The sequence below is a fragment of the Notothenia rossii genome (genome assembly GCF_949606895.1).
Source record: "Notothenia rossii genome assembly, chromosome: 5".
Taxonomy (NCBI): domain Eukaryota; kingdom Metazoa; phylum Chordata; class Actinopteri; order Perciformes; family Nototheniidae; genus Notothenia; species Notothenia rossii.
Genome location: NC_136903.1, coordinates 35,644,627 through 35,788,805, shown reverse-complemented (window position 1 = coordinate 35,788,805; position 144,179 = coordinate 35,644,627). Strand labels below are relative to the sequence as shown.

The 144,179-nt window shown below is 42.1% G+C and overlaps 5 protein-coding genes and 1 long non-coding RNA gene across 26 annotated transcripts; 1 reads left to right on the top strand and 5 right to left on the bottom strand.

The window, feature by feature from the left end:
• Window positions 1-21,099: 21,099 nt before the first annotated feature.
• Window positions 21,100-25,321, bottom strand: LOC307039271 (zinc finger MYM-type protein 1-like). Its single transcript, XM_079681157.1, has 3 exons — window positions 24,959-25,321; window positions 24,199-24,282; window positions 21,100-24,054 (listed from the first exon to the last, which is right to left on the bottom strand). The coding sequence occupies exons 1-3, from the start codon at window positions 25,191-25,193 to the stop codon at window positions 21,635-21,637; spliced, it is 2,739 nt and encodes a 912-aa protein (XP_079537283.1). The 5' UTR covers window positions 25,194-25,321; the 3' UTR covers window positions 21,100-21,634.
• Window positions 25,322-62,718: 37,397 nt separating this feature from the next.
• Window positions 62,719-65,018, bottom strand: LOC307041620. 5 transcript variants are annotated; one of them, XR_013808824.1, is made up of 4 exons: window positions 64,585-65,018; window positions 63,501-64,484; window positions 63,274-63,344; window positions 62,719-62,836 (listed from the first exon to the last, which is right to left on the bottom strand). It is a non-coding gene; the product is annotated as an uncharacterized lncRNA (long non-coding RNA). The 5 variants fall into 5 exon arrangements; XR_013808823.1 differs by having other exon boundaries at window positions 63,274-64,484; XR_013808825.1 differs by having other exon boundaries at window positions 62,724-63,750; window positions 63,930-64,484.
• A 2,495-nt stretch (window positions 65,019-67,513) lies between these two features.
• Window positions 67,514-69,092, bottom strand: LOC307038797 (uncharacterized protein; the record flags this gene model as incomplete). The annotated part of the gene is made up of 4 exons (XM_079680473.1): window positions 67,514-67,895; window positions 67,938-68,357; window positions 68,484-68,919; window positions 69,022-69,092. 4 exons carry the CDS (start codon window positions 69,090-69,092, stop codon window positions 67,617-67,619), a joined length of 1,206 nt encoding a protein of 401 aa, XP_079536599.1. The 3' UTR covers window positions 67,514-67,616.
• On the top strand, window positions 68,979-75,558 carry LOC307042091 (HMG domain-containing protein 3-like). Of its 13 annotated transcripts, XM_079685803.1 has the most exons (19): window positions 68,979-70,125; window positions 70,281-70,420; window positions 70,944-71,148; window positions 71,353-71,456; window positions 71,574-71,767; window positions 71,865-72,006; window positions 72,169-72,810; window positions 72,903-72,974; window positions 73,066-73,163; window positions 73,255-73,374; window positions 73,486-73,518; window positions 73,620-73,706; window positions 73,803-73,868; window positions 74,473-74,526; window positions 74,613-74,663; window positions 74,895-74,939; window positions 75,056-75,117; window positions 75,234-75,291; window positions 75,378-75,558. In XM_079685803.1, exons 10-19 carry the CDS (start codon window positions 73,315-73,317, stop codon window positions 75,414-75,416), a joined length of 555 nt encoding a protein of 184 aa, XP_079541929.1. In that variant the 5' UTR covers window positions 68,979-70,125; window positions 70,281-70,420; window positions 70,944-71,148; window positions 71,353-71,456; window positions 71,574-71,767; window positions 71,865-72,006; window positions 72,169-72,810; window positions 72,903-72,974; window positions 73,066-73,163; window positions 73,255-73,314; the 3' UTR covers window positions 75,417-75,558. The 13 variants fall into 12 exon arrangements, 10 of the variants coding, with proteins under 10 accessions (XP_079541929.1, XP_079541928.1, XP_079541927.1 ...); XM_079685802.1 differs by lacking the exon at window positions 73,066-73,163 and having other exon boundaries at window positions 75,234-75,282; XM_079685801.1 differs by lacking the exon at window positions 73,066-73,163.
• Window positions 75,559-78,154: 2,596 nt separating this feature from the next.
• On the bottom strand, window positions 78,155-106,515 carry pard6a (par-6 family cell polarity regulator alpha). Of its 3 annotated transcripts, XM_079682877.1 has the most exons (8): window positions 106,317-106,515; window positions 106,082-106,209; window positions 98,470-98,692; window positions 93,064-93,135; window positions 82,115-82,404; window positions 81,154-81,279; window positions 80,777-80,976; window positions 78,155-80,012 (listed from the first exon to the last, which is right to left on the bottom strand). In XM_079682877.1, exons 2-8 carry the CDS (start codon window positions 106,175-106,177, stop codon window positions 79,715-79,717), a joined length of 1,305 nt encoding a protein of 434 aa, XP_079539003.1. In that variant the 5' UTR covers window positions 106,178-106,209; window positions 106,317-106,515; the 3' UTR covers window positions 78,155-79,714. The 3 variants fall into 3 exon arrangements, with proteins under 3 accessions (XP_079539003.1, XP_079539002.1, XP_079539004.1); XM_079682876.1 differs by having other exon boundaries at window positions 106,082-106,515; XM_079682878.1 differs by lacking the exon at window positions 93,064-93,135 and having other exon boundaries at window positions 106,082-106,515.
• Window positions 106,516-120,368: 13,853 nt separating this feature from the next.
• On the bottom strand, window positions 120,369-125,258 carry LOC307040231 (zinc finger protein 862-like). Of its 3 annotated transcripts, XM_079682874.1 has the most exons (3): window positions 122,727-125,258; window positions 121,080-121,160; window positions 120,369-120,619 (listed from the first exon to the last, which is right to left on the bottom strand). In XM_079682874.1, the coding sequence occupies exon 1, from the start codon at window positions 124,275-124,277 to the stop codon at window positions 122,754-122,756; it is 1,524 nt and encodes a 507-aa protein (XP_079539000.1). In that variant the 5' UTR covers window positions 124,278-125,258; the 3' UTR covers window positions 120,369-120,619; window positions 121,080-121,160; window positions 122,727-122,753. The 3 variants fall into 3 exon arrangements, with proteins under 3 accessions (XP_079539000.1, XP_079538999.1, XP_079539001.1); XM_079682873.1 differs by having other exon boundaries at window positions 121,080-125,258; XM_079682875.1 differs by having other exon boundaries at window positions 121,084-125,258.
• Window positions 125,259-144,179: the final 18,921 nt, after the last annotated feature.

The window sequence follows — 144,179 nt, the reverse complement described above, 5'->3', positions numbered from 1 at the left end:
AGGGGGTGTTTGCAATACAGTCGTGTTTTTTTATCTGAAAAAAGCGTCTCCACCGCTGTCTCACGGCATTTCGTGTTATAGTCACAAAATGTATCTATTGATTCGTGTTCACCAACACGATTTCCCCATTTTTTTCGTGTCACACAGAACGATTTTAAAAGCAATAACAAATAATAACAAATTAGAAGGAAAAAAAGATTTAAAAAAATACAGATTTCAGTATTCTGACACAGAACGATTTTAGAAGCAATAGGCGCTTTCACACCAAGTACTTTTCCCAGGAATAGTTCCCGGAACTTTTCCACTGAACTTTTAATTCCTGGAACTATCTAGTAAATCGCGTTCACACCGGAATAAGTCCCTGAGGGAGCCGCTGACGTCAATTCTTCTTCTTCTTCTTCTTCTTCTGCTGCTTTGGGTTTACTGGCAGGCCGCAAACGGCGTATACTGCCACCCGAAGTCCCCGGCCGGAAGTCCCCGGAGTTGGCGACTGGCTTCAGCCTTCCGAGTAAATCGCCAGAAGCGCCGACACCTCCTCATCACTCCACCGCTCCCATGTTTTCTTTTGTGTTGCCATAAGTTTGTCTCTCTCCGTTGGTGCGCTGGGCTAATGCTAATACTAATAATGCTAATGCGAGCAAATAAAATAGCGGCTTCACCAAAACTTTTACGAGTTTTACGGACATGGTTTGCAATTCGCCCAGCCAATCAGAAATTGGAACCTTTTTCTCCCCAGGAAAGGAAAGAAAAAGGGGTGAAAAGGTTTGCAAAAACAAGTTCTAGTTCCAGGGGCTTCATTTATAACGCCTTGCGTCGGATTCACGTGGGAAGGTTGCTTGTGTAGGATTGGCGTGGGAAGGTTGCTTACGTAGTACAAAGCAAAAAAATAGGTACAGAAATGTTCCGACATTTTCCGATTCACAAAACATTGAGTACCGGCTAGGGAAGTGCGTACGGCACTTCCTACGCCTGTTTCCCTTTATAAATCACAATCAACTCGAAATGCGGTGCAGCTTTTGCGGGCTTCATGTAACGCCCATATTTGCCTATAAATAGTCAAAGAAACGCCCATTCATTCATTCATTTTGACTGACTGCATGAAGAAGATCGCAGGAAATGACGACAGAACAGCTAAAAAAGACATCTCACACCGTGTCAGATTTAGGTTATTTTGGGGAGGTCGAGATAAATCATATTGTTTGGTGGATGCAGTTTGAAAAGAGTAGCAGCATTGAGGTCGGATCGTCACCAAAATAAATAAATAAATGGTCCGAAAAAGGTTAATGACAAAAGAAATACACATAACCTAACCTTCCTCAGGCAGTGTGTTTGTACCGGGGACAGGAGACACCCCCTTGATGAGAAACTATAAGAAATGATCAGGGAATCCCTCCGGAGTGGAGTCATGACGACTGGATCTGATTTTGTTTTTTGTATTTGGTAGTTTGCAGTGGCGAGCCGTGACTTTTATACCTAGGCCTTCTGACCCCCCCCCCCTTTCCTCGAAAAAAAATAAGAGTTATTACGTCTCAGCGTATACTTCAGCGGAATATCAAAACAACAGCCCGGGGTGCAAAACGCATCAATGACAGTGACCCTCTACCTACCACACAGAACAACACCATTTATATAAACACCTATCATGAAAGGGCACCCACAGCCAATTACAAATGAATTAATTCGGCACGGCGGCCCACATTGAAAATGACTTAGGCCTACCTTTGATGATCAAATCACTTAAACACAAAGTTCATCCTCCTGTCCTTTTGGATGAAGCACTTGATGGCGGGTCATGCAGCTGATCCTTTCCCACTCCAGTTTATCTTGTAACTCAATCTTGAAAATGACTCGGTTAATAATTTTGCAACGATGTCATCACTATCACTGAAGTGAGCCATCATGAACTAACTTATGCTAATCATAAATCTATCGATTAGATTTATGATTCGAAAATAATAAAGGTAGGGTAGACACGTGGATATTATCCGGCTGAACAAAACGTGCATTTATCTAACATGTTTGTTTTCCACAGACCTTATTTCAAGCTATTACATCCATGAGAAATCCCATTGCTTTCCTGTCGAGAGAACCCGAGCGCAGCTTACTTCCGGGTTTTAGGACGCGTCACTGCACCACTATCCATAACCAGTGTTGGGCAAGTTACTTTTAAAAAGTAACTAGTAATAGTTATAGTTACTGCTCTCAATAAAGTAACGAGTTACTTTATTAGTTACTCAATTATAAAAGTAACTAGTAATACGTTACTTTACTTTAAAAAATAATAATAATAAAAATACAAGTTTTTGTGTTGTTTTTTGCTGACTAGTTCTCTGAAGGCAACAGACTCGACCAATGCGATGGGCAGCATGTCCTCAACAACATACCTGGCAATCAATCTATTTAGTTTACTCTGGGTGACATGTGGTGATTTTAAAAAATCGTTTTTTGGCTGTTTAGATGGTGTTGCTCCATCTGGCTCACTGCCGGTGGTTGAGACGGTGGGGTCTTTGGCGACTAGTTTTATAGCCCCATGTACATTACTTAGGTGCTTTAGGAGATTTGGCATTGCTGTTTTTCGATGTGGACAATGCTTTCTGTCCTGCACACAGATTACATTTTACCGTAATATTTTTTGCGTCCTTTATCCCCACAAATTGAAAATAGTGGTTATATTTCCAAGTTGCAAATGCGCTGCTGCTCTCGCTGATACTTGCATCTGCTATTGTGTGTGTGTGTGTGCTGGTGGTGAGCGTTGCCGTGTGTGTGTGTGTGTGTGTGTGTGTGTGTGTGTGTGTGTTAGCATTAACAAGTGTTCGTGTGTGTATTTTCCCCATAAGGCAAGACCCGCCCAACTCTGTCTCTGATTGGCTTACCCTGAAATGTTACCCCGCGTTAACCAATCATCACTCCTCTCTGGTTACTTTCACTTTTCCATGGTACTGTGAGAGGACATCACTGTATTCGCCTGTAAGTTACATCCGCAGGGAGATTCGGTTCAGTCCCATCACATAATGTAACGCAGTAACGCAACCATTTAAATCAAAGTAACTATAACGGCGTTACTTAATGGGAATATGTAACTAGTAACGCTTTTAGTAGCCGCAAAGAGTAATTACGGTACAGTAACGCGTTACTTTGTAAAGTCAGCGAAAATAAAGCCCACCCATTTAGAGGGAAGATATGATTGGTCAATTGTACTGTCATTTGACATTACTCTCTCATTGAGTTACTATAGTGGGCCCTCTGTGAATCTACAGAGGGACCAACAAGCTCTCCCGTCTTCACAGCGCAGGGACGGCATTTGACCCTTCACATTCCAACAGAAACTGAACAGGCAGATTCGAAGGATTTATTTATTTGGAAATGTTATTTTAAATACAATTAAATGAAGTTATTTTGTTAAAACTAATGAAAAATGTAACAACAATCATTTTTTTTTACAATAAAAAAATGTATTTGTTTTTGATGTTTTCAAATATTATTTTTTTAGAATATATTAGGCCCTCACAGACTCAAAGCATCACAAACCTTTCTGCCCAGACAAGGGTGTAACTTTGGTTTGAGAAGTGGGGGGGACACAAAACAGGGGGTCCTCCGCGATGAAACATTTTCTCAATTTAATTCCATTTCCTGCCTTTCTACAAATATATTAGGGACTATGGTGTTAACAAATCCAAGAAAAATGTGTAGTGTATATAATGAGTGTGCACACTTGTCTAGTATCCTATCCATGTGAACCTGTTTTATTTGTGATTACCTCACATCCTCTGGGGGTCCGGGGTCTTGCACCCCCGGGAAGATTGTTTTCTTTAAATTGAAGTTGAATGCATCAATCTGGTGCACTTTGAGGGCGATATTAAGAGATTTATGGATACAGTTCTCAACAATCATATGAAACTGAACTATATATATTTCAATACTCCAAAAAACATTAGAATATGCTCACAACCAATAAGAAATCATTGATAAACTCCTCTCTATCTTACCTAGTCTGCATTTTTTCTTTTTCTTTATGCATATTTTAATAATCACTCCCCTTTCAAACTGTGTTTTTTATTTTTGTGCTGACCTATTGTTGTGCGTGGACGGCTCTGCTAAAGATTCTTCCCTAGTTTGGGTTTCATGTTATGTGTTAAGATAGGTTCCTGTTTTATTTTGATAGTCTTGTCTACCCTCATGTGTCTAAAGTACGTTTCCTGCCTTGTCTGTTTTCCCGCTGTTGTGATTGTCTATATTGTTCTTCACCTGGTGTTGTCTGTCTAGTATATATAGTTCTCGTCTTCCCCTGTCTCGTTGCCAGATTGTCTTGTGTGTTCCAAGCATTCCAGCGTTAAGATCTTTTGTCATTGTCCTTAGAGTTATCATCCATAGAGAGTGAGGTTAAGTAAGTAGTTTTTTGATAGTATAGTGTGGCAGCGGGGTGTGGTTTGGGCACTGGCTGCTGGAGTGAAGGGAGTGGCTCGGCCGGAGGCCAGACAGCTGATCGGAATCAGGTAATCAGTGCAGGAAGAAAAGCATGTCGTAACCTGGTTCTGTTCTGTTATGCAGTAGGCGGGATCCTGGAAGGTCGCCAAAGGACCTGGGAAGTTTCCCACCCGGGCAACGTTTGAGACCCGCGCATATTATTGTTTGCAGTTAATAAACGCCTGAGTTTCACCAACCTGCTCTTTCCGTCCTGATTTGAACCCTGTGTGAGCGGAGAGGCTCACAGTGGCGCCTGAACAGGGACCTGATGTCGGAAGGAGAAACCCCGCTGGGTCAGGCCCTCCAACGTCTCGCTCACATGCAGGAGATCACCACAGCATTACAGCGACAGCAGAGCGAGGCTCTGCTCGGGATCGCCTCGAGCCAGCGCGAGGACCGGGCTCTCCTACGGGAGCTGCTGCAGCGTCCGGCCGCTCGGGAGGGCGATCCCGCTACCAACCCGGCCCGACCGCCTTCAATTGCCCTCCAGAAATTGACGGCAGAGGATGATCCGGAGGCATACCTGGACATATTTGAGGGCACAGCGGCGGCGTGCGGATGGCCGGAGGAGGAGTGGGCAGCGCGGCTATTGCCTCTGCTATCCGGGAGTGCGCAGCTAGCCGCCCACAGCCTGCCAGCAGCCTCTCGGCATGTGTACCGGCATCTGAGGAAGGCCATCCTGGACCGGCTTGGCAGCACGCCAGAGGGACATCGCCGCCGTTTCCGGGCCCTCCCCTTCGAGGACGATGACCGGCCCTTCTCCTACGCGCAGCGGCTCCTGGATGCAGAGAGCCGCTGGCTCCAGCCGGGGGTGCGCTCCGCTGAGGAAGTCGTCGGGCAGGTGGCGCTGGAGCAGTTAATCGCCGGCCTGCCATCTTCGACGGCGAATTGGGTCCAGTGCCATCGCCCCGCCAACATGGAAGCAGCCGTCGTCCTTGCGGAGGACCACCTCTCGCTTCCCCGGCGGAGCATGAAAGAGGAGCCCCAACCACCAGCCGTCTCAGTGGGCAGACCCGTCCCAGCCCCGAGGAGGAGGTTTCCTGGAGCAGCTACCCTTCCCTCCCCACCATCACACGGCCCCAACCCCGCAGCCCTGACACTTTCCCCCCTAGCTCTACCTTACCCTCCTGTTTTTATCTCTCCCCAGGGTCCGGCCTACGCTTCTGGTCGTCCGGCACCACGGGGGGCTCCTCAGACGTCAGGGCAGGATTGCTGGCGGTGCGGGCAGCCCGGCCACTTCCGACGGGAGTGTCCTCTCATGGAGGTCGGACAGCTGGTTCGGGTTGCAGGACCGCCAGTTGCCGCCCCGGATTTGGAAGGGACGTACCGTATACCGGTATGTATACAGGGGGGTACACACCAGGCTCTGATGGACACGGGCTGTAATCCGACGATGATCCATCAGCACCTGGTTCGGCCGGGGGCATTGATTGAAGCATCGTGGGTGAAGGTGAGGTGTGTGCATGGGGATATTCACCAGTACCCGGAGGTGACGCTGGAAATTTCTTATAAGGGGAAAAAGCATAGAGTCAGGGCTGGAGTTAGCACTCGCCTTACACACCCTCTGATTTTGGGAACGAATTGGCCGGGGTTTGCTAAGCTAGCGGGGGCTATGGGGGTGCGTTCACGGACGGCAGGGAAATTTGAGTTGTGTGCTGTGTTTAGTGGAGAGTCGGAGGCGGCTGACGACATCGAGGGGGAAACGGACACGGAGGGGGCCGCGGAGGTCCCTCTGGACCCGCTGGTGTTTCCCGTGGAAGATTTCCCCCTCGAACAGTCGAGGGAAGAGACCCTTCAGCACGCCTTCGGCCAGGTGGTGAGTATTGATGGCTCCCAGCTACACCCAAACGCAGCACTCACTCAACCACACTTTACGGTGGTTAGGGACAGGTTGTATCGTGTAAGCCGTGACACACAGACAGGAGAGATAAATACCCAGTTGTTGGTGCCAAAAAGCCGTCGGGAAATTGTTTTCCAGGCGGCTCATTATAACCCCATGTCAGGTCACCTAGGGTACGACAAATCACTACACCGGATAATGGCCCGATTTTATTGGCCGGGCATTCGCGCAGATGTGAAGCGGTGGTGTGCATCTTGCCGTGAATGTCAGCTGGTTAACCCGCCGGCCATCCCCAGAGCGCCTTTGTGCCCGTTACCATTGATTGAGGTGCCTTTTGAGAGAGTTGGAATGGACCTCATCGGGCCATTAGACCGGAGTGCACGGGGATATCGCTTTGTACTAGTGCTAGTGGATTATGCAACGCGATATCCCGAGGCAGTGCCGCTGCTTAATATCTCTGCAAAGAGCGTCGCGCAGGCACTGTTTCACATTATCTCCCGAGTCGGGATCCCGAAAGAGATCCTGACTGACCAGGGCACACAGTTTATGTCACGCACACTACGCGAGCTGTATGAACTATTGGGCGTCCATTCAATACGGACTAGTGTTTACCATCCGCAGACCGACGGCCTGGTGGAACGGTTTAACAAAACACTAAAGAACATGGTTCGTAAGTTCGTTCACGAAGATAGCCGTAATTGGGATAAATGGCTAGATCCTCTGTTGTTTGCAGTGCAGGAGGTGCCCCAGTCCTCCACGGGATTTTCTCCCTTTGAGCTGTTATTTGGTAGGAAGCCCCGGGGTGTTTTGGACCTAGTTAAGGAAAACTGGGAGGAGGGTCCAAGCAACAGTAAGAACAAAATACAGTACGTTACGGACCTGCGAGCAAAACTCCAATCACTGGGGCAGATATCACGGGAGAATTTGCTCCAGGCTCAGGAACGTCAGCAGCGCCTGTACAACAGAGGGTCGAAACTGAGACAATTTTCACCGGGAGATAAAGTGCTTGTATTACTCCCATCCTCTAGCTCTAAACTACTCGCCAAGTGGCAAGGACCCTTCGTGGTCACACGACGAGTGGGGGACGTAGATTATGAGGTGGTGCGTTCTGACAGGGGGGGAGCAACACAGATTTACCACCTTAACCTCCTGAAAGCATGGAGGGAGGGGGCGTCGGTTTCTCTGGCCACCACGGTGATTGAGAGAGATGAGTTGGGACCGGAGGTCATTAAAAGCAACAAAGTAGCCCCGGTCGGTTGTGGCGACAATCTCTCACCGTGCCAGAGAGCAGACGTTGCTTCGTTGCAAAGGCAGTTTGCCGACGTGTTCTCTACGCTGCCAGGGCGCACCTCTCTCATACACCACCGCATAGAAACGCCCCCGGGCGTGGCCATTCGTTCACGGCCCTATCGGCTGCCTGAACACAGGAGGAAAATTGTTCAGGCGGAGCTTCAGGCTATGCTAGAGATGGGATTGATAGAAGAGTCCACCAGTGACTGGTGTTGCCCCGTCGTGCTGGTACGTAAGTCCGACGGGTCAATCCGGTTCTGTGTGGACTACCGCAGGGTGAACGAGGTGTCCAAATTTGATGCTTATCCAATGCCCCGGGTCGACGAACTCCTGGATCGGCTAGGCACTGCTCACTTTTACACGACGCTGGATTTAACCAAAGGCTATTGGCAGATTCCCCTTTCTCCAGAGTCTAAGGAAAAAACGGCCTTCTCCACTCCGTATGGTTTATACCAATTCATCACACTTCCTTTCGGGTTGTTCGGAGCTCCAGCCACCTTCCAGCGGCTCATGGACCGGGTGCTGCGTCCCCACTCTGCATATGCTGCTGCTTACTTGGATGATGTCATAATTCACAGTGAGACATGGGAGCAGCATATGCAGCAGGTGGGGGCGGTGCTCGAGTCCCTGAGGCAGGCGGGGCTCACGGCCAACCCGAAGTGTGCGGTTGGACCGAGGAAGGTACGGTATCTGGGGTACCACTTGGGCGGAGGGCAGGTGCGGCCACAGATAGAGAAAACAACCGCCATTTCAGCCTGTCTGGCGCCCAAGACGAAAAAAGAGGTCAGGAGGTTCATGGGGCCGGCCGGCTACTACAGGCGGTTCATCCTGTCCTTTTCGGAGCTGACCAGTCCCCTGACCGACCTGACCCGAAAGGGTGCTTCAGATCCGGTCCAGTGGACGGAGCGGTGTCAGCTGGCGTTTGAGAGGGTTAAAAAAGCCCTCTGTGGTAAGCCGCTTCTGTATTCTCCTGACTTCTCTCTCCCTTTTGTGTTGCAGACCGACGCCTCGAACAGTGGGGTGGGGGCCGTTTTGTCCCAGCACGTAGAGGGGGTCGACCGCCCCGTACTGTACATTAGCCGTAAGCTCGCCCAGAGGGAGGTGAACTAAAGTACGGTGGAAAAGGAGTGCCTCGCCATACGGTGGGCGGTCGGCGCCCTGCGGTACTACCTCCTGGGGCGCCCTTTCACCCTCTGGTCGGACCATGCCCCGCTCCAGTGGCTCCACCGCATGAAGGATGCCAACGCTCGGATCACTCGGTGGTATCTGGCGTTACAGCCTTTCAACTTCAAGGTGATCCACAGGCCGGGTAACCGGATGGTCGTGGCTGATTTCCTCTCTCGCTCGGCGGAGGGGGGGGGGGGGGGGAGAGTCAGCGTGCGGCCGGCGGGATCCCGGCCTGAGTCGGGCGGTGGGGGTATGTGGCAGCGGGGTGTGGTTTGGGCGCTGGCTGCTGGAGTGAAGGGAGTGGCTCGGCCGGAAGCCAGACAGCTGATCGGAATCAGGTAATCAGTGCAGGAAGAAAAGCATGTCGTAACCTGGTTCTGTTCTGTTATGCAGTAGGCGGGATCCTGGAAGGTCGCCAAAGGACCTGTGAAGTTTCCCACCCGGGCAACGTTTGAGACCCGCGCATATTATTGTTTGGAGTTAATAAACGCCTGAGTTTCACCAACCTGCTCTTTCCGTCCTGATTTGAACCCTGTGTGAGCGGAGAGGCTCACATATAGGTTAGACAGTTTGATTGTTTGTTTTTTTACTTTATGTATTCAGTGTGTTGTTACCTGATTTCATTAAAACACTTTATTTTTGATACTTTGTTTGTCTCTGCATCGTGCATTTAATTCCACGCCTTTGTACAGCCTTAACACCTATAGTACACATTGTAAGGATTTCTTAACTTATTTTATACAACTAATATTACATAGATGGAAATATTTGTTTACATAGATGACCAAACCGTTTGAGACCCACTGAGATAACTTAGACTAAAGTTTACAACCTAATCACTCAGAGTCCTTTACCTCCCTGAGCTGACATTACCTCTCTCAGTCCGACGGAGAGGACTCTCCCTCTCCTTATTGTTGAAACAGCTTCTAATCTCTGTTAGCTCCGAGCTAGCACCAGATGCTAACAACAACCCACGTAACTCTCTCAGTCTCTGGTTGCGGTCGGATAATCCAAAAATCAGCTCCTAACGTCTATCCCTATCTTCTATTCCTTGACCTCTGAGTGAAACGTCATGGGGTTAAGGGATAGTGGATAGGAGAATTCAAAAGGATTTAGGAGAAGAGACTGCGGTACTTTAGAGAATCCGACTGAATTTTCACTATCCGACGTGTTTATGATGCGCCAGCGGACGTCATTTTGTGCGTCTGCTGCTGTGGGGAAACTATGGAAACTACAGTTTTCTATACAGCGGACTACAACATGGATGTTTAATAAGAACGAGGGACTACTGTAAACTCATCTAGAGACTCTGCACTGTGCTCTGATGCTGTTGCTTTATGCTTTATGAACGTGGACAACAGAGAAACATATTCTTCATGACCAAAGTTGGAATTGAAATAAAAAAGGAAAGTGAAACTTATGCTCGTCACCCTTTCCCTCCCGTCCACATTAATACAAATGATCCCAATACGTATGATTGTATGAAAATATCTTAAAAATAAATACAAATGTATTTATTATAAACGTTAGTCCTTAACATCTATCACTGTGTATATCACCATTCAAACATATTTCCAAAGTTGAACAAACCCCACACAGCTCAGTGAAATGTTGACTTTATTTGATAATTTCCGTAAAAACTAACATTCATATTTCTCTTTTTGATTATAATACTGATGAACGTTCAAAACAAAGCACTTTGGCAACTTACCACATACGTTTTAAAATGCTTAATAAGCACAACTTTCATGATATCATTTCTCCGTCATAATCGTTTGTGTCCGTGAACGGCCGACTGTTGTGTGACGGCAAATGCTGCGGCTGCAAGGCATTGTGGGGCAACATTTTCTCCTCTTCTGTCGGTAAGGGAGGTCCAGTGGTTCCTAAGCTAAATAAGGTTATAAAGGAAGTTTGAAACATCCTTTCCTATCATCTAGAGCAGGGGTTCCCAAACTTTTTCAGCATGAGACCCAAAACAGAAATGTTGTGGTCCTAAGGGACCCAAGCTAAAAAAATGTCAACATTTTCCATAATATCTACATTTATAAACAAAGAATGCAACACACCCTGAATTTAAAATGTAAATGAAAATGTTTATTTAATTATAAAAGTGCTTCGCAGCAATTAGGTTTCTCACCATAAAAACCTTCCCTTTGAGCTTGCCCAGAAAAAATAAGGATCAAAGCAAAAAGACGAAACATGGGAAGTGCAGTCAAGTATATACAGTACAAATCAAATTTAAATGATACAATTAACAAAAGTGCAATATTAAGTTTGTCACTAGCTCAAAAACTATGTACACACCATTTTATAGTATTTTAAATGAACAAAGAACAAACATGTTGTAAACAGAAAGGGACAAAACCCTAACTATAGGAAGTGCAGTATACAGTACATCACAGGTGAAACCATATTTAAATGATCAGAAGTGCAACATTAAGTTTGTCACTAGATCAAAAACTATGTAGGCCTACACACACTTTTAAATGAACAGAGGTGTTGTAAAACACTCTGAGAGACAAAGAAACTCCAACACTTGGCAACTGATTAACTTTACTGACTTATTTACAATATGTTCTCATCTGACATGCTAGAAGGGGTATTATATCATATATTGATACATGATATAATATAATAACAATTACATCTAATGAGAGGTATGTGGCTTGAAGTTTTCAACCAGCAGATCTATTCTGGGCTGGGTTTTTGACAGTGCCAATCTGAGATCATGCTCAGGATTTAGCCTGTTTCTGTATTTGTTTTTCAGGTATGCTCAAGTAGAAAACCCAGATTCACACAAGTATGTGGTGCCAAACTGTATCAATACTTCTACAGCTATCTTAGCCAAGCAGGAGAAATCAGCCTGCTGGAAATGAGCAACCCAAAACTGTGCCAAAGTGGTTGTTTCAAACAGCATCTTACTGCCCCTGTTGACCTGCAGTGTGACCAGTGCCTCTAACTCTGCCTGACTGAGACCCAGGTCTTGTGATGGCACAGCTTGGAAGGGAAACTTCACCCACTGAAGGTTTTGAGCTCTCTGTGAGTCAGGGAAGTACAGCTTGAAGTTCTCCTGTATTGAGACAAGTGCTCGACTATATTCAGAGAGACACACATCTTTAAGACAAGGCTTGATCAGCTGCTCCCCGATGGAATGGGGCTTCTTTGCTTTGGCAATGTGGAGGCTGACTTGATAGGATGCCCTCAGTGCCCCTCTGTTCCCTTTGAATGCCTGAAAATAACAGAGAAGATATCCTCATTAACATTGCTGGGTTATTGGCTGATTTTTAACACCAGCCGGTGTACGCTGTATACGGTGGTGTAGTCTACGTGATACGCTGGTATACGCCGTATACCCACTAGAAAATGCCAGTGATTTCCGTATGCCCTCTTAAAAATGAGCGATGATACGTAACAACATCATTTTGTGACTTCGCTTTCACGCTTTCGCCCCCTTCTGTGTTAATACTTTTGGAGGTCTGGGGCTTCCGTCGCCTTTGGCCTGTTGCTAAGCAACAGCAACACACTTTGTTCGGCTCTGACAAACCCCACGTTTCTCTAACGTTATCAGAATTTGATCCTTCCATCATTCAAGTTCGCGGAGCGCTAAACAGGAAGCAAACATGAAACGAAAACAGACGACAATATTTTAATGTTTTCCGAAGTTTTCCCCTATTACCAGTACAGAAGAAGAGCCAGGTCAGGCGGCTGTCCTAAAGGTGACAGAGAACGATTCCGGCGCTACCGCAAATTTACCCAGTAAGTGAAATTAGCATGGTTATAATTAACGTAACAGTAGCTAACTAGCTAACTTTCTAGCTAATTTGATCAACGTTAGTGTGGTGGATCAATGGAAGAGAAAGGGAGCGAGATAGTGTGTGTGTGTGTGTGTGTGTGTGTGTGTGTGTGTGTGTGTGTGTGTGTGTGTGTGTGTGTGTGTGTGTGTGTGTGTGTGTGTGTGTGTGTGTGTGTGTGTGTGTGTGTGTGTGTGTGTGTGTGTGTGTGTGTGTGTGCAGTCATAAACAGAACACAATGTTTATATTATCTTCTTGTTTCGGACACAGATGAGAGCTCCTGGCCAGCCTTGTGGACTGAAAGTTAGGCTATGGAATTTAAGAACAGGCATCCTTGGTTGGGGTGGAGGGACAGAAAGTTAGGGAAATGTCAGCACACATGCAAAGGAAAGCTGATCTAAACAACAGAAATTCAAAAAGTCAATGACTATGCAAATGAGAGTTAATTCATGGTCATGTTAAAAGTGCATTTAAAACATTTGCACCATTACATTACTATATGTTAGTTATCAGTAGTTGTCAAATAATTAGCTATTGAAAAAGTGGAACATTTTTCTCCTTTTATCTGCTTTTCATGCATTTGTTAGCCATAATGTAAATATTGTAAGCAGTTTATTAAATACTTTTGAGTAAATCTTGGCTCTTTTCTGCAGTTGTTATTGGTAAAAACTTGTATTATGCTAATTAGTCATGGTTTTGTTTATTTCCTTTGCAGCGCTACAAAATCAGTAGGTGTCCTCACAGAACAACGAGTGTCTATGTCTGAGGAGTGGGTGAACCTTAAGATCCAGTTCTCAGATTCAAGCAGATCAACATCTTTGGCCTCTTTGAGAAACAAGATTAGACGACATGAGACGTCCAGAGCACACAAAATAGCCCAGGAGCTCACGGAGAAGGGTGGACAGGATTTAGTTGGAAATTTGGTGAGAGCTGTGTCAGAGACTGTGTTTGCAGTAGGCCATATTGAGATTTTGATAAAAATGTCGATTAATTATTCAACCCTAGAAGATAAGTGGGCTTTTTCCATCATTGTTCATTCTTTTATTTTTTTATTGTTAATTTCACTGGCAGTTAAAAGTCACATAAAAATGCTTATAATACATTGACATGTTGATAACACATAACCAGTCTCAAGACTAGTCTATGCATTAGTAAGTGTGATGGTGTTCATGAGGTGTTGCTTCGAGACAGATGTCGCTCCGCGATGCGTCGCTCTAGGATGGATGAATACAATTATTACAGTATACCCACTACAAAAAAGTAGACTACACCACTGTGTATACCTAATGTGGACCTGGCAACCGCATTTATAGCGCATTACATTACATGTTACTTGTTAGACGCTTTTATCCAAAGCGACTTACATACTCAATACTGTGAATTAGGACCCGCTAGCCGGTACTAGGCCAAGTGGAAACGAAACCAAAAACGGGCCCCGCACAGCTCGGCACGCTTAAAGCGAGCTCCCCGCTGCAGTGGAAACGCGCCATAAGTGCAAGCAGGCATTATTTGAGTGTGAGGACAGGGTTTGAGGGAAAGCAATACATATTCTGAACCTGAAATCAATAAAGTATGCTCTCAAATTTAAAGACCACACTCTTGAATAAAGATAGGGAATAACTCCCATATGTATTGTGAATCACACTGCATCAGTCACGTCCGTGCGGCTGCAGTGAAAAAAAGCTTTCTCTCGCTTTCCTTCTCATAGTACCTGTCACTTTCCCTCTAATCTTCCTGTGGTTATTGTTTCTCTGTTTTTCTGCCGGCCGTTATAAAAACATTTTAGGCTAGTAAAAGTTGAAACATCGCTCTGTGCCGCTGCAGAATGTAGTGGACTCGCGGGAGCGGGTAGAGGACGCGCGAGAGCGCGCAGCTGGCGGTCCGCTCCGGGGCTCAGTCTGCATTTCATCCAACTTTGCATTAACGAAACAATTTCACAACAGACCCTGACAAACTCACAAACACACAAATCAAATCATTAAAATGAGTGACTTACTTTTCCGCCATCAAAACACTGCTTCTTGAACGACTCTTCTTTGCAGAGGAAAAAATCCTTCGATTTGTCCCAATGCAGAGGATGTTTTGTTTGGAGATGCCGGTCCAATTTGTTCATTTTCAAGCTTTCGTTACTGAGCACCTCTCCACATAAAACACACTGAGGCCGCTCCTCTCCATTTCTAACAGCTTTTGTGAAGCCAACGTTTAAAAACTCCTCTTTGTATCATCTTTTTGCCATCATATACGATCGGGATTAATCAACAGACAATAAACAATAAACAGAGGGCGCGAAAACTTTCTCGGGGGACGCGTCAGAGCTGATACAAATACAATCTTTTATTTTTAGTTTATTTTTATTTAGAAAATAAAATAATAAAATATACAATGCTATATTGCATAATTTCATTTTCAAAATAAAAAATAAAATACAAAAATTCCAAAGAAATTGTATTTGCAACGCAGCCATCAGCTCTGACGCTGTGTGTGTGTAGCAATGCATTTAACATGGCGACCCAATCAAAACGGGTCCGCGACCCATTTTGGGTCTCGACCCTGAGTTTGGGAAAGGCTGATCTAGAGAATTCGAACGACACTTATCATGGCTGCCACTGAGGGACTTCCGGGTCATTTCACTCGGTTAGGAAGGTTCCTAAGCTCTCTCTCTCTCTCTCTCTCTCTCTCTCTCTCTCTCTCTCAGTCTCTCAAAGTCCGACTGGAAAGAGCTCTCCCTCTCCTTAATGTTGAAACAGCTGCTAATCTCCGTTAGCTCAGAGCTAGCACCAAATGCTAACAACAACCCCCCTAACTCTCTCTGTTTCCCTCTCTCTATCTCAACCCTGACATTTTCCGCTGCAATCCCTGCCACCTCAAATCCTCCTCCTGTATCCACTCCATGCCGGGAATTCCACATCACTGACCCAGAGCCTTTTCATGGAGAGGTGGAGAAATGCAGAGGATTCATTTTTCAATGCAATAAGGTATTTCGACAGCGTCCCTTGACCTTTCCTTCGGATGTAACCAAAATTAATTATGTTTTGAATTTGCTTTGTGGCAAAGCATTAAACTGGGCTGAACCACTGAGTTCATCTGTGGATTATGATACCCTTTCCTTTAGAGAACAGTTGTCCATTGTTTTTGATCACCCTGACTACTCCGGCTCTGCTGATAATCGTCTGCTAACACTCCAACAAGGCAATCGAACCGTGGTGGATTAAGCGCTCTTTGAGCTTAACAGTTAGTATATAAAACCATGCTCGTATCTACAACCTATAGAAATGCAAAACGGCGTCAGTTTGGATGTAATTCTGTCCTCCTGCTTACCGCATCATTTGAGAAAACATTTCATAACATTAACATATTCGAGGTGGTTTTAAATAACATATCCATATTTATTTATTTCTCCAAGTTATAGATGAAATACATTTTGTGACTATTACACAAAATGCCGTGAGACTGGGTTGGATGCACATGTGTCCAGTGGTCTCCAGTCGGTGCATACATGTAGATTTTGCCAGTTCCTGGTAATTATCTGGGCTGGAACTATGGGAGGAAGTTGGGGTCAAATGTGATTAATTTGCGTAATCGCATGCTAACAGCGAAGACTACACACTCAAGCAGATTAGCAGCACGGCGAGCTCATTAGATCCATGGTGCCTTCACAAGCCGTACTGTAAGTGGGGGGGCTCATTTGCAGCAGGTTGAGACCACAGCCCTGTATGAATGAAGGCTTTCTGGACAGCTGTAGGTTGACAGGCTGCTTAGTTTCTGTTTCTCTCTCTGTCCTCTCCACCGCCTCCACCTCTCAAAGCCCATTTCCTCCAGCCGTATAAACAGCCTCTATTAGCTGCAGTTAAACAAACAGCCGCAGTGCTTGGTTTAGCTAATCCTGTAATGGATATCACCTCTGTTTAAACTGATCACATTTCTGCACACGGGCCCTGCTGCTGGAATCATTTTAGACATGTGATCCTTTTTCATTAGCAGGAGGCTGAGCTTAACTTAACCCTATGATCACCTGATGGAGCTAACACAGAATAAATGTGCTGCTCTCTCTGCTGGTAACAGGGACGCACAGCAACGTCTCCTGGAAGGAAGGAAAGAACACACAAAGAAAAATATTGCCAGAATATAAATAAAACTTTAAGAAATGAAAGAGTGGAAAGAAAAAAGAAAAACAACAGAAGTTAGAAAAAAATTCGACAAGATAAAAAAAGGCGAAGGACTTAATTGCACTCTCAAAACACACATTATGGTTTTTAATTATACTTCAGTTTTGATAATCATCGTATTTGACCTTCATTTGACATTCACAGTTAAAGGTGGGGAATCATTTATTTCAGAAACACTTTTTGTTATATTCCATGGAATGCTCTTAACATCCTGATAGCAATAAATATATTAAATGCTTTGACAATAAATACATAACAAATCTTTGGAAGCTTTAGCGCTGTAAAAAGCACGACTAATCATTTTAGCCGGCCAGGCTAAAATAACTGGATGGCCTACCTGCCTGTCAGCCTTTCATCTGTGCACAAACTTATCTCGTGCCTTCATTGGTCATGTGCGCGTTCGTGTGTGTTGGGGGAGGGACTCTGTAAGGAAGTCTGAAGGAAGAGGCAGATTTTTTCCGGTTGTGTATTTTCAAACTCTAGCGCACTCGAGCTGGATTCTCCAAAATTAAATGCCGCACCTTTAAATTACAGACTCCTAAGGCCCCCATCCTTTGACATCACACAGAACAAAAGAAACACAAGAATCATCAGAAAGACACTTCCTTTGTTTTTTATAAGCCCCCACAGTCAGGGAAGGAAATCATCATCATCATCATCATCATCATCATCATCATCATCATCATCATCATCATCATCATCAACGGGGAGGAGAGATGTCAAGCAGGCTAGAACTCCATATGTGGATCTTTCTTCCAAAAGTTCCATTTTGAAACCCATTAAAGGTGTATTGTTAGAAGAATAGAATAGAGAGCCCTGTCACCTCTACTTCTTCACAGTAACTAGTATTACACTGATCCTCTGGCTCCATGAGCAGTCCTTTTATTGTCAGATAAGTCTCTGGACATGTTTAACCTAGCATAGCACAATGACAATCGCACACTGGTGCTGTGTCCTCACTGTACGTTGCTATTGCTAGCTAGCTTAAAGTGACTTGCTACAGTAGCAGTGAGCTAAATCCCAGTACCAAGTCACCACGGACTGCTCAATTAAGTCTATGAAATTATGGTGGCTACTTTTTGACACAAGTAGTATGTTTCTGAAAAAACACATTTATAACTTTTGTTATTTAGCAACGATGGTGGCCGTTGAGTGTGAGAAGTGTCCAGCCGTACCATCCGGGTATAGTTCACTGCATTTAGCCATACTTCCAATTGTGACGATGCTAGTTATGCACTCAAAATAGCAAGTGTAAAACAGTAGTCCTCAAATTGAGACACAACACTTGATTCACTGTGCGTCAGGGTGTGTAAGCTAGCTAGTGTTTTTGTACCATAGACCAGAAGAAGCTGTGAAACATAGTCAGAGTTAAGGAGAGCTTGTGAGTGGTGATCGGATCATATACAGTATATCAGGACCATTGCCATTTTTCCACAAAACATTATTGACATGTTTTGTGGCTCCGCTAGTGGCTGTATAATCAGCTGATACCCATATAGTCAGAGACAACTGTTCATGAATGGCACAATCGCGAGTTTCATCCACAATAACTGCATAGTGTTTTGCATTGCTTTTCATTTCAGTTAAGAGAGTGGTGAGAGACTCCCGATACATTTCATGTATAAGTTCATTGCTTGTCTCGTGTGATGCATATTTCCCGATGAGCATGAAGCTTTTCAGAGTGGATTTTTTCTCAGCTACGAGTTCGACTAGCTTTTGGAAATTGCTCTCCTTATCCTCTGCCCCTCCATGTGAGGTCAGCCGAGACATTAGGGTTTTTTAAATCCTCACCAAAGACACACTTCTTCTCCCTGGACTTCTAGTCAGAGCGGAGTATGACACCTGACTAATCGCTGCGTTTTTTTTATATATCTGTTGTAATTTATTGTCTTTTATTGTGATTGTAGTAATGTGTTTTTATTACATGTACAGCACTTTGGCTCGACCAAAAATCGCTTTTAAATGTACTTTATAAATAAAACTTGATTTGATTTGATGCCCCTTGATTGCTAGGTCCTGTCGGGTTAGAAACTGCAGACAGCGCAGTTGCTCCATCATTCCATCAATCCTTTTTTCCTGCTCAATACGCTCTTGTTTGACAAGTTGAATGATGACTGGTGTTTGAGTTTGACTGAAGTATATGGGCTCAGAACAGTCTCATAATACACACATGCACACCGAAGGATTCACAATTGTATTTCATGATCCGCAAAAGGATTCACACTTGTATTTCTAGATCCACACTTGTGTTTTTCAATGCACACACAAATGTGTTCCGTTTCATATGTAGCCTACATGTAAATAAAATCCAATCACAGAAAAAAGTTTTAAATGTGTATTTTTGATCCACACATATTTGTTTTCCGTTTAAAACCTCTGAACCTGCAAACACAAACCGCTTTCTTTGCACGGATCGCTATGCATTCGTGTGTGGGTTTTTTGAGACCCCCACGACGGTCAGCCGATTCGAACTTGTAATTTTTTCTATCTATAGCCAATCAGATGTCTCCTCAATTCTAAGCCAATCACATGAGCGCGCCCCCACGAGGGTATATTTCTTGCGTTCATGACGTAGCGCTTCATGTACGCATTTTGCGCAGTCCGGAGCTGACAGGTTCATGGAGCCTGCCGGCAAGCGCTAATCTCAGGACACCTCCACTCTCAGTACATTGCCACTTTCCGAACAGGAAATGCACACAAATACAAGCCTTTATATTATTAAGGTACAGCGCCACTTTCCAAACCATTGATTAATGCTTGTGTGTACACAAAAACGGCAGGCAAAACCATTTTAAATTTGTGTTTCCTGTATAATAATAATAATAATAATTCATTTATTTTATATAGGCGCCTTTCAAGGCACTCAAGGTCGCCGTACAAACACATAAAAAACAAGATACACAATACATAACACCAGCATAAGAGACATAAACAAGACAATGCAGTATATAACGCAACTGTATGGCGAATTCAGCTGCTTTATTTATGTCTTTATGAAGTTGTTGTGAGTGTGGAGGGAGCAGCTACAGGTTAGTTTAGCCTAATCGATCAGTGCACTACGAAACCAATGCTAGACAGTGAACTATCAACGGGGGGAGCCCCGCCGGTCATTATTAACAGGAGAGCTGGATCTGATCGATATGGACATAAACGGGAGTGAAGAATAACCGGACGCAAGAGAGAGATCAGAGGCCTGTACTACGAAGCTGGATTTTCCTGACCTGGATATGTTTGCGTTAGCCGGTTGGCCTAATCCAAAACATACGCGCTGTCGCTAAACTGTACTACGATGCTGGTTATCAAGTGGATCGCTCAAGCCAGCCGTGTCCTATCTAGTTAGGTGCACGTTCAAAGGGGTGGTATTTGGAGCATTCGACCAATCACAAACATGGAGAAGCGTACTGACAGCGCAGCGTCATACTTCCTTAATGAAAAGTCAACTATAATATTAGACATATGAACTGAAGAAGTTAAACTTTAAACATCCATGACTTAAACACTTTATCCAGGATCAAAGCCATATAGCTGCACCTGCAAGGTGAATACAGCTGGTAAAAGAAAAAGTGTTTGAATGCGTACATTAACAGGTTTATGATATCACTGCCCCGTCTAAGACACGAGTGGATCTGACTTTAATTACATTTGTCTCGAGTGTTTCGTCAACTGAATGCGTTGCTTAAAATAATACTTCTGCATACAGTAGCCTATGTGACACTGTGAGTGTCGCACGGCCAGATACGGCTCAGCTGACTCAGATAAGGATATATGATACATTATGATGTGATATGCCGCGGACTGTATAGACCCTCCAGAAAAACGCGATTCTGCGATCGCAGAATTTACTGCATAATCAGCAAAATGGCGCAGATTTTTAAAAGGCCGCATATTTATCAAAAGGCCGCATAATCCCCGCATTTTTCCACACAAAGTTGAGAAAAAAAAAAGTTAACTCTTCTTGACGTGACGTCATCAGCTCGCGCATCACAGAGTGTAAACAAAACTGTATAGAGTGAACGTGTCGAGCTCACACGATAGAGAAAACACCAAGATGAAAAAATCTAATCCATCTCATTTACCGACGAACATTTCTACTAAAGACCGGGCAAAAAGTGGGGGGAAACTATTCTGCACCCCGTGCAACTGTGTGTTGGAGCATAAGAGAAAATCGACGGTGGCGACCCACTTTGATTCATTCAAACAGGGCCGGCCCTAGACATTTTGGTGCCCTAGGCGAGATTATGATTTGGTGCCCCCCCGCCTCCAAGCAATACACAATAGAATATATAAAGAATAAATGAAAAATCTCTACAAAAGACCAATACACTACAAAAACTGAAACTTATTGACATAGGTAATATACATAAAGAAGGTTTCGAATGTATTCATTATTGTATGAACATGTTTTAATTGGGGGGTGGATGTCACATCCTCTAGGGGGGTCCGGGGGTATGCCCCCTTCGGAAAGATTTGTTTTAACATTTTAAAGTAAAATGCTTCAATCTGGTGCACTTTGAGCAGAATTACTAGAGACTAGATCTAGGGGTACAACTCTAAACACCCATATGAAAAAGATCGGTTTACATTTTAATAACCAAATAAGTATGTGAACATAACCAATAACCCACAGCCAATAACAAATAAATGTAACATATTTTTTATTTATTTTATCCTTATTATTATTATTGTAGTTATTAAATGAAAATCACTCATCAAACAAAAGTAGCTTCTCTTAAAACTTCAAGAAAAGAAAGTGCAAACGTGGACAAAAATATAGCCAACGGAGCTCTTACAACTGAGGTTATTGCAAATAAATTAAGATAATGAACAACATTACACACACTATAAATCAAATGAAACAGGCAATCAGAACAACAAGTCTCTGCTATGTTATTGTGTCCTTTAATTAGTCCACATCCTTAAAGTCGGACACGTCTGGACTTCCTTGCTGCAAATTCGTTTATTGTGTCGTCAAATGATATTTGCCCCGAAACCTTGCGATTGATGCTTATTAAAGCTAATCCATTGAGGCGTTCTTGAGCCATTGACGACCTCAGGTATGTTTTAATGAGCTTCAATTTGGAGAAGCTCCTCTCCCCAGCAGCAACTGTCACTGGAATAGTGACAGCGATCCTGAGGGCCACCCACATATTTGGATACACTTCGTTCATTTTCTTCTCCTGTAGGAAAGTCAGAAGTTCCAGGGTAGTCATGTTGGCTTTTGGCAAAGCTGGGAAATTCTGCATCTCCAGTGCAAGTTCCCTCTTATCCAGGTCTGACTGCCCACCCCAGCTCAGGGTGTTGCTGAGTGTTTCACACTGCTTCGTCAGATCTTCCTTTGGCAGGTCAGGGAAGTTGAGTAGCACCCCAAACTTTTTCTCTACTTCACCTAAGGCCTTGAATCGCTCCTGCAGTGATGCAATGGAAACATCCACCACCATATTGAAAAAAGAAACTTCGAGTTTCTTTAGTGCATCACTCACTTGCTCCTCCTGGGACTCATAGGAGAACTGTCTCTTGGTTGATCTCAGCCTCTTCTGCTTGAGAACAGCTTCCACATTCATTTGGCCACAGATGTCTTTGGCAGATGCTTGGGCAGAAGCAAATCCATTGCCTCTGTAGCTGACCAAAGAAACGTCTGTTTTTCTCAGGAGGTCAACAGCAATATCCAGCTGCATTGACACTGATTGCAACATTTTGCTGACATGTTTGATGTTGGTCAGGATGTCATACCATACCACAGTGCATATTGCAAAGCGGTATGATCCAACCTCTTCAGCCAAAGATTGTGCCTCAATTTTTACGACTCCATCTGTGGCTTTATCCCTCACCTCTAGAAGTGCATCTCTGACTTCTGCAGCCTGATACCTTACAGCCTCTATGCTGTTGATCCGACTCTCCCATCTGGTATCAGACCATGATTTCAATGTGATGTTCACATGGCTTTTTAGGATGGACCATCTCTGAGTGGAGGCAGAGAAGAGTGTGAAAAGCTTCTGCAGGTAGCCAAAGTAGCTAGTGGCTTCTGCAGAGCTTTTTGCTGCATCAGCTACCACCAGGTTCAATGTATGTGCTCCGCATGGCACAAATAAAGCCCTTGGATTGATTTGAACAAGTCTGGCTTGGACTCCTTTCCTCTTTCCTTTCATATTTGCACCGTTGTCATAAGACTGCCCTCTACAGTCTTCAAAAGGGATATCAAGCTGTTCTAATCTCTTTAGAATCAGGGTTGAAAGGCTTTCTCCAGTGGACTGTTCTACCTCAAGGAACCCCATAAAATGTTCTTTTATTTGGGGCGTGTCCTGGGTTGTAACTAGTCGAATAATGACTGATAGTTGCTCTGTATGGCACAAATCTGGGGTGCAATCCAAAATAATTGAAAAGTATTTGGATTGTTTGATTTCCTTGACCATATGGTCCCCAATCTTCCCACTGATGCAATCTATCAGTTCATTTTGAATTCTTTTTCCCAAATAGGAAATATTGGTGGTTCCTCTTTGGACCTCAGCAACATGCTGTTTGAGGACTGGGTCGAACTTCGCCATGAGCTCTACCTCCTTCAGGAAGTTGCCATTATTTGGCTGGTTAAGTGTTTCTGTCGTCCCTCTAAAGGCAATATTTCGCTCTGCCAACGACTGAATTATTGCCACCAACCTGGTCAGGACTTCACGCCACTTCCTCTTTTCAGCCTCCATAAGTGCTATTTCTACCTTGTCTATAGTTAGAACCTTTTCAAGTCGAGTCTCCAGTTCCTTCCACAACGTCATGTGCCTAGAGTGTTTTGGGCTGTTCTCATGTGTTTTTAGTATGTCAGTGCAATTTTTCCAGTCATTTAGTCCACTGCTGATTAGTTGGTACTCTTTTTGGGAGAACAGCTTGCAGCAAAAGCAGTAAATACTTTTGTTTTTCTTGGAATACACAACCCAGCTCCTCTTGATTGTCTCTCCATTCACTAATCTTCTGTAAAAGTAGTGATGATGGCAACTTCTCCCTCCCTCCTTTTTAGGAAAAGTGAAGTCGGATTTTAAATGATATGGCCCACGTCTGACTAACTCCATCCTCACTGTATCACTCAGTGCTGGCCAGTCAGCAGGATCTGAGGGGACTGCAATGGTGGACTCAGGTGGGCCTGGGCAGTCGGCAGGATCTGAGGGGACTGCAATGGTGGACTCAGATGGGCCTGGGCAGTCAGCAGGATCTGAGGGGACTGCAGATGGGCCTGGGCAGTCAGCAGGATCTGAGGGGACTGCAATGGTGGACTCAGATGGGCCTGGGTAGTCAGCAGGATCTGAGGGGGCTGCAATGGTGGACTCACATACTATGCTCGTTATTCCTTCACCTGCAGGCAGGCAATCCAAACATGCAAAGAAGTTATTCATGCTTCAGTTTTCATTATTTATCATAATAATAACAATAATAATAATGACAAAAAAGTAGTGTATGAACGATTACACAGAGACCATAAATGTTTGGCAAAACTTACATTCTTCAGAGTGGGATGTACATGGGAGATTAGATGTTCCTTCTCCAGCAACTGGGGGCTTTTTGAGGTATTTCTCAAGTGCAGCTGGACATTTATAGGGTAGATATTAGCACATTACAAGCAAAAACATTTATATACAGTCAGGCAAAAATAACTGCTGCAATCTGCCTCAGCTGTATGCAAGTTCACAACTGGCCTATATAAAAGTGAGGTTCTGCTGCCCCAGGAGATCATTTGCAAACATAAGTAACAACTAAATAATAACACATGCCCATATTGGTTGGTCAGCCTCACTTTATACAAAGGAGCAGTTATCCAGATAGCTTTCTTCTGGCTAACATTAACATTATTTCGTTACATCAGCATATAAAACAAAGCATTGCACAATAATTAGACATTAAAAAGTGCAGAAAATAAAAAAAATATAATAGAAAATAAACAGAAAAATAAATATATATATATACACACAAGTTGACCGTGAAAATAAACTATCTGACAAATTAAACACTATTGGAGGATCAATTTACAGCTATCACAATATAAAAGTAGGATATTATTTACAAAAAGATTATATAGGAATAATAACACATAAATAAAAACTTAAAATCATTTGTATCTATCATTCTGTATCAGAGGCTCGCTGCTAGCATGGCATCAAAGCTGTATCATGGCTACCTCCTTAGCTAGCTAGCTAGCTTAAAATCAAATGTCTAACGGTACAGTACATACTGAATTTTTTTTTTTACACAAGCCGACTTACCTCTGTCTTTGACTTTCGATTCCTCCTGTTCTTTTTTCCGTTTCCTTCCCGTTGCCCCAGAAGGCTTGGACCTTTTCATAATGCTAATGTTTTGCCTCTTGCTGTTGCGATCGTTGCGATCTCCGACACTTTCAGCTGGAGCTGCCGCGTCACTTTGGCTGTGAGCCACGGCCTGTGGGTGCCTGATAATAAGCGACCATCCCCCCCTTTCATCACTTACAGTTACAGCGCCCATCGTACAGGGCAAATGCAAAATGTTGCCGCCGGCCCGGGGTGCAAAGGGTGTTTACTTTGTTCAATTATTGTAAATGTATTACATCAAGGGCAGAAAATTAGGCAGAATAAAAATAATTTTAATTTTTTTTTATTAATTTTTTTTTTCTCCCAGCGCAGCGCGGCAGCGCCCCTCCAGATCTGGCGCCCTAGGCGACCGCCTAGTTCGCCAGTGGGAAGGGCCGGCCCAGCATTCAAACATTAGAAAATGCTTTCTGCTGCTGCGGACAAGAAAGCCAAACAACTCACGTTCACCGAGGCATCAACCTCCAAAACCCTTTCGAGGGCTACAAGAAACGAAGTGAGTAGCCTACAAGATTGAAGCTGGTCAGATAACGAACGAGTAAATGAAAACAGAATGAGGCGGAGAAGTGTGTGTGTGTGGGGGTGTGTGTGTGTGTATGTGTGTATATTAAAATAGCCCAATTGCTTTTACAATAAATAAACATTGAATGTGTTTAATTGAATAGTAAAGGGGTTTAACGTTAGTGGCAGGTTGTGTGTGAGAGAGAATAAATAAGACAGCCCAATATTTAATTTTTTTTTAATTCTTTTTCCCCGCATATTTAGCATATTTCGCAACTTTCGCAACTTCCCCGCATAAAATCACATAAAACCCCCGCATGTTTAATCGCATAATCAAGGATTTTAGCCCGCATAATCAAGGAATTTAGCCCGCATAATCAAGGATTTTTGCCCGCGTTTTTCTGGAGGGTCTAACTGTACTTAATGTTACTCTGATCCGCTTACTTATGTTGTGGCAGATATTTAAGTAAGCGTTCTTAACGCTAATGTTATAATAGTCAGATTGCGCTGAAGATGGGAGGTGATATTCTATTAATTTTCATGTTCACACAGTCAGTAACGGCAACGGCAGTTTTTCTGTATTTCCTTTCTCCTGTAATATGACTTGATCGCTTTAAACTCCGCAGCTCTGATTGGTCAGCAGGCAGTGCTTTCACTGAGTTGGTCTCTTAGCCTGCAACCTAACCTGCTCCGGGGCAGGTTAGCCGCTCAGCATAAGTTACCATGGAGATCTAGCCTGCTAAAAAGAGAACCAGCGTCGTAGGACCGGAAAGCCCGAGCTTTCCCTTAAGTTAGCCGGCTAAGCGAAAATCCAGCTTCGTAGTACAGGCTTCTGATCAGCTGCTGAGTCTGACAGAGACACGCAGCTCTGCATGATCACCTGATGCTCCGCCCTGTTTAGCGAGCTGACCGGACAGCGCAAAAATGCGAATATGAAGGCCCATTCCCAAACCGCCCCCTACACCCTACCCCTCCGTTTGCGCGTTCACGCGGAGGGTCCGCCATATTGAGGGCTGTTCCAAACCAACGAGTGTGGAGCGGTGTGGAGGGGGAGTGGGCTATCAAGCCCTCAAACAGCGATACTGCAGCTGTGCTGACTTGAGACCGGTCTCTACCTGACCGGAGTCACGCTGTGTGTGTCCGTCAGGAAACACGCTGTTTACAAGTAGTTCCAGCAAACATCCACTGATAAATTGTGATGTTAACAACCTCATGATAACTCAATATGTTTTTAACTTAGGATCGTACCTGTGTTTAGTCTAGAAAAAGTAAAATGTGTGCATTTTATTATAAAGTTGTGTATATTTACAGACTGTTGCAAAAACTAAGAGGTTTATAAACATCAGGTTTAAAACACAATGAAATATGTTTGGAGTTTTATTTGAGTTATTAATTTACATTTTTTGTCTAAGAGATGCTGATTTGAAACCGTCGTTACATACAGTTACGGCATTTCCTGTTTCTGCCGGAGAGAGGGGAGGCCGTCCCAAAGCTTGCTGCTGTATTTACTCCCTCCATCTGACAGGAGGGAGCCTCTTTGAGCTGCTAGTGTGGCTACAGACGGAGTTCACTCCGTCACGGAGGGGTAGGGTCGAGGGAGTGGTTTGGGATTGGGCCGAAGTGTCATGAACGCAATAAATCTTACCCTCGTGGGGGCGCGCTCATGTGATATTATAGATGACAGAAATTACAAGTACGAATCGGGTGAGCGTCAGGGGAGTCTCAAAAAACCCACACACGAATGCACAGCGATCCATGCACAGAAAGCGGTTTGTGTTTGTAGGTTCAGGGGTTTTAAACGGAAAACAAATATGTGTGGATCAAAAATACATATGTAAAACTTTTTTCTGTGATTGGATTTTATTTACATGTATATGAAACGGAACACATTTTTGTGTGCATCGAAAAACACAAGTGTGGATCCGGAGATACAAGTGTGAATCCTTTTGCGGATCATGAAATACAAGTGTTAATCCTTCTGTGTGCATGTGTGTATTATGAGACTGTTCTGAACCCATAGAAGTAAGCGCACTTTTTTTGAACACACTGTGAAAATTAGACTTTTCGTGGCTGTCCAGGCGCGCTTTTTCCAGTTATTAACTCAACTTATTGATTTATATGTGTACACATATTTCACTCAAATTATTCAATACATCCTTTGTACTGAAGTATTCAAAAGTTAAAATTACATTTTTAATATAAATGATTTGCTGTAGCCAATTGTTTTCATTGCATTTACAGACCCTTGTAACTCTCTGATACCACCCAATGAATGCACTTGCTTGTAGAATCACACTACACAAAGCAGATTTCAACACCAATACAAACTTAAGCATATGTAGCCGGTCTGGGCCTACTTCTCAGCAGACCCTTGCTACGACTCTGCGTTGTGTTGTGCGTGTTTGATGGACAAGGAGATTCGGTTGTTGTCTTTAACCGAAACTGTGGCGTATTTATTCCTCTGCATGAAGTAAACGCAATAATGCAGCAGCATTAATACACATGGACGTCTGCAACACACCAGTCTCAGTCTGCCATACAAACAACTGAGAGACTAGTACTTATAAAACATTCAGATATCAAATCTGTCACAATAGATCACAATACACTGTACAATTACAGTTACACTGGAAATGTATACACCACCGGCTAATTAGTATTTTTAGACATGTAAATAAAACAATAAAATAAACACATAGTACAAAACACAATAGACCAAAAACATGGGAGCAACAAACATACCTGCATGAAGTAAACACAATAATGCAGCAGGATTAATACACATGGACGTCTGCAACACACTAGTCTGTGGTGGGGAAAAGACGCCATTAAACATGCTGCAGGTGCTGTGTGTGAGTCCTCACAAGTGCTGCTAAACAGTACACTTAACTAAAAGTTTGCTAAAACACTCAAACTTCTGCAAAACAACTACACAGCAACACATTAGCACCATGGCATGATATTATAACCTTGTTTCACAGTTTAAGATTAAATAAACACTGTAAACATCATTTAGAACAGAAATCTACAAAGAGTACATGACAAACTCTCCTCACCTCAGTCTGCCATACAAACAACTGAGTGAGAGAGGGTGCAACGCAGGTAGATGACGTCACTGCCGAAAGGGAAGACTTAAAAATAAAAGCATTAGCTCCCAAAACGGTCTTTTGTAGTAAACATACCAAAATAAAAGTGACAATAAATAATATTGGAACAATAAAATAAAACGTGAGGGATTATTGGTGGAATGCATTCCTGTATATGTATATACCTGCTACATTCACCCCTCCTGAATTACACCAAAATCCTGAGCGGCTGACAGGACATAACACTGACAGGGACATTAACACTGCGTTAAAACTGGCACGGGTTCACATAAAGATACATACCATCTTCACAATCAGCTAGAAGCTACCTGGTAAACAGGTTCAGAGAAATCAAGAGGGTGATCAACCCTTAGTCCCCTCTTAGAATTGCTTGGTGCCGTGTACACCAAACTACCCGGCCTACTTGAGTCCCAAACCGTACTCGTGAGCACATACAGTAAACAGTACATCACTTACAGTGACACATTGCAAAACGTTAAAAAAAACTACGATAAAAAAAGAAACATCTCAATAAAAGAAAACAAACAAGAAGAAATAATACAGCCCCTTTAGAACAGGGTAAGAAGAGACTGGGATCTCTTACTGAAAGAGTTTGCGAACCCCCTCATGCTGGTCGGCCTCTGAACCATTGTCTCTACAAAACGGCTGACTCTCTTAACAACCCTGCCAGCACGTGTCCTGACCACACCCTGCGTGTCTGCTTGAGTGGGTGCTTGGCTGTCTCGGCCCTGTTCTGCAACTGTTGGTAAAGTGTCAGAAATAACGGTCGGGACATGGCCTGTGTCAACCATCGACACTGAGTCTGATGTGTCAACTGCTGATGCTGTAACCGGTCTGAATGACTGGACACTGCTTGCGTCGATCACTGATGCTGTATCTGGTACACTTGACTGATCTAGCTCTGCATCAGACTGATCTTCGTCTGTATCAGCTTCGTCACAGGACCGGTGACTGGCAGTGTCTTCCGTCCCACTCAGTGCCCATGCGCTTGTCCTATCCTCCGAACCCTCTTCCTCTTCCAAAGAGTTGACGAGATCCTCCATCCGAGACCCGTCCTCTGAATCATCAAGACTGTCCTCAGTCTCCGGCATTTCTCCTTGAGCAGACTCTATGGGCAGGAAGCTGATATCCTGGATAAGGTAGCGATGCACTACCTTTGTTTTACCCTTGTCATCTTCCAACATGTAGACATGAGTCTGTGGGTTGCTGTCCACGACAGTAGACTGTTGGTTCCCACTTTTCCGCAAGTTTCTTCTTTCCCCTCTCACCTTTGTTGGCGAGAAGTACTCTGTCTCCCACGTTCAGGCAAGTCCCCTTGATCTTTCGATTGTAACATCTGGCTTGCTTGTCTTGCTCCTTGATGGCATGCTTTCGAGCAATGTCTGCTGCTTCATGGAGGTGGGACATAAGCGTTGTTACATAGCTGCCATAGTCAACAACCACTGGGTCGTGTAGGACCTGTTTGAACATCACATCAACGGGGAGTTTTGGAACCCGACCAAACATTAGGTGGAAGGGTGCGTACCCAGTCGTCTCATGCACTGTCGCATTGTATGCAAATGTCAGGGTCTGGATTTGCTGGGGCCACTTGGCCTTCTCTCTCAGTGGCAGTGAACGGAGCATACCCCCCAGAGTCCTGTTAAATCTCTCAGTCCCTCCGTTCCCCATGGGGTGGAAGGCTGTAGTGTGTGACTTGGAGACACCCGATAGTTTAAGCAGTTCTGCAATGAGCTCACTCTCAAAGTTGGCTCCTTGATCTGTATGTATGCGCCCCGCAAACCCATACACACAGAAGACGTTGTCCCACAACTTCTTAGCAACTTGTTTCGCTTGTTGGTTTGTGCAGGGAAAGGCATGGGCCAACTTTGTGAAGTGATCTGTCAGGACAAGAACATCTACTGAACGCTGCTTGCTATCTTCCGCACTCCAGAAATCCAAACACACTAGTTCCATAGGAGCGGTGGTCCTGATACTTTCAAGCGGAGCTCTGGCAGAAGGATCCGGTGTCTTGGCCAGGATGCACCTCTGGCAGCACTTCACATAGTCCTTAATTTGGTGCTCCATTCTAGGCCAGAAGAAGTGTTGTCTTGTCAGGTAAATCGTTCTTGCCTGCCCTTGATGTCCGGCCAAGTCATGTACACCACGCAAGGCCTTGTCTACCAGACTTTGGGGCAAGACAAACTGACGCCTCTTCTGTTTGCTCAAGGGATCCTTGGTGACTCTATAGAGCACTCCATCAATGACATTAAGTCTCTCCCACTGCTTGATGAGTACCAGAGCACTTGTGTCCAGACCGTCTCTCTCCCGCCTTGAGGGTCTTCTCTGTCGACTCAGAAAAGGCATGACTCTAGAGATGCCAGGGTCAAGCCCTTAGCTTTTTCGGAGCTCTTCCAGGGAGAAGGCAGGTAGCAGATCCTGCCCTGGTGGAACAAGGTGTTGAACGGACTGGATCAACTCTGTCGCCCTGGACTCTGCAGCTGCATCCCAGTGGACATGAGAATCAAGGACAGCTTTCACAATGTTGTTACACAGGGGCGGGGAACAATGGGACTGAGTCACAGCACCTTGTTTTGACCTCTTCGTCCGCTGACACTGGACCTTTAAGCGAAAGACATCCTGAACTCCATTTTCTCCAACTTCATCAGATTCGGCAAGCAGATTGCCATAGGACTCTGTAACAAGTCTACGCCCAACTGTCTTAGCAAACGGGTCCCGACTGAGAGCATCAGCCACTACGTTCTTGGTTCCTGCAATGTGCTTCAGACTGAAAGTATAAGGAGCGAGCTTTGCGACCCATCGTTGTTCGCAGGCGTCGAGTTTGGGCTTAGTCATTATGTATGTGAGTGGATTATTGTCCGTCCATACTGTGAAGGAATTGCCCTTCAGCCAATGGCTGAATTTGTCACACACACTCCACTTCAACGCCAAAAACTCAAGCCGGTGAGCTGGATAATTATTCTGAGAGCTGCTCAGTGTCTTACTTGCGAAAGCTATGGGACGGGCTTTACTTTCACCAGCTGCTACTTGTGACAACACTGCGCCAAGCCCGTCCAAGGAAGCATCAGTTGACAGAATCAGGGGACGTGAGAAATCAGGATGTGCAAGAACCACACAGTCCAGCAGACTTTCTTTAAGACTGTCAAAGGCGATGTCACACTCTAGAGTCCAGTCATCAGGTTTCAGTTTCCTGAATGTTCCTGCCTTCACATTCACTTTCACTTTCATCCTTCCTCTTCTCTTTTGTCCAGCAGTCAGAGCAAAGAGTGGCTTGGCAATGGAAGAGCAATTAGGGATGAAGTGCTGGTAGAAGAACACCATGCCCAAATAGGATTTGATCCTCCTTACTGAGGGTGTACATCCGTCATTCATTTCATTTCAAACCTTTATTTAGACAGATTGGTCCCTTGAGATCATCGATCTCATTTACAAGGCAGACCTGCATCATTTAGTTCCACATGAAACATAAAAACAACATACAAACAACAGAGGATATCATATTTACATATTCAACATTTACAAATACCCAGATTGTCAGAAAGCATTTCATTTAGACATGCCTTAAATACATTCAGAGAAATAAAAATGCTCAATTTCAATTTTGCCTGTAGACTGTTCCAAGCAAGTGGAGCTGCGCACATAAAAGCTGTCTTACCTAAGACAGTCCTTACTCTTGGCACATCTAACAAGACTATATCCTGTGATCGCAGACAATAGCTGCTTGCAACTTTCTGCTTTATCAATGAACAGATATAATACGGGAGTTTGCCCAACATAGCTTTATAGATAAAAGTGTACCAGTGACTGAGCCTCCGTACAGTGAGTGATGGTAAACCTGCCTTGGTATACAATGTACAGTGATGAGTAAGTGCTTTACAGTTTGTGACAAATCTCAGAGCACTATGATACGCAGCATCTAGTTTGCTCAGGTAGTTGGCAGGTGCATTCATATACAGCAGATCACCATAGTCCAGCACAGGTAAAAAGGTCACAGTGACTAGCCTTTTCCTGGCCTCAAGTGAGAAACAGGACTTATTCCTGAAAAAGAAACCTAGCCTAACCCTCAGTTTTTTAAGCAGGTTATTGACATGAAGTTTAAAAGAGAGACAGTCATCAAGCAAGATACCAAGGTATTTGTAACAGGCAACAACTTCAAGTTTTGTTCCTTGCGTTGATACAATATCTAAAACAGGCTCTGGTGTCTTTTTAGCTTTTGAAAAGAGCATTATCTTGGTTTTATCCACATTTAAAAGAAGCTTTAGTTCAGAGAGCTGAGTCTGAATAATGTTAAAAACAGCCTGTAATTTAACAACCGCCTCCTGAATGGAGGGACCTGCACAATACATCACGGTATCGTCCGCATAAAAATGTAAAGTAGCTTCATCCACATTTTCACCTAAACTGTTGATATATATGGAGAATAAAAGTGGACCTAAAACAGAACCTTGAGGAACACCATTAGCAATGTTTAACCACTCAGAAGACAGCCCATCAAAGTGAACACATTGGGACCTTTCAGAGAGGTAGTTCACAAACCACCCCACTGCATGGCTGGATATGCCAGTACTGAGTAGCCTCTGTTTTAAGACGCGATGATCAACGGTGTCAAACGCTTTGGAAAGGTCAATAAACAGAGCTGCACAACTCTGTTTATTATCTAGCATACTAGTAATATCATTTACCACTTTCATTGTTGCAGTGATGGTGCTATGTTTCTTCCATGAGATCAGACTTCGACATAGTGGATATGACTTCCACCTTTGCGGGATCCACATCTATGATATGACCCAAAAACTTGACAGACGATCGCATCAGGTGACACTTCTTAGGACTCAACTTGAGGTTGTTGTCTCGCAGGCGCTGGAAGACGACCTCCAGTCTCTGTAGGGCCTCCTCTTCAGTTGATGCGAAAACAAGCAAGTCATCCAAATAACATAATAAGCTGCTGAAGTTCATGTCCCCAAATATACTCAGCATCATGCGCATAAATGAGGCAGGACTATTGCACAGTCCCTGCGGCATCCTGTTATACTCATGCAAGCCTAGCGGTGTGGTGAAGGCTGTGTATTTTTTGTCCTCTTCAGCCATGGGGACATTGTAGAAGCTGGACGTTAAGTCCATCGTGCTGAAGAAGGTGTTCCCTCCCAAGGCAGCCAAGCAGTCTGACTGATGTGGAAGAGGATGGGCGTCCTTGAGTGTTCTCGCATTCAACCACCGGAAATCGGTGCAGATCCTCAAGTTTCCGTTCTTCTTCCATACCATCACCAGTGGTGAGGCATACTCACTCACAGATTTCAGAATGATCCCTTGCTCCTCCATGTCTGTCAAGACTTGACGTAGTTTCTGGTAGTGAGCAGGGGGTACTCTCCGGTAAGGAAGGCGGAATGGGCGATCATCGGTAAGTCGAATGCGGTGGACAAAGCCCTTCGTCTCACCGCAGTCCATTTCATGCTTGGAGAAGACATCGTTGTAACACTCGAGCAGTTGGACTAACTTCTCCTTCCCTGTGTGGCTAGTATGACAAGGTTGTATGTCAAGTTTGTCAAGGCCAACATCTCGCAGCCTCTGTTCGAGATCTGAAGGACTGGTTGGTGTATGGTGCTTGCCTGGGACAGCCTTGTCAATCTGACTAGAGCCTTGGAGGAGCTCAAAATCTTCTACAGCTAAGCAGGGGGACACATCTGCCAGTTTACAGTTCATCTTCAGCGTAACTGGTCTATCAGACAGATTGGTGACCTTCATGGGGACCCACCTATCACCCCACAGAGGTGTCACGATCTGGCCAACCATAATGTTACGTGGCATGGACTTGGATGAGGTCGGCTCAACTATCACAGTGCTTCCCGGTGACATGGGAGTATCGTTAGGTAGCTTACCCCAAACGAGGTGTTCTTGCATTGCTAGGAGAGTGACTGACTGCTTCAGCTTGACTGTGCCAATTTTGTCTGGTAGCTCCTTACCCCTCCAACGGGATGTGTTCGCCATGAGGTCCAAGAACTGTTCACACTCTGGGGATGAGGAAAGACTGCAAACGGAGATAAGCCGCCAGTAATCATCACTGTTCTTCAACTTGCGCATGAGAAACTTGATCACATTTGTGCCAATGATGAGATCATCTCGCTGGCCTGGCACCACAAGAACTGGAACGATGCAGCTCTCCCCATACACCTTCAGTTCAACTTCGTACATGCACTTCGGTTTAGTGAGTTTTCCTCCACACCCAACTAAAACCACTTCCTGAGTCATCGGTCTTGGTTCTGACAATACTTTTTCACTCAGCATCTTTTCCACTGCTTCTTCACTGAAAGTACAGGCCATGGAACCTGAATCAAGCATTCCCTGCATCTGGAACATATTATTCACATTGACTGGAGCATAGAATAGCTCATCATATGGCTCAACTCTATGCGTGTTCTGTGCTATCATTGTCACACCAGCCGGTGCTGCACCGCACAACTTCACATAACACTGTTCATATTCACTGTCACTTCTGAGGGTTTGTTTGTCCTCACCCACACGTCCCCTCTCCAAATGCGGGCCAGTCAGTTTAAAGGCTGCTGCTCTCGAGGTGAATGTGCGGCCTGGTCCTCCCGTCCGGGAGTGTAACTCTGACAGTCTTTCTTGATATGGCCAGGCTTAAAACAAGACAAGCACAGGCGCTCCCGCCGGCAGTGTGCTAGAGTGGAGTGTTCCATAGACTTGCATACCTTGCAGTGTTTTCTCTGGTCAGACGGGTGCTGCCTATACATTGGCTGGTTGTTTTGAGCCATCGGATGGCTGTTCTGAGCCATCGCCTGGCTGTTCTGAGCTAGTGTGCGGTCATGCAGGCCAATCAAAGTCTTTAGGCAATTACCATCAAACTGAGGAGCAGATGTGACATTCGCTTCAGCCTGGACAGGGGGCAACACTGGAAGGCTAGGCATAGACACCTCCTCAGACACAGGTGTTTGAACATGAGCTGCCACATGTCTTGCTGCGCTGGGGCGGTTTGGTCTGGTGTTCAGCTGTTCTCTCATTTCGATTTGATAACGGTCAACATGCTCCTGTATTTCACCAGCTGTCCACTTCTCTGGCGCTTTGAACCGCAACACTGCAGCCAGTGAGGGATCTGGACAATACTTGACAAACATCATGGTTACTTCTCGACGGGGATCATCAATATGTCTCCCATGTCTGCTCAAGCCCTCCTCAGCTGCATCAACAGCTTTGTTAAGGCGGATCCAGTACTCGACAGGGTCCTCTCCTGCTACAGGCACAGTGCTGTAGAAGTCTGCAAGGGGCATACTCGAACATGACACACCACCAAAATGCTGTTTCAATATGTCAGTTATAACTTTTGGGTTCTCGTGAGGCTTCAATAACGGATTGCTACGGAGCGTTATCCTCACAATGTCTCTGGCTTTGCCCATTAATCTAGTCAACATCTCCTGATGCTGCTCACCCAGCTGTATGCTCCTCTTCCTCAAGTACGTGTCCATGAGCTCCTCCCACTCATGCACTGAGAGTTTGTCAGACCCATCTCCTCTGTACACAGGAGGCTCTCTCACATCGGACTGCATGACTAACTTCACACCAGTCAGGTTAAGTGTGGATTCAACGCGCGACTGGCCTGCACCTGAGTTCTGAACCCGTGCTTGACTGCCTTCATTCGCTTGACTCTCTTCCTTTAACTGAGCTGATATAGACTGTCCCTCTTGCTGGGCGATGTGTGCGATGAGATCACTCAAAGCTGGGTCACTCCTGTCTGGGATGGCCGAAAGTGAAAAGGTAGGTCTGTCGGTAAGGGACGGGTGGCTAGGTAGACGGGTGGAGGTGAGAACTGGGGAACCTCCATTGTCTGGAACAATAACTGGGCGGGTGTAGCTGGGCGCTGGCGACATCATGTCGCCTGGACTTGCAACTGAAGAATTAAACAGCTGTGCCCCCCTCCCAAAAGAGTTAAACAGCGGTGCACCCCTCCCTAAACCAGCAACTGGAGAGTTAAATAATTCCAAACCAGGAAGTTGCGCCCCCCTCCCAAAACCAGAAACATTTTGAACAGCTTTCCCCATTACATTGAAATCCATCTCTTTTTTTGTTTCAAAAAAACGTAGTTAATGTTAACAAAAACAGAAAATACTGATTCACAATAAACAATGGACATTTTTTTCAATGTCTTTTTCTTTCACTTGACACACATTTTTCCAGAAAGAACACAATGTCCTTGTAACTGTGACAAAGCCACTTCAATATAACCTTCATAAGGGAACCTCTTTTTTGTTGTTGTTTTGACGTCCGACAACCTCCGGTGACCAAGCTGGTGTTGATCCACGATGTGATCCGGGTCACGGCACCAATGTAGACGGTCTGGGCCTACTTCTCAGCAGACCCTTGCTACGACTCTGCGTTGTGTTGTGCGTGTTTGATGGACAAGGAGATTCGGTTGTTGTCTTTAACCGAAACTGTGGCGTATTTATTCCTCTGCATGAAGTAAACACAATAATGCAGCAGCATTAATACACATGGACGTCTGCAACACACCAGTCTCAGTCTGCCATACAAACAACTGAGAGACTAGTACTTATAAAACATTCAGATTTCAAATCTGTCACAATAGATCACAATACACTGTACAATTACAGTAACACTGGAAATGTATACACCACCGGCTAATTAGTATTTTTAGACATGTAAATAAAACAATAAAATAAACACATAGTACAAAACACAATGGACCAAAAACATGGGAGCAACAAACATACCTGCATGAAGTAAACACAATAATGCAGCAGCATTAATACACATGGACGTCTGCAACACACCAGTCTGTGGTGGGGAAAAGACGCCATTAAACATGCTGCAGGTGCTGTGTGTGAGTCCTCACAAGTGCTGCTAAACAGTACACTTAACAAAAAGTTTGCTAAAACACTCAAACTTCTGCAAAACAACTACACAGCAACACATTAGCACCATGGAATGATATTATAAGCTTGTTTCACAGTTTATGATCATATAAACACTGTAAACATCATTTAGAACAGAAATCTACAAAGAGCACATGACAAACTCTCCTCACCTCAGTCTGCCATACAAACAACTGAGTGAGAGAGGGTGCAACGCAGGTAGATGACGTCACTGCCGAAAGTGAAGACTTCAAAATAAAAGCATTAGCTCCCAAAACGGTCTTTTGTAGTAAACATACCAAAATAAAAGTGACAATAAATAATATTGGAACAATACAAAAAACGTGAGGGATTATTGGTGGAATGCATTCCTGTATATTTATATACCTGCTACACATAGACATTTAAATGAAAGACAGCTACTGTATCGACTTTTTAAAAATGTATTTAAAGAAAAGGCCCTGACAGAACAGCAGGGCTCTATTTCAGTATTAAAGAAGAAAAGACAGCAACAGCTGAAATCAAATCTTTGCTGAGCCTAAAGATAATCATAAATAAATAACATAGTGAAAATAAATGTATTGCAATGCTCAAAACAGCAGCATCCAACCGTCTCTAATCCTTGGATATTACATGTCACTGCATGCATGCACGGAGCACCCGTAGCGCGGAGTTCATCATATCATTCTGGCTTGTATTACTTAAAAAAAATCCCCCCCAAAAATGGCTTGTTCGCGGGCGCGAGCTGGCTCCCGTCGTTCACGCGAACAGTCCTTCTCAGATGGCGTTCATTTTAAATGCAACTTTAGAGTAGAGAGGAATTATTGAAAGGGGATGTAGTGTTTTGCGGCATCCGCCGCTGCAAAAAATTGGGGCAGGGCTGTAAAGTGGGGGGGCCATTGGCTCCTCTGCTTCCAGCGCCACTGCCTGGTTGTTATCCACTTGAGTTTTGTAATGGTTGCTCAGTAATTGCTTTCAAATGTCTATAAATAGCTCAATGTATCTCCATTATTCCTTATGCTTAGATATACAGATGTCAATCATACAACAACAGGGTCAATTATTTATACAATGAGTAAAGTTTTAGGCCATGACAAGCAGATAACATATGAACCTTGAATTGGTTCTTCCAAGAATAGGGGGATCTTTCAAGACTTTTGAGCAATCAAAAACATGAACATTGAGGCATGCATTCATTACAAATGCAGTTGAACCTTAGATATACCAGTCTGTGGTAAAGACATCCTTAATTTTTCAACAAGCTAACACAAACAGAACACTGTGTTCCTGTTAACACATCGCACACACCTTCGGCTTCTCTCATATACAATTTTAAAAGTACAAGAATAATAAAAATACTCTCCACATTTTACACATATTATAAAATGTTCTCTTAACCCTTTGGAGTCCTGGGCTAATTTGGCCGTTTTCGCATACCTTTGATTTGTCTTAATAAACCCCATTAAGAAATGTTTGGCATGTCAATGTTTGGTATCTTTTTTTTAAGGACAACCTCACCTATATAACCTGATAGTTATTTCTTTCATTTTGAGATACTATATGAACATTTTGGACCCAAAATCACAAAAAAACGTAAAAACAGATTTTGAAAATGATATTATTTTTCATATAGGTAACACAAACATACACAACGAAACCATTTGAAAGCGGAAATAGATGCATGGGATTTCACTATGATAATGTGAAAGTTTGATTGAGGTAGCATGAACCTATATACAAATGTTATGAACAAATAACAGGTGTATCCATATGCTTTTTTCCCTCATATCATTTCTCAAGTTCTGTCAACAGTGACACAGAAGGCACAACAAAACATTTAAAAGCTTAAATAATGTACATGGGATTTCATTCTGATAAGGCAAAAGTGTTACTATAAATATAATACAAATATATATATATACACATTATGAACAAAAATCTGTTTTTTCTGTCTTTATCTGTGCCACGCTTCAAAGCAGTTCTATTTCGTATATGGCTTCGCCCTCTAAGGCTATCGCTATTGGGTAATCCCCCTGCGCCCCTGCGCAGCACTGAAACACTTGTAGTCCACGCCCACCCGCAAGGTGGGCCCCACCCTCGGGCCTCCTTCCGGTATAAATAGGAAGGAGGCCCGGCAATCTGCTCCCTCTTTTTTTCAGCAAACCAGCACAGTTACTGAAGCACAGCAATTGAGAATCATCATGAGCAACAACTGCGTCCGTGATTGTCCCTCATGTGGCTCTGGGTTCATAATGAGTTATGACCTGCAGAGATAAAAGCAGTATGCGAATCCTGCCGGGGGTCAGAGCACGCGTACGCGGCTCTAAACCAGCAGGTAGCATGCACTGCGCTCGTCTCCCCTCGGGCGACAGGAAGCGGAGAGTGGACACTCTTGCTGCTGTGGCCGAGGAGGACGATTGGCCCGTCCAGGCTTACGAGCCCGCGGACGGGGCCTCGTGTCCCTGGGGCAGAGTGCCGGGCAGGAGTCCGAAGCAACTCCTGCCCCGCCTCCCTCCACGGTTCACCGTTCGGTTCTCCCCTCCCTCGGAGCAGGGTGCCAGCTTGGCGGCCGAACATGCTTTCCCCCTCTCCGTCACCACAGCGCGGCGGCGTCTGTTACGGAGACGGCCAGAAAAGTGCTTCTGGACGCTCCAATCAGCCCGGACAGGCTGTTCGGACCCCAGTTCCACGCCACGGTGGAGTCCATGAAGACGGCCGCGGAACAGGTGGACGGCATTCGCCAGCATGTACAGCTGGCTCCAGTAGGCTGAGCTGCCACAGCGGCACCAACGCCCGCAGCAGCCGCTTAGTAGACAGCAGGGCTCGCTGCAGAAGCCTGCCCGTTTTAACCTCGGTTAATAACCTGCAGAGCTTGCGGCATTCCTCTGTCCGAGATACGCCTCCTACACACGTTCATAATAAACCCATGAGCGCCGTTATAACGCCTCATGTGGGCAGCAGTGCACACACCTCCATTCATCCCCTGAGCGTGTACACGCCTCATGATGAGAGCCGGAGTGAAACGCAGCGTGTGGAGGCTCCCTGGCGTGGCTCGTTGCCATGACGACCACAGAACATCTCGAGCATGTGCGCCCGCTCTTAGAGTGTTTCTCAGAGTGGCAGCGCGTGTGTCTGATGGACAGATGGATGAGCAGGCTGATCAGCAGAGGATACGTCCTGCAGTTCGCCTCTCTCCCCTCCCCCCCCATAGTTCAATGGGATACAGGAAACACTCCTGTCCTCCCAGAAGCTATGTCTTGCGCTCCAATCCGAGCTGCTGGAACTCCTGTTGAAAGAGGATATTTCCAGGGTTCCTCAAAGGGAGGAAAATCAGGGGTTTTCACTCCCGTTATTTTTCTAATCCCGAAAAAGACTGGGGGAATGAGACATCCTCGACCTGTAAGTATTCCACATGCTGACGATCAAACAGGTGCTGGAGTGTTTTCACCAGGACGACTGGTTCACTTCCACCTGAAGGATGCATACTTCCACGTACCCATCATCCCGAAACACAGGAAATTCCTGCGTTTTCCATTCAGGGAATATCAGACCAGACAATCGTCTGCCGTTCGGATATTTCCTGGCTCCTCGCATTTGTGTAGAGAAGGCTGGAGCCACTACACAGACGAGGGATGAGAGTGTGGTTTTTCTCTGGACGACCTGCTATTTGCTGGCTCGCTCCAGGGAGGAAGTCGCTTTACAGACGGAACATCTCGTATCGCATCTGTAAAAGCCTGGGTTTCATAATAAATTGGAAGAAGAGCTGTCCTCTTCCCTCTCAGACAATCGTTTATCTGGGAGTGGAGTTAAACTCAGCCAGCATGAGAGCGCGACTCTCGCGGCAGCGAGGGGAAGAACTGACAGCTCTCCTCCGGCGTGTCACAACCCACACAGCCCTCTCCGTGACGCAGCTGCTCGGCGTTGGCGTCAGCTGGTCACGTGATGATCCCCTTGGGTCTCTTCCAACAGGGGGACACTCCAGAGATGGTTCATTCGCTGCAGAAGCCTGCTGTTTTAACCTATTGGTATATAAACTGCAGAACTCGCGGCATTCCTCTGTCCCAGATATGCCTCCTACACACGGTCATAATAACCCACGAGCACCATTATAACGCCTCGTGTGGACAGCATGCACACACCTCTCATCCCCTGGGCGTGTACGCGCCTCATGAGGAGAGACGGAGTGAAAGGCAGCGTGTGGAAACTCCCTCGCAGCCCTTTTGCCTCACGGGCAGCGGCGGCGATGGCGTGGCTCGTCACCATGAAGACCATTACGGCACTTCACAGCGAAGCCTCTGCTTCTAGTGCCGGGCGGACCCAGTGGGGCGCAGACTACATCATGCTTCGCCGTTAACCCAATAGCGATAGCCTTAGAGGGCAAAGCCATATACGAAATAGAACTGACTTTACCTACTGTAACCCCAGCTTCTATGAGTAAATGGCGCAGCCCTCTAAGCGCTGGTCCCCACTGGCTCTACGAATAGCTGAAGAAAAGTTATTTGGTATGGGAGCAGATTGCCGGGCCTCCTTCCTATTTATACCGGAAGGAGGCCCGAGGGTGGGGCCCACCTTGCGGGTGGGCGTGGACTACAAGTGTTTCAGTGCTGTGCGGGGGCGCAGGGGGATTACCCAATAGCGATAGCCTTAGAGGGCTGCGCCATTTACTCATAGAAGCTGGGGTTACAGTAGGTAACCTCAGTTTCTGTCAACTACGACAAGAGGGCAACATCACAGGCTCCTCCTCCTCCTCCATGTCAAAAAACAAGCTCATAGCTTGATTCACATTCAGAGTTCTCTTCATCATAGTTGAATCTTCAAAGCTCTAAATCTATCTAACTATATCTAAATTCTCAATGTTTATCTGTCACTTTACTTCAATCGCAGTCTCCCGCCGTCTCTCTTTGTCTCCCGCCGCCTGTCTTCGTATATCTTCGTCTCTCTCCATTTCCCGCCGTCCCTCTTCGTCTCTTTTCGTCTCGCTTCGTATCACTCCGTTTACCTGATTACCTCACCCCCTCCCTGTTAAATACATCCTGTTGAGCAGAATCTACAGTTTCCAGTATTTTCCTATTCGTAAAATGATAAAATACGGCGAAGATATATTCAAATATGTGCTTCCATTATTCATACTTCTGAAATATATTTGTATTAACTTTATATCATCGTATCTCCGTGTTTATTGGGTCTTTTTGCATGAAACAAAGACTGGCATATAGTTTCAAGCCAGTACTTTCGACAGAAATACACATATACATCCTGTTGAGCAGGATCCACAGTTTCCAGTATTTTCCGTTTCGTAACATGATCATATACAGCGAAGATATTCAAATATGTGCTTCCATTTTTCATACTTTTGAAATGTATTACATTTATATAATCGTATCTCCGTGTTTACTGGGTCTTTTTTCATGAAACAAAGACTGGGATATAGTTTCAACCCAGTACTTTCGACAGAAACACACGGCAATGTTGTCGGTTATGGCTATGACGTCACGTTCTCGTTGTAACTCTCGTTGGAGCGGCTCGGAAACACACCTACAGCAGTAACATGCAACATACACATTAATGCAGCAGTAATATTAATAGAGAAACATCAGACATAATAGTAAAACACTGAAAGGGAACATTTTATTGCACCAGGAGCTATCTTGGGACTTTTACTGCGACAACGTTGACTTGCCTGTGAATAAAAAATAAACCATAGTGTTGGTGATCTACAGTGTTGTCATCCTTCTTTGAACAGCAAGACCGCTAACACCCTATTTCAACAATAGCACTCCCTGTCATTGACATAATTAATAGACCCCTCACTGCAGTGCGCAGTACCACAGGCCCCTCCTTCTCAACCTCAAGATCGCCCCTCCTTCTCAACCTTTGAGACACGTGACGGGACGGCCCCTCCTTCTCAACCTTTGAGGCACGTGACGAGCTTCACTGATGACGCATTGCATCCTGTTTCCGGGGTAGCATTTCCGTTCTGTTAATCAGCGTCAGAGTACGATGGAGGCAGCGCCGTATAGATAGAAGAGTTACGACAGCGGAAGTCCAAAAACGGTTATCGTCACGTGGTTCATGCAGACGAGGATCGTTCCCCGGAAGTTCATGGCAGGCAATGTGAATGCATTGATAACAGGAGATAGAACTACGATTTTTGGTAATTATTGGTGAATAAAGGTTTTGATTTGCAATATTTATAAAACAAATTGATATGTGTATGTATTTACATCAGTAGTAAGATTCATCCCGCTTTCATCTCATTAGTATGCATAGAGGGTGACAGGTGCTGTGACAGGTCACACCTTCCCCTACTTATGCTAATGAGCTAAGTCCCGCCTCCCTTTGTTCGAGGTGTGAGATCTCAAGTAGGTGTGATATCCTAAGTAGGTGTGAGATCCGTCGATAGGAGGGGGTTGATGTGTATTCACAGGTGTGAAAAGCCCCCACTGTTGCGCCTTATGGTGTATCATAAAAAATGTTTCAATCACATTAGTATGCATAAAAAGTGACAGGTGGGCCCACCCCCAAGTCTATTAAAACAAAATGCCGCTTCCATCACATTAGTATGCATAAAAGTGACAGAAGGGCCCGCCCCAATTATGTGATGTCAGAAGACCGAGGGGGTGGAGTGAGATAAAAAAAAAAAGAACCCCGTGCAGATAAAAAGCCAGTCATTTCCAATCATCAAGTCATCTCTCCAAAAAGAAAAAATGGCCAAGAGACGCCTCGATATGGGTTTAATCAGCGAGACGCCTGTGACAACTTACCGCCATCCGTCCGGAGCGCCAGTCAAGAAACGGATGCAGTATCTGTACCGGGTTCAAACACCTCCGGTCGAAGATCTTGAAGAGAAATGGCTTCTGGAAAATGAACATGTTTGGGGATACGTATTCAACTATATGACGAATGAACTGCATTTCTACAACCTGAAGAATGGAGAAACGTATGGACCCCACAGTGTTAAAGCGACGTTGACCTCAACAGATTGGGCTGTGTTAACTCTGGTGTCTTCCAGAGATCTCCACGCAACCATTGTATCGGAAGAAGTAGTGCATCAAGAAAATACTGTGAAACCAGCGGTGTACAAGATATTTGCAACAAAAATCAAAGAAACGCAAACAAAAAGCGAGATCAGAGAAGAGTTCTCACCGTTACCCCTCAATGTGGAGGAAGAAGAAGGAAATATCCCCCCGCTGCCAGAAGTGAAAAGAGTCCTGACAAGCACCGTCTGGGAAACTAAAAGCGGACCATCTGGACGATGGTATTACCGAGCAAGCCGTTTGCTGACGCAGGGGGGAGGGGTTCTCTCTAAAACACAGTGTCCTGCCATCTCTCTCTGTTTCTGCTGATGTGTAAAATATACAAAATAACGTTTTATATACTTACTCTCTTGTTAAAAGGTGATGAAGTTTGTAGCGTAAGCCAGCCATCAGTGTTCTAGTTTTAAGGATCGAAGGATCCAATGTATTTTTAAATGGAGCAGAAATAGAACTAGTCTCCCAGTGCAAGTATCTTGAACAGGGAGTGTCATATTGGACTCGCACTTGACTTTTTAAGAAACATATCCAGAAAGTATCCAATACCATTAAATTCAACTTGCAACATTTTAAACAATTTAGACCTTTTTCTTAACTGTCAATGCTGCAAAGTCATACCTGTATGATTCTATCCCACATTGAATACTGTTTTACAAACTGGTCGTTTGCTTGTGCCACACACCTGAAACCCATAGAACAGCTGTTCAAGAGAGCTATCCAGGTGTTTGACAGAAAGCTACAGTCATACCACCACTGTACCATCCTTGAATATGCTGCTCATGCTCTTTCTGCATATCATGTATTTATTTTTGCTGTATGTATATATATAAATGTCATGTTCTTATATGCTGTATGTGACGGGACTATAGATGGAAATTAGCTCAGAGCTAAAATCCGGCTCATTTACACTTGTAAGCATTATATTTGTTTTAAAGTGTTCATCAATGTGCACTACGGTAGCCCTGAAGAAAATTAAACATTAAAATATGTTATCGATGTCCCCATTCCCAGTTTGTTTTGGGAATAATTGCGATGTTTACTATGTTTTTGGTAGCTCTTAACAAAACAGAATTTTTGTAAAAGACTGCGACTCTAAAAGGCAAGTTTGTGATTTTAACACTGTTTCGAAGAAACAATACATTATACAATATTACGACTTTTTGCCATATTTTTAACACAATCTTTTTTTTTTGGTTGTAGGAATTCAAGATATTTTGCATGTCATGCATAAACACGGTGTCATCTTTTCCTTGAAACTGACGTGCTGCCCGTTTTACAAAACAAGTTATTTTTCTGCTTCTTCATCCTCTGAATTTTCCTCCCCCGTCCCTCTTCCTTCAGCCAGCACAACAAGAATCAAGGTGGATCTGTGAAATGAAACACCTCTTCCCAAAGCGTGACTTCCCTATTGAGAGCATGCGTCTAGGGCAGTAGGGTCTAAACCAAATGGCCAGATATACTAACATGCAGAACGTGTGGTATGTTTGAAGACTAACCATTTATCCAGTTCAAGCTGTCTTTAAGATGTGACATTGCGCTCTGACTATCCCCCGTAAAATCGTGACAAACGATTACTTATTCTTAAATTTGACCTCTTGCTGCTTGGTTGAAAATGATAGGTGAAAAAATAACTTTAAAAAAAAAGACTCAAACAGCGAGGGACATTATACTGGTGAAAGAACTCTCAACGACGATGTTCAGTAAACGATCAATCAAAATCGAAGGATCCAATGTATTTTTAAATGGAGCAGAAATAGAACTAGTCTCCCAGTGCAAGTATCTTGAACAGGGAGTGTCATATTGGAACTCGCACTTGACTTTTTAAGAAACATATCCAGAAAGTATCCAATACCATTAAATTCAACTTGCAACATTTTAAACAAATTAGACCTTTTTCTTAACTGTCAATGCTGCAAAGTCATACCTCCACTGTATGATTCTATCCCACATTGAATACTGTTTTACAAACTGGTCGTTTGCTTGTGCCACACACCTGAAACCCATAGAACAGCTGTTCAAGAGAGCTATCCAGGTGTTTGACAGAAAGCCACAGTCATACCACCACTGTACCATCCTTGAAAATCACAATTTCTTGAGTTTTTGACAATTTTATGTCTTTTAAAAGTATGTGTTTTTAAAAAAATTATATTTACATGGGCTGGCCCCCCTCCCCTTAGGGGAATTCATCCACAGAAAACACACTGGACACAGCACTAGGTCAGAAACCAGAGGAGACTGTGAGGTCCACCACAGACGGACCACCTTTGACAAAATGTCCTCTCCATTAAAGGCAGCTCATTGTGGAATAGCCCCCCAACTGAGATACGGGATTGTCCCACTCTCAATAGTTTTAAAGGTCAACTTAAAGAATGGTTGAGCAACAAACAGACGTGTAATCACTGTTAAATAAATGCACTTTAACACAGGGGTATCTCCTCTTGCACTTTATGTATTGCTTTTATCTTATCTTGCACTTTATATATCATAGCTGCTACATTGTACTGCCATGTGGTAAATGCTTGTATGCTGCTCATGCTCTTTCTGCATATCATGTATTTTATTTTTGCTGTATATATATATATATATATAAATGTCATGTTCTTATATGCTGTATGGGACGGGACTACAGATGGAAATTAGCTCAAAGCTAAAATCCGGCTCATTTACACTTGTAGGCATTATTTTTTGTTTTAAAGTGTTCATCAATGTGCACTACGGTAGCCCTGAAGAAAATTAAACATTAAAATATGTTATCGATGTCCCCATTCCCAGTTTGTTTTGGGAATAATTGCGATGTTTACTATGTTTTGGTAGCTCTTAACAAAACAGAATTTTTATAAAAGACTGCGACTCTAAAAGGTAAGTTTGTGATTTTAACACTGTTTCGATGAAACAATACATTATACAATATTACGACTTTTTGCCATATTTTTAACACAATAAACTTGTACCTTTTTTTTTTTTGTGGTTGTAGGGCTTCAAATTTTTTTTGCATGTCATGCATAAACACGGTGTCATCTTTTCCTTGAAACTGACGTGCTGCCCGTTTTACAAAACAAGTTATTTTTCTGCTTCTTCATCCTCTGAATTTTCCTCCCCCGTCCCTCTTCCTTCAGCCAGCACAACAAGAATCAAGGTGGATCTGTGAAATGAAACACCTCTTCCCAAAGCGTGACTTCCCTATTGAGAGCATGCGTCTAGGGCAGTAGGGTCTAAACCAATTGGCCAGATATACTAACATGCAGAACGTACGGTATGTTTGAAGACTAACCATTTATCCAGTTCAAGCTGTCTTTAAGATGTGACATTGCGCTCTGACTATTTCCCGTAAAATGGTGACAAACTATTACTTATTCTTACATTTGACCTCTTGCTGCTTGGTTGAAAATGATAGTTGAAAAATAACTTAAAAAAAAAAAAAAGACTCAAACAGCAAGGGACATTATACTGGTGAAAAAAAACTCTCAATTATACAGATGACTCCCCCTCCACTCAACGCAATAAGTCCCTCCCTCCACTCAGCAAAGCATCTAAAACTAAGGACCCCACTAAGACGACAGTTTGAAAACTAGCTATGGATCTGAGAAAAACCAACTCTCCCCCCGTGAGTTACAGCCAGGAACAAACTCCTGGACTACCATCATCACCACCATTCTGGACACCCTAATCTTGCAGTACTACTGCTGCTTATTTTGCTCCTTGGGCCAAGACGTCTCTGTTTATGGACACAGTGAAATCAGTGTTGGTTGATATTGTGGAGGGGGTGATACATCGGTACAGAGAAGAAATATGCAACGGATGCCGAGTCAGTCACCCCGGCCAGAGGCAACACGATTGTCTGAATTACATGCCCGATTTTTTCTTCAGAAACAATAACACGTTAATGAAAAGACTCTGGCTCACCGACTTCATTACTGAGATCGACCAGACTCTTGTTGATAAAGAAATTTTCACGGATGATTGGAGGATCCAAGGCGCTTCGGAGGCTTTTCTGCACAATCTCAAAAATTCTAGACGCCTCAAGGAGAGACTTGAAAAGATCCATGCCGAGTTGGATGGAGAAGAAGAAGACTAATAACCTGCGGTTGGTTGAAGCCAGGGATTTTTTCTTTTTCGATTCATTGACTTTTTCTTTAAAGTAAAATAAAAATGGGGAACTACTATGCAAAACGCTCCGTATATATTGATCAGAATGTACTCAATACCCTTTTAATAAGTGTGGTGATGAGGACGATTGAAAACAGAGTGAATAGTGATCCCCGTGTAAACAGAATGGCTGAAGTTTGTAAACTAGAAGGCATTTTGGATATCGTTCGTTATGGCAGTACTATTCCTGGTCATTGGGAAACGATTGTAAACGAAACATTTAAAGTGGTCCTGGAATCTTCATTTTCCGAAACATTCTGTCACATTACCGAAGAAATGAAACAAACATCAAACGTGTATCATGTGCTCTCATTGTATGCTCTGTTTGTAGATGTAATGCATCTTTGTGTCAAAAACAGCATACACATGAATATTTTGACTGAAGTGAAAAAACTCCATCATGATATTTCCAGTAATCTGGGGAATTCTAAGCTGGAGACGGTCCTGGGGATGTTACAATCAGTATAACTATTGATTTTTGTGTGTGAAAATGTTTAAATGTAAATAGGACATTTTTTTTTAAATAAAAAAAAAGTGTTTTTTACATTTTAAAAACTGTTGTCTTCATTATAGCAAGGGGAGCGTGTCTGATACATGTGTATTACAGTCCTTCACATGCACTGTTGTCTTCATTATAACAAGGGGAGGGTAACAGTGAAGATGTGATACATGTGTATTGAAACGTGCGTATTATACCCCCACAGAAACACAGAAACACCTTGTTATAATGAAGACAACAGTGCATGTGAAGCACTGTAATACACATGTATCAGACACGCTCCCCTTGCTATAATGAAGACAACAGTTTTTAAAATGTAAAAAACACTTTTTTATTTAAAAAAAAAAAATGTCCTATTTACATTTAAACATTTTCACACACAAAATCAATAATTATACTGATTGTAACATCCCCAGGACCATCTCCAGCTTAGAATTCCCCAGATTACTGGAAATATCATGATAGTTTTTTCACTTCAGTCAAAATATTCATGTGTATGCTGTTTTTGACACAAAGATGCATTACATCTACAAACAGAGCATACAATGAGAGCACATGATACACTTTTGATGTTTGTTTCATTTCTTCGGTAATGTTACAGAATGTTTCGGAAAATGAAGATTCCAGGACCACTTTAAATGTTTCGTTTACAATCGTTTCCCAATGACCAGGAATAGTACTGCCAGAACGAACGATATCCAAAATGTCTTCTAGTTTACAAACTTCAGCCATTCTGTTTACACAGGGATCACTATTCACTCTGTTTTCAATCGTCCTCATCACCACACTTATTAAAAGGGTATTGACTACATTCTGATCAATATATACGGAGCGTTTTGCATAGTAGTTCCCCATTTTTATTTTACTTTAAAGCAAAAAGGCAATGTATCGAAAAAGAAAAAATCCCTGGCTTCAACCAACCGCAGGTTATTAGTCTTCTTCTTCTCCATCCAACTCGGCATGGATCTTTAAAGTCTCTCCTTGAGGCGTCTACAATTTTTGAGATTGTGCAGAAAAACCTCCGAAGCGCCTTGGATCCTCCAATCATCCGTGAAAATGTCTTTATCAATAAGAGTCTGGTCGATCTCAGTAATGAAGTCGGTGAGCCAGAGTCTTTTCATTAACGTGTTGTAATTGTTTCTGAAGAAAAAATCGGGCATGTCATTTAGACAATCGTGTTGCCTCTGGCCGGGGTGACTGACTCGACATCCGTTGCATATTTCTTCTCTGTACCGATGTATCACCCCCTCCACAATATCAACCAACACTGATTTCACTGTGTCCAAAAACAGAGACGTCTTGGCCCAAGGAGCAAAATAAGCAGCAGTAGTACTGCAAGATTAGGGTGTTGTCACGGCTTGGCTCTCAGCCATAACAAACGCAGCGATGAGACGACGTGAGTACGGAAAAAAGAGGAGTTTATTCACACTCCCCAAAACAACCGACCACCAAACAGGGTTAACAAGCTCTATGCAGGAGGATAGCTGTTCCGGGCTGCTCTTCCTCCTACGTTCCCCGGGCAGAGAGAGAGCCACTGCAGCCTACTTAGATCCTTTATGGAGGCGCTGATCAGATTGGGAGCACCTGGAGAGAGGCTGCACCTGGATACAATCAGGGAGAGAGAAGCACACACACCCACACACAAAGGCACACCCACACCAGCATAGGCAGTGAAGCAGGGGTCGTCACACCCCCCCCCTTAAAGTCGGTGTCCCAAGGGCCACCGGCAACACCAACCAACCCCATCCCAAACCAAAAGGTCATGGAAAACAAAACCCCACATATGGAACTCCCCCAGGTCCCTAATGAAAAAAACAAAAAAAAACACCACCTTCACACAGCAATCCTCTCCTTCAACGCCCAGCCACACCTTTAGCAACACCAGTATCTGAGAAGCACTATTTAAAAAGAATGGGCAGAGCAAGAAAGATTTATCACAGTATGACAGTCAATATATATACATTAAGGTAAGACCTAACCATACTTAGTGCCATGGGGCTCGTGACAGCGCGTCAGCAATAACATTGTCAGACCCCCTAATGTGCCTAACATCAAGGTTGTAAGCCTGAAGAAACAAAGACCACCTCGTCAGTCTTTGGTTAGGACACTTCATTGAATGCAAAAAGGTCAGGGGATTGTGATCTGTGTAAACCAAAATTGGTCCTCCTGCTCCCACATATACAGTGAAATGCTGCAACGCCCAAATGAGTGCTAACGCTTCCTTCTCAATCACCGAATAATTCCTTTGGTAACTGTTAAGTTTCTTTGAAAAGAAACTGACGGGTCTCTCCACCCCCCCCCTTGTCAAGCTGGAGCAGAACCGCACCGACTCCCACCTGGCTTGCATCTACTTGGAGACTAAAAGGACGATCAAAACATGGAGCCGCTAACGCCTGAGAGGAACACAACAGAGACTTAACCCTATCAAACGCTTTCTGACAGTCGACCGACCAAGTATATTTTACCTTAGCCCTAAGAAGTTCAGTCAAAGGAAACACTGTAGTGGAAAAATGTTCACAGAACCTCCTGTAGTAACCCACCATACCCAAAAATCTCTGGAGTTCCTTTTTGGTTGTGGGTTGTGGGTATTCAGATATTGCTCTGACCTTAGCCAGAACTGGAGCCACACAACCCTGACCCACCACATGGCCAAGATATGTCACTGTTGCCTTTGCAAAGGCACATTTGGCCAAATTAATAGTCAGATGTGCCTCCGTCAACCGTTCAAACAACCTCTCGATGCGCTGAACATGAGCAGTCCAAGTGTCACTGCAAATTACCAAATCGTCTAGATACACCGTACAACCCTCTAAACCCGACACCACGCGATTCATCAAACGTTGGAATGTAGCAGGAGCATTTTTTAACCCAAACGGCATTACCTTATATGAATAAAGTCCAGATGGTGTGATAAATGCTGCTATTTCCTGTGCCCGCTTGGACAAGGGGATCTGCCAATAACCTTTAAGCAAATCAAATTTGCTAACATACTTTGCGGACCCCACCTGATCTATACAGTCATCCATCCGTGGCAAAGGAAAAGAGTCAGATTTTGTCACCGCATTCACTTTTCTTAGATCAGTACAGAATCTAGGTGTCCCATCCTGCTTTGGCACCAAAATACATGGAGACGCCCAACTAGATGCTGATGGGACAGCAATTTTGTTCTCCAACATGTAATTAATCTCTGCATCCAGCCGATTGCGCTTAACTGGTGGCATGCGATAAAAATGTTGCTTAATCGGCTGAGCGTCCCCAACATCAATATCATGCTCAGCCCAGTCAGTTTGCGACGGAGTGTCTCCAAACAGACACAGATATTTGTGTACCAATGCTGAGAGTTCCTCACGTCTTGATTCCGCCAAATGAGACAACAACCCGTCTAAATTATCTAGCGATTCCGAATTTCTCAAATGACCACAGAGCAAACTATCATCAGGTTCAGGCACTACATCTCCCTCATGCATCAAACCATGTGACACCGCAACAGCCGGCTGCACCTCATCCTTCTCCACCTCTGTGTCCGTGTTAACCTCCCGCTTGTGGTAGGGTTTCAGAAGATTTACATGACAGAGGCGTTTAGTCTTCCTTCGTTCTGGTGTTGCCACAACATAATTTAAATCAGAAGTTTTCTCAATGATAGTGTACGGACCTGAATATTTAGCCTGAAATGGGGAACCAACAATAGGCATAAGTGATAGAACCTGGTCACCTGGATTAAACTCCTGTCGTGCCGAACGACGGTCATACAACTCCTTCATTTTACTTTGAGACACTGACAACTTTTCCCGTGCCATACTTAAAGCAACAATCAAACGACGTCTGAAGCCATTCACATAATCCACCAAGCTCCGTGGTGGCTCAGTGTCCACACAACCCTCTTTCAGCACTGCCAAGGGGCCCCGTACAGCATGTCCGAAAACCAACTCATTAGGGCTAAACCCCGTACCTTCATGTACCGCCTCCCTTGCAGCCAACATCAACCAAGGAAGACTTTCCTCCCAGTCTCCATCTAGCTCAGTACAGTAAGCACGTAACAAGGATTTCAATGTCTGGTGAAACCTTTCCAAAGCACCCTGACTTTGGGCGTGGTAAGCTGTTGACTGGTTCTTCTTAATCTTCAAAAGCTTCAACACCTGAGCAAACATGTGAGACGAAAAATTGGAGCCTTGATCACTCTGAACGACCTTAGGAATACCAAATATTGAGATAAACTGCAACAAGGCCCTAACCACCGCCTTAGTTGTAATCGACCTCAAAGGATAAGCCGCTGGATACCTAGTGGTTTGACACATCACAGTCAGCAGATATTTGCAACCAGACTTTGAACATGGTAAAGGGTCCACACAATCCACAATGAGATGTGTAAATGGTTCACTTACCACTTGTATCGGCTGTAGTGGTGCTGGTTTGATCTTCTGGTTCGGTTTCCCTGTCAGCTGACACACATGACATGTTCTAATATACTGCGACACATCTGTCTTAAGACGTGGCCAGAAGTAGTGTTTCAGGATGTTCCAATATGTTTTCCGAACCCCAAAGTGTCCACACTCATCATGTGCGACTTTCAGGACAAGAGGACGAAGCTTAGTTGGCACCACCAGCTGGAAAACCTCAGTCCCTGCACCATCAACAGCCCCCATCTCCTAAACAACAAGTCATTACGCAACATGTATCCACTTGAAGCGTTTTCCCTCTCTGCCACTGGCACAGCACAGTCAAAAAGGCCTTTCAGCGAAGCATCCTGACGTTGCTCCTCTCCCACCTCATGGTGTGTAAGTAACACCGAAAACTCAGACAAAGATGGAACCTCCACTGTGTCAGTTGACTTCCCATGTGATAGCAAGTCCTGATCCCTTTTGGCCCTAGCCCTTGTGATCACACACGCGGCCGTAACGTCTGGCACCACTGTAGAGCGCTTCTCAGATGCTGACTCAATCAGACCACCAGTGACTAACAACACAGAAGGGCCATCAGCCCAGACTTTACCACCTGCCAAATCGTTACCCAGAATGAAATGTATCCCCTCGATTGGAAAAGCTGGACGTACCCCAATAGCTACATCCCCTTTAACAAGGTCACAGTCGAGATACATCCTATGGACAGGAACAGGAAAAACCGCTAATCCCATCCCGAGTCTGAACCGTGTCACCAGTGTCACTTTCCTCAGACAAAGGCAGAACCGAGTCAACAATAAAGGAGTCAAATGCACCTGTATCCCTCAATTTTAATTGGAACTTTGACATTGCTACCCACCAATGACACCAAGCCGTCTCTTATAAAAGGAGCATAGGACGCCAGAACCTCAGGTCCACATAAGTGGTCCGTAAGCACCTCGTCAACACAGCAGCTACTCACAGGAGCAGCAAACGCAACCGGTTTACCCACAAATCTTCCTCCCTTGGATTTTGCTCTAAGCACCGGACAGTCTGGTTTCCAATGGCCTTTCTCACGACAATAGTTACAAGTATCCTCAGATTTCTCCCAAGCCACTTTCTTTTGATCCATCCCCAATGACCCAACATCAACAGACCTTCCACTTCCCCCAAACACAGGTAGATCTCCAGCACGCCCTCCGAACCTGCCCTTATGCAGTAACACAAACTCATCCGCTGCTACTGCTAACCAACGTTTAAAATGAACAGACAAATCCCTCGCCATTTCCACATAAGTCTGACCCTGTTTTTTCTCCAAGGACCTAAAACGCTGTCGATAAGCCTCTGGAACAAGTTCATAAGCTCTAAGCACCGCCAATTTTATTTTAACATAGCTAGAGCTATCCTCCGAACACAACGCGGAATATGCGGACTATGCTCTTCCTGTGAGTACACACTGAAGCATCAGGGCACAGTCTGCATCCGGCCAATCCCTAGCTTTAGCCACCCGTTCAAAAAGCAAAAAAAAAGTGTCAGGATCACTTTCATTAAATTGCGGCAACAAGCGCAAGTTGTTAGCATCGAACCGCTGAGGAGACCTGGGCACCTGTTCACCGTGCCGCTCACCCAACACCGCACTACCTCTGCCTATGGAAAGACGCTGTCCTTCCATATCAAGTTTGGCTTTCTCAGTCTCCTGCCGCATCCTCTCCACTGCAATCTCTTTTTCAAACTCCATCTCATACCTCATTTTGTCATGACTCAGCTGCAACAACAACATCTCCTTCTGCTGCTCAAAGGACAGTAAACTAGCCTGCAACAGAGGTTTTAACACCCCCTCCTTAACTTCCGGAAGCACACCCGTTTCACGTAATACTGACACAATAGAGGTTTTTATAGTGCTTTTTAGCCTCTTATCGCCAACGACTTCCACCGAGAAATGTTCCGCAATAACGAGCAGCTGCTCCATTGAGAAATTTTCAAGGGCTTCCTGAGAGGGAGCACTGATAAACGCGTCTACCTCCGCCATACTACAACGCAACACCGAGTTTACAGTGAGACAAAAGAGAGAAAAGAGAAAAAAAACTGATTGGAGTTTCCCCACTAACTACGACACCCGCTAACTAATCTCCTCCCTGGTCTTCATGTGGTTACTTGCGGCGGGTACTTATGCACTAAAGACCGCTGGCCGAGCAAAGCGACTAGCAAGCTAGCAAAAATACTGCGACCACGGCCATGCCCCCAAACCGAAGCTTCAGCCACTTTCACCACAACATTAACACCCCGCACAACGGTCCACGCTACCACCTATCAGGAGAAACCCCACACAAAATAACGAACGAACTCACACGCACCCAAGCTTATCTTACCGGTTTGGACGAGCCCCCAGCTGTCACGGCTTGGCTCTCAGCCATAACAAACGCAGCGATGAGACGATGACGTGAGTACGGAAAAAAGAGGAGTTTATTCACACTCCCCAAAACAACCGACCACCAAACAGGGTTAACAAGCTCTATGCAGGAGGATAGCTGTTCCGGGCTGCTCTTCCTCCTACGTTCCCGGGCAGAGAGAGAGCCACTGCAGCCTACTTAGATCCTTTATGGAGGCGCTGATCAGATTGGGAGCACCTGGAGAGAGGCTGCACCTGGATACAATCAGGGAGAGAGAAGCACACACACCCACACACAAAGGCACACCCACACCAGCATAGGCAGTGAAGCAGGGGTCGTCACAGTGTCCAGAATGGTGGTGATGATGGTAGTCCAGGAGTTTGTTCCTGGCTGCAACTCACGGGGGGAGACTTGGTTTTTCTCAGATCCATAGCTAGTTTTCAAACTGTCGTCTTAGTGGGGTCCTTAGTTTTAGATGCTTTGCTGAGTGGAGGGAGGGACTTATTGCGTTGAGTGGAGGGGGAGTCATCTGTATAATTGAGAGTTTTTTTCACCAGTATAATGTCCCTCGCTGTTTGAGTCTTTTTTTTTTTTTAAGTTATTTTTCAACTATCATTTTCAACCAAGCAGCAAGAGGTCAAATTTAAGAATAAGAAATAGTTTGTCACCATTTTACGGGAAATAGTCAGAGCGCAATGTCACATCTTAAAGACAGCTTGAACTGGATAAATGGTTACTCTTCAAACATACCGTACGTTCTGCATGTTAGTATATCTGGCCAATTGGTTTAGACCAGGCATCCTCAAAGTCCGGACTCCGGTCCGGATCCGGACCGAACGACAACTGTCTCTGGACTCTGAGCGAAATTATACTTTTCATATGTATTATCTGTATTATCTGTGTTATTTTTGAGACAACGCAACGAGTCAAAATTCTCCGCTGTGTACAAACAGCGCTCTATCTGTCTGTCTGTCTGTGTGTGTCTGTGTGTGTCTGTCAACGCATTGGTCCAATCACATTCAGCATCCCGTCAGCGTTTTTTCCCCCCCACCAACACTCTGCGAATCAGAGGCACAGTAGGGCGGGTCTTCGCGGAATGCGGGTGGGAAAAATGTGTGTTTAAAAAAAAAAAAGTCAGAGCGAGAGTTAACAGCTCATCTAGTTGCATCTGTACTGTAGCTAGCAGCCTAGTTTCACCTACCGGGGACCCCGGGGCGGCATGGGGTGGCAACTGCCACCCTAAAAATAGGCCTTGCCACCCAGTTGGCAGCTTTGTTTTGAAAGAAAAGTTGTGGCTCATCGGACATTTATGAGAGAACGTCTCTAATGTCCGAGTGCAAGTGAATGCAGCACAAGACACACGTCTTGTAACGCACGTCAACCCATGGCGCGAGCGTTGAAATATGATTGGCGGCGATTTCATTTGAACGGTACGGCGCAAAACGAGAAGCATTCGGACCATAGACTGATTCGGACCTAAGTACTGAAGGAATGAGGTATTTGCGGTCTACAATGACAGAGAAGAGACTGTCAAGTTTGGCTGTACATTGAATCAATGGCTGTTCATTGAATCAAAACGCACTAAAGCTTTGGATCTTACTAATTTGGTGAGGCGTTTTGCTGAACAAAATGGTAATCGCGGCATTCAGCTGTAATAGACATGATGCTCTGCTCACGGGATGAGCATACAAAACTGTTAAGATGATGACCTTACGAGTTTTTTCTTTGTGGGGGTCTGCCCCCAAAAAACTGTTCTAAGTCCTGAGAAAGTCAAATAAGACGGTGTGTAAAACTACACTGCCCAGCCAAAAAAAAGTAACCACTTTTTTTTAACTAGGCCAGTAGGTAAGGACTTTCCACTGGATAATAACTGAAGTATAAAATAATGCATGACTGAAGTGATGGAGACCATGTTTGAAGGCAAACAAAAAGAGGAAATGACAGGTCAAATAAAGCAAATCCCCCTCTCAGATTCCACAGCAACCAGAAGAACATAAATACTGGCTGGTGATTTGATTAATCAGCTTTGTGATGGAATACAAAATGCACAGTGCATTTCCTTAGCTGTGGATGAGTCCACTGGCACCACTGACAATGCTCAGTTGCTGGTGTTTGTGAGTTTTTATGATGAGGCAAAGGGGGAGTTTGTTGAAGATGAGTTGGGCCTGACGAACCTCAGTGGACACACAAGGGGGCAAGACACTTATAAAGCAATGATGGGAATGCTGAATGAAAGAGGGTGCGGCTGCCTTTATTCATAACTGTGCAGCTCTGCGACTCTGAGGGATCAAGCACAGACGCAATAACAATGAAAACTGCTGCACACAGATTATTTTTGTTTTTGCAACCTCGTGTTAAGAATCTTGTTGCAATTGTTTAAAATGTTGAATGACCGTAATCATCGGACCTTTGTCTTATTAAAAACATTTTTTTGGACCTTTAACATTTGTATTTGAGTACCCCTGGTTTAGACCCTACTGCCCTAGACGCATGCTCTCAATAGGGAAGTCACGCTTTGGGAAGAGGTGTTTCATTTCACAGATCCACCTTGATTCTTGTTGTGCTGGCTGAAGGAAGAGGGACGGGGGAGGAAAATTCAGAGGATGAAGAAGCAGAAAAATAACTTGTTTTGTAAAACGGGCAGCACGTCAGTTTCAAGTAAAAGATGACACCGTGTTTATGCATGACATGCAAAATATCTTGAAGCCCTACAACCACAAAAAAAAAAGGTACAAGTATATTGTGTTAAAAATATGGCAAAAAGTCGTAATATTGTATAATGTATTGTTTCATCGAAACAGTGTTAAAATCACAAATTTGTCTTTTACAAAAATTCTGTTTTGTTAAGAGCTACCAAAACATAGTAAACATTGCAATTATTCCCAAAACAAACTGGGAATGGGGACATCGATAACATATTTTAATGTTTAATTTTCTTCAGGGCTACCGTAGTGCACATTGATGAACACTTTAAAACAAAAATAATGCTTACAAGTGTAAATGAGCTGGATTTTAGCTTTGAGCTAATTTCCATCTGTAGTCCCGTCCCATACAGCATATAAGAACATGACATTTATATATATACAGCAAAAATAAAATACATGATATGCAGAAAGAGCATGAGCAGCATACAAGCATTGACCACATGGCAGTACAATGTAGCAGCTATGATATATAAAGTGCAAGATAAGATAAAAGCAATACATAAAGTGCAAGAGGAGATACCCCTGTGTTAAAGTGCATTTATTTAACAGTGATTACACGTCTGTTTGTTGCTCAACCATTCTTTAAGTTGACCTTTAAAACTATTGAGAGTGGGACAATCCCGTATCTCAGTTGGGGGGCTATTCCACAATGAGCTGCCTTTAATGGAGAGGACATTTTGTCAAAGGTGTTCCGTCTGTGGTGGACTTCACAGTCTCCTCTGGTTTCTGACCTAGTGCTGCGTCCAGTGTGTTTTCTGTGGATGAATTCCCCCAAGGGGAGGGGGGCCAGCCCATGTAAATATAATTTTTTTAAAAACACATACTTTTAAAAGACATAAAAATGTCAAAAACTCAAGAAATTGTGATTTTCAAGGATGGTACAGTGGTGGTATGACTGTGGCTTTCTGTCAAACACCTGGATAGCTCTCTTGAACAGCTGTTCTATGGGTTTCAGGTGTGTGGCACAAGCAAACGACCAGTTTGTAAAACAGTATTCAATGTTGGATAGAATCATACAGTGGAGGTATGACTTTGCAGCATTGACAGTTAAGAAAAAGGTCTAATTTGTTTAAAATGTTGCAAGTTGAATTTAATGGTATTGGATACTTTCTGGATATGTTTCTTAAAAAGTCAAGCGCGAGTCCAATATGACACTCCCTGTTCAAGATACTTGCACTGGGAGACTAGTTCTATTTCTGCTCCATTTAAAAATACATTTGATCCTTCGATTTTGATTGATCGTTTACTGAACATCGTCGTTTGCATCAACATGCATACTGTTTTTGTTGTACTCATACTGTCAATACATAGATTGTGTTATCTAGCTTTAGATAGAATGTTTTTTCTTCCTCTTTGCATAATTTGCATCCACAATCCTTTGCCAGTAGGTGTTTCCACAGTCCTTGCGGTTTTCCGATTGTTCAACTAATTGGGAGCTACTGTAAGCTATTTGTATTTGCATTTTAGCACATTACTTCCTGCAGTGATTCAGAAAGTATTGTGTTTGGGCTTTTTATTGTGAAAGGGAGACCACTACTCAGAACCAGACATAATTTCATAGAGAAAGCGAGTCTTATAGGGAGCCAATTTAAATGCTAATGTCGTCTTTATTTTACATCCATTACAAATGTGTGCAATCAATTACTTCATTATGATAAGTTGTCTACAGCCACTTTAAATGCAATCAATGTATATTTCTAAGTGCTTACAACTTAAAAAATCTTTACTTACAAATGACTGTATATTGAATATATTTCTGTACCCAGTGTTGAACAGGACCCAAACCTTTGAGAGATGAAAAAGGACACATCTGCTTTAATCAACTGCCAAGTAGTCAAGTCTGCATTTGTGTCTGTTCATTTGTAAAACGTGGAATTCGGTTTCTTTTTAATGATCTAGGCGGATTTTGGCTTTTTTTCTCTTGCCAAGATACTTTTAGACACACTTTGAGGTATGCAAAACCTTAAAACTAGAACACTGAAGGCTGGCTTACGCTGCAAACGTCATCACCTTTTAACAAGAGAGTAAGTATCAGCAGAAACAGAGAGAGAGATGGCAGGCACCTTTACAGACACTTTGTTTTAGAGAGAACCCATCCCCCCTCTGTCTAGTGATAAGATGGCAGGAAGGGGGGAGGAGGGGGCAGGGCCAGGCTCACACACACACACACACACACACACACACACACACACACACACACACACACACACACACACACACACACGCACACACCAAAAGGCCTGACAGCCATAGGACGAGGTAAGGGTGACAGTAAGGGATTGTGTGACTAACTTTTGACGAGGAAGGTGCTTTCTTTGTTCTGATCAGCCCCAATCTGCATACTCTGTCTGAATACATTGAGAGTTACTTTTGACTCTAATAGTGTTCCACTGGAGTCATAGCTTTCTGAACTTATTTCTTAGCAGCAATTCGGTTTCTTTTAAATGGCCTAGGCGAATTTTGGCTTTTTTTATTTTTTTTTCTCTTGCCAAGATACTTTTAGACACACTTTGAGGTATGCAAAGCCTTAAAACTAGAACACTGATGGCTGGCATACGCTGCAAACTTCATCGCCTTTTAACAAGAGAGTAAGTATATACAACGTTATTTTGTATATTTTACACATCAGCAGAAACAGAGAGAGAGAGAGATGGAAGGAAGGGGTGAGGAAGTCTCCCCCAACTCTACAGACACAGGCCATAGAAAAGAGGAAAGTGTGACATTAGGAAGGCAAAAGGTGTTTTCTTTGTTCTGATCTGACCGAATCCGCATACTCTGTCTGAAATACCTGGAGAGTTACTTTTGTTAGAGCTTTCAGAGCTTTCTGAACTTATTTCTTAGCAGCACTGGGCATTTTTGTGTTGTATTGTATACAGTTGAAAAGTGCACAGATAAACAGTCAAGCATGGGCGGTAAAAATGTGTCTCCTCAGGCTCTCTAATACACACACAGTCATCTCTGTGGTGCCTGCCTGCTTTCCAGGACTTTTTACAGCCTCTGGCCGACTGCAGGGCAATGGGGTGTTAAGATAGGCACCTATAGCTCTGGAGTGAAGGTCTCCCCACACACACACACACACACACACACACACACACACACACACACACACACACACACACACACACACACACACACACACACACACACACACACACACACACACACACACACACACACACACACACACACACACACACACACACACACACACACACACACACACACACACACACACACACACACACACCTCCTTGGGAGGACATCAATGAAGGTCCCCACACCCACACCAACACAAACACACACACACACACACACTTGGGGGGCGGGCCCACCTGTCACTTTTTATGCATACTAATGTGATTGAAACATTTTTTATGATACACCATAAGGCGCAACAGTGGGGGCTTTTCACACCTGTGAATACACATCAACCCCCTCCTATCGACGGATCTCACACCTACTTGGGATATCACACCTACTTGAGATCTCACACCTCGAACAAAGGGGAGGCGGGACTTAGCTCATTAGCATAAGTAGGTAGAGGTGTGACCTGTCACAGCACTTGTCACTTTCTATGCATACTAATGAGACGAAAGCGGGATGAATCTTACTACTGACAGTAGACCGACAGGTGACTATCAAAGGACTAGCAGCAGCAGCAGCAGCAGCAGCATGATGATGATGTTAAATGTGTTGTTTTAGGAACATCCATTGCAAATACATGGAATTCAATAAACATTGAATAGCATATCATGCAGTTTGTCTGTGCCTTTTCCTCCGTGTTGTCCTGGTTTGCTGTGTTGCCTCCTAGTCGCCACCATGGTTTGCTGTGCTGCCTGGGGATGCTCAAATCGCTCCGAGAAAGGAGTACGAATGTACGGCTTCCCCACTGACACAGAGCGGAGGAAAAAATGGCTTGCTCAAGTCAGCAGGAGCAATTTCACGACCAACAGCAAAAAAATATGTGAGGATATTATATACAAACACTGCATTTGCACTTTTTCACAAAACGAAAACCACACCATTGGGAAAGCTTAATGTTTTGTTTAATACAACAAAAAAAAGGGAAAGGCTTGAAAAACACAGAGCTGAGACTCAGGGTGCAGGGTGAGGGTCTCAATGCAGGTATTCAGGCTCCATTGAATCCCCCTCTGGTTCTTGTGCTGAAAGAGGGAGTAACAGACAGGAGAAAGGGTTATACACACGTATATAGCACACCTATTGGATGGGAAATTGCCTTGGGGAGATAAGGTGTGGTCTTTGTTCCCAACTGAAGTTATGGAACTTTATTATTTGTGAGTTTAACAAAATATGACAAATGGCATCAGTAACAGATGTGATATGAATTTCTATAAAGTTGTCTCACATTCTTGGTCATATTTTATATACAGTATGTAATGAGTATAACATGTCCAGTAAGTATAAAGTGTTTCCTAATACTGTGTATTCAACCACTATGGAATATTTATGTGGGCAGACAAAGCTGAGTTGTTCTGTGTGTGAAGTAACCTCAAGTCACTCCGCAGGCACATTTTGATGCAGAACAGTTTGTCAAGACAAAAAAGGGCAAGACTAGGCTGAGAGCAGAGGCTATACCCACCATCTTCGTGCATCGCCCTGTGGTCAAAAAGAGAAGGGCCCCTGCACCACGATTCACCCCGGGACCTGTATCTACAAAGCCCATATCTCATGATCACAGCTATAGTGTGAAAGGTGACACAGGTATAATAAGTATGAACTCTTATTAACAAAAGTCATATTTCTTATTTTTAAGTGGTATAATATTTTAAATGTTCGAAAATCTACAGTGCCATGTCTTCTACTTACATTAGTCTCAAAGATTGAGGGAAGAAGGGATGAGGAGACTGAGAGAAAGGAAAGTGAGGGTGAAGAAAGAGAGGACATGGCTAGTAAGGAGAGACAGGGAGGGTGGACACCACCCATTCAGCCAGCAGCCAGTCAGCATACGAGGGAACCAGCAGCCAGTCAGCATACGAGGGAACCAGCAGCCAGTCAGCATACGAGGGAACCAGCAGCCAGTCAGCATACGAGGGAACCAGCAGCCAGTCAAACAGATCTATTAAAAAAATTAAAGAGAAAATTAAAGAGCCAAGAAGGAATCACCAAAAAAGCAAAGTCTGCACTAAGAAAAATCAGGAAGGAAAATGCAGCTCTCAAGAAAACAATGAAAATTAGGGACAACAAATATAAGAAAACGTTTTAAAAAGACCAACCTAAGGCATTAGGCAGACTCACCACAAAGGGGATGAAATGGAGCAATGAGACAATTAAGAAGGCTTTAAAAATGTGCTTTGCGTGCGGACCAACGGGTTACAAAACTGCAGGAATTGCAGATTCCCCTTCCAGGATTAATTACACTGCAAAGAAGGATACAATGTGTTAAGTTTGAGCCTGGTGTGTAACAGCTAACATCAATGCCCCTCCACCCGTAACATCAATGCCTCTCCACCTGCCAACATCACTGCCCTCCACCTGCCAGCACCCAGCCAGAGGAGCGCAAACAACAAAAACCAGCAACGTGTCCCGTCATGTACCTGGAAGTTTGGGTTGGCAAAATGGAGTAAGAGATGGACTTGAAAAACCTTGGTGGCTCTCTACTCATGTTGTTACAGTTGTCTTGGTTGCAGCTCTCAAGTTTTTTTTTGTTGCCATTTCCACATCTTTAGAAAATATGAAATAAATGAAGTGAAATCAACCTCTTCTCTGGAGAACAAACTTTGATTTCTCTGTCTTGTGAGTTTGCAGTCTTGCAGTTTTGCTCCTCCACCTGTAACATCACTGCCCCTCCACCTGCCATACAGTAGGTTATTAACAAGATTACTTATATAATACAGTGATAGAATACATGTTTAGTATGCTTACTTATATAAAACAGTAGTATTAAACTTACCTTGTGTTTTCACTCTCACTTAAGTCCCTCTCCCTTTGCCATCAATCCAAAATCAGCTGAGCTGCAACATTATACAGACAGGTAATAATCAACATAATCACAAGGACACAATATGGCTCTGCTAAAAACACTCACTCTTACACGCACCAAAGTTATATTTATCTAATATTTAACTCCCTCCACCCCCGCATACAATCCCTTTTAGAAGACCCTCTTCTCTAATTCAACAACGTTGGACGAAATGACATTAAGAGAACGGAATTTACAATTAAAAGGCTGTTCAACTTGTGTTGCTAACTTGATCCGGAATCCTAGCTTTATCTGTTATCTGTAAACGTTCCCTAAATCTACTAATTTAGGGATAATCCACCGACATCCTTTAATACACATGTTAATTTGAATCAGATGTACTGATAATATCCACAATATAAATCTTTAAACTTCTTCTTACCTTTAAAAGTCCGTCACGAACGATCTATTATGCTGAAACTCTACAGCTCTGCTAGGCTTGGCGCTAACTTCCGGGGAACGATTGAGAGGCTCCACGATCCGCCATTGCTGTAAAAAAGTGGTCCATTGGAGTGAACGGAGATGACGTAACTCTCACTCTATACGGCGCTGGATGGAGGTAAGTAACCCTGAATAAATTAACTATTTGTTTTTGCTGCGGTTGAACATTTGTTGATTGATAGTAATATATTATTTTCTTAGGCCGAAATTGCGTAATTTGCAGGAAACAACGTTTAAGGAACCTTAATATTTAATAAATTATTAATATTTTATATCCATATAAAAAAAAAAGTTCTCAAAAAAAACACAAAATGCTAACAATGAGCCTCTGAATTAGCCCCGAGCGAAAAATGCTAACCTATCTTTGTACTAATACTCAGTGCTTGAATTGGAATAAAAAAGGTGCCAGTATTCTAAATCAGCAACAAGTATTTGGCACAAAGTCATAGTATATCCTATAATGCTGTTGGGTTTGTCTCTTTACTGTATATTTTAGAAAGGCTCACTGTACTTAAACAAAATGACTCAGGGTGCATCTGAGATTAGAGGGGGTGCAGTGGTAAAGTGCTATTTTTATAAGCGGGGAGTGAACCTGATACCCTCTAGTCTAGGGGGGTCCGGGGGCATGCTCCCCCAGGACATTTTTTTTTTAAATATTGAAGTTAGATGCATCAATCTGGTGCACTTTGAGAGCAACATGAAGAGATATATGGATACCTCTCAACATCCATAATGAAACAACTGAAAATAGATTTACTTTTTCTTTATGGATATAAAAGAAAGTAAAGCTTGACTCCTACTGGCTGGTTAAATGACTCCTCGTCCCTGAGGCCACTACCAGTTTTTTGTGCCATTTTGCTGGATTTATTTGTCAATAGCGTTGCTGCACAAAGTGATAGCCCTCTAGTTTAAATCTACTACCCAAAAAGAAACATATGGAGATGGGTTACTATTTAAAAAAAATTGCAAATCTATTTGGGAACAGTATGGCTGGGCCTCAAATCCTATAGGGGGGTCCGGGGGCATGCTCCCCCGGTAAGATTTTTTTTTAAATGTTGGACTTAAATGCATCAATCTGGTGCATTTTGAGGGGGAAATAAAGAGACTACACCCAAATGAAACAAAAATGTATACATTTAAATAATCATAAAATCATAAGCCATGGCCATAACCAATAACATACAATATCCAGTATGAAAAAACATTGAAACTTGTTTATTTATTTGTTTTTGGTTCATTTATAGTTGTGAGTGTGTCTGGGCTCCTGAATCGGCCTCTCCTGTCTCCCTCCTCTCCCCCTGCTCCTCTTTGAGGCAACAGCAAAGACTAGTTTTAGCTCTCAACAAGTTTATCTTACCTTTTTTCCCCTAGTTAACATTTTGTTTGTATTATTCATGCATATTTTACTAATCACTACCCCCTCAAATGGAAATATGTGTTTACATAAATGGTGACCGAACCGTTTGAGACCCACTGAGATAACTTAAACTAAGTTAACTATCTAAACACTCAGAGTAATTTACCTCACCAGAGCTGTAGTTTCAGCCTCTCAGTCTGACAGCAAAGGACTCTCCCTCCACCTTGTTGTTGAAACAGCTCCTTATATCCGTTAGCGCAGCTAGCTAGCACCAGATGCTAACAACAATACACGTAACCGGTGCCCGCGCTTTCTCGCTCGCTCGCGCCACACACATACACCAACACACACCCTCCCGAGCTTGAATGACACACAGAGACCAATCGAGGGCATTAGTATGATCTGTATGAAAGTGGCAATGTCGGCAGGCCAGGTCATGTAGACAGCCAGTCACCCTCTGTGAGGCAGAGTCAGACCCACATTTGCGCGTTTACAATATATACGTATATTGCCGGCGGCTGAGTACCGGCACCTTGCCGGTACTCAGTAAGAAGTGCCGGTACCACATGGGTAAAAATCAGAAGTGCCGGTACTGCGTACCGGTGAGTACCGGCCCAATTCAAGCACTGCTAATACTAATATTAATAACTATACAGTAGGATTGCTGTATAAGCAAAGTCGTGAAAAAACTATGCATAAACTATATTTCAATTCGATTTTTACAAAATAAATGTATATGCAGCTTATTTTATTCCTGCCTATTGCCTAACCATTTTGTTTGTGTTTATTTTCTTTGACCAGAAACACATCACACACTTACACCATGACGAGAGCCCAAAAGTGTATATTTGTAATTCTGGCAGTTATCACTGCCCGTTCTGCCAATACCAGGGTCAGAGGCTTCAGGTGGAATACCATGCCAAAAGCCATTCTTCTGTGAGACACAGAGGAATAATAAATTGCTCTTTTTAGTGCTATCTGTATTTTCACATTATTTACAATGAGAGCTTAATGTCTTCAAGCTTATTGACTTTACCATTGTTTCTTGTTTTCAGAGTTCACAATTGTTAAGTGTGGCTTCAGCTGCAGAACAGCAAGCCATTTTCATTGTCTTTATTGCTCACAGACCATAATTAATAGGGGCCAGTTTTTATGGCATGTCTATTCACATGAGCCAAAAGCTGTGACTGTAGGGCGACTGACAGCACCTGCCCAGCTCCCCCCACCATCTCACCTGCTCACTGCAGCACCTGCCCAGCTCCCCCCACCATCTCACCTGCTCACTGCAGCACCTGCCCAGCTCCCCCCACCATCTCACCTGCTCACTGCAGCACCTGCCCAGCTCCCCCCACCATCTCACCTGCTCACTGCAGCACCTGCCCAGCTCCCCCCACCATCTCACCTGCTCACTGCAGCACCTGCCCAGCTCCCCCCACCATCTCACCTGCTCACTGCAGCACCTGCCCAGCTCCCCCCGCCATCTCACCTGCTCACTCCAGCACCTGCCCAGCTCCCCCCACCATCTCACCTGCTCACTCCAGCACCTGCCAAGCTCCCCCCACCATCTCACCTGCTCACTCCAGCATCTGCCCAGCTCCCCCCACCATCTCACCTGCTCACTCCAGCACCTGCCCAGCTCCCCCCACCATCTCACCTGCTCACTCCAGCACCTGCCCAGCTCCCCCCACCATCTCACCTGCTCACTCCAGCACCTGCCCAGCTCCCCCCACCATCTCACCTGCTCACTGCAGCACCTGCCCAGCTCCCCCCACCATCTCACCTGCTCACTGCAGCACCTGCCCAGCTCCCCCCACCATCTCACCTGCTCACTCCAGCACCTGCCCAGCTCCCCCCACCATCTCACCTGCTCACTCCAGCACCTGCCCAGCTCCCCCCACCATCTCACCTGCTCACTGCAGCACCTGCCCAGCTCCCCCCACCATCTCACCTGCTCACTGCAGCACCTGCCCAGCTCCCCCCACCATCTCACCTGCTCACTGCAGCACCTGCCCAGCTCCCCCCGCCATCTCACCTGCTCACTCCAGCACCTGCCCAGCTCCCCCCACCATCTCACCTGCTCACTCCAGCACCTGCCAAGCTCCCCCCACCATCTCACCTGCTCACTCCAGCATCTGCCCAGCTCCCCCCACCATCTCACCTGCTCACTCCAGCACCTGCCCAGCTCCCCCCACCATCTCACCTGCTCACTCCAGCACCTGCCCAGCTCCCCCCACCATCTCACCTGCTCACTCCAGCACCTGCCCAGCTCCCCCCACCATCTCACCTGCTCACTCCAGCACCTGCCCAGCTCCCCCCACCATCTCACCTGCTCACTCCAGCACCTGCCCAGCTCCCCCCACCATCTCACCTGCTCACTGCAGCACCTGCCCAGCTCCCCCCACCATCTCACCTGCTCACTCCAGCACCTGCCCAGCTCCCCCCACCATCTCACCTGCTCACTGCAGCACCTGCCCAGCTCCACCCACCATCTCACCTGCTCACTCCAGCACCTGCCCAGCTCCCCCTACCATCTCACCTGCTCACTGCAGCACCTGCCCAGCTCCCCCCACCATCTCAGCTGCTCACTGCAGCACCTGCCCAGCTCCCCCCACCATCTCACCTGCTCCTTGCTCCCCGTCATCCTGCTCCTGAAAAGCGACATAGGCCTAAAAACACTGTAAATTGTCCACACTGCAATCTAAAATTAAACAAGAACAATTATAAAACACATGTGCGTCGCAAGCACACAACATATTTTGAAACGGTCTCCAAGGAAAGACATCTGCAAAGCCAGTGTATTGATGAACACAATGGTGTGTTTGCAGTGGACAAGACATTTTCAGGCCCAGCAACACCAATACACGTCATTAAAAATACTTGGGGACCAACAAATAAAGTCATGTGCGAGGTTCATCTATGTGAACTCAATGCTGACTTTGCCCGAAGAAGTGGTATGCTGCCTGATGAATGTCAGCATTTGCAATCATTGCTGTACTGCCCACCTGCACGCAACAAACCATTAACTTTGCAAAAGGAATCATTGGCTACAATGGTTCAGGAGAAATGGTTTGGTGAGGAGCGCAAGGCCAGTCTTGTACAGTGGCAACAAGAGGCAGAGGCTAAGGGTGTGCCCCTGTCTGTCCTGCTCACTGTTAGTGGACCAGAAACCAAATATCAAATGTTTGTGTATGAGCCTAAGGCTTCATACTACAGTAGGCTGGGAAGGGTTGTGGTTGCATACGACAGCAAGCAGAACAGCTGGCATTGTCCTTGTGCTAAACCAAGACAATCATGCACCCATAAAGCCATCGGGAAATGGCACCTCTTTGCCAAAAGAAGACAACTGTTCAGGAAAGTTAAGTCGACGGATATTGAAGAATCCATTCCACCAAATACTTTCACTGAGCAGGATAGTGTACCAGGAGAGGACCATTATCCACCTAGTGAGACTGGCATCAAGCGGATGCTAAACTACCTATCGGGTAATAAAAAAATTCCAGCGGAACTCCAACAGGCTACCATCCAGCAGTCAAGAGATGCCGGTGCACTAGATGCTCATCTGAAGCACCTCATCCCTAAAGAAGCCAGGTGTAAGGAATGCAATGGCCCTCTAAGTGATCCAGTGCTGATCACTGCAAAAAGCAGGATTCTCACAACCACAGGGGTGGCGGAAGGTCAGTAAAAGCACAGTTGTACTATTGATTTTATCTTGTAACATTTGTATGATCTTAATGTCCGTGATTCAGACATACAAATAATAAAAGAAGAAATAGTTTTACTGGTGTCATTAGGACGGCAAGTAATATTTTGGTTGACATTTTATTTTCAGGCATATCTACCTTCCGAAAAAAATGTTTGAATTGCAGCCTGATGTACAGGTACCAGGAGTGGGAGGATGGGCTCCACAATTATGATGACCACGTAATCCTTTCTCTGCATTTTTGCCTGACAATAAGGAATGCATTACAGGTGAGTAGATTTAGAACTTAATGTGTTGTGTTTACTGAAGGATGTCATGTAAAATAAATTCAAAGATAGACCTTGGTTAATTTTAGTTAGCCTCATCTGCCTCCCAAATGTTTTTTTTCTTTGTAGTGCCAGTGTGTTCTGTCCCAGAGTGAGTTTTGTGTTTGTCCCTCTGTTAAATCAACCATGGGTTTATGAAAGGCGCTATATATATTTTAGTAATTTGTATTGTTATTATTAGTTATTACCCGAATCCCCATTTTCGGCCAAAAAGCCATAGTAACTCAAACATCAGTGAAGAAAGTGTTGTTATGACAAGAGTGATCGATCTCAGGTTACAATAATATAATTAAAATATAGTAATTTAGTAAAGATGATTTATAACATAGAACAAGTAAATTGGCAGAAACAGAAAAGTAACTGGAATGTTATGGTATTGATTAGTTAATCTAGCATTAATGTGGGTCACAAACTGATATTTTACATGTGTATTGACATTTTTACTTTTTTCTCAACATTTTTCCAGACACATACTGCTGTCAGCAGAGTTATTGAAATGATTGAGACAACAGAGAAAGTGTCTTTCCCGAACAAGGAAAGGGTTCTGCATGCCTATCTACATTTCGAGGCCCTTACTGACCATGATCACATTTATGCATGTGTAACATGTGGATACCATCCACCTGTTGTTGTGATGGACCTTCACAAGAAAAGTGTCTTTAATATGCCAGGTGAGTTTGATCAGCCGTAATATGTATAGACTTTTTGCTGTCTGAATTACAATAAGATCAACATTATGCAGGTTGTGCCTTGCAATACCATGCTGGGCACTATACTGTTATTGTCATTTAATTTGTTAATGCATGTAACATACTATGATACATGGTTGTCCTAATGTTGTTATCTGAGATAATCCCAAATGTTTCATATAACAGTCAGTGAAATTCAGAGACCATCCCAAGACTATGATGGACATGTGGACCTCAAGAAATTCTGGGATGCTGTGGCCGTGGAAATGCTCAGTCGGGTTTCATTCCATGTAGGTAATGCAGAATGAAAAGCCAGCTATTGAGACCCAAATGTTTGTCTGAATGATATGAATGTATGAAAATTAGAATGGTTTCTGAAACAATGCATTTTACAATTGTCCCTAAAGATGATAAGAAGAACCCCTTTGTTGTGCCTCTGAGTTACAACAACTGGGCACCATGGATTGGGCCACAAACCAGGCACTCTGACCTCATCCTGAACACTGAATTTGAAAAGATCCCTACAACTACAATGTCAGATGACAGTGAGTACCTGGAGGTCACTGAGGAGCGGCTTTCTGATGAGATCATCAACTTGAAGGTGATTATAATGTGAAATAATTTGGAAAATGCACCATGCATGTAATTAAAGTATACTTTATTTGCAGAATTGGCTTACTAATTAATTTCTTCAACAGGTAGAGGAAGTAAGGGCACTCAGCAAAAAATGTGGTCTGGACACCAAAGGCTCCAAGACAGATCTTGTCCTCAGACTTAGAGATAAGATGTCAAATAGAGTGACTTATAACAAAGTCTTTGAGAAAGTTTGGGGTGCCTCAGGTTAGTGAAATAACATCATAATTATATTCTAAGATGATTACACCGGTTCATATTTCGTGATTTGCATCGTTTTTCACACAGATCATGGAGTTATGTATTTGAACACATTTCATCCCCAAAGATCCCAACCATAATGTTACTAACTTATACCTCTGCTTTCAGGTGGCTGGGCTGTGATTACTTGCCCATGTGGGGTTTTCTATTCAGTTAAATTTAACCTCAGAGCAGAGAGCCCACGGGATTATGTGGATCTTTTGCTGTCGTGGAAACACTTTCCCAATGTCACTGTGTATGACTATTCAAGGGGAGTGGCGGTGCATGGTAACCGTCGACAGCCAGAGACATTTAATCCTTTTCAAGGACGGTTAATGGAGCCTACTCCGGAGAACATGAAGCAGGCTTTAGAGGGCAAGCTTCATGTGAATATGCCATGGTTGAAACACCCCAAAGTTCCAACAGATGAAAATGGCCACCCTCTCACTGGTTCCTCGGAGCATTATGCACTGAGTGATGTATTCCACCAGGGGAACAGCAAAGATGAAAGGGATGTTCTCAGAAGGATAGAGCTTGTGCCAGAGCTGGCGGGGCGCATAAACAGTCAATGTGCGGAACAACTGTTCTCAGGAATGAGGAAAAACAATTACTTTTTGAACATGAAAACACCCCCAACACACATATTTCTGCAAAGAAATATACTGCACCACTACAATGTGACAAAAAACAACAAAGCTAAAGAGCAATACAGAAAAATCATCCCAGCAGATATAGAAATACAGCTTGATGTCAATGGGAGGATATCATTAGGTGAAGCATTTCTTAGAATCATTATGTTCTTGTTCTTTTATGTGGTTATCTGGAGATATCTACTAAAAACTAATATTATTTAATTTCAACAGCTCCTCCTTCACAAGTTGTGATGGCCACTACATTGTCAGAACACCACAGAGATGGTCAGGAGCAACAGGAGTGTAAGTTATCTGCTTGATATTGACAACTTGTATTCATACAAGTCATACTGTATAAAGACATACATTTTGTGTTGTTGATTTTTTTATCAAGTGAATGATGCCAAGGACCAGGGAGACTTTAGTATCAACACAATTATGGCAAGCAAAGGTTGCTGGGGACAGGAGCCTCAGGAGGTTAAAAAATAACAAGTAAAGTGAACTAGTCAGCAGTTCAAAATATTGTATGTATGCTAAATATTACTTAAAATGCCGGTTTTCATTTTCTTTTTTCTTCCTTTAGCTGGCACAGGTTCTGGACAAGACCCAAAGTCCAAACACACATATAGCCTTTGTGAGCAAGATGGTTCTCACGCGGTCAGATTTTTGGAGTTTGGGTTTGGCAAATGACATGGATGGGATGGTAATCAGAGTGATCACGCTCTTTGTTTCTTGTACTCTTTCTAACTAATTTTGTTTTAATTGTTGGCATGTTTCATGTACTTTTACTGACTGTGTGTTTGTATTCTGCCAGATCCTGCAGAGCTGTCTTACAGTTATTGAGAAGGTATTGAAGCTGTTCTAAAATATGTAAATATATGTATCAAACATACTATATTATACCAAACAATTATAAGATATTACATTATGAAACTACATCTGTTACAGAGAGTAGATGGCGTGTTTGCTGCCAACAGCCATGTTATAGCTGCCTGGTTTCCACCATCTTCGCTGAATCCGATGCAACACCTGCCGGTATTTTTATCTTGATTATCCATGTTGCTGCTCCATACTCTTGTACCAACTCATTACTGTAGTCACATCAACACAACTGTTTTTTTGCTTTTCCAGGAAAATGCAGCAAACCTCCAATGGCTTCTCCTTCCAGTGTGGGAACCTGGACACTGGACACTCTGTGTAAGTACATGTAGTTCAGTCTTTGCTATTGTTTGTTTACTCTACAATGAAGTTTGCCATGCCGTAAAAATAGTGTTTCTATCTTTAAATTTAACGCTTAATTTAGTTGTATAATACAGATCCTACAACTTTATAATATAACGTTTGTATATCAAAGTATACCTGTTGATATTGGAACATGTGATATTAACAGATACTGAGGCCACAAGCTAGGGAGATTTTCTTTCTAGATCCCCTCCGTGGCACTGGCTGGAGAGATGATAGTCGCACCAAACCATTCAGGTTTTTTGGCGCACAGTTACATCACATCCGGACAGTGGTAGTTCTGTTTTAGACCACTTGTATATCTTTTTTTAATCTATGTCTCTGTTTTATTTGAACTAACATGGGATGCATTGTATTAAATAAAAAGCATTGAACAGAACCATAGATGCCACTTGACTGCGGGGCTGTTCTGTTTTACCCCTTAATGAATTTTTTTTTGGAAGTTCAAGTTTGTTCCTGTTCCAACAGTGTTCAAAGATTTTCTGCCTGATTTTCGAGTACTTATAAAGTTGAATTAAATTGTACTTTTTCTTAACTTTCACATGCATTGTGTTCACAGAAACCTTGCTCAGATCTTGTGCCCTGGGCAAGTCTTGGTGTGGATTATGTCCAGGTTAGATTTGTTAAAATTATTCTACTGAAGACTGAAGAGTATGATGCAATTGTCATTTTTGACACTTTTGACTTTTCACACTACAGGGCCTACCAAGACAAGGTTTCTCGAACAACTGTGGGGTGTTTGTTTTGATGGTAAGATACTGGATATACAGTATACATATAGTAGTCCTATTTTTCTGTTTATAATAGTGTATACAAATGTATAATGCTTTCAGCATGCTATGCACTCCATTATTGCTCATAGTTTGAGACATGCTGTGATTTCTTTATATCCAAAACAACATTCACGGAGGAATATTATTTGTCAATAAACACCATAGCATCACAACAACCTAACATAATATACTATTTCTTTATTTACAGTACGCATTTTACATTGTGGCAAGAGCCCAATTTGATTTCAATGAGGTATGTATAAATAAGGGTTTAATATTTCAGTTCTTCATTGATATCACTTATGGACACAAGACTTTTCAGGACATATGTTGTTGATCCATCTGGTTCTGTGCTTTTTATATTCCAAGACAAACATGCAGCAAATTAGGCACTGGTGGTGCCTAGTTCTCCTCAAAAACTTTCCCATGCTGTATGTTTCTTTAATTTTACAATTTACATTTGCATTCTTGAAATTATTTATTACACTGTAACTAGACTATATCATTTTTAATGAATGTTTTTAATGTTTGTCTTTCATTCACCAAGGTCTGAACAAGAGAGGTCGCAAGACTGCAAGAGGCGACGGGAGGAAAAGGCAATGCCGGTAGAAGTTGTTGAATCAAAAATGATAAAGTCTTGAACCAGTGTGAGTGTTAAACATCTAACCTCTCTTTGTCAAATATATTTCAGGATGAAGAGGTTCCACAAAAGAAGCAGGCCATAATTTGAAGGCGTCATCAGTGAGCGCTGCTGGGGGGGAACTGTTACAATCTGTATTAGGTTCACTAATGCCTCAAAATGTAATAGTTGTCAGAATCTGTCTGTTTTATTTTGTCCTGTCCCTGTGTTCAATACAATTGAAAGTCCTGAATTCAAAGTGTTTCTTAAGTAAAAGAGTATAAGTATTATCAGCTAAATGTACTCGAAGTATCAAAAGTAGAAGTACAGTATGCAGAATGGTTCTGTTCACAGTATTACCATTGATATTATCCTGTCAATTCTATCAATTTGTCAATACGATGGCAGTTTTTTTATATATTTTTTTAAATACTGGTAGGAAATACAGTACTATATGATTTCATTTATATCACATGTTTTTCAGTAAAAAGTGAGTAAATATACAATATTGCCTCTGAAATAAAAATTAAAAAGGTGTATTAAAATTAAAAAGGTGTACGTTAAAAAACAAATGAAGGCCCTTTCTTGAGTCATAACTGAAATAATTGATGCAATTAACATGCAAATAGACATTCAAATATGATTTGAATTTTACATTTTTAAATGGCGTTGCCAATGGCGACAGATCACTCGCCATCATCACAGACCTCAAGGTATATGTTAAAATAGTTAATACTCTGACGCTATGATTAACAGAACAGAACTGCTACCCCGGAAACGGGATGCAACGCGTAATCAGTGAAGCTCGTCACGTGAAGCAGGTTGAGAAGGAGGGGCCGTCCCGTCACGTGCTCAAAGGTTGAGAAGGAGGGGCGATCTTGAGGTTGAGAAGGAGGGGCCTGTGGTACTGCGCACTGCAGTGAGGGGTACTACGCCATAACCAGCGCCATATAGATAGTCTATACAGCGCTGGCCATAACCAATGTTGTCCGGACTGTTGTTTTTATGCGGCACAAGCTTGAACAGGTCATGTGATCGGATCACGCCGGCGTGACGGTCGACTCCAAAGGGTTAATTACAAACTTCTTAATGAAAATCTCCGATGTTTCATTACCGTAAATGTACTTTTAACATCAACATACATTTAAAAAGTGACTGTGTGTTTGTGTATGTGTGTGTGCGTGTGTTTGTGTGTGCATGTTTGTGTGTGTGTGTGTGTGTGTGTGTGTGTGTGTGTGTGTGAGCAGTTGTTGACATCAAACTTTGACTAAATACATCCAGTTCAGCCTCAGAGGACCTCATTCAGTAACTTTGTTTCAGCATGACGGTGTCTATTACCTGTTGACTGGCTTTTATTTCCAAACTGAGCACATAATTTGAAGAGTGGCGCCATTAACAATTTAGTATTAGATTTGAAGTGTATTTTGACTCAGAAGATCAACAGGCTAGGCTGTACACATACAAGTGCTGGGATTAGGGACTGTAGCAATTTGGTAATCAATGTAATGTGTGGTTTAGGTGTTACAAATATGGGAATGTGTGACAAGCAAGATTTATACGATGACAGTTGTTTTATCTGAATGTGTCCAACACTGGCTAAACCAAACCCTAACCCCACACCCACACATTCCCATGTTTCATTTTCAGGGCTTGGAGAGCTTTGAGCATCATGATACTTTGAGTATGTCGTGAGTCTTTAAATTAACTCTTGTTTCCTGAAGGAGGAACTCAATGACCTTTCTGTAATAACAGTGTCAGAAATGTGTCTGCCTTAACTGGTCATTAAAGAAATATGTTGATAACATTCTCTGCAGTGCTTGTCACCATTTCTGCTGCCATTTTCCTCTCACTTTGTTTCACATACGAAGTTATAGAGTGTTGCAGTGATGACGTAGCCCAACAGTTAGCTTCGCAAGGGCTCCTTCGTCAAAAAGCAATGGGTTTTTCTATTGGATTTTGGAATATTGCAGAAAATAATCTCTGTGGCAAATACCATTTATGATACTCACTCTTAATCACCAGAATTAAAAAGCTAACATTAGGCTATAAACAAACTACATCACAGTCACATGGCTGCGCATCAGCACAGCTAAGCTAAAAGTGGCTAATGTTTGGCGTGATGACGTTTTGTAGTCTCAATTCGTCACTTGTTAGCCACTGCTGTTTTTATGACTCATAGAAGCTTCGGACATCACAGTTGGGGTGTTTCCCGATGTATTTTATGTCGTAGAAAAAACGCGTAAAAATCTATTTAGCTTGTGTTAACCAATGATCTTATTTCAGGCATCTAACTGAAAACACGTTCAAAAAAGGTTGACTTGGAGATGAGGGAACCAGAAGCAGTAAAATGCTAACTTTTTAATTCAAATTTCCGGGTTTCAAGACTCATTCGTGCACCGCTCTATGTAGACGATTATGTACACATTTGTGATCCCGCCTACCAAGCCCTGATTGTTCAATTATTTCTGGAACAAGAGGGAACAACCATCACTGAAGAAGGCAGCCAACCTGTCATATTATAATTACAACTACTAACAACAGAGATTGCTTGGAAGTAAGTCTTAGTTCTCTCGATAGTTGTTAATGGCTTCAATGTCAACGTTTTGCTTGACTTGCGCTCAAGATAGAAAAAAAACGTGGTTTCCTGCAGCCCCCCCAGGGCACCAGGGCTGTTCTGAGCGGGGTCAGTTAAAGAGCATTTCGACTGTCAGAGGTCACTAAACACAAGCACACTATGTATAGTGTTTCAACCAGGTTATTGTGATTCTAATTCTGATGGGTGATCAACTAGTTACTAAAGGATACAACAGTAGTAGCGTGTTGACAGAGAGAATGAGCCTCTGTTGCATCATATAGCTGATTTTATTTCATAAACAAAACCATGACAATGACTCAGTTTGACAGTCAGACAAAAACATGTTGCTGTCATTGGAGGCAGAATGTGAAGCAGAAAGAGCTGTTTGCCCACATTTCTGACTGTAAGGCAATATCCCCAGAGCTCCAGCTACAAAGACAAGGCCTCATGCACACACACACAGTTAACAGTGTGTGTGTCCATAAAGAACATTAACTGTGTATCTACACCCTCCATTTAACAATCTTTTCCATCTTATGCACATCCTATCAGAACAACTGTTGACGAGATGATTTGTAAATCTGAATAATGATAATAAATGTGATTCACAGTGATTGCGTTCCCATATTTGCAAAGAGAAAAATCTTAGCCAAACAATATCGAAGAACTGACCAACCTTATTAAATAATGTTGTTTTATGTTAATTTTTGTATAAACATTTATTTTTAAAGTATATAAAAAGCCTTGAAACCAATGAGACTGATTGGACTGATTTAGTTTATACAAAATCTACATTTTTAAAGTATTGCAAATATCATCAAATCCCTTTTTAAAAACGTTCAACGCATTGAATTTGTCTTCAATATATTTTGTTGTTTTAATGTTTTATAATACAACTTGGGCGCTATTTTAATATTACAATTGCAACAACCAGTGCAGAGCTACAGGTCAGTGTGTGGCGTCTCCACCTCTGCTTCATGTAGGCGCAGTCTGTAGTGGAATATAAATGTATGGGTGGGATGATATTCTCTTAATATGCATTTAATAAATACGCTCTCAGCCAATCACATCATTGCCTCCAAAACAGCTTTAGAGGCTGCAGATCTATCAACATGAGTCGTGCTGCCTTCAGGTGTCTGTAGGGATTTAAAGACCCGAAGAAGAAACCTTGCACACAGTATAAAACAGCTGTGAACAGCACATACTGAAGAAGAAAGAGACTTACAGTTTTTTCATTTCTAGATCAATGCTCCTGCTTTATCCACATTAAACTTTCATTTTACAATGTTGAAAAAGCAAGTGGTTGTTACATTTTTTAATTATAACTCCATTATTGTTGTGCAATTGCTGCAAATATGTATTTTGTTCATGTCAATGACACCCCAGATTGGCAGCCGACAGGAAACACAAACTGTCCGAGCGCTGCTTGCACTGGTCGTTGTGCTGACAAGCAAAAAGAGCCCTTCATGTTTAACTTCATAATGTTCTCTTCATGGTGAACGAGTCAGACATCCTGCAGTGATGGTGATGTTTCAGATCGAGTACTTCACAAGCAATTTTGGATATGACATGATTTCTTTAAGACATCAAACTGACTTATGGCTTTTACAGGAGCATTTCAATGTTCAATCAAGTTGCTCTCTATAAATCTACAGTGATCAGTTCATACACGTTAGCATTTAATCAATAAATGATGAACCTGACAGTAACCCCGGCAACGTGTGGCAGAGCCGTCTGTCCTGCTGAGTCTGACTGGAGCACAGCCATCTGTAGTTGTCATGGTTACAGCCCCTCATAGTCCTGACTGTTAATGTAGCGTTCAGTTTTGCCATGGTTACAGTGTTATTATGTTGCCGTCCTCTCGCATGCTCTCCTGACTGCTACTAGATGTGTGGGCGGGGTTTCCGTTGTGATTGGACATCAAGACGGAGCTGTCGCTCAGGGAAGCCCCAACGCTATTGGGCAATGAGACGCTCTGTGGGAAGGGCCTGTTGCTAGGTGAGTCTCTGTTGAGGTTAGTGTTGTTGCTGTTGGTTACCCGGCTGGAGTCGTACAGTGTCAGGCTGTCATTCTCTAGGATGAGGTCGCCTTCGTCATCGTCGTCATCACTGTCGCCCTCGGCGATGCTGTTGCTGTGGTTGCAAAAAACCAGAGGGCAAAAAATAAGGATTACATTAATTTTAGACTTTTGTTTTTATGAGTCCAGATATTGTCTTTTAGGTCTCCACCACCTCCTGAGAGAAATATCTGTGTCTTTTTCTACTTAATGTATATATATTTGTCCCTTTAAATAAGTTTGGTTGTTGTTTATTTTTAGGTTGCAACTTTTTTAAGTTGTGTTTCTGAGGTTGCAAAAAACAAGAAGGCAAATAACCACTAAAGTTAGTTATTTATTCTCTTTTTGTTTTACTTGATGAATGCGATTCCATTAGCTCTGTTGTTGGTTTCCACCACCTCATGAGCTATATGTTTCTTTATCTGTCAAATGTATATATTTATTTATATAGTGTATATATTTGTGCCTGTATGTAAAAAATGAGTTTAGTTGTTGTTCAATTGTAGGTTACAAAGTTGTAATTGGCAAGAAAGTTGCATTAAGTTGACTTTACACTGGAGAAGACTGAGCCAATGAAACCAAACCATGATTAATATCGTTTGTTTGTTATACACCAAACTGTTTTAGTTGAACCACTTTAAAAGTTACTTATAAATATGTACGGTCTAATGCTAACACATTTTGTTCTACCTTCTCAACAGATGTTCATGCGTTTTTTTAAAGTTATGGGAACATAGCCGACATCAAAGCAGAAAAATGTGTGAAATGTGTCAAGTGATCATGAACAAAATGCAGACATTCAACATGAAATATGAGTGAGGGGTCCTCTCAATGCCATACCTCGCTGTGATGGGGTTGCTCTGGGAGGCGGGGCTTGGTGAGTCATGTGACAGGGCGGAGCCGGCAGATCCAGCTGAGCCCACAGAACCAGAGTTGCCCATTGAGGTTCTACTCCCACGATGCACCACGTTGTTCTTCTGGTTGGCCGGTTTGACGGTCACTATGAGGTTGTGACTGTTGGCCACCATCATGTCTGTAACCTGAAATCAAAGCATTTTTCGTTTTTAGCTTGTAACAGCCACCCCTAACCCTAACTAATTTAAAAACAAAGACACCTTTCCAAAGCGCCAAGGCAAATAGCCGTAGGAAAGGTATTTGCAGTCTGTTTCAGGGTAACAAAGAAACTGCACCTTCAATCCAACACATTTTAAATGTACCTGATCTAAAGATTTCCCAGCTACATCGATGCCGTTGACCTCGAGTATCTCGTCATTGACTCCCAGCAGCCCTGTGCATTCTGCGAGCCCCCCACGTACCAGACGAGAAATGAACACCCCTGGGACCTACAGGAGGACGGAGAAAAAAACTTCAATGTTGCAGGTATATATCTCTCGGTCCCACTTTACAATAAGACCACCCTTATAAAGGGTTTACGAATAATTTGTAATTACTTTATTAATTAGGTTGTGAACACTTCACAAATCATTAATAAGCTTTTACAAGACATGAGATAAACAAGGCAACTGTGACCGGTTGCTTGCCAAATAGTGAGCTCACATTTATCTATTGCTAAGCCTTATATTGGCTACCTAGCTTACTTCGTCTCCTTCATCAGCCAGCATCCTTGGTATCTGTTGTTCACTGAGTTGATTCTCGCAAAGTAGCCAATATAAGGCTTAGTCATCTTGCCAAATAGTGAGCCTGTGTTGATGTATGAAAACTACGTTAGAACTGCTTTATAAATGGCTCTTAATGATTAATAAAGTGTTTACAACCTAATTCATAACCTAATTATAAACCCTTTATGAATCCTTTATAAGGCTAGTCTTATTGTAAAGTGGTACCCATCTCTCTATATCTAGGATTTTTGGCATATTGTAGAAAATAAGATCTGTGGCAAACACATTTTTTTTTATCTGTTACAAAGTTGAGGCATTAATGGGATTGCCAAAAGTACGCAGCTAATGTTAGGCTATAAATAAACTACATAACAATCATCTGACTCACATAGTCTCATTTAGCCACTTGTTAGCAACATCTGTTATTAAAACATACAACATTTCACACGTTCACCAGTGCACTGAACCTTTTCATATTATTTTATGTCTTAGAAGAAAACACGAAAATCTTATATCTAATATGAATCAAAGACCTTTAATCCTGAACATTTTCTCTCACCTTCTCTACGCCCTGTTGTGTCACCCTCACGCTCACTCCGTCCCGGATGTAGAAGCCCAGGGGTTTGTGGGTGCCGTGCTTGTGGAGTCGTACGCGCCGGTGTGTCTCAGGTAAGATGTCTACATCGATGATGGACGAGATCTGTCTGAAGTTCTGAGGCAGGCCGATCATCAGGCCCGGTTTGTTCTTGGAGCGCGTAGAGTCGAAGCCGCTGGAGCGCAGGCCGGTTAGGCCCAGTCCCTTTTTACGCCTCTGGAGGGAGTTGGTGGCAAAAACTATGGGTTCATCCTCTGCAAGGGACAAACAAAGAGAGGGAAGGAACACATGATTATTTATATTTTAGGTTTAAGCAAGAATCCTGCAAGTACATAGCTTTCAATAAGCCAAACTTTTTCGTTTTTAGCCCAGGTGCAGTGGTAACAGGTGGGTTTTCAGGCTGTGACAGAAGATGTGTAGACCACCTTTTTGGATCCAGGATAGCATATAATACTGTCTGAGAAATGAAACCTGACAAACTTCTATCAACTGAAGCCTAAAGCTCAGTCTCAGTCACATAAGTGATCAGAGTCTGTGTTGTGTGGAATATAGAGGTGTGTGTAGATGAGGAGTAGAGAAAGAATGCTGAAAGTTATTCACACACATCAGAGCAGGTTTATCTTCATAATCTAATGAAGTAGAGCAGTACTTTTCAATATTTTTCCTTCAATTTTTATGTGGAGGGAGATTAACACAATTATTATTTTGGGTCAAATTTCATATCTGGACCGTACGTGCAAGGGGATATTTATATGTTCACATAATGTCCTTATCTCACCATGTGCACATATCTATTTCCTCTTCCATTCTTTTGTTTATTTTGACATGTCTCGCACTTCGCAAGAGCACTAGAAACATATTAGATTACAAGAAAGATGGAATAATAAATGAATATCCCTGACTTATTTTTTTTACAACCAATTTCACTACCCCAACTCCTTAAAGTTGAAGTAGGCCCTATTCTGCTCATTTTCAGGTTCATATTTGTATGTAGTGTCTCTGTTGTGACATGTCTCCATGCTTTAATGTTCAAAAAGCTCTTTATTTATCTCATCCTGCCTGTGCTGCAGCACCTCTTTTCACCCTCTGTCTGAAACCAGAGCCCAGTCTGCTCTGATAGGTTAGCTGTCCGGCTCTGTTGTGATTGGTCAACCGCTAGAGATGTCCCGCCCCCGTACAATGTGTTGGAGCGCTTGCAAATAGAAGCGTAAGTGTTACATAGTGATGTCACTATGTTACTGAAGTAAACAAAGGAGTCCAATGGAGGCGTACACTACAGAAGTTACAAGAAAAAAATTAACTTTAAGAAGTAAAAAGTGTTACTTCTAACACTTGAACTACACTAATAACTACAATAAAACTACACGAGGAACAACTAGTAATTCAAAAACTGCTATTATTATAAGCAGCATTGCTCTGATTGTTTCAAGAATCATTTGTTGATTAAGTTTAATAAATTGAGGACTAATTTTGTCTATTAATAGCCATATTCCAGGTAAAATCCCAATAACCTATGGTGATATACCATATATTCTTAAATATAAGATTGTATTTATATAATGGCTGATAAGGTTAACATGTTTTATTTTTTTGGAGGAAAACTACATTTTGCACGATGAACACTTCCACAGCACTTTCTCTTTTTAGCTTAGATCCAGTTTCTATTCTCTAATTTCCTCCAGCTTTTTTACTGCTCTGTTTCTCTCCGTCAGTAACGCTTATACTTCCTTCAGCAGAGTAATCCTTTCCTTTCTGGTTCAGATTAAAAGCCACTGAGGTTTTTAATGTGACGTGTTGAGACTGATTGATAGTATTTAAGTAGAAGAAATAAAAGCCACACTGAAAACTATTTTACATCATTTGTTAAGAGAAAAGTATTTCTGTAAAAACATAAAATTAGAGCTGAATTGATAGAGTAAGTGACTTTTCCACTTTAAATTATGTTGCACTGCACATTGTACTTTTCTTAGTCATCTGTCCTATTCGCATATATTTTATATATTTGTATATATTTAGTGTCTCTATATTTCTTCCAATTTTTTTCGTAAAATTTATTTTTTAGTATTATAGTTTTTATAATTGTTCTTTTTTTTCTTTCTAGTTCTTGTTGCTGTGTTTATGTATGCACTTTAACCCAGGCAAACTCCTCGTATGTTTAAAGCTACTTTGCAATACACCCTAATTTGATCTTCTTTTGCAGAATTGTATTTATCAAGACAGATAATAACACTGTAGGAGTATTGATCTTGCATTAACAGCAAATTAAAACATGAGCAGATCAGAAAACAGGTCCTACTAAAACATGAGTTTATCCTTTGTCACGGCTGTATGGGTTTTCTTTATCATAGTATATTTGATATACGTATATATATATATATATATATATATATTCAAGCAATAGCTCACGACAGGCCGTGGTATATGCTCACTATATCACAGCTAAGGGGCGTGGTTCGGCCCGACGCGAAGCGTATATACTAATGCTGTCAAAATTATCGCGTTAACGGCGGTAATTATTTTTTTGAATTAATTGCGTTAAAATATTTAACGCATTTAACGCATGTGCAGAATGGCCCGCCCCATACATCCCACCAGTGGCAGCGCCAGGGTATGGCTGGGGTAGGCTACACCCATACCAAGAAATGGCTTAGCCCCACCATGAAAAATGATGTTAAAGTAAGCAAAATAAAGTCCGCCGGCTCGCGTCGAGAATTGCACAGACAGCAGTTAGTAAGATTGATTTCAGTAGCCACTTGTCTGGAAATACCAAAGACCAGAAACGGGTTTGAAAACTTTTGTCACGTAGTGATCGTCTTCTCAATAGAACATCTTTGATAATGTCTTCTTGCCAATCAGAATCAAGATAACGGCGTGGTGTTGTTGGAGGAAGTCCCGACGGAGAATACTTTTGCTGTAGTACAGGGGTGAACATAACTGGTACGTATGCGCGGCAACAATCTGAAATGCGTACCGTCACTTGTGTCACAAAGCGCATTTGCGCTTGATAGAAATCAACACGTAATGAAATAAGACCCCACGGTTTGATGATTGATAGGTGTGTGGGCTGTCTTTCATTTTGACACACAGAACAATGTTATAATAAACATACATACATACTGTAGGCCTTGGACATAGTTCGAATGGTGATTAATCATGATTTATTAATTTTTAAACTGTGATTAATCTGATTACAAATTTTAAGTCGTTTGACAGCCCTATATACAGTATATATGCGTTTCTGGTGGAACTTTGTTAGCCTCATAGAGCCGCCTAATGGTGGGGTATAACCAGTGCTTGAATTGGAATAAAAAAGGTGCCAGGACTCTAAATCAGCAACAAGTATTTCGCACAAAGTCATAGTATATCCTATAATGCTGGTGGGTTTGTCTCTTTACTGTATATTTCAGAAAGGCTCACTGTACTTAAACAAAATGACTCAGGGTGCATCTGAGATTAGAGGGGGTGCAGTGGTAAAGTGCTATTTTTATAAGTGGGGAGTGGACCTGACACCCTGTAGTCTAGGGTGGTCCGGGGGCATGCTCCCCCGGGAACATTTTTTTTAAAATATTGAAGTTAGATGCATCAATCTGGTGCAATTTGAGAGCAACATGAAGAGATATATGGATACCTCTCAACATCCATAATGAAACCACTGTAAACAGATTTACTTTTTCTTTATGGATATAAAAGAAAGTAAAGCTTGACTCCTACTGGCTGGTTAAATGACTCCTCGTCCCTGAGGCCACTACCAGTTTTTTGTGCCGTTTTGCTGGATTTATTTGTCAATAGCGTTGCTGCACAAAGTGATAGCCCTCTAGTTTAAATCTACTACCCAAAAAGAAACATATGGAGATGGGTTACTATTTAAAAAAAAATGCAAATCTATTTGGGAACAGTGGGGCCGGGCCTCAAATCCTATAGGAGGGTCCGGGGGCATGCTCCCCCGGTAAGATTTTTTTTTAAATGTTGGACTTAAATGCATCAATCTGGTGCATTTTGAGGGGGAAATAAAGAGACTACACCCATATGAAACAAAAATGTATACATTTAAATAATCATAAAATCATAAGTACATGGCCATAACCAATAACATACAATATCCAATATGAAAAAACATTGAAACTTGTTTATTTATTTGTTTTTGGTTCATTTATAGTTGTGAGTGTGTCTGGGCTCCTGAATCGGCCTCTCCTGTCTCCCTCCTCTCCCCCTGCTCCTCTTTGAGGCAACAGCAAAGACTAGTTTTAGCTCTCAACAACTTTATCTTACCTTTTTTCACCTAGTTAACATTTTGTTTGTATTATTCATGCATATTTTTATTTATCACTACCCCCTCAAATGGAAATATATGTTTACATAAATGGTGACCGAACCGTTTGAGACCCACTGAGATAACTTAAACTAAGTTAACTATCTAAACACTCAGAGTAATTTACCTCACCAGAGCTGTAGTTTCAGCCTCTCAGTCTGACAGCAAAGGACTCTCCCTCCACCTTGTTGTTGAAAAAGCTCCTTATATCCGTTAGCGCAGCTAGCTAGCACCAGATGCTAACAACAATACACGTAACCGGTGTGCGCGCTTTCTCGCTCGCTCGCGCCACACATACACCAACACACACCCTCCCGAGCTTGAATGACACACAGAGACCAATCGAGGGCATTAGTATGATCTGTATGAAAGTGGCAATGTCGGCAGGCCACGTCATGTAGACAGCCAGTCACCCTCTGTGAGGCAGAGTCAGACCCACATTTGCGCTGCGTTGCGTTTACAATATATATTGCCGGCGGCTGAGTACCGGCATTTTACTGATTACCGGCACCTTGCCGGTACTCAGTAAGAAGTGCCGGTACCACATGGGTAAAAATCAGAACTGCCGGTACTGCGTACCGGTGAGTACCGGCCCAATTCAAGCACTGGGTATAACACCTTATGAAACAGGGGGGTTATTGATAAAGGGGGCTGTAGTTGAAGTAAGAAAGAGTTTGGCTGACTTAGTGCCAGAAAACTATGCAATGTATATCACGGGGGGGGGCAAAATTAAACTCTTCTACCTAAGTAATTGATGCTAATATTTTGTACAATTCCACAACAATATTATAATATCATTTGTGTATTGTTCTATGAAACTACTGTCCCCTCCTCATGCTGAGGTTTTACTTTAGTCGTACTAACTCGCCAAATTGATTAAAGATTAATAGCAAAGGATTGTAGAAGATTTCTAGAAATATTTGTGTCTGAGCAAGCTGTGGAGGGTTCAGACTCAGATTAAACGTTTAATCTCGTCTATAATCCCATCGCTGTTCAGCAGTTGATGATTTCTTTTTGGCCTCCAAATCTGAGGTATCAGCTGCTTATCGGAGTGTGTGCATGCATACACAATCTGGATTATTACCAGTGGGGAATAAGGCTGTACCCGAATATCCGAATATTAGTTCGTTCCAGTACTATTCAGGTTTAAATTTCGTTATTCGGATATTCATTTTTCGGGACAAAAACAGCCCTAGTGGGGACCCTATGAATGGCAGCCTTAATTGTAATCTGAGCACCATGAAGCATCTCTGTGCTGAACTGACAGGGATGATAGGGGGTCGGATTTAAAGGGTTAGGGGTTACTGGGTATCAGATGTGATCCTATCATCTCGTGATATGTTGCTGTACATGTATAAGGTTTAAACATGGGGTTTAAAATCAGATTTTTATGAGGAGGCAGGATACGAATCACAAATGTTCCCTTTTTCCGAAGACAATGATCCATCCCCATCACTTGACAGAGTGACAGGTTTTTAATTATACTCCTAAACGCTTGCTGAAGCTCTCTGGCAGAGAGCTGACACTAATAGTAACTGATACTTGTGGTGGAACAAATGTTAGTTACATGTTGCTGTTGTGGAAACTAATCTCTGCATAATGCTTTGTAAATGCTTTCTGCACATGTCAATCCCTCTAATCTTTCTCTAATGGCAGTGCTGGCCCGATCACAACCCCCAAATGATCCTAAATCAATCAAGAAAGATCCAGGAGTAGGCCTATTCCCCCTCCCCCACTTCCTCCATTTCTACTTCCAGAGTCCTTGCTCAGGTTTACACCCATAGTCAAACTTTGCCTTAACTTCAATTTCAACTCCACACCTATTACGTTCTGTGACTGTAGCTCGCCTGGTTGTGAAGCTAACTTGGTGACAAAATGTATCCACAGAAAGACAGACTGGGAATTAATATACAGTCGGATTAAAATGAATCTCTTTTCTATTTCGATATTATTCAACCTGATTACATATTCCTGGTGCTAATATGTGTCTCCAGTTTTCACATTGAGATTGAAATGATATCTGATTTGTCTACTCTATCCAAAAGAGCTGATTGGAAGCTGCATCACCAACAAAGAGGGGTAATCGTTTGGGGTAGAGGGATCATAAATGTTTCTTTACTCGCAGTCTGACACACAAAGAGGGATGTAGAGCGCAGGGTTGTCCATGCTCTTGCTCTTGGTCTTGCTGATTATTTTCTGATGCTACCAAAGCTCAAAACAAAAGGAATCCAGGGTTGAACATGCATTTGCATTAACACTTGTTATACATGTTCAATGTTTTCACAATGTGTCCCTGATCAACTCTGGATTTTGTTTAAAATCCGTCATCAATACCTGTTCTTTCATGACGGAAGCCCTATTCCATTGCAATCCGATCAACCAAAGCCCATCTTCATGCAAGATCTACGGGGGTAAAAAGCACCTGTCAAAGTACTGAAACCAACTCTACAGAAGGTGTCTCCAAGAGCACATGTAGTCATGATGACACACACAGACTCACAAGCTGAAAAAACAGAAGCAGTGTCGCAACTGGTAATTATATGTTTCTATCACTGTACTTATGAACTATTTGAAATCCACACAGTCTGACACATCGTAATTGTTGTGGCATTGCAAGATCAATATAGGAAATGCAAAGTCTAACTAGGCATGCAGACAGGCAACTGTGTGTTGTGGTGTTGCTATGAATCCAGAGGCAAACAAACCATCCTGTAATTTATTAGCCTGCATACCAGCCTTTGCAAACTATTTGAATAAAATCTGCCTGTGCCGGCGGAGGGAGAGGACCTGCTGTGATGTCATTGATTGGGGAGTGACCAAAAGTGCAGGGTGCTGAGTTTCTGCTCATGAAGAGCACTGATGGAGCTGTTAGTGAGTCAGTGTTCATTGAATGGAAGCAGACCGCTGTGAGACAGGGAACATCCAGGATCGACTCGACATCAGTTTAAAACACGGCGTATATCCGGGCTTCTGCTACCCAGGCATTGGAGGAGGCTTTATGTCAACAATCAAAACATTTCTCTGTAATCACCACCAACAGTTAAAGTGTTCAATGAGAAAACCTATACTTTGAAGAGTGTGTGTAGTGTGTTTTACATCTATAATGACACCTAACTATAGTACGTCACCAAAACTAAACCACATTCCTTCAGCAGCACCTACGACCACATTCTATATAATGACATGCCTCCCAACTTCCTGTCATTCCGTCACGGACCTACTAATGATCATGTTTTCCTGGCTAGATTGCCACGACTATGCTAATAAAAGGATATTATTAATATTTCAGCGGCTCTTGTTTGCTAAGCTTCTTATGTCAATGTCCTTTTTCATTACAGAGGACATTTATACCAAACATATCACTGCCATAAATAGTTTACAGGTGCATGATGCATTGTTTTAATTTTCTTTGAACTATAGGGGAAGACTTCAGGTATGATGGCGAGTTCAAATAAACCCACACAATTCAACTACTCAACAAAGAAAGCAAGATATGAGAGGGGGAAGCATTTGAAAGAAGAAGCAAGACGCGGGAGAATAGCCTGAAATAGAAGAACTCTCCGATGCTAGCAAACACTAGAAAGAGCTAACGGCTAAACTTGAGCAACAGGATAACGCAGAAACGCTACGTGTCGGGCTAGCCACCTTTAGCAATAAGCTATGATACCAGGTATCCACATTTAAAGACGAACTGAAGAGCGATATGAAGGAGAAAATCAGCTATCTCTGACAAAGAGAATATACCATAAGCTCACAGAACAGCAACGAGCTACAGACACAACAAATTAGCATTAGCGAAGCCCAGTCACACATAGCGGTGTTAGAACAGGGGTAGTTCGGGATCAAGGAGCAATACTTCTATTTATTTTTGTTAACTATGGGCAAAAAAACAAAACTAAATTCATGTATGGCTAACAAAGGGAGCGGACATTAGGCTGTGCACTAATAGGCTATACATCGGAGTAAAGTAGTCTGTTTGCATCGGTCTTTTCATATAAACAGAGTGCTAAAAGGGTTGCAATCACAGCTGGATTACCTTTAAGCATAAGAAAGCCGTTAAGTGTGTTAGTGGTTGTGGTAAACACACCTGCTATAATTACTCTTCACTCACTCAGAGGCAGCATGGCTTGCTCAAAGTACATGTACAATAATGAAACTGCTCTTTACAATCAACGGGCAAGAAAAAGCACGTCACACACACACACACACAGGAACAAAGTGAAGACAGCCTCTCTGCTGGAGACAAATACCTTACCTTCTGCATTCCTCATACAGCATTCTTTCTTTCTGTCACACACACTGTTTCTCTCACTGCCTGTGTGTGGGTGTGTGGGTGTGTGTGTTCATTAGGTCACTCTCACAGAAGTAGTATCGACCAACGGATAGCAGTGTAAGAGCAATGCACACACATCTCTGATATACACTGTCTCCATTTAGAGAGTGTGTATGTTTGTGTGTGTGTGTTTCCTGACAGACAAATCCTAGGTAGAAAGAGCCAGACTGAAGCCTGAAGGCACAGACACTGCTAAGCCCCGTCTCTCACACACAAACACACACACACACAAAAAAAGGATGGATGCTTGTTTGCTTCTTTGTGTCCGCCTGATGATTGACTAGCAACTTCCATTATAAACCCAACTCGTGCCAAATAGAGTGGAGGAGGAATTGTAAAACCCAGAAATAAGTCAGCATTTAAGCACTTCCTGTTCCATCCCCTTAAGTCAATGTTCTTGGTGAGATACATGACATAAGATCTGTGGTTAACACAAGCTGAAGTGATTTTCACATTTTATTTAACAACATAAAATGCATCAGTAAATACCCCACTGGTGAATGTATAAAGCTCTATGTGTCATAAAAACATGACTAAAAATATGACTCCTAAAAATGATGAATACGTGTTTTGCAATATTCCAAAATTCCAATGGAAAAATCACATTGGTCAAAAATCGAAGGAAGCCCTTGCGATTCTAACTTTTGGGTTCAGCCTACAATGATGTTTAGGCTTAGCCGTTAGCTATTAGCTGTTAGCAGCCCATGGGGCTGTTGACAGCACAGTCAACCGAGCCAAAATTAGGTTCTATGTTATCTTATGATGTATTAAAGCTCTATTGAGAGAAAATCGATCCGGGGTGAAGGTCAATTATAATGGTTTTACGCTGTGTTAAACTCTAATCTTGTCAAATGTATTCTGGCGAGAACTTAAACAAGGAAACAAAATGACATAATGTGAAGGTAGTTTCTTTTTGAATGTGTTTTGAATAAATGACTGAGAAATGGTCCGTGTTTAACACAAGCTTTAGAGATTACCACGTTTTGTCATATACAACATCAGTAATATCCCACTGGTGAATATCTGAAGCTTCTATGTATCACAAAAATAGAAATACACTAACACTGCACAACTCTATTGGATAAAATCCCACAACGCACTACTGTATAAGGTTTTGCCAATGGATAGAGAAATATTATGAAATGAATTATGAAAAGATAAATGTTGGGTTAGGGTCTTCCCATGTGAACGCAGTCTGCCAGCACAAGACGCTCCATGTGGGCTTAGGGGAAACTTGATATTGTATGTTTATAGATTTGATGTGTGTGTTGTTCCATCTCTAAGTGAATCAATGATGTTTAACCTGAGTTTGAAGAGAAAAGATTGTGCTGGTGTTCATTTTAAACCTACATGTTATTCAAATGTTATAGTAAGACAAAAATTCATGAACTTGTAGTTGGTGGTTAGATTAGCTAATGAATGCTAACAATGTACAACCAAAATAAGGTAACACACATTAGAACATGTGTTTATGCATGTGTGAATACACATTCAGTAGTATATTGACGCACTGTGGACAGCAAAAATAATAATATATATTAAAAATATAAATAAGCTCTTTGTTAAAAAAGCCTAAAGCCCCAGCGTCAAAGGATATTAAAGAAAACATAATGAGATGTTTCTATGTTATAACTGTTGGAGCTTGGTTTATTGGTATGAAGGCCATTCTTCCCTGGCAGACACTGAGAACAATAAATAAATACTAACAATAATAACTACTGCCTGCCTGGATTATACACTGACAGACGGTCTGACCTATATCTGACACACGCTGTGACTGTGCTCAGTCTTACTGGATTGTACGTTGTGACAATAAATTACACTGCAATTTATTAAAGAACAGGGTATGGGAATAACTTAAATTAAACTTAAGCTTTATAGTGGCCAGCTGATCTGTATAAAAGTGAGAATGAAGGTAGTTAGGCAGGCTCCTGCAGCTTAGAGAGTGATTTAGTGACTGACTGTAACAATGGGTGCAGACTAATAGATAATCATTCATAAAATATTAATTGGATCATGTATGTCAGTCCCAAATGTATCATATGTCTGTGATCTGCAGCTGTCATACTGCACGAGTGTGTGTGTGTGTGTGTGTGTGTGTGTGTGTGTGTGTGTGTGTGTGTGTGTGTGTGTGTGTGTGTGTGTGTGGGTGTGTGTGTGTGTGTGTGTGTGTGTGTGTGTGTGTGTGTGTGTGTGTGTGTGTGTGTGTGTGTGTGTGTGTGTGTGTGTGTGTGTGTGTGTGTGTGTGTGTGTGTGTAACAGTAGCCTCACCCTGTAGTGCCCACCATCTGGAGCCAGTAGGCTGCCATATGGCTGAATACTCTGAGGGTCTACAATAGGCTTCTGTAAAACAGAGAGACACAGACAGGGCACGACATGACCCAAAGTGCACACATCATGCTGTGAGGCTTTGAGCTATTAATCCTTAACATCTAGTCACCAACAAAAACAACAACAACAAAAAACAACAACTGGGAAATACAATTCCACACTTGTCTTTAATATATCATATTGTATTTTTGTTCCTGCCGGTTGACATCATTTTATAAAGCCCCATCAGCCTGGTTCATTGTGCTACAGTACAATCTTTTAAAGATTTGTTCTGGACCCACAATGCCTTTATTATAAAAGCAGATTTGAAGGGGAGATAACGGGCGTACCTGGCCCCCAAGTTGGAATTTAATCAGTGGGAACTGAACCCTTGTGCAGTGATTTCCAGCCACTGTGTCGTGGCACACCAGTGAGAGAGCTCTCAAAGCTAGTTCCTTAGCCGCTGAACTATAGGCTACAACTGTTTGGGATTCTTAATGTACAAAATGTTCCATGGCTCAAAAAGGGTCGAAAACCACTTCCCTAGTACATAGGCATCCAGCTCTACCAGGTGAGCTATCTGGCGGCCCATTTTGATTTTTTTATAGTGAAGCAGGTAATACATACAGTAAATGAAGATCAAAAAGTGTCATTTGATTGAGAGTAAAGGATATATCTCATTTAATCATTTGCACACACATTGTTTTTCTCCCAACGCACTGACAAGATGCCAAGTTGGACTGGAGCCCACTAAATTAGAATATACTAAACCAATTTTACAGGTTTAGTTAAACATGCAATTATTGTTTTGCAAAGGTCATATGGCACAGACAAAATCAAAACATCCTGTCCTCTCCATACCACAACATTGCTAGTTCAAATCAAACTGTTCAAATCTTTCATTCCTGACCATTAGATTTTTACAGCAACCTCTGTTTGAGTGAATCATTAATAATGCTACAATATGATCATCACATTTGTGTTGAAATTGGCTCGAGAAGAGATGTTTAGCCTTAGCTTTTAGCTATTAGCTAATGGTAGCCGATGGACAGCACAATCCTGCTTAAAGCCTAAACAATTAATCTACTAATCAAGAAAATAATTGTTCCTGCAGCCCTATCAGGTATTGTTCCTATCTTTAAATGCATTATTAATAATTTAGTCCCCTTATTAATTAGCATTGATGTCACAAATAAAGTGTTACTTGTTGAGTTTTCAGAACACGATAGTTTGATTATGGATGGATTGTAGTTGTATTGTACCAACACATTTGCACTTTGTATACAATTTGCCTTAATTGGAGTAAAATATGAAGGTTTCTTAGCATCAGATCCTCTACTTCCTCTCTTTTTCCAGTGAGCAGTGTGCAATTGTTGTGCCAGCAGTGGCAGAGCCCCACCAACAACATTGACTGTCTTCCTTATGTTACAAGTCCTACAGGATAAATTCATTCCAAATGACTCATTTCGATAGAGATTGTGACGGGGGTGGGGGGGTATCAGGACAGAAGGCTGACAGGAAGCCTCTTCTTCTGCAGCTCTCTGATTCACACTCTCTCGCCTTCTCTACATCCCTGCATCTCGCTGCCTATGCATTAATATTTCATTCCCTCCTCCTCTCATCATGTTATACACAGATATCTTCAGACGTCTAAAGCCAGCTCCATCTGCAGCTCTGAGATTTCACAGGACTGGAGGAGCTTTGCCACTCACAGCGAGAACATTCTATAGAAGCAAACCTGTCTGCAACTGTGGCAGTATTGTGTGTGTTTATTTCTGGAAAGTCATTTCTGTGGCAGCCTCTGGCAGGGAGAAGATAAGGCCCCAATTTGCTTTCATCCCTTCGTTTTCCCTTCCCTCCCTCCACCTGCTCATTTCCACACCCTCCACATGCTGGGAACTGTAGGCTGCCCACTAATAATACTCTACCAGCCACGGCATATCATGGATTATTTCATTAAACATTACCGCAACAGTTATGGAAATGCAGATCCCTCTTTAGTCCCTAACATTACAAATAGACTATAAGGAGATATCCAGGACAATCGTTTCACTTGAAATATTTCCATGTTCACTGCCACAGCCCTAATCATTTTATACATTTTAAGTGATGTCATATTTTTTGCTCTAAGGCAGTTATTAGGAAAGTTGCACCTAATGTACAACATTTTTTTAAAGAGCTACTTTTCAGGTGTATATCAGTATGTGGTGTCTCTACTGTGACACGTCTCCATTCTCTAATGTTCAAAAAGCTCTTTATTTATGTGATGCAGCACCTCTTTTCATCCTCTGTCTGAAACCAGAGCCCAGTCTGCTCTGATTGGTTAGCTGGCCGGCTCTGTTGTGATTGGTCAACCACTTAGCCTATCATGTACCATTTGTTGGAGCGCTAGCCAATAGAAACCCAAAGAGCATAATAGGGTCTCTTTTATGTATATCTGTGGCTATGGATATTTTGTGCAAAACTACCACTGTACTACTCTTGTTGGAATGTTACTATGGCTACAGCTGTAATGATAACACACCATCGTTACCACAGCTTACAATGTAGTACTTCTATAGTGTTAGCCATGGTAACAGTACTACAGTACTACAATACGTGAAAAACCATCACCATTGTATTACTTCAAACAGTTACCATGGTTACCTCTTTCATTCACACAGGATGAGACTGTTCCCTGGGCTGTCGCTGCATTACTGATGCAGAAAGGCGTAATTAATTTACTGTATCAGATCATCAACCTCCTCTATGTAATGCTTTCAGAACTCATAAAACACACATACAAATACACACCCACACACAGTGGTGTCAGTGTGTGGAGCTGATATGATTGATGAAGTCTTTTAAAGTAATATGATCCCACTCAGCGGATAATGGCTTATGGCATATGGGCTTCTTCGACTCTCACTTAAACAAACACACACATACACTAGCGCACACACACATACTGTACACACTTTTCTGTAATTGTGAGGACCGTGGTCCCACAGCATGTTGTGAGGACGTACATAAACACACACTCACAACCCGACATAATTCAGTGCAATAGTGACTTTTAGCACCATGTATTATTTTGATCTAAAATATATACTTTAAGTTATAGTTGAACATATGATTTATAGTGATTTAATTTATTGATATATTATTTAGAAGTGTTAAGCTATTTATGTAAATATATTTAGATGATAGACACCTTTTTTTTAAAATTAGCAATCAACCTGTTTTGTGTGAGTGTAATTTTTAAATAGACAGGGGTCCTCGAGTTAGCTGCTGAGAAAACTAGTTTTCCATCAATACTATTGGTTGAATTATTATATGCACAACTATACACATTATTTGACACATTATTTTTACAATAGATTGAATTTACTAATTAAGAAATATTTTTGAGTTAACCAAAGTGTATTGTTAAATAAATCATTTTCTTGGCTATATTAAACAACTTCTCCCTCCGTGCTTTTTGGGAAATGTGTGTCGGAAGTTAAAACTACAATAAGCCACTTCAGTGACCCTCTACTATCTTGCTAAGACTAAAAATAATTGATGGTTCTAAATCTAGCACAACCTGTTCACTCTATCAGTGTCTTCCTGTAGCCTGAACACCCCAAACCAAGAGAGAACAGCCTGCGCCTGACCTCTATCAGCTGTTAGAGTGTCTATCTTCACGTGGACGTGTCGTAGAAACAGGATTACACTTCGGGGGTGAAAGATTACCTGATTGGGTGGGTAGATTTTTAGTTGGCCTAATCCTCACTAATGACCTGCAGGCTGGAGATGAAATGACCCCATTTCTCCTAATGCAACATGTGTGAGTGTGTTTAAGAAATGGATTTGATGAGCTCCTGAAAGGTTAGTCTCTGGCAGGAGTCTTGGGTTAGCAAATTAAATAAATCACCCTGCTTTACACAATGTTAAAAAATATATAAATGTATTTCTTCTTGTTCTCTCAGTCCTCTTTGTATTAAATATCTCACTTTCCCTAGCGCTCTTCCTCTCCTTCCCTCTCCCTGACCACTGAGTTAATCTTATTAAACTAGCAGCTGTGATTCTGTGGCAACAATAGCGCCTTGCTAATCAGGAGATTAGCATCATTACATCATTAATTATGCAAGATACAGACACAGAAAGAGAGGGAGCACTCTCCCACAACAGAGTGCCAGTATACAAAATAATTATCACACAGATAATACATAATAGCATGTGCACTTATTCAGCTAGATATGAACTCTTTATCTAATCCAACGCACAGTATTTCCAAGTGTTAAATAATATGTTCAGCGGACATTATGATTATGAGACAGTTTAAAACTACCTTAACGTCTCTGCCTCCATGTGAATAAGATTATATTTTTACCATATCTGCAACAGATGATGTACATGGTGCTCATTTTAAAATAAGATTGGTTATATAGAAGTGGCCCTGCAGGGACAGAATAACTTTTAACATTAAAGTCAAATGCCACTTTAGTCTTTCCTTGGTGGTGTAAGTAGATTTATAAACAAGGGATTGATCAGATGAGTACAATTATTTTCTGCTTTTTCAGTTCCACTGGGCTGAACTGTTAAAAGTAATTAAAAGTATACCCAGCTCGTTTAAACTCAAACGGATAAAGACAATTTGTGGACTGGACATACACGTCAACTTGAAAAACAGAAGCTAGCTGTATTTTAGTGGAAATGGTTAAAAATCATGGACAAATGTTTTTAATATGGAATTGAAAAGGATACTTTTCAGGTTCATAATTTAGTGTTGTGCCTCTACTGTGACTGAAAAATATCACATTCTGTCAACTATGTCATTAGTGTAATGGGGGGTTTAAAGTGTAGTGAAAATGGAATTACTTACTTACTTTCCACCACTGGTGATGCTGTACCAAAGAAAGCATGTCCTGGTGCGGCCCACTGAGACAAAGGGTAGCATCAGTACTACCAGGAGAGAATGAAGCCCCAGGAGAGTAGGGATTTATACCTCTGACACACGGTGAAATAATCTGAAGTGATGTGTTTGCAATGTGTAAAAGAGTCTCTTTTCAATCGCTCTTTGATTCCCTAGACAGCTGTGTCTAATGAAGTGGAAGAAACATCACACAGCATGGCCTACCAAGAGGAGGAACTACATGAAAACAGAAATGAGAAGCAGGCAGGCGGAGAATCTTCAGGTGGTGCTATGTATAAAGAATAAAACATGTGTGATGTGGAGAACAAGGACCTTCCCTGCAGCTGTGCAAAACCCCTGGCTCTCACACATCTAAAACAATACTCATCTATTTTCAGCGAGCTCCAGTGAGTGGTCAATACAAAGAGATGCCCGGGTTCTGATTCATATCTTCTCCATGTCCTCCCTCAGTCCCTCCCTAATGGTCTTACCTCTCTTGGTTATGATGATGCGGAGCAGCGGGTTGGCTAACGACACAGCTTTGTAGAAGTTGTCGTCATTGTTGATTGGAAGGAGGTCTCCTTGGACGTCGGCATATCCCAGCAGCACGTCCACACCAGGGATGCGGTGGATGGTTTGGAGGAGGCGGTAAAACGCTGTAAAGCCACCCGGGCCGTTCCTCTTCAGAGCGAAGCGACGGTACTCTGCTTCAAACTGAGGAAGAGAGCAAACACAAACATCAGATGGCGTTTTCCCCTCAGCAGTTTCTCAGTTTAGGAGATGATCAACGTGTAATTTAACACACAGACAGCTGAGACAAAAGAGATAAAGCCGTTTAAAGTAAACATACTGATCTAAATGTGTATCTAGCAGCTACCAGGATGGAAAAACTGTCAGATACATACTTTCAGATGACCTTTTAGTAATGAAGTGTGGCAGAAATGAGTCCTTAGTCCCGAAAATACGTTAGCCTTTTACCACTTTCTGTTCCCACCTCTCAAGGTCAAAAGTGTTTTTAAAATGTTTTTTGGCTAGATGCCTGAACATGTGGTTTACACAAACTGAAGAGCTTTTAACATCTGGTCTACAATATAAAATATGTCAGTAAATACACCACTAGTGAATGTCTGAAGCATCTGTGTCATAAAAGCGGCTGTTGCACCTAAAATTAGCCACCTTTATCTTAGCAGTGGTTATGTGAAGTCATGCGGCCTTGATGTAGCCTAATGTTTTTATTTTCTTCTTCTGGTGATTACATTTACGCTTAAAAAATCATAAAAGTGGCTTTTATTTGTGGAAATGATCCTGCAAAGTGTGTAAGTATCATAAATGCCACAGATGTTATTTTCTGCAAAATTACAAAACCAATGAGAAATCCCATTGGAGGTTTTTCAAGAGAGCCCTTTCGCTGCTTATTCCAGGTCGGCCTACAAAAATACATCATCCCTACGTCACTCTTCATCATGTGTGGAAGTGTTATCATGTATCCCAGTTCAAAGAAGCATTCTGGGATGACAAAGACAACTCTGACTTGGCGTCAAACACCTGCTTTCAGGCTCTTACTCATACCGTCTAAACACATCACATGCCAAATAACAGAAAGCCAAAAAAAAGTCACACCAAGATGAAATATTTAGCTAGGATCACTTTATCCAAATAACTGGGTTTTTTTATATTGATACGCGGAGACAGCACCTTCTATTTTCAATGGGATTATTTTCTACCTCACAGCGCGCCTGGTCGGCAGACACAGCATGCCGGGCCGGTGGAGTGGCCGGTCACATCTTTATGTAAACAAACACGCATTTAAACTGCAATTTATCGAGGTCAGAAAAGTTATCAAGTTCATTTTTATTTATCAAACGATAAGTCAATTAATTGCTTATCGCGACAGGCCTACCAATAGGCGCTTTCACACCGGAGTACTTTTACCAGGAATGGTTCCGATAGTTCTTGGGATTTTGTTTTCACACCAAAAAGATCTGGAACTAGAAACTCGTTCCTGCAAACCTTTTCACCCCTTTTCAGTCCCTGCTAGAGAGGTGATACTTTCCTGGGGAGGAAAAGGTTCCAATTTCTGATTGGCTGGGCGTATAGCAAACCACGCCCCGTAAAACTCAGAAATGTTTTGTGAAGCTGCCATTTTATTTGGCAACATAAAATAAAAATGTGGGAGCTGTGGAGTGATGAGGAGGTGTCAGCGCTTCTGCCAATTTACCCCGGACTTCGGGTGGCAGTATATGCCGTGTTGTTTGCGGACTGCCAGTAAACCCAAAAGCAGAAGAAGAAGTGACGTTAGCGGCTTCATTTGCGTAATCCTCCCTCAGGGACTTATTCCGGTGTGAATGCGATTTACTAGGACTAAGTACTGGGAACTAACTACGGCAAAGTTTTTTGTGTGAGGCGGCTATTGTGTTCTTTTTAACCAAATATATCTCAGAGAGGGGCGTGGGGAGTGGCTCCTTATTTTCATCTAAAGTAACAGACAGAGAATCAGCACTTTTGAAACAGGGCTGAAACAGAGGGGTTTCTGGGATGCTAGAATGCACAATCTGTTTAGTTTTTCGAGTCAAACACTCAGAGACATGTTTTGTATATATTATAGACCTATAATAAAGTAATGAAAACAGTATAATAGGGGACCTTAATGTCATGGATCTGTTACCTGACGCCAAACCACTGAACCTTTACCACCTTTTACACTGTAATGTTTTGTGGTAAACATTCTGCTTGGGTCAAATGCTGGGCACATAAGCGACAAGGTGTCTACAAAGTCATCATGAAAAGTGTCAGGCTGATATGCTTTTTTCTACACCTTTATAATTGATGATCAGTTGCACAGTATGCATAGTATATTCCCGTGTGATAGAGAAGGAATTTCAGTGAGGGCCGGGTGGTACGGTTATACCCAAGCCCGACCTGATCCAGGATTATTTGGGGACCAACTTCCGTCATGTCCCTTGGTTTTAACACAACTTTAATGAATGACTATAATAAAATCCCTTACCTTAAAGTAAGCATAGTTTGAATCAGGCGTATTTTTGTAGGCCAACCCGAAAGTTAGCATCGCAAAGGGTCCCATGATGAAATGCAGTGGGATTTTTCCATTGGATTTTGTAATTTTGCAGATAATGAAATATTTGGCAAACAAGTTAAGGACAATCACTTTTATAATAGTTGAGTTGTAAATGCAATCAAAAGGAGTAAAAAGCAAATGTTAAGTTAGTCACGTCGCCACCGCTAAGCTAAAGTCAGCTAATGTTTGGCGTGATGATGTTTAGTAGTCTCCTTTAGATACTTGTTAGCAACCGCTGTTTTTATGACACATAGAGGCTTCAGATATCCCCAGTGGGGTATTTGATGACATATTTTATGTTTAACAACAAAAAGGTGGAACACTCTTAAAGTTAAGCCCCATGCCCCCGGTACCGGGGGCATGACGTAACATCTTCTTAAGATTTAACAAACTAGAAATGTGTCATACCCCCTAATGGGAAGAAACTCAGCTATCGGACAATATTAACAATTTTTAGCTAAAAGTAACACAAGGGTAATAACAAAGGCTCTGCATTAGCCCTGAGCGAAAAAATGCTAACGCACTTAGCACAGAACTCACGTTAAAATACCCTTATTACTTATCGGATTTGCACAAACAAGATATCGATTAGTAAGCTGAGATTCCACAGATTCCAGAGATATAAGTATCATCACTGAGCGACCAGAACTCGCAGCATGGGAAACAAAGCCAGACATCACACAACGTAGGCAGCTTTAGGTAGCAAACACGGGACATTGTCTTACCTTTTTTCTGATCAAAAGTTGTGTTCAATGGCATTAAAACAATAAAAACGCTGCTGAAGTTTAATCCAATGTGTCTGTGTCCCTTTGAAATGATTACTGATAATCCATCTTCATATTTATGTCAATAACGGAGATTTCATATTAGCTGCTACCAGAGTGTGTGACAGCTTCCGGTTTTGGGTATTCTGGCTACGCATCACTCATTCACCAATGGGTAATGTTTAAATGGATTTTAGGAACTTCCCCTTGATTATATTGGCTCTAACGGTTCAAAAGAGGTGTCAATCATCAAAATCGACCGAGAGGGGCCAGAGATAGGTCAAATCCACCCAAATGACCCCAGAAGAGTTTTTTCCCCCTAAATCTCTATAAAAAGGTCAAATGTCACTTGTTTTGCATCAATCTTGATACAGGGTACTTATTATATGTGACCCGCTCTATCGAAATCAGTCGGAAGTTGCAACGGCTCATTTCAAAATAAACGTGGATTTGCGTAAAAAAATAGTTTTTTAGGGTTCGGGTGTTCTGTTTGATTTTAAATAAACAAAGTCTTCGCTTTCAGAATATGAAACTTTTATTTCCAAAATCACACGATCAATACATTTTTGAAGCTTGTAAAGGGAAGATGACAGGCACCTCACGCAGCTCCCCTCCCTCCGGCTGAAATTATGAATGTAGAGGTATAGTAATCATAGATAACACGGCAGGGTCCGTTACAGTTTGTTTTCATCTGATTTCAATTAAACAAAGTCTTGGCTTTCAGAATATTAAACTTGTTTCGGCAAATTCAGATGATAAATACAACTTTGAAGCTTGTAACGGCATAATTACAAGCGGAGAACGGAGTAGCTTTATGTCACAGCAGGCATAACAACAGCCGGTGTTTCTCGTGAGGGTTTTTCCCGGGAAACAAACGCAACACACACAAATGCAAAATTACACAAACACACACACACACGTATAAACACACACACACCCCCAGACCAGTAATCCAAACGAAAATATCTTCCCTCCGTAGTATTTTGATCATTTGCTCCGCTAATAATCAATCAGATCGATGGATTCCAGAGAAGAGGAAACTTTGAAGGCCATTTTCTCAAAATGATGACTCTGTGACATTCATTATATAATGTGACATATTTTGCTTAATGTTTGGAGTGCAAAAACCATCCTGATATCATTAGAAAGCTAGGAATATCCTCTTTCCAGCAGTACATACAACTCAAAATGTGTCTTCGGGTCAATGCGACTGATTTCGATGGAGCAAGTCACATATGTTATAGTTTGGATTCCTAAAGCTTTTAGTCTACTATCCCATCATTCAAGGGTAGTTTTCACTATAAGTAATGTTTTTTTCTTTGGACAGACACTATAATTTAATTTTTTTTACTATGTTCAATCTGAATTTACTTTAAAATTAAAAAATTCTATATTGATTCTGACTGTTCTACATCCAACTCACAGGTGTATCATTGCTTTGAGAAAAAAGATGATTAATGTTCCCCTTTTAGAAGTGAAGATATAGTCATTTGTTCTGGGAATGTCATTTTCGAGCCTGAGGCCTGAAAAACAGGCTCGGGGCTCAACAGGTTAAGCTTGTGTTAACCACAGACCTTATTTCAGACATCTAAAACTTTGAGACGTGTGAATAGGAAGTGGTAAAATGCTAACTCATTTCCAGGTTTTAGGACTCATTCCTGCACCAATCTATTAGGAAAATGTTTGAACCTGTTTTGAGCTCATCTTGGTGAATTTGGAAAGCATCTGTGACAGCTGTTAACAAGACACAAGCTGGTTTGTCCTTCCAGGTGGTGACATGTCTATTGTTCTGTGGAGCTAGCTGGACAGGTACCACATGTATAGCCTACAATTGACATGAAATTGTGTTTCACAATTTACTATGCCTCATGACTGATTCATTCTTGTGCACAACTCTTTCAAAAAAGGCCTTGTTTAAGGTATTTTCTGAATATTGAAGTACACAGCTCCATTCTAAACGTCTTTTCTAAATCTCTAAACATCAGTTTTTTGACACTTTTCCTTAAAATGAAAAGTGAAACGTAGCGTTTAGTGATTGAAGTAGAGAGAGGCCTTTGGGGACCAATCCAATGATGTGATGTTAGAGCAAATAAATGCTCATCATTATTTGACAAGGTGTGATTGTACCACAAAGGAAATATGTTGTTTAGGGTTGGGAGATTGAAACTGGCAATCAAAACACTGGGAATACTTTTGTCTAGCTCAATGCATAATGATAGGCTAATATATTTATGTAAATTCAATGAAAACCTGTGTTCCATGAACTGCTGCCACAGCAATATACTGTTAGAAAAGGAACCTTTTTCTCCCACGAAAGTCCCTGCTCTCTATCAGGGACGGAAAAGGGGGTAAAAAGGTTCTCATGAACTAATTTTAGTTCCGGCTCTTTTTGGTGTGAACGCGACATTTCGGAACTATATCGGAACTAAAGTGGGAAAAGTACTGCGGTGTGCACGCGGCTATTACGGACTTTGAGTGAACCCATGTTTGTCCCATGCATAGTGAATTGGTACTGAGAAAGTTATTCCCTTCACACCCTAAAATCTTTCCCTCAGATGGTGATAAAGCAAGTATTGACAATCTGAATCAGATCAGTGATTTGTTTTCAATATTTCAGTAAAGTCTATACATGATGCAGCTGTGATCCTTTAGAAGAGATTGAGCACAGGTCAGGAGAAACTCACAGCTTCACTACAGTACCACTTCCGGTTTCAGCCATGTCACATGTCAACAACACACTGTGTAAATGTAAATGACAGAGAAAGGATCTGCTCTCCCTACAAGAGAGCAGCACTGCTCCACGAATCATTCTCACACAGTCTAGTCACACAACTAGTCATACAGGTTGTCTCTCAACACTTTTCTTCAGCAAACATGTACATGCTCCTCACTGTAAGAAACTGTTAACAAAAAAATTAAAAGTAAAAGGACTATACTCCATACCTACAAATACTGCATATTTGTTGACCATATTTATTCTCGCTCCTAAGTCATTGAAATATTTGACTCGAAACTTTAAGTAGGCTCGCTGTGAAGAAGGCTTCTTTTCACGGTGCTACATTATTAAGGCATTTGTATGAAATAGGTATTTTGATGCTGTCATTGCTCTAAGTATAAGTCTTTACAAGAGGAACATACTGTCTTATTGTTTGGACACAATGTCTGTGCTGTCTTTGGTTGAGACTCTATGGAACTTCAAGCACAGAAATCAAGCTAAGAAATACAATTACTACCGTATAATATTAAAATAAAGGTCCTCAATATACTGATATGTTTTGCTTGTAGTGATTTTAGTGTTTATTATCATGACATAGTGTGAAAATCAAAACTATTTGACACAGTACTATCAGCACAGTGCTCTGTCTGTAATAATACAAATATACAGCTGTCAGATGTCCTCAATAAGTGGACAAATAAGTAAATACTAACAGAAATAAGCCTAATCGAATAACATAGGCTACCACTAATTTCTATTGTATACAATGTCGTTTGTATTTTTTTGGTGCAGATTTCTGTTAATTTCTGTTCTGGTACATAGCATATATTTTATTTTTCCTTATAACTTGTTGTAATATTGTTTTAATGCATTCTTTTTGTTTATGTGTATGTCTTGTTAACATGTATTTTTATTTGTAAATCTATGTTTTCTAAATAGTTGTTATAATAGCTTTATTTGAACCTTTCTTTAAATGAATCCCTTTTACTGTATTTGTGTGCTTGGAATGAGTGCCTTGCCTTATGTATGCACCATTACACACCAAAGCAAATTCATTTTATGTGTAAACCTACTTTACAATAAACCTGATAAGGATTCTAATCTTCCAACAACATACTACTACTAATTGAGGTGACTGCGTATCCTTGAGTCTGTTACAGAGCAGTAATTGGATGGAAGTGTAAGGACAGAGAGGGAAACAGCAGAGAGAGGAACAGATTGTGGAGGCTGAGGAGCAGAGTCAGTGTTTTGACACCGGGGGGAAGACAGAATAGATGCGGAATAAAGTAGCAGCGGCCCGGGGTCGGGTAGCCTAGGCCCCCCATAGCTTCTCCATAATAGAATATCCCCCTGAATTAGCTTTGTGAAACGGTTAAACGTAGTGTCGGTTCGTGTGTTGGAGAGAGTGCGGAGGGGGGAGACATCACGTCGCCCTATGTTATTTGAACGACAGCGGAAGGTTATCTGTGTTGTCAGTGCACCGTCAGTGAGCGCAGTGTCCTCTCATTAACGCTGTAATGAAGAGTCCCCATTAACCCACCACTCACTTTGCTCTTGACCTCCACTACGTTGTCAGTGAGTCTTAACGTCGTCCGGTGCTGCTGCTGCAGCTGCTGCTGCTGCTGCTGCTGGTGTCTTGACATTCTGCTCCCCGGTTGGCTGCTCGGCTGGGGCACTGCGGATAAAAACATCCACCGGAATTATGGTCGACGTTTCCTCCTGTGTCCTTGGGAACAATTCAAAACATGAAGCAGGCGAAGGGAGCCGAAGTGGTCATTTCACCTGTCGGTTAATTTTCCCTGCTTTCCCAAAAAAAATAAACAAGAGCCAGGTCTCGCGCCTGTGTCTCGTGCCGTCATATGTCACAGCTTCACAGCGCGCGCGGTTATGACTCGGTTACGACACGGACAGGGAAAAAAACACAGCGCGCGACAGGTGGAGTCCGGTAAATCCGGTATGGGATGTGAGGTAGCGGTGTAACCCGTCCCCCTCTCCTCCTCCTCTCCTCCCCCTCCAGACTGACGACACAGAGGACACAGTGGAGGGGGCGGGACATGACGACATTACAGCTGGAGGCAGGGGGGTATGGCAAGCCGATTTAGCTTTTATTAATTTCTGGAGGATATCAAAAAATCAATTCTTACTAGTAAGAATGCGAGTTCTTGATATCAAAAATGCAATTCTTACTATGCCTAGTAATAATGTTTATTTCTGATATCAAAAATATAATTTTAACTATTTCGAATGCAAATTCTTGATATCACAAATTCAATTGTAACTAGTTGTAATGTGTATTTCTGATATCAGAAATGCGATTTTAAATAGTGAGATTTGCATCGTTTTTCTCATCCATTTCAATAGGAGTTGGAATTTGAACTAGTTCAAATGTCAATTTCTGATATCAGTAATTCATTTGTTACTAGTTACAATTACATTTGAACTAGTAAACATACCAATGTCTGATATCAAGAATTCAATTTCAACTAGTCGAAATGCCAATTTTTGATATCAGAAATACAATTTGAACTAGTTGAAATTGAATTCTTGATATCAAAAAAGGATTTTGAACTAGTTCAAATTGTATTTCTGATATCAACAATTGAATTACTGATATCAGAAATGGCCAATTGAACTAGTTCAATCATGTATCAATGCTTTCACACAAAATAAAAATAAATTACCAGAATCCATAACCTTTTCCTTATTCAGACCCTGTTCCTTGCAAATAAATTATACTGCATAGTATCAGGGAATATACTATACATGCTACCCTTTGCAAAGGTTAGCATGTATAGTTTTTATGGTTCATCTTTTGTTATTGTTTTTAGGCTAGTGTGTTATAAGTAGGGATGGGTATCGAGAACCGGTACTAAGTCAGTACCGGTTGGACGGTATTGGTATACCGTTAAGCCGCTGGACAAACGGTGCTGCTATCGGTATATTAATTACGCTACTTCCTTAGTTTAAACAATTCTGGTTGGTTGGGAACCCTCATCCCGTGTGACGTATCCGGCGTCTCAAGGCTTCTTAACATTTAAGAACCTATTGATGATGCATACCAACTTAACGGGAAAAACTCAGCTAACAGACGATATTAACCATTTTACCTACACGGAACAGAAGTCCAACACCATGAGTCTAAATCAACACTGAGCAAAATGGGCTAACGGCCACTTTAGCAAATAACTGGCAAAAGCGATCTTTTCTACGTAATTGTATCTGCACAAACAACATATCACATGAAAGCTGATTCCATTGGTGTAAGTCTCATCACTGTACGACCAAAACTCACTGAACTAGCAGCCAGGAAAGAGCCAGAAAACATCTTCACTTTACATAGCCATGATGATAGTTATGTCTTACCTTTGCTGTTTTGTGATCAAAAGTTGTGTTTAAGGGCATAACAACAGTTAATCCAATGTCTCTGTGTAACTTTAAAATGATTACTGATAATCCATCATTACAATTATAAATAATAAACGCAATATAATGGTTAGCCGACCGGAGCTTCCGGTTCAGGAGGTGCGCACACAGCTTCTCGTTTTAACTGAAGAATGGTCATGTTTACATGGATTTATGAACTGCCCCTAATTACCGCCCCCCTTCCAGAGACATACTGTCAAACACACTCATACCTGCTTGGTATGACATTGAAAAAGTTACATTAAATAAAAATAAATTACAATAAAATGACTGTTGTTTAATCTTCACATCTTGCAATCATGTCTATTATTTTGAGCACCAAATTATTGAAAAGGATCGATAAGAGTATCGAAAAATACCGGTATCGATAAGCAGTATTGGTATCGGTATCGATAAAATTGTAACGATACCCATCTCCATTTATAAAGTTATTTGGAAGTGTTATTATTGCGTTTTGGAGGTGAGATTAACTGTTAACCCAGGATGCATTTTGATAAAGCAGACTGTATTGACACTAATGCAACAATATAGACAAGGGCTTGTTGGCAATTTAAAAAGAAACAGTAAAGGACACCATTAGGCTAAAAATAAAAGGACCTCTACTGTCAACAGATGCCCCTTGAAATGTAGCCTACAACACGAACACACAGAACTTTGTTGCAGAACTTTACTTACTCCGCTGCCTATTCATAATAATGAACAGAAGTAGCAACAACTTCTTGTAAGTAAATTCAACAAATATGCTTTGCTACTTGTTTGTTTGATGTTGCATTTTGGTTTTAGCAAAATGTGTATGTTCTTGTGTCAAAAATCACCCAAAATAACTCCAAATATGTAGGTGCATTCCTTGCATTTTACATGAAAAAGCTTATGTTTAAAGCATTTTTCATCAATTGTTTTTCATGTTTGTGTCACTTACATCAACAGCCAACTGCACCCAGCTGTCCCCCTTATTGCATATTGTAATGTCTAATCCTGTAAAGTTAACACACAATTCAGTAATGAAGAGAATGGAATTTGCATTTTAAAGCACTTCAGGATTGGTTTCATCTAAACGGGGCACCTGATCTGTCTTATCAGAGAGTTTCAGCTGGGTTAAAAGATGTTAACAGTTGGAGAAAAAAAATCTATTCTGTATGTAATATTGCAGTATGCAAATAAACTTTTCTTGAACTGCATGGCATTCTAGTAGAACAGCCTCGTGCAGCTATGAGGTTCAGGATAACCTTTTGGGAAAATTGGGTGGAAAGGTCTTGACCTCAGTGTCTTCCAACATGGCTGCACAGACACAATGGGACCAAAACCGCAGATAACCTCGCTCTAAGAAGCGACACACATCGCCTGGCTGTAGCTAGGGTAGGGTAAGGGTTTGAGTAAGGGTTAGAAACTGTTACTACATCACTTTACCAAAAACCACAAAGGAAACACCAACCCGAACCCTAATACTCACAAATAAGTTAAAGTGGACAGTAAGGGGTCTTTAGGTTAACTGCTTCTAACAGCATGTGTCCGTTCTTTATGCTAAACTAGGCTAACGATGTCCTTAACTTCATACTTCAGTAGCAAGGACCATGCCACAACAGTATGACGTTTGTAGATTTAAGCCCAATCCCAAACCACGCCCTACACCCTACACCCTACCCCCAACACAGTCCCCCTCCGTGACGGAGTGAACTCCGTCTGTAGCCACACTCGCAGCTCAACGAGGCTCCCTCCTTTCAGATGGAGGGAGTAAATACAGCAGCAAGCTTTGGGACGGCCTCCCCTCTCTCCGGCAGAAACAGGAAATGCCGTAACTGTATGTAACAACGGTTTCAAATCAGCATCTCTTTGACAAAAAACTAAAATTAATAACTAAAATAAAACTCCAAACATCTTTAATTGTGTTACTTTTTTTGTAAAGCTCTTTTAGTTTTAAACCTGTTGTTTATAAGCTTCTTAGTTTTTGAAACAGTCTGTAAATATACACAACTTTATAATAAAATGCACACATTTACCTTTTTCTATACTAAGCACAGGTATGATCCTAAGTTAAAAACATATGAGGTTATCATGAGGTTGTTAACATCGCAATTTATCAGTGGATGTTTGCTGGAACTACTTGTAAACAGCTTGTTTCCTGACGGACACACACAGCGTTGAGACCGGTCAGGTAGAGACCATGGCCGTTTCTCAATCGCGAGGAAACTGGCTTCCAAGCCAATATTTCAAGGATACTACGTCATCGAGTGCCGCCGAAGGAAAGTTCCAATCTTCAGCATACTTGGAATTCCACCGAGGCCGCGTCCTTGGTTTGGGGGTAATTTCGAGGCTGCACATGGGTAGACTTCGCGTCCTTCAAATCCCCACAATGCTTTGCGCACGGACCAATTTCCCCAAATCTGTGGCGGAAAATGTAAGGCGGGGCTTCTCATATGACGGACACCTGCACACTTGTTAGCCTGTTCCACTCTTCGTTTTCCGAATGCCAGGAAGGATTCTTGCCTAGCTTCTGAAGGAAGTGACTCGGAAGACATGTGCAACCAAGCAAGCATTCTCGCGATTGAGAAACGGCCCATGGTAGAGACCGGTCTCCAGTCAGCACCGATGCAGACTCACTGTTTGATGGCTTGATAGCCCACACCGCTCCACACTCGTCGGTTTGGAACAGCACTTAGGCCCAATCCCAAACCACTCCCTCGACCCTACCCCTCCGTGACGGGGTGAACTCCGTCTGTAGCCACACTCGCAGCTCAAAGAGGCTCCTTCCTGTCAGGTGGAGGGAGTAAATACAGCGGCAAGCTTTGGGACAAACTCCCCTCTCTCCGGCAGAAACAGGAAATGCCTTAACTGTATGTAACAACGGTTTCAAATCAGCATCTCTTAGAAAAAAAATGTAAATTAATAACTCAAATAAAACTCCAAACATATTGCATTGTGTTACTTTTTTGTAAAGCTCTTCTAGCTTTAAACCTGATGTTTATAAGCTTCTTAGTTTTTGCAACAGTCTGTAAATATACACAACTTTATAATAAAATGCACACATTTACCTTTTTCTAGACTAAACACAGGTATGATCCTAAGTTAAAACATTATGAGGTTATCATGAGGTTGTTAACATCGCAGTTTATCAGTGGATGTTTGCTGGAACTACTTGTAAACAGCGTGTTTCCTGACGGACACACAGCGTGACTCCGGTCAGGTAGAGACCGGTCTCAAATCAGCACAGCTGCAGACTCGCTGTTTGAGGGCTTGATAGCCCACTCCCCCTCGACACCGCTCCACACTCGTTGGTTGGGAACAGCCCTCAATATGGCGGACCCTCCGCGTGAACGCGCAAACGGAGGGGTAGGGTGTAGGGGTAGGGTGTAGGGGGCGGTTTGGGAATGGGCCTTAATGTAGCGGACCCTCCGTGCGAACGCGCAAACGGAGGGGTAGTGTGTAGGGGTATAGGGTGTAGGGTGTAGGACGTGGTTTGTGATTGGGCCTTAATGAAGGAAGTAACAATGAACTGATATGGAAGGGGTGATGAGAAGATGATGGCGAATGACATGTCAACTGTCTGGTCTGGGAGGACGGGCTATGGTCCGTGCAGAGGTAGACTCAGAGTGGGGCTTCTGTCTCCGGAAAGATTCCACTCTGGCTGATTACAGACCCCCATACGGTTCCTAGATTCTATGGTTCTCTCTCACATCACCTACTGTTTAACGTCCTGGTCACATGCCAGTACAACTACTTTAAAACCACTGGAGTCATTGTACAAACAAACACTCAAAAATACTGGACAAGAAATCTGTTTATTCACATTTCTGTCAAATACTTAAAAAATACAACTTGTTGAGCTGGGAAAACATAATTAAACATGCGAATGCTGGCCCTTTTTACAAGATTATCCATAGCCTTACCTCATCTCCTCTCAGACAGTTTATTATCATGCGGACAACTGCACATAGATAACAAGAGGTGCAGCGAGAGGAGACTGCATTATTCCACTCAGGAAAATGTATTTCATTCAGTCTTCATTTTCTGTTAAAGCTGCTCAGCAATTTAACTCAATCCCATCTACAATCAGAGACCAGCAGACTACATTTAGTCCCAATTCAAAACCTGGTTAGTGAGGAGTCAGCTCTGCCCACACTGACAAAAGTGTGCACCTTACAACCTACTGTCTGTCTACACTGCCTGTGTTTTAACATGTTCTTTTTTGTTTTGTTTTATTGGTTTTGTTTTGTTTTATTGTTCTGTTTATTTTTTTTTATTAAGATTTCCAGTACTGTATGTTGTATGTTTTTATTTGATTGTATTTACTTGTTTAAAATGAAATGTGTCTTTAGGTTGACTTACAAAATCTGTCCAGGGACTACAGATGAAAATAACCTCTTGGCTAATTCTGGCACATTTATAGAAATGTTGATTAATGTGCACTGTCCTTGTTAAATACATGAATAAATAAAATAAATATTATTAAATATTATTATTAAAATATGCCCAAGTTGAATATGAAGGGAGACAGGTGGGGAGCATGAGGGGATATAGGGATAAGGGAAGGGAGGGACGGAGGGATGTAGGAATTAGATTAGATTCAACTTTATTGTCATTGTGCAAAGTACAGGTACAGGCGGAGCAGTTGCTGTACCACACTATGATGCAGTTAGTGAGAATGCTCTCGATGGTACAACGACCAGGATGGAGGAGTTCAGAGACCAAGTGTGGTCGTCAGAGATGTGAATGCCAAGTAACTTCGACACACGTTCCACTGCAACTCCGTTGATGCAGATGGGGGTGTTTGCATGGCTCCTGTCCCGCCTGGAGTCCACGATGATCTCCTTGGTCTTCTTGGTGTTAAAAGCCAGGTTGTTGTCAGAACACCACGAGGCCAGGTGCTGTACCTCATAGGACGTTTCGTCGTCACCTCTGTTCAGGCCTACCACCGTTGTGTCGTCTGCAAACTTTATTATGGTGTTATAATCATATACAGCAGTGCAGTCATGGTGAACAGGGAGTTCAGGAGAGGGCTCAACACGCAGCCTTGTGGCACATCGGTGTTCAAGGTAGAAGTGGAAGAGGAGAGGTTGTGTAACTTCACATACTGGGGTGTGTTAGTCAGAAAATCCAGCATCATGTTACAGAGCCATGTATTTATACCAAGCTGGCGAAGCTTGGAGATCAGCTTGGAGGGGATCACAGTGTTGAATGCTGAACTGAAACCTATGAACAGCATTCCGAGGTAAGATTTGGGGCTATCCAGGTGAATCAGGGCAAAGTGGAGTGCCCTGGAGATGGCGTCCTCTGTTGACCTGTTGCAGCGGTAGGCAAACTGGTATGGGTCCAGTGTAGCAGGCAGACAGGATTTCAGGTACGAGAGAACCAGTCTCTCGAAGCACTTAGCGGTGATGGGGGTGAGTGCAACAGGAAGGAAGTGATTAAGAGCCGTAGCGGTTGAGAGCTTCGGCACTGGCACGATGGTGGTGGTCTTGAAGATGGTGGGAAGAACTGCTTGGGCCAGGGACAGGTTGAAAATGTCCGCAAAGACCCCTGCCAGCTGCTCTGCACAGGCTCTGAGCACGCGTCCAGGAATTCCATCAGGGCCAGCTGCCTTCCAAGCGTTCACCTTACTCAGGGTGGAGTAGACATCGGAGAGTGTGAGTGGCGGTTCATCTGTTGGTAGGTCGAATTTGATGGGGACCTCCTTGTTCTCCCGGTTGAGCTCTTCGGGGAAGGAGGCGGAGCTTGTTGGGGGCATGTTGCGTAGTGATTTATAGTTGGTGAGTCTGTAAGCCTTGCCACATACGCCGTTGGTCTGAGGAGCTGAAGTGCTCTTCGATCCTCTGTTTATAACAGTATTTTGCCTTATTTTTTTGTATGATGTTACTTTGTCCACACACCTGTTGATGTGGTCCAGTACAGAGTTGGTGAAAATGTCAATATTAGTAATTGTCTGTAGAGTGGAGTAACCACCCTCAGACCAGATCTTGACGATCCTTGTTGTGGGTTTCACACGTTTGATGACCGGGTTGTATTTGGGGAGCAGGAACACAGAGAGATGGTCGGACTGTCCGAGGTGGGGGAGTGGTGTGGCTTTGTAAGCGTCAGCCACACTGGTGTAAACATGATCCAACGTTTTTTGTCCCCTTGTGATGCAGGAGACATTCTGATGAAACTTTGGTAAACCAGATCGTAAGGTGCAGTGATTAAAATCCCCAGCGACAATAAAGGTCCCATCCGGGTGCATGGTTAGGATGTGCTGTGCTCACAGGGAGGGTGAGGGCTGGAGCTATTGGAGCTACAACGAGCCGTTAAAGGCAGAGAGTGAAGTTCAGTGAATACACGTAGTTTACAGAGATGCTGTATGAGAAACCAATGTGAGTTTGGAAAATTGCACAATATAAATCTATTCTAGTAGACCTCAACAATGGAATTATGATCAGTGGAAATGGCCATGACATGTCTCCTTTAATAATCAGGAACTCCAGATCAGCAGAATAGTGGTTATCAAGAATGACAGAGTCTGTACACCATGAATTGTTCACATAAATGCACACTCCTCCACCTCTGCTTTTACCTGTAGCTGCTGCTACTCTGTTTGCCCTGAAGACAGTGCGTCCCTGTATAGACCCTCCAGAAAAACGCGATTCTGCGATCGCAGAATTTACCGCATAATCAGCAAAATGGCGCAGATTTTTAAAAGGCCGCATATTTATCAAAAGGCCGCATAATCCCCGCATTTTTCCACACAAAGTTGAGAAGAAAAAAAAGTTAACTCGTCTTGACGTGACGTCATCAGCTCGCGCATCACAGAATGTAAACAACACTGTATAGAGCTCATTTACCAACGAACATTTCTACTAAAGACCGGGCAAAAAGTGGGGGGAAACTATTCTGCACCCCGTGCAACTGTGTGTTGGAGCATAAGAGAAAATCGACGGTTGCGACCCACTTTGATTCATTCAAACATTCGAAAATGCTTTCTGCTGCTGCGGACAAGAAAGCCATTCAACTCACGTTCACCGAGGGATCAACCTCCAAAACCCTTTCGAGGGCTACAAGAAACGAAGTGAGTAGCCTACAAGATTGAAGCTGGTCAGATAATGAACGAGTAAATGAAAACAGAATGAGGCGGAGAAGTGTGTGTGTGTGTGTGTTTGTGTGTGTGTGGGGGGGGGGTGTTATTTTACAATAAATAAACATTGAATGTGTTTAATTGAATAGTAAAGGGGTTTAACGTTAGTGGCAGGTTGTGTGTGAGAGAGAATAAATAAGACAGCCCAATATTTAAAAAAAATTGTTATTCTTTTCCCTCGCATATTTAGCATATTTCGCAACTTTCCGCATATTTCGCAATTTCTCCGCATAAAATCACATAAAAGCCCTGCATGTTTTATCGCATAATCAAGGATTTTAGCCCGCATAATCAAGGAATTTAGCCCGCATAATCAAGGATTTTTGCCCACGTTTTTCTGGAGGGTCTACCTGTCGGTCCACCACGCCTTGAGTTCGTCCAGCTTGTTCGCCAGAGACCTTACATTGGCGAGGGAAATGCTTAGGAGTGCTGGCCGGTGTGGATTTAGCCTTAGCTTAGCACGCAGACCTCTGCGTTTCCCCCATCTTTGTTTCTCACACGCGCCGCCATCCGTCCTTCCTGAATGGATAAGCGGGTATAGGATGTCGGGATGTAAGGATGAGGGAGGAATGGATGCAGGGAGGAATGGATGCAGGGAGGAATCAATAAGGGGTCGATGGTTGGAGGGATGAAGGGGGTTTGGCTAAGGATGAAGTAGAAGAAGGAATGTATAAGTGGAAGGGAAAGGGAGGGTGGGTTGAGAGAATGGAGAAAAGTGTTTGGCCGGATATAAATAGACTCAACCTTGATTAGAGATGGGGTTGAGGCGTGGCCATGTTTCTGAACCTAAGTTAACAAATTAACTCCATTTAATACAACGACATGAGTGTGATCCATCTGACAATCTCACTCTCAGAGAGAAAGTAAATACGAATATTTCCCAATGTGTTAAACTATTACTTTTAGGGCTCACTCTAATTTGACTAGAATTACCTGGGGGCAAATGAATTAAGGCCCTTCTGTGATTTTGTCAAATTCCTTAACCAAATTCACAAGATTGGGAACTAACAATAGAAACAATTACTGTTCCTCTGCCAGCAAAACAGGTTACGGAAGTTAACCCAGAAAATTCTTGCTGCTGTAAACATGATTTTGACGACAGATAACCTCAATAATTCAGCAAATCACAGGAGAAAAGCTGCTCTAATACTAGTCCACTGTGAATAGGGCTTAACTCGAGTAGCTTGTTATGCTAGCCCATGTTACATGAATGCTATTCCAAGTGATGGCTGCAGTCTTTGATGCATTCCTCTGGCTGTGCTTTGGCTCATGGTACGCCTTTTTTTTTTATCAGACCTCAATCAGTGTATGCATGCAAAATATGAAATGATGAACTATGAAATGAAAATATGAAATGATGAACAATGCCGCACTGTTCTCTCTGAACTTTGGGTTTGTGAAATATTTATCTGTTTTATTGATCGCACTGAATAAACTAACTTGTAACACCCAGTGTGTCTGAGTTCATCACTCTGATAACATCTTCATCAGATATCAAATCATGTCATACTATAATCTGCATTCACACTGTTAGATGTGAACATGATTCACCGTGAGGTAAGAGCACAGTTTGAGTTATGTGTGTTGTGTTTGAGCCCTGCTTTTCCTCCCCCCCTCCACTTCCTTCACATCTATACCCTGCACTCACCCCTACTAATCATTTTCAGTACCAGCCGGTGCCAGTACTGGGGCCAGTGTGTGTGTGTGTGTGTGTGTGTGTGTGTGTGTGTGTGTGTGTGTGTGTGTGTGTGTGTGTGTGTGTGTGTGTGTGAGAGAGAGAGAGAGAGAGTGTGTGTGTGTGGTGTGTGTGTGTGTGTGTGTGTGTGTGTGTGTGGGTGGGTGTGTGAGTGGGTGTGCATGTGTGCATATGTGTGTGCATATGTGTGTGTGTGTGTATATGTGTGTGTGTGTGTGTGTGTGTGTGTGTGTGTGTGTGCCATGGCAGGACCCCTACATGAATGCTTATGTAAGAGGCTGCAGCTACCAACAACATGCAAGCCTTCCAGATAAGGATGCATTCCAAAGAGGAGAGAGCAAAACATGTTATTGTAACGCTCAGGTCTTCTAGAATATTCTGTTGATTTCCTCTCTCACTACCCTCCCTCCCTTTCCTCACCTCTTCTTCATCTCCTCTTCTTTTCTCTGCTTCCTTGCTACCTTTTCCCCTCTTCCTCTAATCAATGGTGGAATGTAGGAATGTGAGTTGGGAAAGGGAGGATTGGACTGACAGGGTGATCTCACACAGCCATCCAAAACGGTGATGATTACACACAGTAGGTGTGTGTGGGAGTGTATATGCATTATTAAACATGGAAGTGATTCAGACTCATTTTTGAATCAATTGATGATGTTTTAAGATTCCCCTGGCAGCTGAAATCTAAAGGGAACTCTGGAGAATGGTTCTCCTCATTTTCACATCTACTCATATAGTATGGTTTCTTATGACAAGTTTGACAATTGATTAGCATGAAAATATTTAATGGCGTATACGATGAGAGGATACCGGTGAATATCAAAGTAGTTTTGCCTGTCAATGATGATAAAGATAAGGCGGATTGTCACTTGGAGAGCAGGAGTGTACTCAGTCAAATTGTACATCCTGTTATGACATCAAATATAAAAGGAAATCAAAGTTTATATTTTGACAATAGAGGAAAGGTCAACTAGTGTGATATTTACACAGGTTCATCCTCTGGTGAGCAAGTGATACAAAGTAGATTTCATGCTGCTTCTATGACATTTAGTACATTTTGGCCTGATGAAAAATATTTAACATTTTTTATTTTGACATACAATTCTTACAACTTTTCAAACTGTGTTTATGTATGCAACATTATACACCAAAGCAAATTCCTTGTAGCCTATATGTAAACATACTGGGCAATAATCCTGATCTGATTCTGATTTAGGCAGAGCAACTTTTTTCACACACTGATCAAAACGTCCTTTAGCATGCCGAGTCGTTGCCCCTTTAAAGGTCCAGGACACATACATAATGGACTGAGAGTGGCGGGTATAGGGGGATCAATAGGGGTCCACAGTGTTTTTAGTTTCAGGCAAAGGTATTTTTTGGCCCCCTCGCAAGTTAATCCAGCCTTTACTACAATACTGCAGTCTCTGTTAAAGCATTGAATTATGAATAGGTGCACGAGACACTAAAAAAACATGTTTTTTAACCAGAAATAGAGTAACATCTGCTCTTTCTACCACACTTCATACAGAAATAAGTATGTTTACTATGTGAGACGGGACAAAGAGGTAGTGTAACCTGCAGACACACCCAGGAAAGCAGCTAACTCAGGCTTAATGAATTCAAACCTGACTCACACCTCAGCTCTTCCTGCCTCTTCCTCTGGGGAGGTGAGGGAGACAGAGACAGAGAGAGCAGGAATGTCAGCTATGTGAACCAGTCCAGTGACTGAGCCAACCTGTTACTGCTCTAATGTAATGCTCTGCTCCTAATGTTATTACTTATCTCTTTCACTTTTTTGCAACACTCTGTGTTATTTTTCTGCTCCCCTTTTCATCTCCTCATCGTTATTTAACTTCCCATCTTTAAGCTCTTTTCCACCCCCCCTTTTATTAACTTGGTTTCTCCATATATACTTTGCTCAAAAAAGAAGAAAATCTTTACATAGTGCAAGTTAAATGCCGTCATGTTAAGTACATCAGTTGTTCTAATTCTAATCAATTGTACTTTTTTTGTTATTTCTGAACTTTGAAAGTTTCAGTATGCTTAAAAAACCTGATCATATCCGATACACTCACGCTCATGCAAGTTTGAATTGTGCAGTGTGTCAATATGCATATATTCTGTACTTACTTTTTCTGATTTCAGTGCATATACGTTTGTTATATATTTGTATTACCTCTAAATGTGTGTATATGTATATTTGTGTCTTTGTATGTGTATAAACAGTATATATATTTACAGTAAGTTGGTGTAAAGGTGTGTATGTATATATACATACAGTATGTAAATATACATTTCTATATATTTGTATTCTCTGGGATGGTGAGATTTTTTTAATGCTATTTAATTAACATTCCACTATAGTGGTGTAAAAAAGAAGCCTATCTTAATTGTATAGGATTAGTTTAGCAGTCTGTAAAGTTAAACAAATCCTATAAAATTGATCGTTCAATGTAGTTCTACATCGAACGATCATTGCTAGATAGCCTTACGCAAAGAAAATATATTTCCCCATATATTAACTGTCAATATATTGCATTATTTTGTTTTCTGATTTACTGGTTAATTGAAAAGATTTAATAAAGGAAATCTTGCTGTTGGCTACACCAACTGATACTGATTAATAATCAACATGAAAAACATATTTATTCATATCTACAAAATATATTGAAGATACATACAATAATATATTGTGTTAATATATTACAATATATTGATATATAGAATAATATATTGTGTTTTAATATATTACAATATATTGATATATAGAATAATATATTGTGTTTTAATATATTACAATATATTGATATAAAGAATAATATATTGTGTTAATATATTGCAATATATTTGATAATACATCAGTAATTGCCGCTTTCCATAAATTGAGTAATATATGTAAATATATATAATATATTGGTTGTGTATATATGTGAACATACATTTACTATATATTAACATTTATATGGGGACATGTATGTACTTTATATTCAGTTGTATATGGAGACATGTATGTATTATATATTCACAATTATATGGGGACATGTATGTAGTATATATTCACAATTATATGGGGACATGCTTGTACTATATATCTCCACAATTATATGTGGACATGTATGCGCTATATATATATATTCAGATTTATAAAAGACCATGTACGTACCATATATTCCGAACATGAGTACAATATATGTTCACAATGAGGAGAAATGCATGTTCTGGTAAAAAAAATCTTTAATTGTTTTTTTCTATCAATGTGTTACAGTTATCAAAATACTCATTAAAAGATGGACAAGGAAAGAATAAAAGCCTATACACAACAAATTATGTAATGACTCAAGACAATTTTCATGTAATTATGTAATAAAACCCACATTTTGTAATAATCTGCTGCATTCTGTAATCAACAGCCTGAACGCAATATAAATACATTTCCCTGCATTTTGTAATAAATTATTTCAAAATGTGGCGACATGTATTACATATTTAAATTGAACTTGTTTACTACATAATGGGCAAATTATTACAAAAGGAGGTGTTATTACATAATGAAGGGAAAATGTATTACATTTTGTATAGGTATAGTTAATAAATGATGCATTGTTATTTCATACAGGGCCAAAAAGAGCAGTCTGTTATCCTATTTAACAACCTTGTTTTTTTTTTCACCTGGTGACAACTTTAAACATGAGCTGATCACTCATTAAAACAAGGTCCGGAACAGGGCCAAAAAAACAGTCTTGTACCCTATTTAATCGTCCATCTTGTTTTTTCGCTTCACCTGGTGCCTTAACTCACAAATTCTTGTGTTAATGGATTTTCTTATATCTGATGTCTTCTTGGTCCCTGGATGGTGGTTTACTACAGCATCTGTGGAACAGAACAATTACAAATAATTAGAAGTTCAAAAAAGACAGCAGGAATTATAACAATATCTATTAAAGCATGGGCTGGCTTGGTGAATAATGTGGGAATGCAAATAGTGGAAGAATAGGCTTTGTACATTTTCGTCTGAGTATGGCGCTACTGGTTGGTATGTTTTATGGAATTTGGACCAAGTATCTGCATCTGTAACAGTTCTGTTTAAAACGTTTTATAATGTAATTGCATTCATCTTTAAAAGGTAGGGTAGGTAAGTTTGAGAAACTGACTCGAGATACACTTTTTGTTATATTCCATGGAATGCTCTTAACATCCGGATAGCAATGAATATCTTAAGTGCTTTGACAAAAAAAAAACATAAAACAACATCATCTGTGGAAGCCGTAGTACTGTAAAAAGCACGACCAATCATTTTAGCTGGCCCGGCTAAAATAACTGGATGGCCTACCTGCCTGTCACATGGGAGCCTGCCTGGCAGCAGCAGGCAGCAGTCTCAGGACACCTCCACTCTTAGGACAGGAAGTGCACGCTAAGAATTCCAAAATAAAATCACCACTATTAGTACAGCGCCACTTTCCAAACAGGAAATGCACGCAAATACAAAATAAAATCGTATCGTGACACTTATTATATACATAGGCCTATGTATATGTATATGTATATGTATATGTATATATTAGGGATGTAACGATATACCGAATATCGCGGTATCGCGGTAAATACATTTCCCAATACCGTCGTGAGACTGACAAAATCTACCGCGATTTTTAAAAAATAATAATTTTTAAAAAATATATTTTTTTTTTTAAACACTTTTTTTTTTTTAAACCTTTATTTAACCAGGTGGTCCCATTGAGATCATCGATCTCTTTTTCAAGAGAGACCTGTCCAACATGGCAGCAAGTAGGTTACAACATGAAAATAAAACAACAGATAACACAAAAGGACATCGTATTTACAGGGCTACATTTACACACCTAGAGACATTGACAAGTACCAACCATATAGTTATATCTCGCCATGTCAATAAGCCTGGCGTTAGACTTTTTCGCTGTCCGTCATTTTGACAGACAGGATCGTAAAATATCCGTCATAATCCCTTATTACCCGTCGGGTCTGAACAGTTCACGATAGAGCATGCTCGTGAACTGTCAACGGGGGGTGGGGGGGGGGCGGTGTTATGCCGTGTGTGCATGCACCTCGCGGGACGCGCACAGCGTGAAGCAAAACCTCCCAGACATGTATTGATCTGTACGGCAAAGTACGGTTTGGGAACTATATCATTTCCTTTTGGAGGGCATGCATAACACGGCATAACACCAGAGCCTCGCTGCGGGGAAACGTTGGCGCTGTTCCGAGTTTGTTCTAATCTGTCAAAATGACAGACTGCTTTCAGATTTTTCCGTCATTGTTAAATAAAATATTCGGTTAACGCGACCACTGGTGTCCCAGCAACATCAGTACCAAGCGAGAGAGTTGTTTCCAGAGCAGGGGATATTGTAAATGCCCAAACACCCCAGCTTATAAATACCTGGAAATGTGGACATTCTCATATTCCTAAAAACCTGTCTGATGATGCTGAGTGAGTGACTAGTGAGTTTGAGTTGAGTTACTTGAAAAACTAAAGTGAAACTTGATTTATTTTATTGCAGGGTCTGATTATTAAATGTCCTTGTTTATTTGTGAGATGCAGTGGCATAAAGAAAATGCTTACTTTGTTGGGTAGTACCAGTAGGTACAAAAACACTGGTTTTCTTGTTCCAGTCTGTTACTGTCACTTTGTTTTTGACACTTTAAAATACTGCTATCCTACAAAAAGGCTGTAAAAATCAGATTTATTATGTAATAAAGAAATATTTTCCGAATAAAAAAATGTTTTATTGAAAAAAAAAAATTTATGATTTTTTTTCCCTTCCCTTTATTATTCAATATCGCGATAAATACCGTACCGTGGACTTGTTATCGCGATATTATCGTACCGTGAGTTTTTGGTATCGTTACATCCCTAGTATATATATATATATACACAGGGGTGCACATAACTTTTTCAGGGAGTTACTCAGATGAGTACCAGGAGACAGGGTTTGGTACTCACCCCACAGGAACCGTGGTTTCAATAAGTCTATTCCTCCTCACTGTCCTCCTCAGTGTCTTCCTCACTGTCCTCTATTTCCACTTCTTGCATGGTAGAGGATGATGCTGCAGATGCACCTCCCTGTCCCTGTTTAAACCTTCGACTTGCTGTCTCCATCCACAGGTCAACAGCTGGCTTTGGGTCAAATGTCTCTGTGGTCTTCTTTGACAGGTGAATGTGCATCAGGGCTGACAGACGAGCATGTGACAGACGAGATCTGTACTTGGTTTTTATTATGTTCAGATGTGAGAATCCCCTCTCACAAGCTGCACTGCTCAAAGGCAGTGTAAGAGACAGTTTAACTAATGTGTTGATGCTGGAGTAAGCATCTGGATTACAATTTATTATTTGGAGCAAGTCATACACAGAGGTGGCAGCCAAGCGTTTTCCTGCTTGCTTTAAACGCATCCATTCTCTCAGTATAGTGTCTCTGTCAAGTTGCAAGGTGGCCTCATATTTCTGAAGAATGTTGCAAACTGTTGTGTTGCCAAAACTGTGAATTCCTTGCATTTCCTGAGGCCAAGTTGAAGGATCAAACACTAAGAAGTGATCAGATGACTTGAGGGAGTCATATCTGATTTCAAACTCTTCAATTAACCCCCTGAGTACGTTTGTCTTGTCCCTGTCAGCATCATCATTAGATACAGTGTGGGTCCTCCTGTAGTGGCCTTCAGCATCAAGCAGAAGTGTGAACTGTCCAATGGCCACCATGAGTTCATCCTTACATTCCCCAATGGTCAGTTTTTCCTTCTGAAACCTAATGGATGTGATCTTCAAAATGTTGCCAATGTCAAGCATGTTGGCCAGAAAACAGTGAAAACGCTCAGAGCATATATGCTTTAAGTCATTGTTATCACTTGTAGCCAGTTGCATTTTAATGGCTGGCAATAGTCTTGATATTTTTAACAGTGTTTCATGCCTCCATGCAGACCATCTGATATTGTGAAACTTACCCAGTTTCACAAAGGGGATCCCATTTTCATGACACAATCTCTTTAGCACAGCAGTGTGTTTTGCTCCACCTTTCTGTAAATAAAACTGGAGCAGCTTGACCACAGATCGATTAAAAGTCTCACAGTAAGGAACGTTACGATCAGCTGATTTGGCGCAGTTCTCCAGTGTGTGCGCGGTGCACAGGATGTTTACAAGCGAGTCTCCCACCGCAGCCAGTCGGCGTAGTTTTGGCACAACTCCGTTGTACACACCAACGTTAACAGCAGCTCCGTCTGTGCACACAGCGACCAACTTTTTCTTCCAGTCATCCAAGCCTGCCTCCTGGAAAAGCTTCACCAGTCCGTCTGTTATGGCCTGCGCGGTTCGGTCAGCACCCAGTTCAATTAGTCCAAGAAAGTCCGAAGTAAACTCTCCGTTGCTGGACACGGACACGATGTAAACGATCTCCTGCTCGGTTTTTGTGATGTCCTCAGATCCATCAAAAAGTAGCCCCCAAAATTCAGCAGACTTCAACTTTAGTCTCAACTCCCCACTGATAGTTTGCGCAATGGTCTGCATTATTCGTGTCCCCCCCTTCACGTGAGTGATATGCGCCTCCGATATTTACTCCGAGCCGCTTCAGTAAAGGAATATCCTCAGCATAGGAAGACATAGGACGTGCATGTTTAGCTTTATGAAAGGCGAGGAGAAAAATATTACACAGGGCTTGCCGTTGCTCTTCATTCAGCTTGCCTTGCCATCTAGCAAGTGGGTGGTTGGATAGTTCTTCTGTAGTAGCTTGTTTATTAGCAATAACTTGTGCCACATTAACATGCTCCTTGCTCTTTTCATGTTTTTCAAACAAAGGGTGGTTGAAATTTTTCGAGCCTGTATAAAACGTACCCGTTTTGTCCGCTACATGTGGATGCGAGCGGCATATTTTGCACCACATTTCCGTGCGATCATCATCGGCATCCAGCCACGGCACGTCTTGGAGCCACTTAACAGAAAATAATCGTTTCTTCGGCTCTGGCTCGGTTTGTTGTTTCTTTGCAGGTGGCGAAACGCCAAAGTAGTTGCTCAGTGTTTTTTGTTTTTTCGACATGTCTACTCCATTGAATTTTTACATGAAACACGTGTACACCAAATATGTTTTGATTTGACCTGGTACGCAAAGGCGCGCAATGACTCACGGGACGTTACGCATTCCACATTTAGGCCGCGCATGCGTACCTGCGTACCAGTTATGTGCACCCCTGTATATATATATATATATATATATATATATAGCCATCAGAGTCGAACCCGCAGTTCGGAGGAACCGACCGCCAGAGCACCGGCGCTAGGCCGGGCCGGCGCGGAGGCCCTCCGATGGTGGGTCGCGTTTGCCATTCAATCAGTGAGAGGAGAGGAGAAAAATGCAACAAAAATGGTCAAAATCCGTTAATATATGGATGAGTGGGGGGGGGGGGCTGGACACAGGCCGTGGGGGGATACCCGAGACCGGGCAGTGTCCCCGGTAGAAACCGGGTGAAATAGCCAAAAAATAAATAAAACCGGGGAAAAGTGAAAAAAAGTGTCTGAAAATAGGAACTTGTGAGGGGGGCAGAGTCCCCTGTCAACTCCCGTTACATTCCTCCATGGTGTCATTTGAGCGAAAAATGGCTAAGTCAACTTTTTCGAGAACCAGGCTGGGGGGGTCAAAAGGGCTTGACCAAGCCTGACCCAAAGTGCACGGTGGGCGGACTCATCACTTCCGTGATGAGTCTCCATTGTGATTTGAAAACTTCCATCAAACGAGTCTTTCAGACACAAAACGTGTCCGTCAGAATCGTCACTTCCTGTACTGACAGTGCAGGTGTCCTGAGAGTGCAGCCTACACCGGAACTGTCCTGAGAGTGCAGGCCTGCAGGCAGACCCCTCTCGCCTGTCAGCCTTCCATCTGTGCACAAACTTATCTCGTGCCCTCATTGGTCATGTGCACATTCGTGTGTGTTGGAGGAGAGGCTCTGTAAGGAAGTGGCAGATTTTTTCCGGCTGTGTATTTTCAAATTCTAGCGCACTCGAGCTGGTTTCTCCAAAATTACCTACTCCACCTTTAAAAGAATACTTTTATTGAATGAGAGTTTTACCCAGCACAATGAGCCTGGGGTGGTGGGAAGGGAGAACTGGGCCTTATATATTATCCACACAATTGTCAGCAGGGGCAATAACTAGGGATGTCCCGATCACCTTTTTTTGCTCCTGATCCGATTCCGATCATTTGATTTTGACAATTTGCCGATACCGATTTTTCCCGATCCGATCTTTATGCAATGCATTAATAGGAAAAAAAGCATTCAAGTTGTCCCTTAAGGTTATTTTTTTATTTAAATTTGATATTCTATCCAACATGGATATAGCTTCTTTTTTTCACAGCAGCATTGGATCAGTTCAGTTTTGCAGCATTGGATCAAAACAAAATAAAGCTTATCAGTACTCGTTAGCTTACTGCTACAATTAGACACTGCACCCTGCCCACTCTGTTGCCAGATTTGAGAGGAATAAGCAACCAGGTCTATGAAAACAAGCCCCAAAGAAGCAACACATACATGATGTTGTGTAATTTGAAACCAAAACTAAGGCCTCAGGATGACTTTAAGACTTGAACATGGTCATTTTTGTTTTGTAACATTGAATACAAAATTTTAAAAAAAGTATTTTTAAAAAAAAGAAAAAAAGATCCCGATCCCCGATTTTTTCCCTCCCGATTCCGATCTTTTGAAAATCACGTGATCGGGGATCGGAGCCGATCACGGATCGGGACATCTCTAGCAATAACAACTAAAATGTGAACTAACTTGAATGCCACTGAGGCCCTCCCATTTGACATTCCTGCCTTCCCCCAATAAACACGATTTTAATTATTCATAAAAATTAAAAAGATATATTTTTTTATTTTTTATTTATTATAAATACACTGTGAACTTTTATGCTTCGATGTATGTGATGTCAGATAGTAACAAAAAAAAAATCGCAGGCTACGTCAAATAAATTCATGTGTCTGTTGTGATTTGTGATCCGTCCACATTTAGACCAATCACAGCGTCACAATCTGCCGCCTAGTCTGGATTTGTTTATTGTTTATTGTGCATTCTGTAGACTCCCATTTCTGTTTGAATTACAAAATGGACATCAGAAATTTGCTTAAAAGGTCTAAGGATTTATTAAAAAGAAATAGCGATGAAAGAACTGCAGCCGATGGTGCTGCTGGCGACCCTGCACCTGCCGTTGCAGCAGCACGCCTTAATGTCACAAGCTTGACCTCGGCAAACCCCGGGGCTGAGTTAGCGAGCCCAAGCCTTGACTCATCAAGGCGGTCGCCACCAACGCTGTCCTCCGAGGCACAGCTCCTTGTGCCCCTACCATCACCTCCTGCGTTGCCACACACCTTGTACCACACCCCCCAGCATCCTCCTCCTCCTCCGTGCCGGTACCTCCACTACAGACGCTACCTTGCAGCAAATCAACAGGTACTATTGGGCCAGCAACCGCTCAAAGAAAAACAGCCCCAAATGATCTTGGGGTTAATAAACCCAACCAGGTGAAACTGGATCGTTATCCAGGGAGATTGTTTTCAGGAAAGAAGCGCATTTTCGGTGTTACCGAATAAGATGTGGGCCGAACAACTGGTGATATTCTATAACGGTATAGGCAGATGTATCAGGGGCGTGGCCTTTGTCAAATAACCAGGAAATACACATTTAGATCGCTTCTTCTGTCGTTTACATCAATCTTTTGGTATATTTGGCTCCATAGGAACACTTTGATGCACATTCAGTACCAGTGTGTGAGGTTGTGGTTGCGATGCCGATATGCGGACGCGTACAGCGAGGACTACAAAAAGACACATGAGGTGACTGGGGATGTGTTTTCAAAACATTGCAAGCTTGAATAAATCATTTAAACATTTATTTTTGCAAAAGTTATAACTGAATATCATTCTTAATGTGATACCAAGTCCATCTGAGACCTGTGTATACCTTCAGACAGCCAACAAGTGAAGCACACGTTGTTTACTCAGTTTGAAAGCAGCGTCTTCAGCTGTGATCCGCCCAGGATAACTTGTGATACGACTTCTGTGGCTTGTTCTTGTTGTCAGTCTTATATTTGTATCATGTATCGTTATTAATATTATGTCGAGTTGATTTGAGACCCGTTTATACTTTCATACAGTCTGTTAGTGAAACATACAGTCTGTATGAGTTGTTTACACCCATCTCCAACGCAGCGTGGAGAGCTGTGGTAAACAGTGATCCGCTCAGATTAAACTGTGATACGAATTCTGTGGTTATCAACCAGTGATCATGTTTAATATTAAAGACTACACACATGTATCCCTTATCAAAACGGTATTTTGCACTTTGCCACACTTATCCAGATGAAATTTGACTGTTTACTCGTTTTGCAAAGATAGAAGCAGAAATGTCATTGCTACATTTGCAGGGATATTTAGAATTTAAAATGCTGCTTGATCGTTAATTTTGTTCTCGGCAAACAATATTATGAGCTCTATTTAAAAAATATTATTCAGTGCCCATCTGATGAAAATAACAAAAACGTTCATGCTGGACTCAAACCCGAGTCCCAATAGCAAAAATTCCCTAGCGCCATGCGCATTATGAGTGAGCCACGGATCAATACGATGTATTTTATCATCCCAGGTTATTTTCTCACATTAACATTTTTAAAAGAGTCAGAACAATTCAACACGATCATCTTTTATAATGTGAGCGAATGTATGTACACTTTAAGCCATATAATATAAATATTATAGTAGGCATTTGCTTTGAAATAGTATATACTGACTGAGCATCATTAAGAGATCAGATATCCTAGTTTATCAGCCTGCGAGCCTACATTATGTTGTGATAAGTGGTCATTTTACGTATTATGTATTTTAGTGCACAATTTAAGTTCACATATGCAAATCAGGCCATGTGTTTCGTTATGTAATAGCTATAATCATCACCTGTCGTGGAAATACAACAATAACAAGGAATTAATATAAATATTACCAAGTTACACAGAAATAGATAAAACACATGAGAACAAAGACCACATGGATAAACGCATACACGTTAAATTAGAAACGAAAACATGTTAACAACAGTGTGAAAAAGTATGAATATATGTGTTTCTAGTTCTCAACGTAGCCTATGTGAGTACCCTCGTAATTCGGTGTTGCTGTATCGAAATTTAACCAAGTAAACAGTCACATCTTATCCGGATAAGTGTGGCAAAGTGCAGAATACTGTTTTGATAAGGGATACATGTGTGTAGTCTTTAATATTAAACCTGATCGCTGGTTGATATCCACAGAAGTCGTATCACAGTTTAATCTGAGCGGATCACAGTTTACCACAGCTCTCCTGCGTTGGAGATGGGTGTAAACAACTCATACAGACTGTATGTTTCACTAACACACTGTATGAAAGTATAAACGGGTCTCAAATCAACTCGATATCATATTAATAACGATTAGGGCCGGGACTTTAACGCGTTAATTAAGATTAATTAATTACACAAAAATTAACGCATTTTAAATCGCACTTATTTTTGCACAGCGGAACGTTTCTCACTGGATGAGTTTCAGGGGTACCGATTATACTGGAGCACCAACTAACATTCATGACTTCAGACAACAACAAACCACAGTGAACAATAGTCAAACTTGAACGAAGAAGCTGATGAGACCGCTTTGGTTGGCCCCGTGGATGGGACATTTTGTTTAAAAAAACGGACGGATGGAAGCGTCGATAAGAGAACGGTTGTTTGCAAATTATGCAAAAACGAATTTGCATATCACCGCAGCACATCAAGCCTCAAGTATCCCCTCAATGCAAAACCTATAGCAGCTAGCGTGGACGTTAGCCCGACTCGGAGTACAAGGACCCACACCCAATTCGCGTTGATCAAACAGTGGCCTATGCAACAGAGAGATTTTATTTTTCATCAGGATATTGGAAGAATAGGAGGGATTGAGGTCAATCACTGGCACTTTTTTATTTTATTTTAAATGGTACACTTTATGTTGAACTATTTATTATGTTGTTGGTGCAACTGGCACTTTATGTTGAACTGTTTATTGTTTTGGCCAAGGTTATTGAGAGAGTTGGACTGAAATTGATTCGATTTTTTAAATCAACTGTTGGTAAATCAACAAAGTCTGTTATGGCCTCTGAAGCAACAGAGAGATGCTTTCTAATAGTCAGGGTTTCCAATGTTCTGAATGTACTTGAAAGTATTGTGTTTTACTTAAAAAACAAAGTGTTATAGTTTACAGAAGGTCTACCTACCTATAGGCTACCTGAGTCTCTGAAATGTGCTATATTCCTAAATATGCTATTGCTACACTTTATGGCAAAAATTGCACTTTTCTGTAGGTCTTGGTTGAGTACCATCTTGAAAAAATAAACAAGGTTTTGTTGGTTAAGCTTATGTATTCAGTCATTATTCAATGGTATACTAAAATCCATGTGAAAAAAATTGCTTCTCACTGTTCTCAGGTCAAATATTTATATGTGATTAAAAATGCGATTAATTGCGATTAATTAATTACAAAGCCTGTAATTAATTAGATTAATTTTTTTAATCGAGTCCCGTCCCTAATAACGATACATGATACAAATATAAGACTGACAACAAGAACAAGCCACAGAAGTCGTATCACCGTTTATCCTGGGCGGATCACAGCTCCACAGCTGAAGACTTCTCCACGCTACTTTCAAACTGTGAGTAAACAATACGTGCTTCACTTTTAGGCTGTCTGAAGGTATACACAGGTCTCAGATGGACTTGGTATCACATTAAGAATGATATTCATTAATAAGTCTGGCAAAAATAAATGGTTTAAATTTTGTATTTATGTTTATTTATTTAAATTTAATTTACAAATAATTCTTACATTATTTCAATTTGAAACAATATAATATTGTGGTGGTTCATCTTATAATTCAGTCTAGAGAATGCACCAGACAGCATCTAAGACCTGCAAAAATCTAAATGTTCTAGGGGGAGGCCCCCCAAACCCTTGGTGCGTCATTTCGTCCGCGCGCATTTTTCAGGGCAATCTCTATTGGGCTCAGGGCCATCTGTAAATTAGCTGCCAAAATCCTTAATGTCATGCACTGAACTGTGGTTACATTACTTAACCAGCTCATCATCTTCACCAGTCAGAAAATGTCCGTTAGCCGCGATGCTAATTTCCGCTATGTTAAACTCCATTGATTTATGCTAAATGTTAGCGATCTAAAGGTCCGCTATTTTTTGCTGTTTTGGGTCGACTTCAGTTGACTGTAACATCAAACATCTTCGAAATTGAATGTTCACAAAGCTGCGGACCGGTTATACACTTATACACAAGGGAACTAACATAGCTAATTTAACTAACGTTAGCTAATGTAGCTGTTGTAGTGCCGAGAGACGGGACATACGGATTAAGCAACTAGACTGCTTGTAGTGTACATGCAGAATTATTTCAATTTAAAATAGTTTTAAATGCTTACACACATACCTGACTCGTGCTGTATTTTCCTCTCGTTTCTTTTTAATTTTCCGTTTCGAAGCACAGTTACGACAGCGGAAGTCCAAAAACGGTTATCGTCACGTGGTTCATGTAGACGAGGATCGTTCCCCGGAAGTTCATGGCGGGCAATGTGAATGCATTGATAACAGGAGATAGAACTACGATTGTTGGTAATTATTAGTGAATAAAGGTAATACAAATATTTGCAATATTTATACAAAAAATCGATATGTGTATCTATTTACATCAATATGTTTTAAAAAATAAAATAGAATTTGCTAATATTAAGTGATAATATTAGGATTAGTGTGAACAACTAGTTTACATGTTAGGCTAACAGTGCCTTGGTTAAAGAGCCTGTTGCTGTTTATTTATAGCTTTGAATTCTTTAAAAGCAATATTATCTTCTTAAACCTGTATGATAGTCAGGAGCCACACTTTAACAAAGCATCACTTTCTAAAGTTTATTGATATATTTAGAGGGAGGGGATCTAAAGGAATGCTTCAAAATTCAGATTAGATTCATTTCTACCATTTTCTTAAATTCATGGTAGTTTCAGTAATCCCATGGTAATTGAGGACACAAGTTATCTAAATGACTAATGTCATCTTTATGGCTTTCAGAAAGGACAGGAGACCGACAGGTGACTATCAAAGGACTAGCAGCAGCAGCAGCAGCAGCAGCAGCAGCATGATGATGATGATGTTAAATGTGTTGTTTTAGGAACATCCATTGCAAATACATGGAATTCAATAAACATTGAATAGCATATCATGCAGTTTGTCTGTGCCTTTTCCTCCGTGTTGTCCTGGTTTGCTGTGCTGCCTCCTAGTCGCCACCATGGTTTGCTGTGCTGCCTGGGGATGCTCAAATCGCTCCGAGAAAGGAGTACGAATGTACGGCTTCCCCACTGACACAGAGCGGAGGAAAAAATGGCTGGCTCAAGTCAGCAGGAGCAATTTCACGACCAACAGCAACAAAATATGTGAGGTTATTACAGTATATACAAACACTGCATTTGCACTTTTTCACAAAACGAAAACCACACCATTGGGAAAGCTTAATGTTTTGTTTAATACAAAAAAACAGGGAAAGGCTTGAAAAACACTGAGAGTTGAGACTCAGGGTGCAGGGTGAGGGTCTCAGTGCAGGTATTCAGGCTCCATTGAATCCCCCTCTGGTTCTCGTGCTGAAAGAGGGAGTAACAGACAGGAGAAAGGGTTATACACACCTATATAGCACACCTATTGGATGGGAAATTGCCTTGGGGAGATAGGGTGTGGTCTTTGTTCCCAACACTAGCTATGGAACTTTATTATTTGTGAATTTAACAAAGTATGACAAATGGCATCAGTAACAGATGTGATATGAATTTCTATAAAGTTGTCTCGCATTCTTGGTCATATTTTATATAGAGTATGTAATGAGTATAACATGTCCAGTAAGTATAAAGTGTTTCCTAATACTGTGTATTCAACCACTATGGTATAGTGCAGGGGTCTCCAACACGTCGATCGCGAGCTACCGGTAGCTCGCAAGCTCTCAATAAGTAGCTCGCCAAGCAAATCCAACATATAAAAAATACACACAACAAAAAAAGAAATGTAATTAAAAGAATCTACCCTATGCATAAACGAAACCTCAATCATAGCGAGTTCCATCTACTTACTACAACTTTATATCTATCTAACACCCCTCCTCCCCCCACCCCCACCCCCACAATGAATATCGACCAATCACGTTCTTGCTTGATTTGCGGGCCCAGCGTTGCAGTCGGGAAGAAAAGCAATGTGGAGCGGCAGCTCACCGCTTCATAAGGAGTTTAACCGTGATTTTCCTTCTGGCAGAATCTACACAACACATCAGCCCCATTGAACACAGCCTAGTCATGCCAGCCTATACAGCACATGAGGGGCAGAGTTTTACTCTGTGTGTGTTGCAACTTGCATATATATTTATTGCACTTGACGCACACACACGCATGGCGTAATTTCCACTGGGGACAGGGGGGACATGTCCCCCCCACTCTTCAAAATCCCGTTTGTGTCCCCCCACTTTACAAATATGTTTATTCTTTTTTTTACCGCAAGCCGTCATCGCCCAAAGGGGCACACAGCCTCTGTGAGTGAGCGAGACAGAGGGAGAGAGAGAGCTAGAGAGAGCACACATTTATCTATTTAATATAGATGTACAAAATAAAGTAAGAAATCATTCCAATGTGTACTATAAGACAGTAAAAAAAAAAAGTTTAAAATTATGTGATTAGTAAAATATGCATAAAGAAATAAAGAATGCTAACTTACATAAGATAAAAATAAACAAGTTTAAATGATTTGTTATTGGTTGTGATCATATTCTTTACATGTTACTTGTTAGATGTTTTTATCCAAAGCGACTTACATACTCAATACTGTGGACAATCCCCACAGGGCGACTGTGGCTGCGAGGGAGTGCGGTCGTCTTTCAACCAGAAGGTTGTGGGATCGATCCCAGCCCATGCAGTCAACATGTCGATGTATCCTTGGGCAAGATACTTAACCCTGAGTTGCTCCCGATGGCATGGCCAACGGTGTGTGAATGTGTATGAATGTGTATGAATGTTAGGTCCTATAGAGTAAGGTACACTGCTCTGTATGAATGGGTGTGAATGGGTGAATGACATGTAGTATGTAAAGCGCTTTGAGGGGTCTTAAAGACTGGATAAAGCGCTATATAAGTACAGTCCATTTACCATTTACAGGAGCAATTTGGGGTGAAGTGTCTGGCCCGGGGACACAACCACATGCTGACTGCAGCGGGGTTTTAACCTGTGCTCCCCTGATCCGAACACCAACGCACTACTCCACTGCGCCACACGCCTCCCTGTGTGTTCTAAAGATGTTTGGATTATTGAAAAGTATACAGCTCCCTTTCATATGAGCTTTGAGAGCTGTATCCATAAATTCATGTTGTGCTCAAAGATTGATGCATTTAACTTCAACTTTAAAAAACAAAAATCTTCCCAGGGGTGCATGCCCCCAAATAAAGCAGGTTAAAATAATTCAATTGCATACATTTTCTTTTAGTAAACACTGAAAACGGGTCCCACAGACCCAAACAGCACACAAAGGTTAAAGGTAAGCATATAATAATGTTAAAATGTGCTAAATATATACACTGCAAAAAACAAAAAAAGAGGAGTAAAAGTAGCTCACGACTTGTTTTATTTTTTGAAAGTAGCTCTCATCCTAAAAAAGGTTGGAGACCCCTGGTATAGTGTATGGTATATGGTATGGTATAAAATCTGTTATCTGTAAACGTTCCCTAAATCTACTAATTTAGGGATAATCCACTGACATCCTTTAATACACATGTTAATTTGAATCAGATGTATTGATGATATCCGCAATATAAATCTTTAAACATCTTCTTACCTTTAAAAGTCCGTCATGAACAGTCTATTATGCTGCAACTCCACAGCTCTGCTAGCCTTGGCGCTAACTTCCGGGGAACGATTGAGAGGCTCCAAGATCCGCAATAGAGAACCGCAGTGACGCGTCGTAAAACCCGGAAGTAAGTTAGCATTTTTAGCACTTCCGGTTCCTTCCTCAAAAAGCAATGCATTTTTTCCATAGGGTTTTGGAAAATAGCTCGAAATAAGGTCTGTGGTTGACACACATTTAAGAGATAAATCACGTTTTGTTCTACGACATTAAATACATCAGCAGTGACCCCACTGGGAATTTTTGAAGAGTTTACGTGTCTGAAAAACGATGGTTGTTACCGAGTGGCTGAATAGGACTACAGAAATTGTCGAGGCCGTTTTACGTCATTACGCCGAACACGTAAACACTCCCGCTAAGTTTGTTTTCCCCTGTGTTCTTCTTGAAAGCAAGTACCTGCATATCTTTAGTATCTGTATATCTATATCTGACCATTAGAATCTGCATTTTTGAAATTGTCGTTTTTAACACCTTAGTTTTACAAATTATAGAATAATTAATTACCAGTGTTTTCCAGTTTTACTCGGCAGTTCGTTTCATTAGCTAACGTTAGCTAAAGCTAGCGCTACTAGTTAGCTACGCAATGGTTTGTTGCTTTGCTCCGGGTTGCAGCCACAGGTCTTCGCATGAAAGGTGCTTGTTCTATCGTTTCCCGGCCGATGTTTTCCAAAGGGGAGTCTGGATTCGTGTCATGAGGTAAGCTGACGTTACATTTTTGTCCATGTCACGGTGAAATGTAAATGATGGGTAGTGACTGTATCGCCGTTTTAGAGATGGCGCTGCTGAAAAGACCGCAACATAAGTAAAAATAATGAATACATCCTATTAAAACCTGCGTGGCTTATATGATAAGTCTTATTAGTACAAGCAGCATAACGTTTCACCATGTAACTAAAGATTGTTGTCAGGGAAATCAGTTTGACATATTGAACTAATAACAAATCACCTCTGGCTGGCAGAGAACTCTCGGCTCCATAGCTTCTCTTGGACGTAAAATCACATGTACATTTTACATTTATATTCAATTTAATATTCCATCCCTCACATACTTTTGTATATATAATAACTTATATTTTGTTTTTCTTGTTATGCTGCTGCAACACAAATATTTCCCAAATTGGGATCAATACAGTAATATCTTATCTTAATTCATTAAGAAATATAACTATTATAATTAGTGTAGCAGCTGACACCTATTTTCAATATGGATTAATCTACCATTTAGTTCTTTAGTTCAATTTTCATCTATAAAAATGTCAAAATAGTGAAAATGTTCCCGAGACTTATCGAAGTGCAAGGTTATATCTTTAGATGTTTTGTTTTAGCCTATGTACTGTATGTCTTAATGCTCTTATATGTGACGGTGTGACTTCCATGAAACTAATATTTTATATCTTCCCAACAGACGAGCTGACAGGAAACGTAACACTCTAAAAACCACAACATTGCAAAGGCGAGTACCGGTAAATGTAAATTAAAAAAAATTCACAATTTTTTTATTTCTTCTTCTTTCTTGCAGTGAGGTGAAGCTGACCTTGCACTTGGTGCCAGTAAGGATGTTCCTCACACAGGCTGAATGTTTCTCCTTCCTTACTGACACAGAAGCCCTTGATTTGCAATGCTTCACTAATTGTCATTTCCCTGGCTCCGTTGGGACACTTTACCTCCAGCACAGCGGAAGACCCTACCAGACCATCTGGAGATGCCCCCAACAATCCTGATAGGAAGAGCCACAAATCTGACTCATGGACCTGCATCTGGTTCGCAGTGGTGAATGCCCTGACGCCCTCACATTCATTCATAGTCCCCCACTGTACAGACAAAACACCATCAAGGGCCTGTTGTTGCCCTAGCACCCTGGCAATAAAGGAAGCAGTCACACGCTTTGACCTCAGGACAGCTCCAAAGTTGCTGGCAGTCAACCTTCCTTTCCTGAACAAATGCCAGTTTGGGTTGGTTCGCTGACCAGTGGTAGCCACCTGAATTGCCCTCTGTTGCTCCTCAGACAATGCCATGCTTGCCACAATTGCCTCAGGTCCCTGATGCCCAACATATTTGATCATTTCAGGAACAGTAAGTGTTTCCAAGCTGCAGTGTTCCTCTTCTGGCTCGGGGGAGAGAAGCCAAGAAATTCCTGAAAACCTGCCCCCGAGTCTGTCCCTCAGCCAGTCACGATCTTCGGAGGTGGGCTCTCTTGTGAGCGGGTTAAATTAGTTATTGGTTTCAACAGTCACATTAAAACAGTTACTAAATCAGCTTACTATCACCTAAAGAACATATCTAGGATTAAAAGACTAATGTCACAGCAGGATTTGGAAAAACGTGTCCATGCTTTTATCTTCAGTAGACTGGACTACTGCAATGGTGTCTTCACAGGTCTCACTAAAAAATCTATTAGAAAGCTGCAGCTGATTCAGATTCGAGTCCTCACTAACTAACTTCTAGTTAAATTCAGTGTGGCTAAAATGAAAAGCTTTGTTAAAATTTGCAAGCATGCGAAAGTCAAATTCAGCTTTATTGTCAAAAATTCTACATGTGTTATACATCCAGAAATATCGTTTCCCACAGTGTGACATGTATACATAAAACAAAACAAAAAGGGCCTAGATAAACGTGGTATACATTAAACAAAACCAAAAGGGCCTAGATAACCGGGGAATACAGTTTAAAATGTTAATATATTTAATTTAAAGTGTTCAAAGTGCAGTTTCAGTGCAAGTCAGTTGAAACGACCTTAAGTTGGCGTGACGTTGAAGTCGTGCGACCCTGCTGCTGTACTGGCTTGTAGTTCGTTTATAGCATAACGTTAGCATTTCGCTTTTGGCGACTAGATTTATGATTCAGAAATTATAAAAGTAGGGTTGACATGTGGAGATTATCCGGCTGAACAAAACGTGATCCCTCTCTTAAATGTGACAGACCTTATTTCGAGCTATTTTCCAAAATCCTATGGAGAATTTGCATTGGTTTTTCAAGAAGGAACCGGAAGAAGTTTACTTCCGGGTTTTACGACGTGTCACTGCGGTTCTCTATTGCTGTAAAAAAGTGGTCCATTGGAGTGAGCGGAGATGACGTAACTCTCGCACCGGATGAATGCTTTCTCTTTGACAGCGCCGTCATCAACAGACAGAGGCGGCAATGCACATTTGAATCTGCCAATCAGATCAATCTATTGCTGGAAAGGGGGGGGCCTCTCCGAAATCTGTGAGATTGATTGGTGATGATCACTGGCACATAATTTGTCCAATGAGAACGTTAACAAGTTTTAGACTAGAGAGTTATACAAAATATTTGTTTAGCGAAGACGGAGGTCAGCCACTGTCAGCAGGAAGTGGCGCATTCGATTACTGTTTGGGCTTACTGCCGTGGATGGGCTGCATTCCACTCCAAATAGCCGGTCGGCCGTAACCAGAATCCAAACGCAAGCTGTTTTATGGATTCTCATTTAATTTCCAAGAATATCTCAGTACTGGGTTATTTCCAATTTGAAAATAAACATACAGGACTGTCTCAGAAAATTAGAATATTGTGATAAAGTTCTTTATTTTCTGTAATGCAATTAAAAAAACAAAAATGTCATACATTCTGGATTCATTACAAATCAACTGAAATATTGCAAGCCTTTTATTATTTTAATATTGCTGATTATGGCATACAGCTTAAGAAAACTCAAAAATCCTATCTCAAAAAATTAGAATAGTTCCTCAGACCAAGTAAAAAAAAAAGATTTATAACAGCAAAACACAATCAAACATTTGAAAATGTCCATTAATGCACTCAGTACTTGGTTGGGAATCCTTTTGCACGGATTACTGCATCAATGCGGCGTGGCATGGAGGCAATCAGCCTGTGGCATTGCTGAGGTTGTTATGGATGCCCAGGATGCTTCAATAGCGGCCTTTAGCTCATTAGCATTGTTGGGTCTGGTGTCTTTCAGCTTCTTCTTCACAATACCCCACATATTCTCTATGGGGTTCAGGTCAGGGAAATTTGCAGGCCAATCGAGGACAGTAATGCCATGGTCAGTACACCAGTTACTGGTGGTTTTGGCACTGTGGGCAGGTGCCAGATCATGCTGGAAAATGAATTCCTCATCTCCATAGAGCTTTTCAGCAGACGGAAGCATGTAGTGCTCTAAAATCTCTTGGTACACAGCTGCATTTACTCTGGGCTTGATGAAACACAGTGGACCAACACCAGCAGCTGACATGGCTCCCCAAACCATCGCTGACTGTGGGAACTTCACACTGGATTTCAAGCAACTTGGATTTTGCTCCTCTCCAGCCTTTCTCCAGACTCTGGCGCCTTGACTTCCAAATGAAATACAAAACTTGCTTTCGTCTGAAAAGAGGACTTTGGACCACTGTGCAACTGTCCAGTGCTTCTTTTCCTTAGCCCAAGTCAGACGCCTCTTCCGTTGTCTTGAGTTCAGAAGTGGCTTGACCATGGGAATACGGCTATTGTAGCCCATTTCCCGGACACGTCTGTGAACAGTGACTTTTGATACCTGGACTCCAGCTTCAGTCCACTGTCTTTGAAGCTCCCCCAAATTCTGGAAGCGACTCTTCTTCACAATGCTGTTAAGGCTGCGGTCATCTCTCTTGGTTGTGCAGCGTTTCCTGCCACATTTCCCCCTTCCAACAGACTTTTTGTGGATGTGCTTTGAAACTGCACTCTGTGAACAGCTTGCTCTTTGAGAAATTTCTTTTTGTGTCTTACCCTCCTGATGGAGGGTGTCAATGACGGTCCTCTGGACAGCAGTCAGATCAGCAGTCTTCCCCATACTTGTGATTTAGTTTACTGAACCAAGCTGAGTGTTTTTCAAGGCTCAGGAAACCCTTGCAGGTGTTTCGAGTTAATTAGACGATTCAAGTGATTCGTTGAACACCCTACTAGTATACTTTTTCATGATATTCTAATATTTAGAGATAGGATATTTGAGTTTTCTTAAGCTGTATGCCATAATCAGCAATATTAAAATAATAAAAGGCTTGCAATATTTCAGTTGATTTGTAATGAATCCAGAATGTATGACATTTTTGTTTTTTTAATTGCATTACAGAAAATAAAGAACTTTATCACAATATTCTAATTTTCTGAGACAGTCCTGTATATATTAAACAAATAGAAATAAAAAGTAAGTATATTATAGTATATTCAAGAAGGAAAAAATATATATATATATGCGTGCATACAGTGTTCGAATTACACATTTGCTTTCGGGGGAGCCCTATTTTTCAGTGCATATCCTGCTACTAAATAATCACACGCACGCTCTGTTGACTGGTGCAGCAGCGCGGATTCGATCCATTGCTATAAAAACACTCTGCTACTAATGGGGCGAAGCCTGCGAGCTAGTTCAGGCAGTCAACTCAAGCACTTATGCTGCATTCATACATAACGCCCCTTGCCACTCTACAACCAACCAAACAGACTCTCCTTAATATGCCGCTCTATTTAACCTGCCAGATATCTCTCTATGCTTTGCTTGCTGCTGCTATTGCCGCAGCTACCTCTACGTCGCTGCCGCTTGCCTGCCCCACCACCACCCCAGCTTCCACTCCAGCTTCCACCTGTAGGCTCGGGGGTTAGTTATTTGATCATCACTCATCGTGCTATGTATATCTATGCATAGCCGTGGGAACATGTTTCAAATGGGGGGTGCTGTGGGGATGACACCAGGGCTGGTTCTGACCAATGTGCTGCCCTATAGGCAAGATTTTAGCTGGCAATGATAAACCTTTACAAAAGACCAATACACTCCAAAAAGATAAACATATTGACATGGTGGACAGCTTATATAAAAAGGCTTCAAGTGTATTTAGTATTATAACATGTTTTAATTGGGGGGTGGACTTCACATCCTCTAGGGGGGTCCGGGGTTGCCCCCCCGGGAAGATATTTTTAACATTTTAAAGTAAAATGCTTCAATCTGGTGCACTTTGAGCGCCCAATTACTAGAGACTGATCTCAGGGATACAACTCTAAAACACCCATATGAAAAGATCGGTTTGTATTTTATTAATCAAATAAGTGTGAACATAACCAATAACCTACCATAGCCAATAACAAATACATGTAACTTATTTTATTTTTGTTGTTCATTCATATCTTATTTGACCAGTTAACATTTATTTATTTATGCATATTTTTAAATCTCTCCAGTTTTAAACGATATTTTTTGGTTTACTGCCTTATAGTATACATTGGAATGATTTCAAACCTGTTTTTATTTATCCTAATAATTATAAAGGTGTGCCTTGGAAATGTTTGTTTACATAAATTGTGATCAAAACTTTTGAGACTCACTGAGATCATTTAGACTAAAGTGAACTATCTAAACCCTCAGAGCAGTGTTGTAGTCAAGTCAGCAATTCACGAGTCCAAGTCACTCTCGAGTCACCACTCTTCGAGTCCGAGTCACCAAGGGAGAGTCATAGTCGTGTCAGAGTCCAAGTCCGAGTCACCCAAGGAGTGTCCGAGTCCAGTCCAAGTCATCACTACCTGTGTTCGAGTCCGAGTCCAAGTCCAAGTCACCCAAGGAGTGTCCGAGTCGAGTCATCATTACCTGTGTTCGAGTCAGAGTCCAAGTCCGAGTCACCTCAGAAGAGTCCAAGTCAAGTCTGAGTCACAAGTCTTCATGTATTAACCTTCGTGGATATATGTTTTGAAATGTAGCTGCTCCTCTACATTGCTTTTATCCTGTCATGTTATAGTAATCTGTCTATTGAACTGCTGTGAAGCGAGTTTGGCTACAATTATTGTAATAGGTGCTATACAAATACAAAGCTTATTACAAATATTAATATTATTATTATATATAAATAAACTATATTTAAAATGAGTTACCTTTTAGAGAAGTGATTATGTTTGTATGCCAATATGTTCCTATGGTAAAGTTTTCGTTTTGCACTTTTATTTTGATAGTGATCGGGACTCTTATTTTGAAGGAAATTTTACCGGTTAAATCGGTTTACCGATAAAGATTTAGCCCCAGAAAGCACATGGCTACTTAGCATGCACAATTTCGTCATTCTGTATGTTAAGTAGCCATGTGCTTTCATGTTATCGGCTGAATCTTTATTTATTGATTAGATCACGTTACTCTGATGATAGTGTTCAAGACAGCCTATATGTCTGAACTCGATCCTTAGAGTAATGTGTTACGGAGCCTTCTCTTTGTTTCCACATAACGAACATTTTGAGCTGCTCTTTTTCAATGTGGAAGCAGAATGTGTGAAAGCATGGGGTGAAAAGGGTGTTATCTTTACTTAATTATGAATGTTGTTACATCAAGGCTGAAAATTCGTTTTTTTTTTGGTATTCTTTTTGTATTATATTTGTATTTAATCTTGTGGAAGTGCAGATCCCCTGTCCTCCACCAGGGGGTGCTGCAGCACCCTCAGCACCCCTACTTCCCACGGCCCTGTATCTATGGAGTGATTAGGCCCGAGCGGCCCGAGCCTAGTCGCCAAACTTAACTATATGATGCTTCTAATAAACATGTTAAAGAAACACGTGAGTTGTCTGACTGAACTACAGGCGGTGTCACTACGCCGGCGGCTGTGGCCGTTGTTGAAGCCTCTTCACGCTCTGCATCGGCAGGCCTCTCCCTCGGTGTGGAGCTGTCAAACTCGACCCGAACGCCGCTTACAACTAAACTAAAAGTTGTTCCGTTCACGTTGTCATTTTTAGACTCCTTCGCTTCTTTGCTTGTGAATCCAAAAGCTGCGAGGCTTGGCTGTTTTTGTTTCGCCATATTTTTTATTACAAAGCCAGAGTTAAAAAAATATCAATATGAACATTTCAAATACTGCGCCGGTGTCGGTACCAGATGTGTTCAGGGTACCATATGTGTTCGGGGTCCGTCTCTTACCAATGACGTCACGACGTAACGACGTCAATGACGTCACGCATTGTGATTGGCTGTACGGTAATTTACCCACGCTGTCTAGAGTATAGAGGGGTTTTTTGATCATTACATTATCAGAGCTCTCAAGTCTCACGCATTTGGCGTGAGACACACGCACATTTCACTCCATTCACTCACACGCCACACCTTGTATTTGTAACGCAGAGATTTCTTTCCAGGGTTCCGCCCACCAAATTGCGCCGCAATTTTGTAAACAAACACCCCCCCCCCACCCCCCCCCCCCCCCCCCCCCGTTGACATTCGCGGTACAGAGGGCTTCATGGGAACTTTGGGGGGAGCCAGAAGTTGGAGTACCAAACACCGCTGCCAAAATCTCACTCTGAACTCTGTTCAAAACTTGAGAGCCCTGCATTATATTGCATTTAGCTGACGCTTAAGTGCATTCGACCAACAAGATAAAAACTTGAACAAATACAATAAAACTTGAAGAAAAACAAAGACGAATGAGGAGAAGAACAAGAGAAATCGAAGGTAAGAAGTATATAACGTAATATGGTAGGTAATATGTAATATGTTCAGTGCCGTTGGTACGTTAGTTCAAACAGTAACAACGGACTATTTTTCTTAGCGTATGCATGTCAATTTAAATCAATACATACAACTATTTCACATGTACAATATTTTCTTAGCCCTAATACTTAATACTACTTATTTCATTTTGATTGTTATATTTGATTATATTATATATTATCAATACATTATATATTATATATCAATATGATATACTTTTCTATATAATAGATTATCAAAAAAAGTATTTATTAAGTAAGGGATAATGTGCAGCAATCACAATCAAGTCCACAATCGAATCAATAAAGACAAAGTAAATCTGTTTACAGTTATTTCATATGGATGTTGAGAGGTATCCATATATCTCTTCATTTTGCTCTCAAAGTGCACCAGATTGATGCATTTAACTTCAATATTTAAAAAGAAATCACTCCAAAGGGAGTGCTTGTTCTTCCTTCTGTCTGTCTGTATCTGTGTATTCTCATGTTCCTGTTAACCGGGCCAAATTGTTCTTCTTTTGTGTCTTGATGTGATCTTGAGTCGAGGCTGATCCTCTTGCTGTTGTCCCGCATCCTGGATCCTCTATCCTGAGTTCTGGATTAAGTCGTGGACTTCGGGTCGTGGCTGAACCTGTCTCTGCGGTCCTGCCTGGGTCTTGTCGTGCTGCCTCCCTGAAGGCTCCCACAGGATTGTTGACATCTTCGTGGATTCATGCTATTATTATAGACGCATGCATTTCCTAACATTCGGTCTACCTATGTTCTAAAATGTATTATCTCTTCGATTTACACACGGCATCTATTGCACGTCTGTCCGTCCTGGGAGAGGGATCCCTCTTCTGTTGCTCTCCCCGAGGTTTCTCCCATTTTTTCCTTTAAACTGTGGGTTTTGTTTTGAAGTTTTCCCTTGTACAATGTGAGAGTCTAAGGACAGAGGGTGTCGTTTTCTTCTCATACTGATATTCTGAACAAACTGCTATTGTACTAGC

Coding starts and splice junctions, on each gene's coding strand:
- LOC307039271 (XM_079681157.1), bottom strand. CDS start 25,193: ATGGGCGCTGTAACTGTAAGTGATGAAAGGGGGGGATGGTCGCTTATT. Junction 24,283..24,958: donor ATCGAAAGTCAAAGACAGAG/GTAAGTCGGCTT, acceptor ATAAATGTCCAG/CTGCACTTGAGAAATACCTC. Junction 24,055..24,198: donor TACATCCCACTCTGAAGAAT/GTAAGTTTTGCC, acceptor GCCTGCCTGCAG/GTGAAGGAATAACGAGCATA.
- LOC307042091 (XM_079685798.1), top strand. CDS start 69,351: ATGTGCGAGGTTCATCTATGTGAACTCAATGCTGACTTTGCCCGAAGA. Junction 70,126..70,280: donor AACCACAGGGGTGGCGGAAG/GTCAGTAAAAGC, acceptor TTTTATTTTCAG/GCATATCTACCTTCCGAAAA. Junction 71,457..71,573: donor TCAGTCGGGTTTCATTCCAT/GTAGGTAATGCA, acceptor TTGTCCCTAAAG/ATGATAAGAAGAACCCCTTT.
- pard6a (XM_079682876.1), bottom strand. CDS start 106,225: ATGTTTTTATCCGCAGTGCCCCAGCCGAGCAGCCAACCGGGGAGCAGA. Junction 82,405..93,063: donor CAGATGGTGGGCACTACAGG/GTGAGGCTACTG, acceptor TGTCCCTTGCAG/AGGATGAACCCATAGTTTTT. Junction 80,013..80,776: donor AGCAACCCCATCACAGCGAG/GTATGGCATTGA, acceptor TTGCAACCACAG/CAACAGCATCGCCGAGGGCG.
- LOC307040231 (XM_079682873.1), bottom strand. CDS start 124,277: ATGCAGACCATTGCGCAAACTATCAGTGGGGAGTTGAGACTAAAGTTG.